Raw genomic sequence first — 122,295 nt, 5'->3', positions numbered from 1 at the left:
AATTTTCGCTAGCACTTCGCGCTCGCATTGCCTGTTAGCATGGTTAGGTGATTTACATATCTTGCTCAATCAAGTTTTGAAGTCAATATACAACATTTATTTCAGCTCGGAAATCGATCGAACTTTCATTATTTTTTTTGATTTACAAATAGGTTGATTTTTAAAAAGTGCTCTGTAAAAATTCAGTTTTATGGTCTGAAAATTAACGTTCAAATGCAGGTACCTATTATTTTCGTATATTCATGTCTGATTGTCAAAAAGTACCAGAGAGCGCTGCACGCTCGCATTTTGATTAGTGAGTTATATTATATCCCAATATTGATTCTATAACAAACTACTTTAAATCCCCATTTATCAAAAATTTCGGCTCGCGATTTGCGCTCGCATTAATTGTTTAAAATATGTTAACTCGTGCATCCTATTCATGTTATTACAAAAGTGCTTGAAATTTCCAGTTTTCAGGCCATAATATTAACAGATTTCGCCATTCGCGCTCTCATTAGGTTTATTGATAAGATATTAATTTAATGATTAAATTGTCCCTTTTTCAGAATGGAATATCGACAAGTTTTATCTCGCGGTTAGGAAGAAGAATAGGAAGATAGTCATCAATTTCATATGATGACAAAATGTCCTTAGAATGTCCCGGTCCTACGTCAAAACTCAAAATAATAATAATAATAAAAAATATGCCAGTTTCATAAATAGTTACAACTGTTGTAACTTTGCCATTAAGGCAACTACCATGGTAACCTTGATTTTGATTGGCTGCTGAGCCCTGTTGCCATGGTAGTTGCCATATGGCAAAGTTAAACAGTTGTAAGTCTTTATGAAACGACCGGCACCAGCTGCTTTATTGATTTTATAATAAAAAAATTATTTAAAATGCCCAGATTCTAGGTCTAAATCTAAAACACGCGGACGCATGTTTATTCAGATATCTAACTTGTTCTCGATTTATATCATTTTCTAGTTTCAGATCAGAATATCAAAAATTTTCTGCTCGCGCTTTGCGCTCGCCTTATTAATGTAGGAATATCCCCAATTACCCTCTTCATAATTTACAACACATGAATAGATCGAGTGTCCCGTTTTTTATGTCTAAATCTCGATTTTTTCCGCTCGCGCTTCGCGCTCTCATCAATAATTGTCATATACCTATCCTGTTCACGATTGCAAAAAGTGCTTGGAATCTAAATTCTATAGGTAGAAATGTCAAAATTTTTCAGCTCGTGCTTCGCGCTCGCATTATTTGATTGTTGAAAGCAGTCCTTATAACAGGTCACTTAATTCCTTCGATCAGATCAAAACGTATATTAAAAATTCGCGCTCGCAGTGATTATTTAGTTGCATACACATCTTGTTTAGGGTCACAAACATTGCCCAGAATGTGTACATTTTTGGACAAATACATACAATTAAAAAAATATATTAGCTTGAGCTTCGCTTCTGCACTTTTTAAATAAGGCTTATGAGATTATTATATCTATGTTGATTTATAAGGATAAAGCTAAGAAGTGACTATAAGGACTGCCCCTTCAAAGAAAAAAATCCACTTCGAGCAGCCGATCGGGGAAATATGGCTGAAAAAAATCTGCCCTCCCCCTATTGGCGAAGGCTGGATCCGCCCCCTGGATATAATACATCTATCACAAAATTAGATTTCCATTTTTAAAAGGCCAAAATTCCTCTTCGTCGCTTCTGGCACTTGCAGTTAACTGTGTCCTTTCAAAATTATGGTTTATTACCCCCACTGCGTTGAAGTGATGTGCTGCGTAACCTATACCCGTGCATGGCCTGTCTAATGCGCAACATAGGCCCTATCATTAATGGCGGAGACCTCTTTGTGTTACTGAACTTAAGTCTGATTTAATTTCCTCCTATTCCCCCTTTCTTATTATAATATATATCACTGACTAAGAACCCAATTAGTTCTATATTTTGAAGGGGTTCCACACTTCACAAGCATTTCCATATGCTTTAATCATACTTTTTTTCTTGAAAATTTCTATTCTCAATTTTTTTTCTGAGTTATATTACATTGTACACTGTATTACGTTTGAATGGAAAAAGAATTAAATCGAACTGAATACGAACTAAAAGGGGGTACTCCGGGCTGAAGATATGAATGGTATATAAAGTAAAATTCAGAAAGCAGAATGCCGGAAATTTCATCGAAATCTGATAACAAATGACGAAGTTATATAAAGTTTTAAAGTTATGCAATATTTTTATTTAAAAAAAATGGTCATATGCACGTCCTAATGATCATTCATTATTTTGGTTGGCTGATGATGTCACGTCCAAACTTTCCTTCTCTTATGAACCATCATTTCGATGGCGTAACTATACGGGGGGGGGGCACGTGCCCCCCCCCCCCCCCCCCCCCCCATCGGCTGGCAAAAAATGGGGGGAAAGAAGGAGAAAGACAGGGAGAAAGAAAGAAAGAGAAACGTAGTTGGGGGGAAGAAAAATGGTATATTATTTTATGTGATATTATTTCAAGTCAATATAAACCAAATATATTTCCTCCGAGTTATTATTGTAAATGTAAATATTTGATCATGTTGATATGGCATAACTGTTTTATTCCTTGTCCGATTTTTATTAGATTTTCATTGTTTTGTTTGTCTGATTTCTCTTTATCTGCCTACATCATAACATTTTAGGCTGAGTACCTTTTTAAGGTTTGGAATTGCTAAATCTCAGTGCATAGCACTAGCGTAAGTGGGAGGGCTTGGGGCCATTGCCCTAAAAAGTTCTACGACCATTAAGAAAAAAAAGAAAGAGAAGAAGTTCAAGGAAAGATAAGGTGTGAGTTAAAACGTTTTTTTCTGAATATCATGTCAAAACCTATCACAGAGATAAATTTTCATTCCAGTTGAAAAAGTTCAAATTTTGCTCGCTTGTACTCGATCGCTCGGGAGTTACTCTTGCCACACATTTTGCTTTGTCTTCTCATTTTTTTGTCTTTGCTCGACTTCACGAGCTGCCGCATAATAAAAAAATCCTGTTCACATAATACAACCGGGTTCTATTTTTGCCCTCCCCCGGACACTGACCCCTATTACGCCCATAGGACTGTAGCGTACATGTATTTCACCCATGCTAAACATAATTACAGACAAACTTTTAGCTGACCTCTATTGCAAAGAAGTCACTCGCTTATAGACCCGGCCGGACCCGTATAATAAAGCTCCCGGCCCTTCTAAAAGAGGAGGGACAGGGCCTTTGGGAACTAATTTTAAAAGCATTTCCGAATGGTTATTACCATTAGTAACGTGATAATCCAAAGGTTGTGAGGGGCACAACATAATGTTAAGGATGAAATTCTAATAAAAAAAAAAATACTGATTTTTAAAAGTAAAAATCACACTTCATCAGATTTCGCCCTATTTCTTTTCCTTTATTTGTGGTATTAACGTTCTCCCAATTGTGTTTCATATCGAGGGACCGAGATTCAAAAAGGTAATTACCCCCCCCCCCCCCAAAAAAAAAAAAAAAATGAATAAATAAATAAATAGATAGATTAATAAATAAATAAATGAAAATATCACTTGGGCTGGGAGGTCTATCATTCGGTTAGGGAGGGGGATGTCGAATAGTTCGATGTAACTTGAAGAAAACAAGGCAGATAATAAAAAAGTGGCAGGGCCGCAGGGGTCGACAGTGGAAGGCCTAGGTTGAGGCCTTCCAAATTAAGCCAAACAGGGCAAAAAGTGCAGGATCGATCCTTTCCTTATGCATATTACCATTCAGGTAGACCCTCATTAAAACAAACATCAGATGATCAGAATAATGATAACAATGCCGATTAAATAGCAGATGATAATAATAATAGTAATTAAATATATATCATATATTCTCCCTGATATTCTCTGCCCCTCTTTATCTTCTGCCACTCCTCCTCCTGGTCATGCATGGCCCCGGTCGCTATTGCTTTCACCTCTTTTCTTCTCTCCACTTAAATCTCTTAATTATAGCCACGCTTCTGCTCTGGCTTTGGCTATTGCACTAAAAAAAATGTGAAAGAAAGAATATTTTGAAATATATATTTCTATACAGTATTTCTATTCTGGAAGACACCATAGCCCTAATTGTCAACATTTCGACATGTCGTCTGGTAAGATGATGTTTAATATATTAATCTAAATTTCAAGGAATGTTGATAATAATTAATTAGTTAACTCTAATTTTATTGGCATAGTGTGGTTCTCCTTAACATAAATTTTGAGAAGTAGGTACCGGTAGTACATATGTGCGAGATTGATTTATGGCTGATCGAGTGAAGTGCAGTGTCATGCATGCATGGACGTGACAGTCGTGAGAAAGCAAGTCAGTGCATTGCGGCATTAGTCATAGACATTACCATTACCATTGCGTGCAATAATTTTACACACATATCAAATAGAGATAACACAATTCTGTGCAAGATTAGTATTTGTAATGTTTTTGGCGCTCACTTCAGCTGCATGCTGCAGCAGGGCTCGGCGCTAATGCAGTTTCGCACCGGCCGATTACCAGCATACCTCATCACCAATACTTGTTCCCAAAATTAATGTCATGACAAGTCTCTCGGTCACATTTCGAGGTCAATAATAATTAATATATATGATGAGACCACCACATATCGACCACCTCTTTTGAAACCGACCACCTTGCGCGTGTTAAAATTATTGCGTATTACGCGCAGGAAAGTAGGCGCAGTGTCCATAGGAACGGTAAGAATCGATTTTACGAGAAAAAAAGAAGCAACAAAAAGTAAAAATTTAGTAGAATTAATCAAAATTGTATTGACCAGACCCAATTCCCGCTGAAAAACCAAGAAATCCGATAGGAAACGGCTTTAGAACAAATATCCGTCGTCAATCGTCGAATCATGTGCCGGAGCTCGCAGTGGAAGTAGTGAGACGATCATTTAGCATGTTGACATCATAGAACTGATTTGGAAGAGTAAAAATATTTCGCCACCACGACAAGAATCGGCCGTAAACTTAGTGTATCGCGGGTGGTCGGTTTCAAAAGACGGGTGCAAATGAGCAAATGTAAAATCGTCGTATTTGTTGTTCGACGATATATACGCGGATTGAATCGGAGTCGCCGAGCGAAACATGGGAATCTGATCTGCTCAATTTTCTGCACAAATGAGACTAAAACTGGGTAAAATTGATGAATATTTTCGCAGATACGATGCTGAGAAGATTAGGTGGTCGATAAGGGGTAGTTCCAACCATACCCACCTCTTTTCCAAATATCGCGATCGGGAACGGCTGTATTTGAGCTTTGATCTCGATGTCGTTCGAATCCTCAGACATCACTTCGCGGATCGCTCTGGGGGATTGCTTGGATTCGCCGTGCGCGGTAATGTTGATATGGACTGAAGTTATGCGACCAAAAGATTCGCCTGCAGCATGCTGGCCAGATTGTTCGCCACACGTTCGCATGATTTGGTTGCTAACTTCAGTCCATATCAACATTACGGCGCACGGCGAATCCAAGCGATCTGCGAAGTGATGTCTGAGGATTCGAACAACGACATTGAGATCAAAGCTGAAATACAGCCGTTCCCGATCGCGATATTTGGAAAAGAGATGGGTATATTGACCTCGAAATGTGACTGAGAGACTTGTCATGACATTTGGGAACAAGTATTGGTGATGAGGTATGCTAGTAATGGGCTGGTGCGAAACTGCATTAGCGCCGACTAGTCTTGCACCAGGCCCAGGGCATGCAGGGGGGGGGAGAATTGGGGAGTCATTTTGAAAAAAAAATTGAGAAGTGAGAGTGAGAGCCATTTAGCCTTTTAGGATTCAGTTCATCATTATGGTTTCGCATAGCAGTTTGTCCTGCTTGTTTAACGTTACAAAATCATTTAATGTTTAACATTGTTTATCTAATTACTATTTATGGAAAGAGTTCCTCTTACAATTAACAGCCATTCTCGACTCGAGGTCGGCATGACGTCACAGACACAGTCACGTGATTTCCCTAAGGCCTAACAACGCGATCGGCCATTTTGGCAAAGGTGCAAACAAAGGGTGCGAGCGTACGTGTTGGCTGTGCAGTTTCCTTGACGTTTTGGGGAACTCGTTAATTTGAACTGTTCCTCCATTATATTTTCATCGCATTTTTATTTTAATTGCTGGACAATGGTGAAAATATGTTGTGTGTACGGGTGTTCCAAGAACAATTAAGCAAGATGGCCAGCTTTATCCTTTTAACAATTTTTTTACTGTTGCACCACTGACCTGTCACTGCCTGACCAAAATGGTTCTAGAAATCATTTGCAATGTTGAAAAGTGTCTTGTGGCATCTGATATTAATCCTCAGTAATTCCCTGAAATGCTGCAACGTTTGGTTAAAAGATCCAGCAAAGGAAAAAGGAGTTTAGCGCAGTCAAAGTCAGACTTGCAAACTTGGTATATACGGTGCGAATTTTAGCTGCCATTTTTCTCGGGCGACAATTTGAGACGCCCACACTAAGCAATCGATGTTTCCAAAGCTACCCGCTCAAGTTACCAATATTTGGTATCAAAATATAGATAATAACAAAATGCTCACGATCATTTCATTTTTAAAGTGGGTTTGACAATTGTTATCAAAATAAGAGGGGTGGCGTCTCAACGTATATCTCAACCCAGCTGAGTCAATGCACTTTTGTGTGCGCGCCCGGCTTGTACGGCGAGTCTTCCGGCTTTGTTTGCACCTTCGCGATCGGTTGCTATGCTGAAGTTACTTTCTCAAGTGAAAATCCCCGGATGTCCGACTGCGAGAATACTTAATTTTTCTTCATTGTTATTTTGCTAATGATTATTTAATTTGTTGTTAATTGTTCATTTAATGTTTATTGTTTTGTATTATATCTATGTTAATTTAAGTAACTCGGAGTTAGGTCTATCATAAAATTGTTCATCAAATTGAATAGCTTAATTATCAAACTTTAAATTAACGGAACTAATACTTATACTATTATACATGTAGTCCAAATCATTTCATTAATTTTCAATTCCTTGATAAAAACTAGTGCCGCCCGCGTGGACGGATAACGGTTTTCATTTTTCGGGTTTGGGTATCCGTGGACACTGATTCACCACTTTCCTGTCACAAAAACTCATCAAATTTAGTAAGACTCACCAACAAAATTTATAAGTTTTAGTTGCAATATAATCACCAATATCAATTAATCTTCTTCGGAAATATATTCCCGCCGAAAACCATCGTTTTTATATCAGTTTTGAAACATGACCTTATATTAGTTTTGGAGCATGACCGTCCGTGAATGGAGTAAAGTTCCGTTCTGACAACGATGGCGATTTTACTATGGTGTCGCTTAAGATCGTTTTTCTTTCCCGTCTTGTGTTTTGATGATTTCAAATGCGTAACTCATCGTATATTTTCTTACCTCGACTTTCAATGCGAGTGAAGAATGAAGATAATTTGAAACCATTTAAGTGTCAAATAAATGTTGATCGGGTTACTCGGGTGTGTCATGTTGCTTCTTGTAATTTATTCATCAATGCAAAATGAATTCTACTTTTTCTCACAGCAACTTTGGTTACTAATGAAGATGATTATTTTTGAAACTATGAAAAGTTGAAAACGTCGAATGAATGTTGATTGCGTGTGTCATGATGTTTCTTGTAATTTATTCATCAAATGCAAAATGAATTCTACTTTTTCTCACGGCAACTTTCGTTACAAATGAAGATGATTATTTTTGAAACTATGAAAACGTCGAATGAATGTTGGCTGCGTGTGTCATGTTGTTTTTTGTAATTCATTTAAATTGAAATGTGTAACGAAATATTCATTTTCAGTACTTTTTTCTAACATCAACTTTCGATATGAATGAAGAATGAAGATAATTTGAAATCATGTAAACGTCAAATGCATGTTGATTGGCCGTTTTATTTTGTTTCTTTTGATTTATTTATCAAATCCGAAATAATGAATCATCCCTTTTCTTTCTTGAACTGTCATTAATAATGATTAATTAGAATGAAACTTTCCATTGTCGTAAACAACAATAAAAGGCGGTATCCTGCCAGAAAGGTTTATGATGTGCGCCCGCCGAGTATGTGGTCGGTTGTGAATCCGTCAAATTCATTGCATCTTATTTCATTCGATCGGAACTAAAAAATAAACACACATACTCTCGCAACCATTAAATGGGATCGTAACTAGGCCCGACTTGTAAAACTCAAATAATAGTCATTTACTAATAGCTTACACAGTCATACGATCTACATTTGTAGCCGTAGCCTCACGCTAACTCACATTAGTCAAATCCGATTGCAAAACAGATCAACCCAAAATATTCAGCTTCTCGTAATTTTGTGGTTTTCAGAAATATTTTAATTAGCGCACGCTGACTCTCGCCATCATCGGATAGGTTCAAAACTCAAATATAACTGAAAATCTTAAATATAACTCAAAGAAGTGCAAATTGATATTATTTTTTATATTTCAGGGTAAAATTTCGGATACCCGTCCGCCATCCGGTTTTCAGTGTCGGGTATCCGAATATTGAAATATCCGTTTCAAGTCAGGCCTAATGAAAACTCACTTGACAATAGTTGGCAGTTTAGGCAGTTGCTAGTGCGATCCCAGAGCAGTCGAGAGCAAACTGCTTGTCGCTCCTGTGTATCCATCGTACTCATCTGCTATCTAATTTACGTTCAAAAAGACAGCTTGGAAGCCCAGTAAGGTCAGGAAAGCAACAATATCAGTCAATACAATGCATGGCACACTGTTTGAAATGATAGACAATAAATGTAGATGTTTAATTCGAATGAGACCTGTCACATTTTAGTGTTAAGTTGAATAATCTATTCAAATTGCATAACCATATTCTTGAACCCTTAATTTCTCATAGAATTCTTTGATTTTGTAGTTTGCACATTATTCTCAATTTTAAGATGTCATAAAATTAAAATCATAGAAAGTGTGAAATGTGATCCTCTCTCCATCGTCTCTACATTATTTAATACTACATGTCTTCCTCTATATTCTATTCAAGCTAACTAACTAGACTAACCAGCACCGAAGTCCTCAACCACTTTAATCTGACCTGGGTCCCGTAACACAAACGTTAGCAATTAATCGCTAAATAGCACGAATAAGAATATTCGCTATTTGTGTTGTACAATGCCTCCGAATTTAGCGAAAATATGAAAAAACAAGAGTTTATCCCTGTAGTAATCTATAAAAAGGGAGCAAAAATACTGAAAGCGCAAAGCAAATCCCACAAGCGCACATGACCTTGGACAGCATTGCGCATTTAGCCAGCAGGCTTATATGCGTATTGCACCTTCATTTTTACTGAGCGCAATGAATTAAATCGTATTGTGACGTCACCTCCAAAAGCCATGCAACGGTACATTTTGGATGGTACGTCTTTTGTGCAACGGTACGAATGTTTGACATTCAGCCTCCCATTTGCTCGTGTACAACAAGCTAAGTAGGCGTTGTACAATAAACAAATATATCAGGCTTTGAGAAAGTATAGTGGAATTATTTATCCGAGGTTGGTCTGGCAATTACTATTTTTCCCCGAGGGGCGAAGCCCCGAGGGAAATATAGTAGTTTTGCCAGTCCAACCGAGGATTAATAATTCCCACTATGCTTTCGAATGAAACGCCTGGTATATTTGTTTTATATCCTACTTTTGATAATTTACAACCAAAATCTATGTGTTGACCTTGCAAAGTCCGGTTACTTGAGTTGAATTACCTACTTTTCTCCGAGCCACCGCGCTTAGCGGAACGCAGATTAGTGTCTGCGCTGACGCATCGCGCTGGACTTGCCCGGGAGAGAGAGCGCGCAAGCCGGGTCGCCGAGATATCCAGTTTTGCGAAATAAGGACGTCAGACCTCGATATATCCAAAAATATATCGAGGTCTGACGTCACGCAACATCATAGTTGAAATATATTAGGTCACATGATGCTACTTGAACCAATCACTATACAAGATTTACTCTATGTTGGATATAATAATAATTATTGCATTAAGAGACTTTACTCAGTGTTGGTCAGTTTGTTCCCCCTATAAATGAGGGCCATATGAATTTATCGTCTCTCCTGAACTAGGTTCGGCAGAGACCTAGTAATCACTTTCCTGTTTGTCTGCTAGTCAGTTTGTCTGATAGTCAGTCTGCTAGTCAGATAGTCTGTTGGTCTATTACAAAAATGTTTAAGTTTTTGTTCTACTTGCTCTCATTTCTTTATTTCTGCATGATCCTTGGGTAATACCACATGATGATGGGTCAAATGTCATCTAGAGCTCAAAAAGTCAAATGACATGAGGTCATGTCCATCCTTTTAAAGTTTTTATTCAACCTCATTTATTTATTTCTGCATCGATTGTGTTTACACTTGATGTATATAAATATTGGGTAATACTACACGTGAGTTCATGAGGATTGATAAGGTCAAAGGCCATCTAGGGGTTGAAAGATTGCGAAATCAGGCAAGACTCATGGTTCGTGAACCACCTTGTTGTAAAAGGTATATAGATTTAGGTATTTATCACAATCATTGAGAGACCATACTCCTTGTTGGTCAGTTCGCTCACCTTAATATGAGGGCCATATAAATTTATATTTATCTCCTAATATCTTTTTTTTTTCTGTCAGCTGTCCTGTCCATCCTCAACTCTTTCCTCTGATCATCTTATTTCCTTTCTTTCTCCCGGGCTTCAAAATTGTACTTTGCCCTCTGTGTCTCCCTTCCTAGCTTTCTCATTAGGCCTTCAGGATATTTTTCCTTTTCACTATCTTTATTCTTCACATTCCATCCGCTCATTCTTATATTTTCTTTTATTACTTGCTCCACCCTAATTTTTCTCCCGATTCTCTTTTCTCTATTCATCATATTGTGCAATATTGAATATTTACTTGCTTTGAGGGAATTAGCACATCTGTATTCCCAAAGGGTAAATTGCGAATTGGTCTATTGCCAACTCGTCCACTCATCACATGGTCTACCTTTATTTAGTCTAATGCCATTCCGTCCATCAACATTTCGTCTAACAATAATCACTTCATCTTATTTCCAGTTCGTCTATGACCATTTCGTTTCATAACCAGTTTGTTGATTACCTATTTTCTTTTCATTCATTTCATTCATTTCGCCCTATTAACACTTAGTCCATTTAGACCAAATAGTATATGGACTAAATGGCTATTGGACCGACTGGTTATTAGACAAATCGGTAAGTAGAAGTTATGGCAATTAGACCATGTGATGTGGATAGTGGTAGACCAAATGATAGTACATGTAGATGAGTTGGTAATTAGCGAATTGGCATGAGACCATTTGAAAATGAATCTTCCCAAAGTAGTCTCATTTTGCCTTGAGTTGTGACAAGGTTAATGTGGGTCTTCTGAGGTAAATATAGTTTGTACATGGTATCTCCTGAAAAATCAATGCCAGTCAATATTATTACTGCTATCTACAATGTATAATTCAAGCTTTTATTTGTAGTAATATGTCTCTTTGTTGGTATTTGTATTGTAATATTACGATGTAGGTTATTCATGAATGTGACTGCGCAGGTTAAAAATCTTTTATCTTGCACTTTGTTTTGATCAGAGGCATAAAAGGAGAATAACAAACTTTGTGGAGGAGAGTTGTTTGAATGTTATGGTCATGTGGGTGTTTCATAAAGCTGTTCGTAAAGTTACAAATAACTTTACGAACGACTGGAACATGATCTCTTGGGTCCTACCTCAATTACATAGGGATATCACATAGGCTCTAGCACAAGAAAGGATCACCAGTCGTGCGTAAAGTCATTCGTATCTTATGAACAGCTTTATGAATCACCCACCATACAACTGAACCCTGGCATATATTGTGTTGAGTATTAAAAATCATTTAGACAGACAAAATATGTGTTTGCATTTTTTCTCCAAAGTGCCTCATTCAGAAAATTTTGTGAAAATTCAAATATCGCAGAACTTCAAAGACCTGATTTTTTAAAAAGATGTAAAAATTGCAAAATTATGAAATTTCTATTTAATAATAATAATGTGAATTATAAAGCGCCACATCCACTCTGTAGAGTGCTCAAGCTGCATAAAGAGCTAAAATAAAAAGAAATAGTTTTGAGAAGATTTTTTTAAAGTCTCGACATACATGTAGCCGATGTAGGTACATTTTTTAATGTATTCAGGAAAGCTACTCCACAAAGTGGGGCATGCATAGGCAAATAATCTCCCCCCCCCCCAAGTTTTTGAAACTTTTGGAATAACAAGGTAGTCAGAAGTCGATGAGCGCAGATCTACTTGGTCTGTAGTAATTGATAAAGGAAAGACTGTATTGTGATGCTGATCCATGGATGCTATGAAAAGCAAGCAACAAATTCTTAGAGATAATCTGATTTTTGTTAGGGAGCCAATGCAGCGAATTCAAGATGGGAGTCCGAGTGATATGAGAGCGTTTATTTTACAAAGTGACGATGCGAGCCGCTGCATTCTGAAGCTTATATAACTGAGCCTGGGGTAAATTGAATAATTAAAAGGACATGATACATGTAACAGAAGTCAAGGCATGGACTATCTTTTCGGTGGCAGACTTTAATAGATAAATATTTCTGGATAAAACCTAGTAGGTTACGTAGATGGTACCAAACTGATTTACAGATATTTGGGATTTGGGAAGACATTCTCATATGTGAATCAAAAGCCTATTGAGATTATTTGTGACCTGCCATGCTATTAAAGACTGACTATGAGATGCCCAAAATGAAATATGAGATTTTTATTGAGCTTGAAATAGCACATCATATGCTTTAAAATTATATTTGAAAAAATAAGAAATTCAGTGAGAGCTTCAAAGAATTCAATAGGTAGTATAGTAAACAAATTTTTTTTGTATTTTAAAAAATGTTATTGGTCACTTCAAGGTACATTCAAAACAGTTGCAAAAATACAAATGATACATGCCATGAGAATTACTTAATACTGGATGACCACTGGGCCATGCCTAGCCACCTGCTTTTGTGAAAACTATTCTCGTTATCTTAAATTTTATGACAATTAAACATGAATAATACCCCATTCTTTTTTAGGTAATATTGATTTCATGAGAAGGTCTGTGAAACCAAGGTTTAGTATTACTATATCATAATGGATCTAGATCTGGTGTTGTTATATTTATGTTTATCCACTTCTCTTAATATCCTCTCAATCCAAAATAACTGCTGGCCTGTTACAGCTGAATGCACATCTACAATCTTAATTCCTCAGTTTGACAGATCCTGGATCATGGCATTTCTTCGTATTTTGCCGGGTCCATTCCAAATGAATCTGAAAAACGCCCTCTCTATCTTTTGAAGAAACCCGTCTGGTAAAAGTACGGATGAAAGTAAATAGACAAACAAGGTATGACGCTCTGGGTTCACTCAAGCATGAGATGTGCACACTGTACAGTCTCAGTGAAACTTCCTAGTAATAAGAAGAATGATGGACTATCAGAGAAACTTTGGGGCAAGTCAAAGAATACCCACACGTTGTGTATTGGACATTCAGGGACTATTAACCCTCTTCAAAATCTTGGTTAAGATTATGGATTAATTTTCCCAAAGAAGAACAAACTGGAAAAATATAATGATTTGTGAGTGACCTTTGACCTTGGCTGTTATAACAACATGTACTGCGTTACATATGGAAAGTTCTACCAAATTTTCATTAAAAAAAATATTCACACACAAAAAAACTCTGAACGTATTTTTACAATTATAATAATGATAATAATATGCATTTATATAGCGCCATCTATCTAGAAATAATCTATTCTGAGGCGCATTGTTGTTATAATTATAACCCCGGCTTTATTTCAAGCTGCCTTTCAGCGCTCAGTGCATTCAAGGAATTAATCCTGCCAGGTACCCATTCACCTCACCTGGGTCGAGAGCCGCACAGTGTAGATAAATTTCTTGCTGAAGTAAAGCATGCCATGGCTAGGATTCAAACCCACAACCCTCTGTTTGAAAGACGAGAGTCAGAACCACTAGACCACGACACGCCCACAATTAAGTTTTACAGTTTGGTGTGAGGAAAGGTTTATTACAGTAGTTTACTTCTGTAACGTTTTGTGTCATAAGGGTTGATACTCTTTTTTGTAAGCCATGGATCAAGTAAAAGAGGGCATGTTATTTCTCCCATTGAGAATTAACTTTTCCCCATAAATGGTTTGGAAAAAAAAATCAAATATGGAAATTAAGAGAGTTCTTCGTTTTGAAATGTTCTATTGAAACATATATGGGTGATTCCATGCTAAATAAATCAGCCATTTTCACAACGGTTTTCAACTTACCGTCCAAACAAACGAACTTCAATTTGTTTTGTGGTAATATTAAAGTACTACTGGGTAGTCTTGTGAAAAAAGACAAACAATAAAAATATGTTGTCCATGGGTGAATAACAGGTGAAAATGCTGTGTGTTTACAAGACGCACACATCCTTTTCACCTATAATTCACCAATGGACAACATATTTTTGTTCTTCGTCATTTATAAATGATTAATCGAGGAAATGACAATGTTGCTAATTCTTTCAATTGCAAGGTTTGCCTTGTGTTCATGTATTCTGTGTCTATATTGAAAGGATATGAGAATCAATCAGGACCCCATAACAAAGGTTTAGTGATTAATCACTAATTTGAAAGAATAATTCTGATTTTTCATAGTCAGTCTACTAAGCAAACTGCACACGCAACAATGATCTTGAAAGGCTTTTTCATTTAGCAACTAAATACCTTTGTGTGACAGGGCCCAGGGGGTGTTTCATAAAGCTATACAAGCTAAGAGCAACTTTTAAAATGACTAGTGAACCTTTCTTATGCGCTAACCATCACCAATGAACATTTTGGTGTACACCATTTACCTCAAGAAAGGTCGCTCTTAACTTAGGACAGTTTTATCAGTTTATGAAACACCCACCAGGACTGTTTATTATCGATTCTTTACAGGTACATGTATGTTACAGCTCACTATGAATTAGCTGGAACAAATTGAAACCTATTTTCCCATCCTTTCTCTTTTTTTGTTCAGACAATAAACGTGAATCAGAGGAATCCCCAATGGAGCAGTCAGCGGATGATTCAAGCTCCAAGACGTCCCAAGACAACCCTGGAAGCAACGAGACGCTAAAATGTCACACGTCCGAAAGCAAGGAGTCAACAGCAGCAGCGGCGATGAAATCATCCAGCACGCACGAAGATCAGTGTGAAAGTAGAACTGAGAATAACTCATCAGCTATCAACACCACAGACAATAAGATGGATGTTGAGAATAAAGACTCGTCTGCGAGTAGTAATGGCAGTGTGGTTGGGGCGGGTGGTGGCCCGACGGAGGCCAGCGGTGATGCGGCTTGTCCTGTTGATAAAGGTGAAGTGGTGGAAGTGAAGGTCATGTATAATAAGAAGAAGTATGATGTCAGGATCGGTGTGGAGTCAACTGTGGCTGAGCTTAAGACAGAAATTCAAACAGCAACAGGTAAGGGTCTTTAAAAAATCTGTGTGTTTGTCTTGGAAATATAATTGGGAAAGGCACCGTATTGTTTGTTATTAATCTACAAATAATTGTACAAACATGCATGATGGTACTGTTAGTACTTTTTAGGGGGGGGGGGCGGGGGGATGAAATAATTCTGTAGAAGGTAAATAACCTATTAAGTATGCATCAGACTGCTGTTGAATCAAGAAATGATTGTGGAAGTCATCTCTGAATCTATGATTCTGATTTGTGGAAAGTTCTTGTCATGTGAAAATGATGATGAGAGACATCACTTAATCATTGGTTCTGATCGGTGAAAAACTCATTATGATTGAAGACAATGATGAAATACATCGCTGCATCAATGATTCTGATTGCTGGAAAGTTCATTGTCATTTGAAAATGATGGTGAAAGACGTGTACCGTAATCTGAATCAATGATTTTGATTGGTGGAAAGTTCTTGCGATTTGAGATTTAAAGGAAATCTAAACTTAATGATGAAAGCAAAAGATGCAGTATTTGACATGATGAAAAATTGAGATGAAACAAGAAGTTGTCAAATATCACACTACACAATGACATCCAGTTTATTGCCTGTTAAATTCAATATATTGAAATTTGTACAGAAATATCATGCAAATTGTGCTATATTTTGCAAATACTGAAAATCCTGTCTGTCATTTATGAAATTTTAAGAGTAAACAATATTTCTAACACACTGAATTCTTTGATTTTAGATGTAAAAGTGCTGTTGTACCAGCCGGCAAAATTGATGAAGTGATGTCCTATCCTTTTACAAAATACAGCTGGTATTTTTGTTGATTAATCGACATGTAGCACTCCAGTCTATAGTCAGGCAGCATATGTCATCTACTTCGAAGAATTGGCTAAGTCTGATTTTTCACTTTTATGTGATTGGTGACATCACAAGGAACAACTTTCAATTGGTGACGAATTTCTAGTGGTCATCTTGACCATGTGAGGGGTCAAAATGTGGTTAATTGGGGTCAATTTTTGAAATTGCCCCGATTGTGTCGAGTCATACATCAAATTGTTTGTTTTGTTATACTGAACAAGAAAGTGTACAGAATTATATACCTGTGACCTCCCGTTAAGAAGTTATGACCGAAAATGTAAAAAGGTCAACGAACTTCCGTTAAATAGCAAATTACACTGAAGGTGTTAAAGCTTTTTTTGTTGTTGTTGTTGCATGTGTATACTTTTTTTATTTCGATTTTGATAACTTCATCTTCAGAAGTCCTTATCCAGAAGATAAAAAGGCTCAAGACAAGGTCAGGGAAAGGTCCAAAGGTCAACAAACTTTCATTGGTAGCCAAAATACACTAAAAGCGGTTAAAATCTTAGAAGTTGGTTCTTTATCTTGAAAAGTCTGAATCTAAGAAGACATTACCCGTTAGATAAAAAGGGGTCAAATGTGCTCACTTAGGAACAAACTACATGTAGATAAACAGAGATAGATGTCAAATACATTCAGCAGTATTTGTGTGCAATCAGCTCTTTCCGAGTTTTTTTAAATTTATTTAGGAATTCAATTCAAGTTCAATTCATTTTCAATTTACTAGTCTTTGATATGTAAAGAAACATTTCATCCATTTGCTTTGTACAGAATATTTTAATCAATAGACATTATTGTCATGTATTGGGGTACATGTGTAATACTATGTTAACAGAGTAAACACATCGATTGATCAGTGCTTCCAGCTCCTAACAAAGATACCTAACATCTTATTTGGATTAACTTACGAATAAGATAACGAGGTTAGGATTGAGGATGATATGGTAAGTTGGGCTCCAATTGCTCCTTAATTTATTTTATAATGTGTGACGGTTATATTATTTCTGACAAAGAGGCAACATCGGGCAGGCATGCTCATTGTAATCAGTCATGGGTGTCCATCATGCTGATGTGATCTATTCTGACCATTACTCGATCTCTGGAGCCAAGAAGGACTAAACATTTCTGATTATGTGTTGCCATTAACAGGGCTTGTACTATTTTATCCCCGGATTTTATCAAGTGTGTTTTCCCCCCAGAGCATACAACATGAAACTAAACTTAATACTAGTTCTCACGATAGTGCATAGATGCAGATTTTGTTTTTGTTCTTTTGTCGTTCTTGTTTTTTTCCTACTTGCTGAACTACCTGGATGTTGCTAGAAAGAATAATCACATATGTCATTAAAGTAAACCACGGCCATACCGCAGCGAGTGGGGGGGGGGGGCAGCTGCCGCCAGAAATTGTGAAGACTTGCATTTTTACTGGAAAATAAATATAATTGACCAAAAGTATGAACAAAATCCTTAAATTTCACTTTGCAAAATGCAAAAGGGCCCCAAGGATAAGCTTAGAACAGCACATGCACCAGAAATGTGTAGTCCTTCTTGGCTCCAGGGATCGAGTAATGGTCAGAAACTCAGAATATATCACATCAGCATAATGGACACCCATGACTACAATGAGCATTCCTGCACGATCGATGTTGCCTCTTTGCCAGAAATAATATAACCGTCACACATTAGAATTAATTGAGGAGCAATTGGAGCCCAACTTATCATCCTCAATCCTAACCTCATTATCTTATTTGCAAGTTAATCCAAAAGAAATGTTAGGCATCTTTCTTAGGAGCTGGGAGCACTGATCAATCAATGTGTTTATTCTGTTAACATAGTATTATACTTATACCCCAATACATGACAATAATTTATCTTAATTAAAATATTCTGTACAAAGCAAATGAAGGAAATACTTCTTTACATATCAAAGACTAGTAAATTGAAAATGAATTGAACTTGAATTGAATTCCTAAATAAATAAATAAAAAAAAACTCGGAAAGAGCTGATTGCACTTATCACATCATGAAGATGATAAGATTTTAAGGGCATAAGGGTTTGTCAAGTCGTTTCAAAGTTTTCATGCAATACCATGATACCACACTGAATGTATTCGACTTCTATCTCTGTTTATCTATTTTGTTCCTAAATAAGCACATTTGACCCCTTTATATAAAATGTCTTCTTAGATAGAGACTTTTCAAAATAAAGAACCCACAAAAAATAAGACTTCTATTAAAATTCTAACCGCTTTTAGTGTATTTTGGCTTCCAATGAAAGTTTGTTGAACTTTTGACCTTTCCCTGACCTTGTCTTGACCCTTTATATCTTCTGGATTAAGGACTTCTGACGATGGACTTATCAAAATCGAAAATAAAAAAGTACACACATGCATAAAAACACGGAAAAAGAGCTTTCTTAACGATTTCAATGTAATTTGCCATTTACCGAAAGTTCTTCGACCTTTCCGGTCATAACTTCTTTACGGGAGGTCGCAGGTATATAATTGTGTACACTTTCTTGTTCAGTATAACAAAACAAACCATTTGATGTATGACTCGACACAATCGGGGCAATTTCAAAAATTGACCCCTATTGACCACATTTTGACCCCTCACATGGTCAAGATGACCATTAGAAATTTGTCACCAAGTTGAAAGTTGTTCCTTGTGATGTCACCAATCACATAAAAGTGAAAAATCAGACTTAGCCAATTTGTCGAAGTAGCCGGCAAATCATGACATATATGCTGCCTGACGTACTATAAAAATGAAGTGGTTTATACATTTGTACAAAAAAAATGTTCTATTTGATCCAGTGCTATGTTCAAACCAGCTTTGTCAGGTCTGTGCTCAAGGTGTTTTTTTTTTATACATTATTTTTATTTTTGGCAATCATGTCTTTATTGCTCCAGAGTGTAAATAGGAACAGATTTTTAGGGATAACAGATGTTTAGGGATGTTTAGGGATAACTTTGGAAAGGATATGAAGAGCAGTTTCCTGCAATGTGGCATGTGTATGACGCCAGCAGTGTAGAAGTGATGAGTCAAGGTCTCTGTCACATGATACTTTTGAATGTCACATGACCTTGTAACACGTTGTCCTACTTTCTGAAGGTATGATAGTTTTGGAGAGACATCCCTTGATATCGCTCGTCAGGAAAAACTCACGTGTGTCATGGTCTACTTCAATGGTTTGGCAAATTTAGTCTCCTCATGTTACTATCGTTGTCTTTGTGAATTATTCACTTGTTTATATTTTGAAACTTAGAGGTAGCGCTTGAAGTTCAAAGTAATTGTTTTAGGCATAATTGCAGAGGATAACTTTTTTACACTGCACGGTAATGTGCATAAAAGAGCGGTCAAATTCTCGGGTAACCCTCATATATTGTTAATGAGTACCTTGATGATTCAGTTGATGATTCAGCAAAGCTCTGTATCGTAGGTCTCTCATCAACTTTATATTGGCACTGATGAATTAGATAATCTGTACAAGGCATGATATCCAACCAAACTTTTTTTTTCATATTTTATGACTACAAGTACGATAAAAATCCTTTTATTCATTGTATTTTTTTTTTGTATTTTGTATTTGGATGGACCTGCGTTTTTAATTAAAATTTCCTGAGCTACATAGTGGTTTGATAATATGAAGTACATAAAGATGAGCTGCCATAAAGACTGAGCACAGTAACACAGAGCTCAATGATTGATCGCAGGGCTGATTACACAATAAGTTGTTGGCTTTAATATGGTGTCCTGTAATGTATACATGTTTAAATGTAGTGTGACTACTTGATTCATGTTTTTAAGGATTTTAATTGCTTTAATTAAGATAATAAAGAAGGACACCTGTACCAAGCAATCCCTGTTTATGTTCAGAGGCAAAATGATTTATAAACTTTAATGCGATATTTGCATTGTAAACATTTATAAATTATCCCAAGGCCACTGAAGGCCATGGCTTTGGTTGCTCTGTTTATTTGCCTTGATGCACATCTCATTGACCTTGGAGATATTTTGTGCCCATTTCCTATCTGTTCTGTGATATATAAAAGTAGATATGTGCCCTTAATTAAAAAAGTGGCCTTACTATTAAAGTATCAAAATTTAAAGGCCATGTCGCTTCGTTCTGTCAAGCCTTGCATGTGACTTGCAGTTGACTCTTTTGCTACCAGCGGTTTACCCATATGGACAGTTGCCCACAGGATTGCGGGCAAGTCTGATGTGCCTGCAGAACAGTTTTGAGCACTTGTTGCAGGTGAGTTGTGAGTGAGTGCCTACAGTACAACAGTGTTGTATTATTAATAGCAATAAATTGAGGGCAGTATTGCATAAATCTATTTTACAGGCGTTAAAGAAAATTACGTTTCAACTTACCCTGCGTTCCAACTAACCCCAATCTCCCCTACAAATCTTGCATTGAATGGTGTGGGTCTTGTTGTATTTGGGATGAAATGAAATCTCATGCCATTCAATGAATTCTTTCATTCTTTTCTCTATGCCTATGATCAGGGGTTCCTCCTGCTATGCAGAAATTAATGTTCAAAGGCCTGATGAAGGACGAGAAGACCTTGAAAGAATTGAAGGTCACCGGTGGTTCCAAACTCATGCTGATTGGATCTACGCCCAAAGCTGTCATGGAGGTCACAAAGCCTGTACCTTCAGGTGGATCAGCGGATAAAGATGAGAAAGGTTAGAATACCCTTTGGATTCTACTTGTATGCGGGAGAGAGAGTAACTCTGTCAACAGGGGGAGGTTTTGGAGGTCTAGCATAGATTTTGTTTGATGTATTGAATTATTGGCGTAATTACAGTGTAAATTATAATAGTCATGCGGAGTTTCTTTTGGGAATATTGAGCAATTTTTTTTCAAATTGAAACCTCCCATCCCAAAATATACACACTAGAGTCAAAGAAAGGAAATATCATTTGAACATATTACTTTTATTAGGCCTGATTCTAATAGTTTTTGTCACGCCTGCTTTAATAGCAGAGCACGACTATAGGCACTGCTTTTGCGACGGCAGCGCCGTCAACATCAAATCTTAACCAAAGGTTAAGTTTTCTAAATGTCATCATAAATTAGGAAGTATATGGGCCTATTTCATGAAACTTAAACATAATGATTATCAAGTATTAATGAACATCGTGCCATTGTTTCGGAGGTCACATGACAAAGGTCAAAGGTCATTTAGGGTCAGTGAACTTAGACCATGTTGGGGGAATCAACATCAAAATCTTGTAATTTCTTTGCTGGAGGTACATATACATGTACAGTATATAATTACCATCTCGGGGTGAGGAGTGAAGAATCATATTAATTGTAAAGAAATTTTCAGTACCTTCCGACCCAGAATGCAACAATTTCATAAAATATCAAGCAGATAAAAGCAAGAAAATTGTGAGGTCGTGCATGATAATCTTATTTTCATCATCCCATTTGCTTCAATATAAGAAAAATTCAGGAAATTTCAGTTCTTAAACTTGCTTATTTTCAAAGTCTATGACTTTGTGAAGTTCTTACATATTTCTTTATAAGCTTCTATGAGCTATGACTTATGTTTATTATCTTGGTAATTGTTGTGTTTCATGGTTTTACTTTCTGCATGGGTGTATTGTAATGTGCGGTTGAGTATAATCCATGCTGATGTTTGCACAATATGAATTCCAGTTATCACAAATATTATTTTCTTTTACTCTGCACAGCAAGTGCCGCTAAGGAGCCACTATGTAAACAGAAGATGCATAAAAAGGTCTTGGACAAGGGCAAACCGGATGATGCTATGATCGGTATCAAGAACCAACATGTAAGTAGTTTCTGTTTCTGTTTATGGTAACTCCCGCAGGAACTCGACAGGACAGTGTTTTTGCTGGTAAACGCCAAGCTGGTATATAACCAATTACCTAGAAAACATTTTACGTCTAGCTTAATCAGTCATAGTGACTGTCCTTATAGACGACAGATATTGCTCTCGGGCCTTTTTATCAAAGTGGAGACAATGGCAGAGTGTGGATTCGAACTCACAACCTTGCGATTATGAGTCCAATGCTCTAACCACTGGACCACACGACCCGTGAGGATGCTTAAGGCACCTTGTCAAAAGTCATGATTCCTGGGCCTTTGTTGCAGGAACCCTTTGAGCAGGTTTGCATTACCAATCCTCACATCTGACCATACAAAAAGTACAGTCCGACCTCTCTTATCCGGACACGTTGGGACCAGCACCAATCCGGATAAGAGATTTATCCGGATCTGGGAGACCCAATATTAAATACACGCAGCTGCCTCCGCAATGGTAGCTGCACGTAATCTGTTGTATTGGGCGTACACAGACAGTATTCACAGTGTCAGTGCAAATTATAGGCGGTATTTTTACCTAAATGAAATCGATTGGTGGCCAAAACTCTTGGATAATTTACCTGCTGAAATGATTGAGGTATACATCGAGCATACCTCGAAAGAAAGAGAATGACTTGATGAAACTAACTCAGAAAATTGGATCATCGCTGCAGGTATCGCAGCTTCACAAAGTCAGCCATTGTTAGACTGAAGGCTCAAACATGATAGATGGCGCTGTCCGTATTGAGGCCTAGCGCTAGCCCACGAGTCATTTGTTGGTTTTTCCTGGAAAAAAAAGAGAATGTGATTAAATGATTGCGCTGCGCCCTGATTTACTGGAAAATTATCCTGTCTAAGTTCTTTTGGTGATTTTGGGTGAGATATTTTCATAAAAAAATAATGTGGTTGTAGGTAGACTATATTGTAAAATGTATGTAATCAAAGTGAGTTTGCGTAGGAACTTTGAGTTTAGATTGAAACCTCATATCCCCATGTACGAGATTGAAAAATAGGAGAGAAAAAATCTTGGCAAGTGTGCGTCCGGATAATAGAGTGATCCTGTTAAGGGGAGGCCGGATAAGAGAGGTTGGACTGTACCTGGGAATGCAGGAAAACTGCAATGAAACGATGCACAAAGCCCTTGGAACAGGAAAGTTGCAGCATAGACTTTTCACAAATTGCCTATTAAACCTATATGGTAAACTACCACTTGGCTTTGTCTGCTTTTCTGTTTGGTCTAATCCTACATGGTCTACCAGATGATAATAATAATAATAATTGGATTTGTATAGCGCTTTTTCCAAAGGATACAACGCGCTCTTGATGGCATAAGACAAGTTAAGGTTTATGGTTATATAAGTGTGTTTTGAGATGTTTTTTTAAGAGGTCAAGAGAAGAGAGGTTTCGGAGAGATGGAGGGAGTTTGTTCCAAAGACGGGGGCAAGAGATTGTAAAGAGTTGAAACCGGCCTGTTTTCTGGATTTTGGAATGACATAAGAAGGAGCAGCTGCAGAACGAAGAGAGTATGTAGATCTTTGTTGCTGAAATAATGAAGAAATGATGATCAATAAGTATTTCTTCAGAAGATTCTTTACCTCAATGGCAATTACCACTTGGTCTATCAGCCAGCTTTGTCTACTATCCAATTGGTCTAATCATACATGATCTACCAGGGTCCTGTAACACAAAGGTTAGCGATTGATCGTACGCTTGATTTTCACGATTGATTGTACATTGTAGTCAATGGAATCAATCGTAGAAAAATGTTCTACGATCATCGCTAAGTTTTGTGTTACGGACCCCAGATGATGATGAATGAGTAATTATTCAAAGGATTCTTAATTGCCACTTGGTGTGCATCTGAGGAGCATTTCATCATCATGTGTTGTCCGACAAGTTGTCAGATCTGACGACTTTCCTTGATTTTGATTGGCTGAGGAGCACAGTTCCTATGGTAACTGTCTGATAAATCGTCCGACAAGTCATTTCTTGAAACGCTCCCCTGCTCTGTCTACTTTCCACTGGTCTTATCCTGCCTTGTCTAATCCTTCTTCCTCTACAGCCAATTTGACTACTAACCATGTGGTCTAATCGCCAATTTAGCGTTTTTACCGTTTTATCAAATGTCCTTGCCCAAATTCCTTAAAGGGGGTGTGAACTGTGTGTGGTATCTCATTGACTGTGTGTTATAAATATATTGTCTTGAAATATTCGTTTTCAGATATCTACTAATACTACAGAGAACGAATTGACCTATAGTTGTATTTGTATAGAGAAACTAAAATGTTTTGAGAGGAAAAGTAATTGTTTTGCTACTTAGTAACATAATTATTGCGGTATATACGTATTGAGTAGTTAATTAGCATGTTATCATTCACATGGGTCTATATTACTAGACTGCACTAGCATCATGGGTCAGGAAACTGGCCTGGTATGAGTAGTTGAGGACTTGAGATGGTGCTATTGGTTTGTATCTGCTTTAAGACAGATTAATTCTATGCATGAACTTTTATTCATGCCATATTTTACACTACTTTATATGATAATAAATATAATAAATAAATATATATATTATATAATTTCATAACAACTACAACAGTATATGACACAACACCTATGTTATATTTACTGATTGATTGCCTAAAATTGGCTTGTTTTTCAGGACCCACTTCCAAATGTTCCAATATCTGGCATGCTGAACAAAGCGGGAGGAAAAGTACGACTCACTTTCAAATTAGAAATGGATCAAGTGTGGCTTGGTACAAAAGGTAAAGATCATTTCCATCTTGAATACAATTTTCAGTACTAGATATCTACTGTACACACTGTACATGCTTCCTCTCCCTATGAATTCCCTGTTGTTTTTACCTAGATGTCTCTGTTTTGTGCAATGTGGAAAACAGACCAATTTTAAATGGAATCCAGAAAGAACACAGAATTCATTGACTTTCAAGGAAAACACAAATATTCAGGCCTCTATATCAATAGTGGAACTATAAAGATAGGTTTTAGTACACTATATTATAAAGTGCACCGCTTATCCACTGCTGGGAGTATATTATCCCAGCCAACTTGCAGCAGTACTTGCTGCGTACATTATATATATAGAATAAAGACTTTATATATTTCATTTTTATCTTTTTTTCAATAGAGAGAACGGAGAAGATCCCCATGAATTCTATTAGGAATGTTATAAGTGAACCTATTGAAGGTCATGAAGACTATCATATCTTGGTGAGTATTGCACTATCAGTGGTTGATATATTCAGGGTTTAAAAAAAATACTGTAGCCATTGGCTGAAGTGTATAAGTTTACAATATACAATACTTTTACAATATGGGTTCATATTGTAAAAAAATATAGAAAAAAGTGATAATACAGATTCACATGTGCACCTTAAATATCTGAAAATTTCATTTTTGTCTTGCCTGCATAGCAGAGCGAGACAAGAGGCGCCACTTTTCCGAAGGCGGCGGCGTCGTCCACATTGAAATCTTAACCAAGGTTATGTTTTTGAAATGTCATCATAACTTTGAAAGTATATGGACCTAGTTCATGAAACTTGGACATAAGGGTAATCAAGTATTAGTGAAGATTCTGCCTGAGTTTCAGGTCACATGACCAAGGTCAAAGGTCACTTAGGGTAAAAGAACATTGGCCTTGTTGGGGGTATTATTGGTATTGTCATCATAACTTTACAATATTATCGATCTAGTTTATGAAACTTAGACATAAAAGCAATTAAATACCCTTCAACATCCTGTGCGAGTTTCAGGTCACATGACCAAGGTTAAAGGTCATTTAGGGTCAATAAACTTTGATTATGTTGGGGGTATTTGTGGAACTGTCATCATAACTTTAAAAGTTTATTGATCTAGTTCATGAAAATGGGACGTAAGATTAACCATGTATCCCTGAATATCCTGTGTGCATTTCAGGTCACATGACCAAGATCAAAGGTCATTGAAGGGCAATGAACTTTGGCTATGTTCAGGGTATTTGTTGAATTAGTATAACTCAGAAAGTTTATAGATCTACACATGAAGTTCATGGAACATAGACATAAGCGCCTTGAGCACATAATCAATATGGATTTGGCGCTTTAGAAATACTCTATATTATTATTATTATTATTATAAGGGAAATCAAGTATGAATGATTGTTTTGCACACGTCTTAGGTCATAATCATTGTCAATGGACGTATGTTATTATCATATGAGTGTTTTGTTTTGTGAATAATTATTCAATAGCTGTTATCAAAGTCAGCACAGCTGCTATACCGAATCGCGTAATGCAGGCGAGACTGTCAGAGGCCTTCCACTTGTTATTGAATTGGAAACTTGAATTTTCAGCACCCTCAAAGTAGGGGTATATGCACAAAAAATTGGATTCTCCAGAAAATTTTTGGAATCCTTGAAAATTATGACGAGGAGCTGTGTACTATAAACAAAGGCAACACTAGAAGATTGAGAATTACCCATTGCACATACATATTAGCTGAATCTGTGAATATTTTCATCTGTACTGTGCCCCTTATGTTTTTAAATTTTCTCTTTGCATCCTGGGGGGGGGGGGCCGGGGGGGGGGGGTATTTCACAAAAATGTTATAAGTGTGACTGAAAGTCATGCTCAGTCCTGACATGCACATGATATATAAGGAGCAATCTTATTGATATGCAGTACAGACCTGCCAACCAGTACGTTTTAGCCGTATTTAGTACGTTTTTGCAACCAAAATACGGCAGTCCTTTTTTTTTTTTTTTTTTTTTTTACTAAATCGTAATTTATTGAGAAAAATAATTTCTATATGTCTCTATTTCATAAAACGTGCAAAAATATGGTTATTAGATCAATGTAATTTCAGGTAACTTGTTTTTTTTTCAATCATTTTGTTCAAACCAGGGTGAAGATATACACATATTTTAATGTTTTTTTTTCATCTGCAAGAGCAGTGCGCATTTTAGCTTGCATGCAGCTTGAGCGCCGCGATGAGCGAGTGCGCCAAGCATTTTATTATGAAATACACTTTTTTTGGGAAAAATACATTTTTTTTTATCACAGAATACAGTTTTTCATTCCCAGAGGTTGGCAGGTCTGGCAGTAGCGTGCATCCTCTTAGCATGGTCTGACCAGTGCAGTGATGTCTTTTATTTGGCATGCATCTTGACATTTAAGTCATACTTATTGAAATCTTTGTGAAACACCCCCTGTTTATTTAAACATCCTTTATCCACCGTTGAGTGACATATGTATTGTTATATGACATCTAGATAGATCCTTGTCATTTGATTGGTTGTTTGATATCGATCAATTAGTCCATTTTACAATGACGTCATCAACCGTGCAATTCATTTGGATCCATTCATCGTGCAATTTTGGATCCATACGATTTTGTCCATTGCACGCACGCACCGCAGCAGGCACTAAAAATAAGGTGTTTTGCAATGCACATGTTGTATGTACGCGACAATCAACTGACAGAGCATATTTTGCATGGAAATAAATAAATTTCATATGAAAAATAAATCTATTTTTAGGTGTCATACAACCAAATAATGAATGTTCTTTTCATTTGTGCAATGGACAGAATACTTTATTCGGTGAAAGATGAAAATGGATCGTTTCGTCTTTCACCACATGAAGTATTCTGTCCATTGCACTCATAAACATTCATTATTTGTATAATGGAATTACCCATTATTACTATTCACTGTATTCTGTATCCAGGCAATTCAGCTTGGTCCAACGGAAGCTTCAAGGTACTGGATCTACTGGGTTCCTGCTCAATACGCGAAGGGCATCAAAGACACAATTCTTGGAAAGTGGGTGTACTTTTGATCAGACTCTTACATAGTAATAACATCATCAACTCGACTGAAGATTGGAGAGGATCTTTCCATCCCGAACTTTACGCAAAGATTGACATCGAAAGGAAGGATTGGATGTAGCGATGTGATGATTTAACTTAACTCAAAATCTTTCTGCAGTGCTTCTTCCAGCTTGCTGATGTCGTTGAAGCTGTTTAATGTTGATGACCCGAATGAACAACGCAGCTGCCTGTCTCTCAACATATGCTGTACAGAAAAGCATGTAATGTAGCTTAACCTAATGTATGCCTGAGTCATAATGATAATTTTGTTTAACCGGTGTCAGCTTGTGAATCTTTGGCAGAGACTTGGTGATCAGTGAAATAAAGAAATACACATTAAAGAATTACAGTGCCACCAAAGACTGGAAAAAATACCAGTTTGAGAACCAAATTTCCTTATCCAGGCCATGTATTGAATTTCAAATCTGTAATCAAGTAACAACAGAACTATAGATGTAAGATTTGTAAACAAATTTTCGGCATTACGGCTATGTGTTTAAGATCGCATGCTCGATCTGTAATGAAAATCGTAAGTCAGAAAAAATTGGAACCAGTGGGATTCGAACCTGCCATCTTCTGCTTTCCGGGCAGCGACTTAACCACCAGGCTATCCTGGTTCACCGCTATATCACGATGAACTGGAATTCAAATACCCTTGATCCTCTTCTTTCTGACTCATTAATATGCAAATGCAGTCCGCCGTGGAAAATAGATAGTATTAAAGAGGCTTTAATTATAATTTGTAAACAAAAGATGTAAGATTATTGAGCGGGGTTTATTGGCCTGTAACACTGGCGTAAATCCTTGCGTCACACCTGTTGTTCAGGGGGATGATCTCTTGTTCCACCCCCCCCCCCCACAATAGGTGTGATGCAAGGATTTACGCCAGTGGCCTGTAATGTTATGACATTATTGTGTCGTGTATGGATGTGGCTGTATTCCTTCTGTTTGTTTCTAAACCGTCAGTGGCAGACCGTGACCCAGAGAAGACAATGATTGGAAGGGCACTGTATTGTTTGCGAACAATGTTGTGCCCCTCCAATGCTTTGTCTCCTTTGGGTCACGGTCCGCCACTGTAAACCGTAATTACTATGCTGGACTGCTGGAGTCATTGCGCCATCTTAAGGTGAGAAGCAAATAATGATAGCGGTTGTAAACAAATTTGCAGTGCAAATGCAATAATCCAAATTGAGAAGTCCTGAATGGTAATATTATTTCACAGTCCCACTCGGTGGATAGATGTATCATATGATATGATAATATCATATGACACTCTTGTGAAATTTAGTTTTTTAAACTGGCTATTTGTCAAAATCTTTGACACTATGAATTTCTTAGGAATATCTTTATTTCATCAGTGCACCGGTCTGCAGGATATTGCACGGGTCACCAGCAGCATCAGTTGGGCACCAGTTGACCGCTCTGTCTGACTCGGCCCTAAGTATAATCACGCATTCTGTTGCAAAGGTATATGTACATGCGATCAGTGGATTTGCAATAAGAGGTGCACATAGTATTAATGACTAAATGTATCTTGTCCGTTGACTGTCACGTTGTTTGACTAAATGGAATGATCTGGGGGGGGGGGGGGACAACTTGATAATTTCAGGTATCTCTGTAATATGAAACCATGAATTTTTTGTATTTTTGATTGAATGTTCATCCAAATTTTGCTTCAAACTAGTTATATTTTGATTGCTTCTTTATATTTCATTCCCACTGTCATGTGATCTGTTAAGAATGCCATGATTGGCTTATCTGCTGATGGCAAAAAAATTGGAAATTGCCAAAAAGTGATTGTCACGACTGATTTGATATGATGACTAATTCACTACGATTTCTCCACAATTAAGGCCACAGTCTCTATCATGACAGTGGGAACTGCATATAGGTATTACATGTAGGTGTGTCTGAATGGGGTTTTGAATAATTGGTCTTAAACCATACAGATTTTATGCATTAAGAATGCATAATTCAGCACATGTAATGAGCAAGACTCCACTTATTTATCCATGCCTTTGTCATCACAGGGTGCTAAGTTCGTGCCCGGTAATGCGGATTCAGTGTACGTGAGCTCAAAGTTACAGTGGGCTCATGAAAGGGGTAGTTCACTCCGACAATGAGTTGGTTTTGATAAGAAAAAAAATAGAGAAAAATTATGGTGAAGGTTTGATGAAAATTAGTGAAAGAATAAGAGTTACATAAAGATTTTAATTTTTGAAATCATAAGCAAGCAGCTCTCCCAGCATGTATTAAATCCATGAATTCTATTTCTTTATTGTCCATATGAATGAAAATATTTTTTTATGGAACTGGATTTGAGATGATGTGTCTGACATATCCAGTGAATGAAGAAAGTGGCATATTTTGTAATGTATGCGACATAGGGAAAAGCTGCTCCTACGTGACAACATGGGGTGGTATTCTGAAAATTTTCTTAACTTTTCTCGTAAATATTCTTGTAACTCAGCAAGATAACAGCTTGCTAAAATTCTCTAAAATTGGTATTCCGAAAATTGTCTTATCTCTGTAAGGACGTCCCCTATTTCATCTCTGACACTCCCAATAATTAATCATCAACCAATCATTAAACTTTTCAAATGCTTAGGTCAACCAATAGAATTGTTTCCTCTGAAAAGTAATTAAGCGCATTGTTGGCATGAGGCGTAATTACCCTTGCGCCCTTGATACTTATGCTTGTGCGCTATTGTGCTAAAAATACACGAGGCTGTTCTCCCAGTCATAATTTCTTTGAAAAGATTATTCATCTCGAATACCAATTTTTAATTGCTGAAAAGTCTACCAATCCGTCTCTGTAATGTCTTCGGAATGTCTCCTCTTGTAAAACAAGATGTTCTTGCAGGAAGCAGCAAGAAATTATTATTTTTGACCGACAATATCGCATGCGTATTAAAGTTACAAAAGCCCCCTACCTCTTGTAAATTTTCTTGTATTTTACAAGGAAGTTAATAGATATAAAGATAAGAGAATTTTCAGGATACCTTTTATCTCAATATGCTATCTTGCGCACAGAGATATACATATATGCGCCGTTATCATTATTAACTTTACGCATCATAGCTCTGACATCATACGCGCTCATTGAAAGTTACAAGAAAAGATACAAGAATTTTCAGAATATGGCCCATGGTCTTTATAAAAACTTTACTGTTATTTTTAAAATCATCAAACCTTCACCAATAGTTTTCTCTAATTTTCCTGCTTTTATTGAAACCCCCTTATCTTTAGAGTGAACTTCCCCATTCAAGCAGTAACTTCAATAGCAAGCAGGAATTTTTATTACCCTCTGAAAAATGTGCGCATTCAAGTATTGGATTCTTTCTGAATTTATGCACTAGATGAAATCTTCATAGACCATGGTTTCAGATCCTCCATGAATTCAACACCACTTGAATTTGAATTCGGGCCTAGCCTATAAGTATTATGAAGTATTCATTAAGATTCATTTCCTGGGCTGTTGGACAGTCACCAAATTTTCAAGTTGACTCCCTTATTTACATGTATACAATCATCTTTTCAAATACTAAGTTTGCCTATCCCCTTTTTATCAATGAGAAACTGCTGCTGCCTCCATTCAAATCATATTCACACCATAATTATGATCAATATGGTTTTTATGTTAATTGATGGTGATGAATGTGGGGGGGGGGGGAGGCATTGAAGGACACATATTTTTATTAAAATGTGTTGAAGTTGTTCATTGCATTCAAATACTGTAACAGGAATTTTGTCAAAATAATTTAGACACTGTTCTCATACGCTTTCTAAAACTAGTTTACTGGAAACCGGTTCAGGAAACCAGTTTGGAAGATCGCTTTGCTAGCGCTCCCATTTGATCACACGAAAGTGTTTTTCAAAATCACTTTACGTAAAGCGATCTTGTTGCTATAAGGCTCTCAGTGGGGTGACGTGTTTCGCGCGAAATTCGAAACCACAGCGTAGGCATCCTACACACAGTGTGGAGTAGCGCGCTCAAAATGTGCGAAGATCGCTTCCCGAAGAACGGTTGTGTCCTCACTCCTCACGCTAAAACCAGTTTAACGAGGATCTTAAAGCAATCTTGAAAACTACATCGCAAGGTGGTTTTATGAACCGGTTTGGAAGATCGCTTCGACCATTCTCATTACACATTAAACTAGTTTCCACTAAACTAGTTTTTGGAAGGTAGTGAGAATGGTGTCTTACTTCAACTGTTATTTGGACTTTCCCTTTACCCTGCTTCTATGAACTTATCAAGCATCTACAAGATTTACTTGAGTGGTTAGCAGCTAGTTCACCTGTGTACCAGGGTTTTTTCTGTTTCCAAATCATTGATTCATACCTATTTCCTGAATCTTTATTAAAATTTACTGCTGATTTTAAAAGATTGCAATCACAATAGTGCATGCACATGGTTGTGGTCATGATTCATAAATATAGCTTTGAGGGTACTAATAAATAAGCAACTTTATAAAGTTCATAACTGTCTTATTATTAGTCTGATATCGTTATTGATATGTTTACCTACCGGTATGATAATGAAAATAGGCATTTGTGTAGCACCATCTATCTAGAAAAAATCTATTCCGGGTGCATTGTTATGATTATTACCCCGGCTTTAGCTCGAGCTGCCTTCCAGTGCTCAGTTCATTCAAGGATCTCATCCTGCCAGCTACCCATTCACATCACATGGGTTGAGTGCAGCGCAATGTGGGTGAATTTCTAGCAGAAGGAAAACATGCCATGGCTGGGATTGGAACCCACATCCCTCTGATTGAAAGACAAGGGTCTTAACCACTAGACCACAAATGCCCCCACAGTATCTACTGCTGGAAATGGAATGTTGTTCCATTATGTTAAAGATAAACACCAGTTGTAACGATCTCAAAATGAGTTTGAACAGAATCCAATAAATTTACCGCCCAGGTGTTTGTATGCGTAAATAAAAAATATTTGCCAAATGGCTCTGAAGAAAATGCGTGATTGTTGAGAAATTAGCAAAATAGGCATGGAATACCATCAACTGTCAGATATTTTTCCAAGCAATATTAATACACTGTCCCACTCCCACATATCCTTTTTGTGATCATCAGAATTATCGATTTTGAGCTAAGATTTTATGATTTCACAAAGATAACTTTACATTAATGTACTTGATCTAGATATATGATAATATTGTGACAATTAACCTTGATTTCGAATACTTTCTCATGAAATAAGTGTTTGCTGAAACTACTTTCTTTTACCTTACATAATGTTTGATCCAAGGATTGTTACAGGATAGTTGTTTATTGAGAGCATACGGAAAACACTTCAGACACTGAATCTGTGATCCTAGAGGATGTTAATTGATTGAGAAATATTGATTAAAAAACCAGGATGTTGTTGCTGGTATTTAAATAACTCAGGAGGTATTAAAAGAAGTTGGTTAGAAGTAGGGTTCCAGATAAAAAGGGGTAATTAATAATCAGGTCAGTCAACCAGGATGTCGTTGTTAAAAATATCCAGGATGTGGAAACATTGGCTAGTCATGAATAATAACAATGAGCTAACCGCAGAATCTTGCATTTATGTGAAGTATACATGTGGGTGTAGAGAAAAGACTGAATCGCTCTAACAATCTGATCTTGAGGAATAATAATGGATAAGAGTCTTGCCCATTATGATGGGGGGGGGGGGGGGTGGTATAAACCTTTTTTCCTCGAACAAAGGTACCATTATTTTTGTCTATGCAGAAATGAGAGAATTGGAAGGGAAAAATGATGAGTTGAATTCCTGAGAAAAGCCACTGCTGGATGTGAGGTTGAAGAACTAATTTAATTTTCATGGTCAAGGTAAAAAAAAAAGAGGAAATTTATGGGTATGAACACTAACAAAGTTTGATTCCTAGAGGGTATTGGGAAATGTATAAACAAAAGTTGATAAGGAAATGCACGGCTTTTAAAAATGTTATTTGCAAAAGATCTCTGCAAATTAAGAGCAATGTCACACGTGGCTTATCCATCTTGCAAATGCATTGATAATGATAATGATTTATTAGGCATTGTCACTTAAAAATGTAGTTTACTGTTCTTTTATGAAAAAATCATATTGCTTAATTACTACATGGACTCACATATTAAAACATTCTCTACACATATGAGTCTTCAAGAGTGATTTTTGAAAGATAAGAGTACTACATGTATGAGTGTAGGCGTGCCAGCTGTTGGGAGTTTCAAGGCAAAGATGGTATCATAGCAAGGTCATTAATTATCACATTGATTGATCTGAAATATTCTGAAAAGATCATTTGAGGATTTATTTAATGCATTAGGTATTTCCCATGGTTAAGATCTAATGATATATAACATGGCCAGTATTAAACTTGTTTATAATGTAGCCCTGAAAGTGAAAACACAGTTTAATAAATGCAAGTTTGATGGAAGCTCTCCGTAGCCTTAAAATCAGAAATCGTTCCTAATCACTAGTACATTTTGGGATGATTTTGTGTTAAATCCAGAATGGAATGCTAATCTTCCATGTATATGATATATAGTTCAATAAATGCAAGTTTGAAGGAAGCTTCCTGTATCTTTAAAATCAGAAATCATTTCTAATCACTAGTACATTATGGGATGATTTTGTGTTAAATCCAGAGATGAAATTCTTTCTTCCATGTATATGAAAAAGTACTGACAAAGATTCCTTGTTCTGGGGGCTTTTTCATAAAGCTGTTTGTATTTGTAAAGAATGTCTTTATTTTTGACTGGTGACCATTTCTTGTGCTAAAAATTGTGGGGGCGTCGTGGTTTAGTGATTTAGACTCTCTTTCAATCTTCCCAGCCATGGCATGTTTGTCTTCAGCAACAAATTTACCCACATTGTGCTGCACTCGACCCAGGTGAGGTAAATGGGTACCAACAGGAAGTAATTTACCAAAAAGTTGTGAGCACCGGAATTGGTAGACTAGCTTAGCCAGGGTAATATAGGAGCGCCTTGAACACCTAACAAGGTGGATACATGTGCTATGCAAACTCTACAATATTTTTATTCTATTAGATGATATACCCCTTTAAATAAGTACCTAGCTGAGAACATGTTCCAGTATTGCGCACAGTTGTGCTTAATGGATAAGTCCACCCCAACGAAAAGTTGATTTGACAATAAAAAGAGAGAAAAAAAAAGGAGCATAGCACTGAAAATTTCAATAAAATCGAATGTAAAATAAGAAAGTTATGACAGTTTAAAGTTTTGCTTAATTTTACAAAACAGTTATATGCTGGTCGGTATGCAAATGAGGTGACCGATGACGTCATCCACTCGATATTCCTTTTTATTTTATTACATGAAAAATGAAATATATTTAATTTTCTCCTCATTGTCAAGTGAAACTAAGATAAATTCATCACAGAACATGTGGAATTAGTATTACTTTAATACTACATGTATATGGTTCAGCTAAGTTGGCCCTTGTTGTAAAATCTGTAAAAAATGAAATATTCTCTAATTCAAACAATATAAAACAAAAGAAATAGTGAGTGAGGGACATCATCGACTGTCTCATTTGCGTGTCACTGAGTTGTGCATATAACTATTTTGTGAAAAATAAGCAAAATTTTGAAATGCCATAACTTTCTTATTTTACATCCGATTTTAATGAATTTTTCTGCATTATGCTAGTTTGATTTTTCTATTCAAATCAACATTTTGGGGACTAGACCTTTAACTTTACAAACACCCACCTATCTGCCAACACAGATTCAAATTCAAACTCTCTGTGTCAAATCCGGGTGTCAAATAAGAAGAGCCAGCCGCAGTACATATATATTGAATCTAGTCTCACTACTTCAGACTCTGTATTATGCACTTTGCAAATTAGGAAAACCAAGGGTCTGTGCCTGCAGACTACCTGTAGTCTTGGGTAATATAAATCTTAATGGCCTGAATCCACAAAAGAGGGTTTGAATCTAGTTTGTAACCATGATTTTATGTAGATTTCATTGCATTGATTATCCTGAATTTAGTGACATATTGAGGAAGTTCAATAATGAACACATGCTTTTTTTCACAGGGCGCTATATTGATATTTGTCGCTAAGGTTACTGCATTATTGAACCTCCTGTTTATGCAAATTACTTAACATAAAACAACAGGGACTGGGATGGTGAATATTGATTAATAAACAAGACATGTTACAATAATCCACATTCTGTTTGTTTCCACTTTGAATACATTGCCTGGTCATTCCTTCTTTGTAACCGATAAATTCAATTCTGGTTTTGAATTTGAATAATGAATTTAATAGCTCACAAAAATCTTTTCCAAAACTTTCTCTCTTTTATTTTTATTTTTTGTATATTAAGATCATGCAGCATCAAAATAGGTTCTGAGCCCTGTTTTTATAAAACTTGTTATCAATGTCAACCTAGTTACATGCTGTCACGTTGCTATAAGCTACTGAAATACTGTTACTTGATTGGCCAAGGGCAAATTTGTCATAGATTTCTAGAATTTGTTATTGAAAAGGTTGTTTTTAGGTCTCTGCCCACCATACACTGTTACTTTAAAATTTTAAGCATGTTTACGCCTGTCACTCTAACAACTATTGTTTAAACTTTTTAACAACTATTGTTTAAACTTTTTAACAACTGTTTAAACATTTTAAACATGTTGTTTATAGAGTTTAAACAATTACAAAAAAGTTTAAACAAGTTGTTGTTACAGTGACAGGCTTAAACAATGTGCTATTTTTTTACTGTGAACGTAGTTGGCCAGAGGCAGTATGTTTTGAGGGTTGCTGTCCGTCCATCTGTCCCATCTTTGTTCTTGCAATAACTAAAGAATCACAAGACAGGCAACTTCAAAATTAGGTCAAGTATGCATAAAATTTTATTGAATTTATTAGTTTCAGGTTATCAAGGTCAAAGGTCACAGAGGTCATTATAAAAAAAAATTGAAATGTCTCTTTCTCATGGTACTTAAAAATTGTTTGAGGCATCAACTTCAAATTTAATTTCATGTATGCACATAGCTAGGAAGAAGATCTGATTAGATGATAATGTCATACAATGTATCATAATAATGTCAATTAAAGGTCACAGAAATCATATGCATTGAAATATATTGTTCTCGTGATAACTGAAAAACCTTGTGAGGAATCTGATTTCAAACTTGATTCATGTATATGTATTTTAGGGACAAATACTCTGATCAGATTTTGGGACTATGAGTTCAAAGGTCAATGGTCAATGTAATATGTACTTTATATCTTGTTTTTCCTGATAATCAAATTATTAATAACCACTTGATGGATCAAACTCTCCCTTCGGGCTCATGTATACATATCATTGAATGACAGTGATCTACATCAGGTCGTGAGGACAATGGACATAGAGTGGGGACAAGGTATGGTGACTCTATTTTTTTGCAGGATTTTTTGCATTTATTGGAATGATATACAAAACAAATTTACAATGCATGAGACATAATCATAATATGGCATAAAGTACATAACCAAGTAACAGACTGGCGAAAGACATAAATACAATATAGAAAAAAAAAACTTAATGGGGAAAATGCAGAGGCAAACTATATAAGCAAATTATATGCTTGAAGCATAGCAGCCCCTCCATTGTTATGGAGGGGGGGGGGTGAGCAGGGTAAAACATAATAAATCATTTGATATGTAAATGTACATATTACTAAAAAGATTCAAAACATAAATATGGAGAGATGCAGCACAATGGGCACTTGTATGGAGTCCATGTTTCCAATCAATTTATCTTATTTTTTTGTGTTATACATGAACACTTGTTTATGGTTTAGAAGGATTTTCGATGCTCTTTTTTATTCATTTCATTTATTATTCGTTTTCTATTTCCCCCTTTTTATTGTTTTTTCATATTGGAGAGTCAATACTTTGTGTCTAATAACAATCAGATTAATTATATGTTTATCATGAGTTTCTTATAAAATTCTGTTTCATGTCCGTTCAGATTTTTTCTGATACGTATACATGCACATTAACAGATTCTATTAAAGAGTAAGAGCATATGCTGTAAAATCCCAATTCTTGGAAATAAAAAAAAACTGAAAGATTAGTGAAAACAAAGTTTATTAATATGATACATTCAATGTATTGTGATTTTTTCCTTCAATGTTGCATTAATATATCTCATTTCATTATTGTGGAACCTCAAAAGGTTCATGTATATGAATAATCTATGAGTCTAAAGATTTTTATTACATTAAAGAGCATGTAATTTGATTTTTTTTTTGGAAGTATAAAAGCTATCTAAATGGACTGGAATGTATATAATAAAACTGGTAACTGGGTGTGTGCAGTGCTGAGCGAGTTATGAGGACGATGGTGATACAGAGAGTATGTGTGCAATTTAATCCTACAAAAAGTTTATTTTTAGTACAGAATGAAAAAAAAATCAAGTAAGTGTGTAACACTGAATATTTCATCAAAACGAGACGTAAAATACAAAAGTTATGACATTTTGATTTTTGTATTATTTTTTCATCAAACGATTATAGCACAGTGAAATGCGATTGAGAGCTAGAATCGATGTCACTTATCTCTTCTAAAATTTATGAATTCATTTTTTTTGCAGATGTGATAATCTAAGGCAACTACACTACTCAAAAAAAGTTAAGGACCACTTTTTAAAACGTACATAAAGATTTTATACAAGGTGTTTTATTTCTGGAAATACCTCAGTACAACTGTCCTAAATGTCCTTAAACACGCTGTAATCAATTTCACGCATGGGTGGTTTCAGTTGTTGCACAATGTCTCTCGCATCACTGCACATCCTGAAAAGTGGGCCCCGAGGGGTATCAGCTACCGACATGAAGTGGTAAAAACGAATGTCTGAGTGTCTTTCAGGCAGTTCAGTAACGAGTGTGACCACCTCCTGCAGCAATAACGGCTTCACAGCGCTGTCTCATGGAGCTGATGAGGCGATTGATGTCTCTGACGTCCAGTGCATCCCATGCAGCCTCCAGAGCCACACCCAGCTGCTGCAGTCCAAGTGGTTGGGCTTCGAGCTGCTCGAGACTCCTCCCCATCATGTCCCAGACGTGCTCTATCGGGTTTAAGTCCGGGGACCTCGCTGGCCACTCCATACGCTCAATCCCCTGGCCCTCAAGGAACTCGGTCACCACCCTAGCTCGGTGGGCACGGGCATTGTCATCCATGAAAATGATTAGATGTTTTGTCCCACATTTTCTGCAAATGGCACCACTATAGGTTCAAGGACCTCATCCCTGTACCTCACTCCTGTCATTGCTCCCCCTGGGACCACGTAGAGACGAGTACGGTTGGCGTAGGTGATGCCTCCCCACACCATGACGCTGCCTCCCCCATAACGGTCATGTTCTGCAATACAGGGGTCTGCAAATCTCTCTCCTGGTCGCCTCCAGACTCTCGAACGTCCATCATTGTGGTCAAGGGAAAATCTGCTCTCATCTGTGAACAGAACTCTACGCCATTGCTGTCTGGTCCATCTGACATGCTCCCGGGCCCAGTTGAGACGAATTCTTCTGTGAGCAGGGGTGAGTGGGACACACTGAGCTGGCCGTCTGGCATGCATATTGGCTCTGTGAAGTCGGTTACGGATTGTTTGAGTGGAAACAATCACTCCAGTTGCTGCAGCGAAGTCATTGTTGAGGCGGCGTGCACTGTGAAAGCGGTTGCGGAGGCTGAGATTCGTCAAGTAGCGATCATCTCTAGGGGTTGTCGAAACTGGTCGGCCACTGCGGAGTCTCTCGGAGTATAGCCCTGTCTCTCGGTGTCTTTGATTTGCTCTGCTAATGACACTGTGTGACACGCCCATCATTCTGGCTACTCTTCGCTGACTGAGGCCAGCTTCCAGCATCCCTAGGGCTCTGGCTACATCTGTTTCACTTAGGTGGTGTCTTGGCATTGCTGTTGTAGGCAAGTTGTTGATTGTACAGACTAAAGACGGAAAATGCTTTGGAAGACACTTGTCTTATGGCCCACTGCAATGATGCCAGAGACATCATGAAAGAACTGCATGTGTGAAATTGATGTCATTGTGTTTGATGGCATTCTGGACAGCTGTATCTTGGCATTGCTATTGTCAGCAAGTTGTTGATTGTAGAGACTAAAGACAGAAAATGCTTTGGAAGCCACTTTTGTACGGGCACATTGCAATGATGCAAGAGACATGAAAGAACTGCATGTGTGAAATTGATTTCATTGTGTTTGATGGCATCCTGGACAGCTGTATCTTGGCATTGCTGTTGTCAGCAATTTGTTGATTGTAGAGACTAAAGACAGAAAATGCATTTGAATCCACAGCCAGAGCCCTAGGGATGCTGGAAGCTGGCCTCAGTCAGCGAAGAGTAGCCAGAATGATGGGCGTGTCACACAGTGTCATTAGCAGAGCAAATCAAAGACACCGAGAGACAGGGCTATACTCCGAGAGACCCCGCAGTGGCCGCCCAGTTTCGACAACCCCTAGAGATGATCGCTACTTGACGAATCTCAGCCTCCGCAACCGCTTTCACAGTGCACGCCGCCTCAACAATGACTTCGCTGCAGCAACTGGAGTGATTGTTTCCACTCAAACAATCCGTAACCGACTTCACAGAGCCAATATGCATGCCAGACGGCCAGCTCAGTGTGTCCCACTCACCCCTGCTCACAGAAGAATTCGTCTCAACTGGGCCCGGGAGCATGTCAGATGGACCAGACAGCAATGGCGTAGAGTTCTGTTCACAGATGAGAGCAGATTCTCCCTTGACCACAATGATGGACGTTCGAGAGTCTGGAGGCGACCAGGAGAGAGATTTGCAGACCCCTGTATTGCAGAACATGACCGTTATGGGGGAGGCAGCGTCATGGTGTGGGGAGGCATCACCTACGCCAACCGTACTCGTCTCTACGTGGTCCCAGGGGGAGCAATGACAGGAGTGAGGTACAGGGATGAGGTCCTTGAACCTATAGTGGTGCCATTTGCAGAAAATGTGGGACAAAACATCATTTTCATGGATGACAATGCCCGTGCCCACCGAGCTAGGGTGGTGACCGAGTTCCTTGAGGGCCAGGGGATTGAGCGTATGGAGTGGCCAGCGAGGTCCCCGGACTTAAACCCGATAGAGCACGTCTGGGACATGATGGGGAGGAGTCTCGAGCAGCTCGAAGCCCAACCACTTGGACTGCAGCAGCTGGGTGTGGCTCTGGAGGCTGCATGGGATGCACTGGACGTCAGAGACATCAATCGCCTCATCAGCTCCATGAGACAGCGCTGTGAAGCCGTTATTGCTGCAGGAGGTGGTCACACTCGTTACTGAACTGCCTGAAAGACACTCAGACATTCGTTTTTACCACTTCATGTCGGTAGCTGATACCCCTCGGGGCCCACTTTTCAGGATGTGCAGTGATGCGAGAGACATTGTGCAACAACTGAAACCACCCATGCGTGAAATTGATTACAGCGTGTTTAAGGACATTTAGGACAGTTGTACTGAGGTATTTCCAGAAATAAAACACCTTGTATAAAATCTTTATGTACGTTTTAAAAAGTGGTCCTTAACTTTTTTTGAGTAGTGTATTTATCAAATACAGGTTTATACAACAAAATGTTTTAACAATGGCAATTCCACAGAGAAAATTCAAACGTTTTCACATAAGAATGCGAAAAAATTAAATACCTTATATTTCTTATAAAAAATACCAAAGAAATAAAAAAAGAATTATGTCATGGAATCCCTCAATCACTACCAGGATGTGCGAATATTAATGTTTGTGTGAGATTAAGTGAAATTTTTGCAATGTCATAACTTTTCATTTTGAGTTATAAGCTATTTTTAACCCCCTTATTTTATTTAAATTTCTTTTACATAATTTTTTGGGGGGTCAGTTGGATTTCTGCTTTACGAGCAGCAGGTGCATGGGGATGGGCTTGGTCACAAAAATAGAAATGAATTGGAGAGTGTTCTTGGCATGACCGTTTTATTCAATCAAAGAAAAAAATGACTTCACTTTAAGGTCGCCTTGCTCCCCCCCCCCCCCCCCCCATATTCTGGTGCCGCCCTTGTCATACAGGCACAAACTCTATCAATGTTTAAAAGCTTTTGAAATATGAACTAAAGTTAATATTCAGTGCGTCCCAGAAAAATGAAACCGAGATTTTGCGATGATATATCACAAATACAATAGACAAATGACCTACCAATGTAAAGCTTAGAAGATCTCCTCTTTCATCTGATATTATTCTTTATTCACGCATGAGTGAGCAAAAACAATTTGAAGAAAGGATACCAAAAACTCATTTGGCGGCGGTATCTCAATTTCAAAAAGAAAATCACATGCCTAAAAAGTTCAATATCTGCTCTTTTATTTGATACTTTATCACAAAAAATGGTGCAAGAAGTAAAAAAGTTATGTTCCCTCGAAACAATGCTTGTATTTCCATAATTTCCGGTTTCCCACAGAAGCTATCGCATGGTTAACAAAAGACTTTGATCGTCAACAGAACTGAGTGTCGAGTGAGTTTTCAATGCTAGCCTGTAAAACCTCTTCATTTTCATGAAATTATTGAAATTCAAGCCTTATTTCAAATAACCAGAACTTTGTTATTTCTTGACTATTTTCTGTTATTGAGGTATCAAATTAACGAACACTATATTGAACTTTTCAAAAATATGGTTTTCCTTTTGAAACCCAGATACAACCCGCCAAATGACTTTTTGGTATCCCCTCTTCAAATTGTTTTTGCTCACTCATGCGTGAATGAGAAATATTTTAAGTAATTTCAGATGAAAGAGGAGATTCTAAGCTTTGGTAGGTCATTTATCTATTGTATTTGTGATAAATCTCGGTATCGTTTTTTGTGGGACGCACTGTACAGTATAGGGTAAGTCACAGTCATTTGACTGTTCATACGGCACGACTATACAGTAAATATAAAATGTCAGGCGCGGATCCAGAGTTGAAATTTTACGGGGTGCTACAGGATCCAGGGGCGGTATTCTGAGGTCATTTTATCTTTAAAATATTTTTTTTTATCTCTTAAAATGAAATTGGTATTCTGAGATGACATTTTATCTCTCAGATAAAATTTAAAATTTCATCTTGCGTATAAATTTTATCTTGCGTATTTATGATGATACGCAACAGAGCAGTGGCTGCGTAGACATACCCATCGCGTATATGGCCATTGCAACGCGGGTGATGTGTAGTCTGCTGGGCAAACCCTTCGCTCGAGTTAAGGGTACGGTCTGAATGTGCAGCCTACTCATGCCTTGTGTACTGAAGGCTCTCTCGCGAACAGCAAGTTTTGTATGTGCTAGTCTTTGCGTGGAGGCACACTTGTTGATCATAGTTCCAATCAGGGTCTGTGCCTGCAGACTAGGTGATGTGCTTGCGCCCAAGTTACTTTGAAGAAAAAATAAAATAAACTTAAAAGAGGGTAGGGGCTATTTTATCTCCGCGACGTTCATTTCGTCAATATTTCTAGGTGAATTAACTCCAAATGTTGGCATGAAAATTAAGAAAAATGATATATTCGTTGAGAACAACACCTTAAAGTTATTCCTGTACAATCAGGAAGCATTTCATAAGACTTTTCTTGACTAATATTGTCTTTGAAATGATGCTTAAAAAGATGCGATATAGACTTCGAAAAAAGATGAGAGTATTGCCATTTTTGTTAAAAAGAAATCTCTGTAAAGACGCACAAGCGTATAGTGCATGCGTATTGAAGTCAATAAATTGACGCAATCTCACTCCTTCGCCACACCTCCTAGCGGAATGGATTTCCATTGGTTGAGTGATATGAGAGAGCTATAAAATCGCGTTTCTAATTGGATATTGATTAAAAAATAGGTGTGTCTTACAGAGATAAAATGAAGATAAAATTGTTCTCAGAATACCAATTCGGAGAGATTTTAAGGGTATTTTATCTCACTGATTTTAACGGAGATAAAATATTTTATTTTATCTGAGATAAAATGGATCTCAGAATAAAATTTTTTTTGAAAGGGGTGCCAATACCCGTTCGAACTTTGACAAGCAAAAAAAAACAACAAAAAAACAAATAAATTTAAGCTCGTGCAATAATTCGTCCGCCAAAAAAAAGGATGTTTTCACCAATTTATGTGACGTCAATTCCTCTCCCTTTTTTTAATTTTTTTTATTTACAACTTTTAAAAATTCATAACTTTCTTGTTGTTTGTCCAATATTGTTCAAATTACTTTCACCTATCAACTTGTCTGATTTTTCTTTTTCTTATAAAAACAAGTTTTAATTTGGGTTGGATTCCCCTTTAAGTTAAAAAGAGGCATAAAGTTTAAATGCCATCCCAGCTATATAGTGGCATACAGGCTCTGTTTTTTCCGACATATGTTTTTAGATTTTATTTTGATATGTTGATAAGCAATGTTACTATGGTAACAGACGGATAAAATGGGACTTAATTGTCAGATAAAACGCCCCCGGAAAACGACCGACAACTCGACAAGTCCTAAACGCTAGGGCTTGACATCCCATTTTGATGAAATTTTTGTCGTTTACCTCGGTTGATTTTCCCCCCCTTTATTCAACTCAACATTTGTTGGGATGAACTTCCCCTTAAAGGAACAGGGGCGGTATTCTGAGGTCATTTTATCTTTAAAATATTTTATTTTATCTCTTAAAATGAAATTGGTATTCTGAGATGACATTTTATCTCTCAGATAAAATTTAAAATTTCATCTTGCGTATAAATTTTATCTTGCGTATCTACTACCGTGTTTACACTTAATCATCATTTGAATCGGCTCGCGGTTCTGAACCGCGAGCCGATTCAGCATCGGCTTTTTATAGCGTGTAAACGCGAGCAACTTGAATCGGCTCGCGGTTCAGAACCTGCAATTTGCACCACACTGTTAGAAAAATTTCCGTTTTTTAACGGAAAAAGTCCGGCAGCAGAATTTCCGGACTTTTTTTTTTTTTCCGTAAATTTACAGAAAGTGGTAATTTATGGAAAAGTTCTGTAAAATATACAAGATTCCGTAAATTACAATTCTTGAAAATACGGACTTTATTTACGGAAACTTTACAGAAAATTTACATAAATTAACATGATTCCGTATAAATAATTAACGGAAAAAAAAAATTTGTCCGGAAATTTTGCTGCCGGAATTTTTTTTTTTTGTCCGTAATTTTACGGATTCCTTTTCCGTAAAATTACCGTACTTTTACAGATTCCCATGAAAAATACGGATTTTATGTACGGAAATTTTACAGAAAATTTACGTGAATTAACATGATTCCGTATAAATAATTAACGGAAAAAAAAAATTTGTCCGGAAATTTTGCTGCCGGAATTTTTTTTTTTTGTCCGTAATTTTACGGATTCCTTTTCCGTAAAATTACCGTACTTTTACAAATTCCCATGTAAAATATGGATATTATTTACGGAAATTTTACAGAAAATTTACGTGAATTAACATGATTCCGTATAAATAATTAACGGGAAAAAAAAATTTGTCCGGAAATTTTGCTGCCGGAATTTTTTTTTTTTATCCGTAATTTTACGGATTCCTTTTCCGTAAAATTACCGTACTTTTACAAAATTCCCATGTAAATTTACACATTTCCGTAAAAAAACAAGTTTACAGAATTCTTAAATTTTTTACAGATATTTTTTAATCAGTAGATACCTTACAATAGGAACGCTGATTTGCTATTTAAACATGTACTCCCAAACACATGGTAGATTGTATGAATGCATTCACTTAAGGCCTGAACAAACATTGTGTTGCCCTTTTCTGACCTGGACAAATCGGGCCAGCTTTTTTCAATTATTTTTTTCATACTAAGCTTACTATTTCTAGAATAAAACATGGCAACAGTGATTGTGTCTCGCCCACTCATGAAAATAACCAGAAATATCGTGATTTGCGAGGGCACACAACATAATTGTATTGAAACTTCATTGTGAAATGACTGGGATGGAATAACACTTGTCATAAGAGCCTTGCACATAAACTTTAATGTTGACCTGTAAATTCAATTCAATTCAAAATGGTTTATTAAAAATCCTTTCTTTGCGGCAAAAGCCGAATTGCGAAAATTTACATTTCAAACAAAATCATCAATAACAAGGTAAAAAAAACTTATAGTACTACGAACAAATTTCAATATAGACATATGTAACAAAGTATATCATAAATAAATTTAAATTGATACTCACTGATCAATAAAAAAAATTGAAAAATATTCAAAATACATGTAAATATGAGTGGATAGAGGAAATGAATTGGAAAGCAGAAAGGAATAGAAATAGTGGAAGAGAGAAGAGAGGCAGAGAAAGAGAGAGAGAAGAGAAGAAATTGATGGTGGAAGGGAAACAGAGAGAAAAGGGCGAAGAAGCAATTCAATTCAATTCATTTATTTTCTCTTTCAATCTTTTTACATTTACAATGATAGTTCAATATACATATTTACAAAATATAACATTTAAATCATTTTTTTATAATACAATAATACCATGAAATCGAAAGGGAAGGAGACCAACTAAAAAGCAGAGCTTGTAGGGTGAAGGCCCCCTTTTATAAGTAAATTTTATGAATAAAAAATAAGATAAAATTAAGAAATAAACAATATATATAAAATGAATAAAAAATAAACAAATAAAAATAAAAATAAAAATAAATAAATAATAATAAAAATAAATGATTCAGTATACACTGTATACAGAAATCATAAAATGATTAAACATATATACAAAGAGAAATTAATAAACACATTTACATATTAAGTTCTGAATTACATTACTTTGGGAAAAAACGATAATCTAATAATAATATGCTGCAATAATACATATTTTGGCAATTTTTATGACTTCAATTCAAATATTAAGTTTACGACTAGATATCAGTGAATAATTGCTCATATGAAAGAAAAATATTTTGATTAACAAAGTAAAATGAAATGAAATGAAACTTGAGTTCGCCAACATAAAGAGAACTCAACATTAGAATTAGTATGTAATCTGCATTTTATAAAAAACAATCTTTTAATGATATCACATTTTAAGAGTCCAATGAATGATGAGTTCTTTAATTCTCAGCCATTCGTAGTTTGATATTATTATACATGTAACGATAGGGGAAGATATATACAAAAAAAACTACTCCTTGTAATCAATTCTTTTAGAGTTAAAGGTAAATGCTAGTTTTGGTAACGATATCAAAATGAGTTCGTACAGAATCCAATGAAATGACCACCAAAGTGTCTGTTTGTATAAATAAAACATATGTGCCAAAGGATTCTGGAAGAAATTGTGTAATTGCTGAGAAATCAGCAAATAAGCACAGGATTCGGGTAGAGCGTCGGGCCCGACATTCGAAGCAATAATTATACACTGTCCCACGTGCGCTTATCTGTGTTGGGGATCTTCAGCCTGAACATTTTTCAGCGTAGATTTCAAGATTTCACAAAGTTCAGTTTATGTAACTGTACCAGATCTAGATCCTCGATGATTAATGACAATTAAGCCTTGTTTTACAGACTTTCTCATGAAATCAGTGTTTACTGCAACTACTGGAATTTCTCTTTAAGGTGCCGAATCAACGAGGGCAAGGGGCTATTTCTATATCGTGAAGTTCAACATCGCATCTCTACTGTTCCGGCCAAGCTTCTAGTCTGATATTGACAAGTCCTATTTTGAGGTAGAAGGTGATACAGTTTAGACGTGGGGATTTGCATAGACTTCGCAAACGCAAGACAAAGAGTTTGATCCATCTATCTTCAAGAGACATCAGTTCTGACTGGAGTAAAGCATGCTCATATGAAGAATATGCTGCTCCAAAAATGATTCTAAGGGCACGTTTCTGAATACGTTCGATGACTTGTACTTGTTGTTTTGTTAGTGCTCCTGACCATACAGGTACAGCATATTCAACAACTGGTCTCACGAAACTAGTATATACAACTATAAGGTCCTGAAATTACAGACTATGATATTTCAAAGTGCGAAGAACATATAAACGACTATTTGCGCGCTTGACCATATATTCAACATGTGTAGACCATTTCAAATCCGACTGGATTGCTACGATGCAGTGACACATCATGGAGTGAGAGCACCGTCGGGTTTGGTACATTTCTACAAAAACTTTGAACACTTTGACCTTACCATGTGACCTCCGACTGCAGCATAATATGCAGGTCGCCTAAGTACATCTACCATCCAAGTTTGGTTGAAAAGTGACTTACGGTTGCGGAGTTAGGTGTGCTGCCAGGCCATCTGGCAACGATGCTTGTTATTTTCCCAGCCTGATCACAAACAACCTAGCAGAAGACAAAAGAGGAATATCAAATCTTACATTCATAACTGTCTCTATATCGTTCTGGGCACTTAATTTTCAATTTTCTTTGGGACATCCAATGGGAGCACACAACAATTGAGTTTTGCAAGTTTATCACATATTTGGAATGCAATTTTAACATGCATGCACATAAAAATTATTGGTGTGCTTTCCATGTTAGGTTGATTTATCCAACAATCACCCCACCCTTCCACTGCTTCAATTGCTCAGTACTTGCACACACACAAAAAAATATATATATGCTACAGAATTAACTACTCATTTTAAAAATTGCCCAATCAAATACGAATCGAATAATTACTATAAATGAAACTGAAGTGATAGGAAATCCTAGGAAAGAAAATTAATGTCACATTCTTTTTTTTTGCCAAACTTTATACAAAATAGTACATTGTTCTAGTTATAGTAATTTAAGTGGCTTTCACATTTGCTTGTATTAGCAATTGCAATCATTTGATCACAATATATGTTGCACACAATCACAAAGGTTGCAAGCAGTCTCAGCACTAATTGTGAAAAGGGCCTAAGAAAGGGTATAATTAATCTAACCTGAACATTGATCGAGTATCTATTCTTCCTGTTGAGGAAGTATATTGCCTGATCCCCACCAGGGCTCCTGATGTAGACATGTGTCCCATCAATTGCACCTATCACTCCTGGAAATCTGCAGTACTGGAAGAACTGTCGCTGAGTTGCTTCAACTTCTTCTCTTGTCGAAGGAAACTTCATGTATTGCCTTTTCCTTCTTGCTATAGCTTCTGACACATCTTTGATGATTCGACACATTGATGACTGTGATATTGCTGCCTCATCACCATGCATCTTTTGAAATGATCCTGTAAAATCAAACAAACCATATGGTTGATAGGTCATTGTTTCGAGGTAATTTTAAAACATTTCATTACACATACAGATGATACTTCTGATGACAAAAAAAATTAAGCACATATTTCATAAGAATATTCATCTTTTACAAATATCAGACAATTTTCTGCAATTCATTTTAACAAGTGGAAGGCCTCTTGCAGTGTCGCCATCATACGCGATTCGATATAGCAGCAGTACTGACTTCAAAAACAGCTATTGAATAATGTTTATTTTCTGCCCCGTGCTTTTGACTTTTTACCTTGATGTTTTTGCACATCTATTGATAAAAGTTCAAAAAAATTGGTCAGTACCCCCAAAGTGTACCACTATATAACATGGCGCGCAACATACATGGTATTTCCCATACATAGTAGATGTCTATGTGTGATCATTCACATGATTATAATTAAAATAAAAAAACATTTCTAAATATTCATTTGGAACTTATGATAATCATGTGGAAACCAACTCGCATATCTAATGAGCTGTGACCTTTGACCTGCGGACTCCGAATTCGAACTGAGCCTGTATTTTGGTGTCCTATACCTACACACCAAACTTTTTTTATCCATTACATATTTTTTTACTTATTGCGCGGAAACCAAGTGGGGGGCGGACGGACAGGGGCAATGCATGACCATCCAGGCGCCATTTTGTAAATTTCTAGTCCATTTGCATACTATTCCTAATCCCATCCTTACTCTCTTATCCTGCATGCTACACACTTCTAACAAATTGCTGTAGATTGTTTAAGAGTTGCTCTTCATATGAAAATATGACTTGCCCTTGAAAATGCCGTCTTCATGCCCTAAATTCAAATCCGAAATAGTCTACATTAAAAAAAATTCATATTTATTGAAATGTAAAGTAGGAAAATCATAAAATGGCCGTAACTTCCTTGTTTTTATTTATTTTGGTCTGATTTGGGAACATGCTTCCTTATTCATCTGTTTTTACGCATCAGTGACCATTACCTTTAGAAATAGCGCCCTCTATTGCAAAGTGGAATAATAGTAAAATGGCCATCACTTACTTGTTTTCATTTATTTCAGTTTCATATTTTCAGGGTTGACTTATGATAGTCCAAATTCAATTGTTTTTTTTTTTCATTTTACACATCAATTACCATTATCTTAAAAAATAGCGCCCTCTATTGCAAACTAAAGAAATATTATAATGGCCATGACGATAAGTTCCTAGTTTTCATTTATTTCGGTCTCATATTTTCAGGGTATGCTTATGGCATCATCCCTCATAATCCATGTTTTTTTACGCACATCAGTGACCATTACCTTTAAGAAATAGCGCTCTCTATTAAAAAGTTGGAAAACAGTAAAATGGCCATCACTTCCTTGTTTCCATTTATCTTGGTATCACTTTTTTAGGGTTTGCTAATGGCATCATCCCTCATATGCAAAATGTTTTTTTTACGCATCAGTGACCATTGCCTATAAAAATAGCGCCCTCTTAATATTTTGAAAATGTATATCCTCAGGAGTTTTCTCTTTATCTCCTTCTGTTTCTTGCCCTCCATAAAATCACAGGCGTCAATGCATGCACATTGTTCTGATACGATTGCAGCTCTAGTTTTTTGTGTGTATGTTCATCTCGAGTTGTTATCTATGTGCCAAATTTCATAGCTTTTCATCGCAACACAGCCAAGTTTCGGGGGGGGGGGGTGGGGGTGATCTGCCAATTTAGAGTTAATGACGAATTTATAACTCTAACCTGACATAACAGTTCTAACAGCAGAAACAGCAGAGCTTCACTCCTGCTGTGGTAGTTTTGGAATTTTTAAGCATGCAATTCATAGGTACTTGACTGTTTGCTTAAATGATACTCTTACTTATGTGATCCCTCTCTGATTTCTAGATATTGTCATCATCATCAACTTTGTCTGGAGTCCTAAAATTAATAGAAACAACCTCAGTCAAATAGATTTAACAGTGCCCAGAAACATTCAATAATCATTTAATTCAATTACTCACCCACTGCATGAAAACGGAGAGCCGTCAACACCTGCAAATAAACGGGAAGTGGATCATTCCTCTGTGTGTCCCTCTTCAATTCGGCTTCCAGCATGTTGATGATGTAAATGACGGTTTCTTTTGACAGTCGATACCGATCTCGAAATGGCCCATCCTCATACGATTCCGATGGATTTCTAGCATCCCGTAGCCCACGACGTGGTCTTGGCAAAGGTAGCTGTACATGTATGCAGAAGAGTTGAATATTATTTTTAATTCTTTTATTTTGTGATCTTTATAAACGTTCCAAACAGTGAACATGTGCATGTAGATTTGATTACACATCTACCAACATAATAACTGCAATCTTAATTGTCTTCCCAAGATTAACAAAAATTACATTCAAAATGTTATTTCAAGTTTTCATTTTTGTTATCTCATCAAATCATTTCAATAATACTTTTAAACAAATTAAAACAATGTAAACCAAATTTATCAATCATACCTCTCTTAGCAATTCAAGGTTGTGAAGGTGATGGAGATAATCCATGGGTATAGGTAGATGTCAACCGACGACGTAATTCTGTGAAACAATTGTCAAATAACAACACAAACATTATTTTTTAATAAATACCGGTAGGCAAATAATTGGAAACATATACATATAAAAATAATTCATTGGTTTATCACTTTATACAGATCTCATAGTGAATGATAAATAAAACAAAAACATTGTAATCATTTGTGCGAGATGCCTTTAAAAATTAAAGTTTTTTTTTTTTGGGGGGGCGCTATATTTTCTCTATTTGCAAGTGATATGAAAAAGATTTTAGAACGAAATTTAAGTAATCAACTCTTTAATATTTCAGCCTCTAAAAATTGGCCTGTGCCGAAAGCAAAAGAAAGGTATATTTTTAAATGCAATTTAGGCAAATTGAAAAAAAAAAGCATTTCTTTCTCCTGTTTAAATGCACCAAATAGTACAAAATTATATGGGGTCTTCGGAAATTTTATTTTATCTATGAGAAGCAAGTTTCCATAGAAGAATAATTACAGCTGAGAACAAATTTTGCTTTCTACTATATGGTCAACATATAGTCAATAGACCAGCATGTTTCCACTTATATTGCACTTTCATTTGACCGGCATGTTTCCATTTTCATTACAGTGGACATTGTATAATAATTTAATGAAACACAAGTGAAGACTCTCTTTATTTGATATGTAATGGGAGAAATAGACTGAGGACAAAATAAAAGACCTGTTCTAAAACAAACAATTTAATCAAATAATTGGAATGTAGCAATCATCATTATAAAAATTTAAGCTTGAAAAGAGAATCATTTAATTATAGATAAACCCACAGAGCTGTAAGAAACTTCAACCCGGGCTTCAACCCTTCACAATCACATGCACACTGTCACTAAACCCATGCCCACACCTCCAGAGGACACATGTACAGCACGCTTCGCATTACCTAAAGCGATGTTCGTGCAGGCTCCACTCCACTTCACTACCGCTACACTGTACGCTCCAACAAGGTCGTCTACATCGCTTGAGCTGAGGTAGCTTCGCATCACACATACACACATGGAACACACTGTCTTAACTGAATTATCAGTGAATGGCTGAGAATGGAAACCCGTCGGTCGCTAGCCAGCACTAAGTCATTATTAGATCTACCTCGAGCGAAGTTCGTGCAGGCTCCACTCCACTTCACTACCGCTAGTGACAAAGGTGGGATGGAAATGTTATTTATTGTAAAAATTAAAGAAAAAAATAAAACGAGGAAATTTTTTTTTCCCCATACTCGTAGAATATTTTTGGTATTTTCTGAACCATCCAATAATAATATAAATATTTATGCTGTTTGACCTGCGACCGATCGCATGCGATGTTTTTAAATCGGCCATGAATAGTGACGTGTGAGGAAATAGATACTGGCTCAAAATCAACAATTTAGAGGATAACCAGAGGATGGACACGGAGTGAAATACGGGTGAAGAGTAAGAAATTAAGCTATTTTTCTTTCTCTTTATATTTTTTGTTACGATTTTTACAATAAATAACATTTCCATCGGCCACCCCACCTTTGTCACTCGGAATATCTGATCGAGTTCACCGTCCCGAAGTTTGGGTAGGTGGAGTGTAGTGTAGCGGTAGTGAAGTGGAGTGGAGCCTGCGCGAACTTCGCTTGAGGTATTACTAGATCTAACTAACTGTAGTTGACATTGGGTGATTTCAAGTTCGGTGTTGGTGTTGAGAGCGTAAAAAGGCCGCTGAACCGAGCTCCAACACCGAGCTGGGACTGGGTTCAGAGGAATGATACCAATTGCGTTATCGATAGCACATGACGTCACGCCTCTGCGCTGCGCTGCTAAATCATCTCAACTTCACGCGAGAAGTCTCGACGACGAAAATGAAATCGGAAAGAAATGCATTAAATTCTCATCGTACAGAATACATGTACCAATGTTTTAATTAATTCAAGAATTCAAAAGAGTGAACATTATTCTTTATCAAAATATATACAGCTCAAATGATTTGTTCTACTATACTATACTACTACTAGCTCATCTTAACTGTAAAAGCTAATTTTACGGGGATGTTTCATCGTGTTTGCCGCCTGTTCACGAGCTTGAGATTGCCAACACCAACACCGAACTTGAAACCATGATTTTCCCAATCCCTGGGGGTTGGTGTTGGTGAATGGGGAAATTGCACGTAGATCGTCAACACCAGCCGCAGTGCTGGGTTCAGCAGACGACATTCAACACGAACTGCCGGAAATACGTCATAATCATATTTTCCGAGGTCAATCCCAATTAACACCAGCCTGATTTCAAGTACGGTGTTGTGGCTGGTGTTGTCACAACACCAACACCAGATTTCAACACCGTACTTGAGTCGAAATCACCCCCCGGGGGGGCCAGTTCCATTCACGAGTGGATACCATGCGCGACCATGGGGTCTCGAAAAGCACCCTAAACACGTAGTTTCCATATTCTGAAAATGCACCCCTTAACAAGTATTGGCGTGTGAAACCCTACCCTTAACAAGTATTGGAAACAAAACGATACTCTTGGCAAATATTCCCTGAAATGAACCCCTAAACAAGTACAGGAATGTTTTATTTTTACGGGTCCATCGGTCGTCGGCTTTACCTAATTTGGTTTAGTACGACCCCATCTTCTACACCTCGCGCAAATTGGACTCTAAACACGAAGTGTTGGGGCAAAAAGGACATCCTTTATAAAACATTTTAATTTTGTTTCATCATCCCCGCAAATTCGACCCTAAACACGTAATTGTCCTAGCGAAATAGATACCCTTTTTTCATTATTTTTGTGTTTTTGACACCCTTATCACGTTACGTACGTAACGTGCCCTATCGTGAAAAAGACATCCTTTTTACGTGTTTTTTTGGTCGCGCATGGTATCCACTCGTCAATGTAAGTGGCCCCCCCGGGAATCACCCATTCAATGCCATTGTCATTGACATTGATTTGATTTAGAATTAGATCTAGGCTACTGGCTAGGCCCTAATCTAATCTAGGCCTACCCCAAGTTTAAATAAGTTTAATTGCACAAATTTAATATTTTGAGGTTTATATTTTCATCTTGACATTTACAAATGAAGATACAAATGAATATATAAATGGCATCATAATATAAAATATCCTTGTGAAGCTCATAAAACAAGCTTGGCCCACGGCTTCGCACCTTCGATTCAATTCGTTCAACCACAGTGTCAAAATAGCCAACACTCAAATGCACCAATGGGACTGTAGCAGCGCGTACGCGACGATACATTGCATCGTCTGGACTCGTCAATGCCAAAACCTTGTTCGTAATCATGAAAACCAACACTATTAATTTCATATAACTGCATAAAACGTATCAATATATTCCAGAGAGGCACAGCAGAAATTTCTTTTACGAATTCAAAGCAAAATACTTACGAATTTCTGATCAAGAAGATCACTTGACACATCCAAGACCGCAAGGAAAATTCTCTTTGCTTCGCGGGCTTTTCACAAACTTCTCAAGTGCGCATGCTCGAAAAAGAAAACTTATCATTAACTTGATTTTTCTGTAAATTTTACAAAGTTTCCGTAGAAATTGCACTTTCCACATATTAGGGCATATTACGAATTAATCTGTTAAATCGTGTCTGTAAACTTACATCTACTTTACAGTAAATTTACAAAGATGTATCGTAAACGTCTCGATCCTTACGTCAGTAAATTTACCATTATAACCTGATTTTTCTGTAAATTTTACAAATTTTCTGAAGAAATTGCACTTTACACATATTACAAATTAATCTGTTAAATCTTGTCCATAAACTTACATCTACTTTACAGTAAATTTACAAGATGTATCGTAAACCACCAAACGTCTCCTTTCAAGAATGATCTTCACTACAATTACGGACAACGTCAGAAAATGTATCATTAACCTGATTTTTCTGTAAATTTTACAAAATTTTCCGTAGAAAATGCACTTTACACATGTTACAAATTAATATGTCTCCTTTCAATAATGATCTTCACTACAATTACGGACAATGTCAGTAAATTTATCATTAACCTGATTTTTCTGTAAATTCTACAAAGTTTCCGTAGAAATTGCCATTTCTGTTAAATCTTGTCCGTAAATTTACAGCTACCTTTCTAGTAAATTTACAAAGATTTGTACCGTAAACCACTAAACGTCTCATTTCTGAGATTAATTTTTGATATATATATATGTAAAGTGGAATTTCTACGGAAAATTTGTAAACTTTACAGGAAAATCAGGTTATATAAATTTTCTGACGTTGTCCGTAAACTTACATCTACTTTACAGTAAATTTACAAGATCGATGTACCGTAAACGTCTCCTTTCAATAATGATCTTCTGTACAATTACGGATCAAAACGTTTGTAAAATTGATCATTTACCTGATTTTTATGTAATTTTTACAAAATTTCCGTAGTTTGAATAGTACAAATTAATCTGTTAAATCTTGTCCGTAAACTTACAGCTACTTTCTAGTAAATTTACAAAGATTTGTACCGTAAACCACCAAACGTCTCCTTTCAAGAATGATCTTCACTACAATTACGGACAACGTCAGAAAATGTATCATTAACCTGATTTTTCTGTAAATTTTACAAAATTTTCCGTAGAAAATGCACTTTACACATGTTACAAATTAATATGTTAAATCTTATCCGTAAACTTACATCTACTGACAGTAAATTTACAAGATGTATCGTAAACGCCTCCTTTCAATAATGATCTTCTGTACAATTACAGAAAACGTCCGTAAAATTGATAATTTACCTAATTATTATGTAATTTTTACGGGTTTTCTGTAGAAATCCGTAAATTTACAATTTTTTTCCGTATTTTATCGTTTACGGACGATTTCTGTTAAAATTTGTCCGTAAAATTACGGCAATTTTTAACAGTGCACCAAAGTAGTAGGTTCTGAACCGCGAGCCGATGCAGAATCGGCTTTTTTACTACGTGTAAACAGAAAGCCGATTCTGCACCGGCAATTTGTGCGCATTTCAATTATTTTACCATTGTGACGTAATTGTAAGCGCACTGATCCAGCGTTGTCTTTATTATGACGTATATTGTTGGTATGCGTATCATTTCAGGTTTTTGCATCGGCTCGCGGTTCTGAACCGCGAGCTGTAACAACGTGTAAACGCAATCCAAATGCCGATTCTGCATCGGCATTTGGTTCAGAACCAAATGCCGATTAAGTGTAAACACGGTATACGATGATACGCTACAGAACAGTGGCTGCGTAGACATACCCAATGCGTATCTGGACATAGCAACGCGGATGATGTGCTTGCGCCCAAGTTACTTTCCCAGGACCAAAATCCAGTTGAAACCAATTAGAGCAAAACCAATTGAAACCAGTTGGCCAACTGGTTTCAATAGGGAAATTGGAACAACTGGAACCAATTGGAAACCAGTTGCCAACTGGTTCCAGTTAAAACCAATTGGGCAACTGGAACCAGTTGGCAACTGGTTTCAATTGGTTCCAGTTGTTCCAATTTCCCTATTAAAACCAGTTGAATCCAATTGGAGGTAACTGGTTTCAATTGGTTCCAGTTGAAACCAATTGGAGGCAACTGGTTTCAATTGGAACCAGTTGAAACTAATTGGTTTCCAACTGGATCCAATTGGAACTTCCAGTTGGAATGACTTAATTAGTTACAAATTAATTAGATTTTGCACTAACTATTGCTCATGCCAACAGGAAGCAGTGCTATATGTCTATAATATCATTGTAAAGTGCATTGATAAAGTAGACTTTTATAAGATATATATTTACATGAAAGATCTTCAAATATATGTATTTGTATTTGACGTAATTTGGTAACAGTTAGTGGTGTACTAATTATCTTATAATCTGTTTTAATTATAATCTATAACATTTATGAACATGGTTTTCACTGCTAAGCATTCTAAACACTTATCTGAAACAAGTATGGTACTTGAAATAGAAAAGAATTAAATAGATACATTTTAAATGATGATGAATCACATAAAACATTAATCTGTGCACACTGGCAGATAATATGCAAATTAACTGGTTTCAATTGGAACCAGTTGGGTAACTAGAAAATTTCCAATTGGAAACCAGTTGGAAGTCATTTCCAGTTACCTATAACTGGATCCAGTTAGGATTTCCAGTTACCCAACTGGTTCCAGTTAGGATTTCCAGTTACCCAACTGGTTCCAGTTAGGATTTCCAGATACTCAACTGGTTCCAGTTAGAAATCATTTCCAGTTGGAAGTCATTTCCAGTTACCCAACTGGTTCCAATTAGGATTTCCAGTTACCCAACTGGTTCCAGTTAGGATTTCCAGTTACTCAACTGGTTCCAGTTAAAAATCATTTCCAGTTGGAAGTCATTTCCAGTTACCCAACTGGTTCCAATTAGGATTTCCAGTTACCCAACTGGTTCCAGTTAGGATTTCCAGTTACTCAACTGGTTCCAGTTAGAAATCATTTCCAGTTGGAAGTCATTTCCAGTTACCCAACTGGTTCCAGTTAGGATTTCCAGTTACCCAACTGGTTCCAGTTAGAAATCATTTCCAGTTGGAAGTCATGTCCAGTTACCCAACTGGTTCCAGTTAGAAATCATTTCCAGTTGGAAGTCATTTCCAGTTACCCAACTGGTTCCAGTTAGGATTTCCAGTTGCCCAACGGGTTCCAGTTAGGATTTCCAGTTGCCCAACTGGTTTCAATTGGTTTCAACTGGAAATTGTTATATTCCAGTTAAAACCAATTGAAACCAGTTGAAACCAATTGAAACCAATTGAAACCAGTTGGAAATCCAACTGGTTTCAATTGGATTTTGGTCCTGGGTTGAAGAAAAAAATAAAATAAACTTAAAAGAGGGTAGGGGCTATTTTATCTCCGCGACGTTGATTTCGTCAACATTTCTAGGTGAATGAACTCTAAATGTTGACAAGAAAATGAAGAAAAATTATATATTCATTGAGAACAACACCTTAAGGACGTTCCACAGTTATGTTTATGCGCATTATGATCTGCGCATAATTTACACTGTGCGCGCTGACGTCACAATGAATGAACAGGAGATTAATTAGCTGCGGGTATGAGCTGATTTTTCTCATCTTCTGCACTTTAACTGCAGATCCGATGCGTCATTTCATGAAGCTAAAAAATTGAATTATTCCATGGACCATTCAAAAAAAAATTCTACAATTTCAAAATACTTTACTCTGCATTGCTGCCAAGAATCACGAATATTACCCCAAGTTTGAATACATGGTAGATTGGTTTTGATTTTTTCTTCACATAGATACAAAGCATTCGGCGCATTTTTGGTGTTTTAAAAAGCACATTTGCATTAATAAAAATGCTGATAGTTTAAAAACAAGCACATGAACCCCTATTTTTTAATGTTTGTACCTCTTAGGTATACCTTCCTCTACAACTCTGCAAATTTTTGTGAAAATGACATGGATTTTGAATAAAGTGCAGCATTTATTGTACGTTTGTAGTTTGTTACTGAAATTTTACATTTTTTAGATTGGGATTTTGTTATCGTTTACGCCTTTTTAAAGAACTGACAGTGCTGTTAAACTTAAAATTGCAAACAAATAGCACTATAAATAGATTCTCCATTCTAACGATATAATTACTAACTCTCTTGCGAAATCTGATGACTTTTTCATGTATTTTGACTGAGTAATAGAGGTTTAAACTCATTGTAGTAATCTTGGGAGGTCTAAAAATGCCAAATTCTTTTGAATGCGCAATTCTTAAGAACATCAATTTGGGTGAACTTTGAAGCTCTATAGCAAAAAATCAAGCACATGGACCTATGTTAATTTTTGCATATTTCGAATATTAAGGTTCTAAAGAATCTATGTGCAAAGTTTGGTGAAAATGACATGGATTTCACTTTAACTGTGGAACGTCCTTAAAGTTATTCCTGTACAATCAGGAAGTATTTCATAATAATTTTCTTGACAACTATTGTCTATGAAATGATGCTTAAAAAGATGCGACATAGACTTCGAAAAAAAGAAGAGTATTGTCATTTTTGTTAAAAAGAAATCTCTGAAAGACGCGCAAGCGTATAGCGCAAGCGTATTTGAAGTCAATAAATTGACGTAATCTGACTTCTTTGCCACACCTCCTAGCGGAATGGATTTCCATTGGTTGAATGATATGAGAGAGCTATAAAAGCGCTTTTCTAATTGGATATTGATTTAAAAATAGGCGTGTCTTACAGAGATAAAATGAAGATAAAATTGTTCTCAGAATACCAATTCGGAGAGATTTTAAGGGTATTTTATCTCGCTGATTTTAACGGAGATAAAATATTTTATTTTATCTGAGATAAAATGGATCTCAGAATACCACCCCTGATCACGACAAGTTGTAAAACATGGGCAGTCCCCTAGTGGGAACTGCCCCCCCCCCCCCCATTCATCATTTTCTGGAAATGGGAACTACTAGTAAATGCACACTGCACAGCAGTTTTCCCGCTGCTTTGTCACATGACAGTATCCGTATAGTGACGTCATATTTCAAGCTACGTCATTTTGTTGCGAGCGTCTCTTCAAGCCAGCTGCCGCTGTATTCTTGGAAGCGGAAAAGCAGACAAAATCTTAAATATCTGGCGCAATCCTTTATTTGTATCTACGTTCAGAACCTAAAACTGTATCAAAATGTCACATGGATCACGAATGCCACCTGATATTGAAGGGATGACTTCACTGAAAGTGGACAATTTAACATATCGTACATCACCTGAAGAGCTACGACGCTGCTTTGAAAGATATGGCGATGTTGGCGATATTTACATTCCACGCGACAAATTCTCAAGAGAGAGCAGAGGATTTGCCTTTGTACGATATCTCGACAAGAGGGATGCTGAAGATGCAATGGATTCGATGGACGGTAACCTTTTTGATGGCCGAAAATTGAGGGTACAGATGGCAAGATACGGCCGACCTCACGAATCGCGGGGAAGATACGGAGGAGGCGGACGCCGAGACCACGGCGACCGTTTTGGTGGAAGATATGGTGGCAGAAGAAGGTGATGACTCGGCTCAGAATATGATAAATTTCAATGACAATTGTTAGCCTATCTTGATAAGATTTTGATCAGAGATTAACCAGTCAGACTAGAGACTGTCCGTAGTCGACTATGAATGATGCATGGGGGGCGGGGGAGATGCATGAAAATTTTTCCATAATTAAAAAAGCGAGGGAGCCTAGGCTGCTATGGCTCAGCCTATGCATCTTCTAGAAGACTAGAGTAAATTTTGAGGATTTCCTGCACCTTTTTTGAGAATTATGTTACATTTTTGTGTGAAAATGTAAGTTTTCAAGCTGCCCCAGCTGCGTACGTATGGTTACATGATGTAAGATCACAGAGTCAGAATTTACTAAATGGGGTGCGAAGTTCAAAAAATTTGAGCAAAAAAGTAATCGGTACAAAAAGGACATCCTGAATTGATACTAGCTTGACAAGCAAAATAAAAAATGGGTTGGTCTAGTCGCTCCAAAAATCCAAATGCAAAAATTGCAAATGAAGACATGGGATGCTCGAGAAATGCATTCTATTTCTAGTACGACTAAATGCTTGATTTTTTTATGCTGTCAGTTTCCATTACAGCTATTCACCGTATAACTGGGCTCTTAAAAGAAATTGAATTCTTTTATTTTTTCTACATTAAAAACAGATTGGAAAATTAAAATTTTCTTGCAATTTTACTTTCCACCAATAGAGGGCGTACACAAAAATATGCCCCAAATTTTCAAGTTTTTAAGCTCCTGGTGAGCTAATGAGCTAGATTTCATTTTCATCCCAGTACATGATCATCTCATATTGCTTATCTCCGAGAGCGGAGGATCAAAACAGAGAGAGGTGAATACAGAAATGATTCCCAGGTTGCTTATGAAAAATAATTTGCAACTATATGGAAATTAGTATTTTTAGTCACAAAAGTGATATTTTAATTAATTTTTATTAATGTGAGCTGTGTACTGCATTGGCATATCATATATCTACTTTTCCCCACAGGCAGGGTGGTTGCAGTGAACAAGTGCCATTGGCATTGCACAACTACTTCTAATACAATGCCAAAAGCCGAGGTTGTAACAAATTTTTGGCAAACTTTTCTTTTTGGTTCCTTAAAATGATCGCAAGTCTCTTTCAACGCTCTTAGTTTATTTTGCTTCTGGATGTGCCATTATTTCATTTTTCTGTCAATCTTTACCAAATATAAGTGTCTACCGAGGAGACTACTAGGGCGTGAAACAGGCCCAAAACGAACAACAACAACAACAACAAAATATAGCCAAAATCATTTTCATTGTGTTTCAAATTTAAAGTATTTCCCCTAGGCCTTATAATATGCCTGGGTCCTTTCTTTTCTTAAAAAGAACTTGTGATTCACTTACATTTCATCCATTCTGGGTAAATTTTTATGAACATAAAGACATTCTACATGTATTTCATGCTTATCTTCTTGCAAATAAAGTTTATATCCTAGCTGTTTGCAGTCTCTCGAGGTGTATCAAAGTGGCGTTTCGGAGATTCATCTTCAGACATCAATTAACTGCTAGCTTGGCTAACCTGTTCCTCCTATTGTTTATATTACAGGTCAAGATCAAGATCACGTGGAAGATACAGGTAATGCTGTTGTCTGAACCCTGGTCTACTGCAAACATTGAAAGATTGTACAAAGATATTTCTGACCTACACGTGCATTGTATGTTACTCTGATAAACATATATTATGTATGCCTTTGCCTACAACTTCCATAATAACCTTAACCTATCAAGAGTTTTGGTTTGTCCGAAGTGTTGAAAATTCATTTGAATCAAAGTTATGGAAATTAGGATTTGTAATATATTTAATTTTTAGTGCATTTTTTTTATATTGTGTGTTTTTCCCCCAAATAGTCATTGCTCATTTGTCATTGGTCACGTGTGTCTATTCATTACCATTTATAGTTCATTGACATTGTCATCCCTGCATTAAAGGGGGGGGGGCAGGCAGGCTTGTTAATGATTGAGAGAAAATTTGGTTTTGAAAAACTCGATGAATAATGTTTCAGTTTGAATATATAGTCAGTTTCCAGGTTTGTCATGAAAATTCTGGAATTGTGTAGCATTACCTGCAAATATTAAACTTGATGTTCTCTTGATTTTGAAGTCTTCCATTCCATGTACATTTTCCTTGTTGCAGGTCTCGTTCCCGATCTCCACGCAGACGTAAACGCTCGTACTCACGCTCCCGCTCCCGTAGCCGATCTCTCTCCAGGAGTCCTTCTCCTCGCAGGGGTCGCAGCAGGTCTCACAGCCGGTCCAGGTCCCCTCGCAACTCACACTCCAACTCTCCGCCGATGAGACGGGATAGGGACGATTCTCGCTCCAGGTCTAGATCACCTGATGAAGAGGAGTAGACTATCTGCGGGTCGTAGTGGAAGAAGACATCCTTCGCTCTTTGATGCCAAGATAAAGGCGATTGACTATCTAGAAGATCCTTATGCAGTATCTTCCAGAATAGATGCAGTTTATGAATGGTAAATGTCTGTTTGGACTAGTTATTTCAATTTTTGATCTGTATGTTTGTATTGATATTCTGCAGGTGTTATTATAAAAGTGGACTTACATGTCATCTGCTGTCGTTTCCTCTTTCCTTACTTACATTGCATTATCATTTCACCCATCTCCAGTCGTGCCTAGCCCACTACTAAATTTTTTTCTTCCTGAGATCATGGAAATATCATTTTCTTTCAGTCAGGGATCTATTTGAAAATGTTTGAAAACCAATTTTATAAGCATTAAATACATGTAGGTAAACAACACTGAATTCAATGAAGGAAATTGCACCTTTTTCCCTGTGGGGGTACTTGATTTATTAGACTTGACCCACTCAACTAGTGCAAGGTTAGTATTAGAACACTAACCTCGCACAAAGAACTGCGTTTGGCAGTGGGTCACGTGTGCTGCGACCCCACTTCTGGCGTTCACAACATACGATTGATTGATTTTTCTGTGCTCGGCAGAATCATTTGTGAGCTTAATAAGGTGATCATGGTATGTTGGTTAGCAAGAGCTGGACACCTTTTTAGAATTCTTTTATTGGTAATGGTTAAATGGCAACAGTATTGTTAACACATCAGTCCCTAGCGGATATAATTGCACTGTGGCATAAATTGTAAACAAGTGGTGAGCTCTTGCAAAGTTGGACGCCATTGTTTATCGTTGATTATTAAAAGGATCATGTTTACTTCTGGGATGAGATCTGGGGGCTGTTTCATAAAGCTGTTTGTAATTTAAGAGCGACTTTAAGAATGACTTGTGAACCTTTCTTACGCGCTTTCCATCGTCAATGAATGTACCATTTACCAATAGAAAGGATCACCAGTCGTTCTTAAAGTCACTCTTAACTAACTTACGAACAGCTTTATGAAATACCCACCTGGAGCAATAAAAGCAGGCACTGCAAGCTTTGCTGTTACATGAATCCTAAGTGATGTCTGATGTGGCGAGACTACTTGTACAAACCGATGCATGGCAGCCAGTGCCTACATCCAGTTGCCATGCTCGTGCCTTAGTTGTATTCTTATTGGCAAAAATCGCCATAGTCCAACTGAAGCAAATTCATCATGAGATAACAGCTAAAGCAAGACAAGTCTTTTAACAGTAGGCAGTTGGTGCAGCCACTTTGTTCCCACTGCAACAGACATATCATTTACGTACAGTGTACTAGCAAAGACATAATTAAGCTTCAACATCCAACTAGATCATAGTCGATAAGTTATTACAGATGATGCAAATTCATCTCAAATAACTGGTGAATCTTCGAGACGCTTGTTGCACTTGATGGGTACTTCAGAAGAATCACATGTAGTTTCAATTATCAGTCTTTGGTAACATGAAGGAATGGGGGGGGGGGGGGGCAGCATAGTATTTTCTAAGTAGTAGTATTTTTACTTCGAAATGAAACTTAATTGTTGCATGACCAATTTCATTTGTCTGCTCTTTGCATTTATTATCAATTTTTGATGGTATCTACATGTTCAGTTTTTAAAATGTTTCCTTTTAATTCAGTGGTAACTACTGTATGCATGTAAAAAAAATATATCTTTACGACTTGTTGATATCAAATTGCATGTTTTCGGTTTTTTTGTGAAATGTATTACAGTAGTACAGTACATGTACAGGGAATAATTTTCCTGGTATTGCATCGCAATTTACTCTACATGTTTTAAAAAGACTGCTACGCATAAAGTCTTTTGTATAGCATATTTTTACATAGGACTGTACATTACTTGGCTGAGTCTTGAGAGCTTTTCTCTTGTCTTATGACCAAAAATGCTATTCAAATTTGTAAAGCCAAATTATTCCCTGATGTACATAAACTTGCTCAAGTGATAAAATTGATACATTATTTTAGAATAGTGATCTCATTGTTGGATGGCATAAAGTAAAATCACAAATATGGCTGCCTACACTATACCGTAGATCACGAAGATTTGTATTGAAAGAAGCCACAAACACTTTGATTTCATATTCTTGATTGTATTCTGAAGTCGAGTTTAACTTAAACTCGGGGTTTAAAGTTGTGGTTTAAGTATGGACAGCCAATTGTTACATAATCACTAACAGTAGAGATATACTACAGCTCATGCAGCTCTCAAATCATTCATAATTGTGTAGGAAGTATAAATAGATGATTGTCTTCACCATCAATGAATCAGGAAAGAGCACAGTAAAGATGAGAAACATACAACTTAATAATTTTTTTAAATACTTTTGGCTTCCCATACTTAAACCACAACTTTAAACCTGAGTTTAAGTTAAACCCGACTTCAGAATACGGGCCAATGCATTTACTGTATGTATAGCAGCTCTTGTGTTTAATCCATCTTGTAAATAGTAAAAAAAAACACATTGCAGCAGAGGGGCAATATCAACTTGTCTCTTCAATGAAGTTTGGATTGCTTACTGTAATCAAGGACTGTCCCTTATGTGTCTTTGGGAATCCAGGGATGGGGGAAGAAGAACCCTGCATTGTGTACAATCCTGCTTCGCACTGTAATAACATTGCTGGATGTAAAGTTGATGGATATTGAGCTTTATAAGGGACAAGACAGATTTCATTCTAAGATTTATGAGGTACAAGTACAGGTCAAGTGCATGTTAATACAAACCTTTATCTGTCTAACCAATTAGATATTTGAGGGCTACTTTCCATATTAATATTTATTGTAGGCCTTTTTATGTGTTACCACTCTATTATACTGTAATGTCCTCTTAAGTTTATTTACATGTACATGTAGCTCTGGGTTTTTTTTTACTGTGGCAACTTAAGGATTAATTCCCTTTAGAGATCCACAAAGGACACATTTCTGTTTTCTTTTTTTTTAATTGAGAGCTTGATGAATATGAATTGCCCTTAATTGTGTTTATCCCTTGTGACTAAGTAGGAAAAATAAAACATGTTATCCCATTTTTTTATGCTAACACACGATTCCTTTTGTTTTCTTCTTACATAGGCACCAGTTATTGCCTGAAAGTAAAGCAGTTGTTGGTGCGGTTGTAAAGGGGGTGTTAGATTATGCAGTAAAAGATCATGGAGAGGCAAAGCTGTTTGCTGTCAGTAGTCAGTTTGTGCAGTCCCGTCTGCCTGCTTGCCTGCCCGCATCCAGTGTGTGTTATGGTGTACCGGTGGTAGAAAGCTGTGTAGCAGCTGCAGAGCCCTGGGTTGCTGTGTGTACCAGTTGAAAGAAAAGCTGTGTAACCGGCCGTGTTGCAGAGCTCTTGTGTTGTGCACCGCAATGGGAGGAGGAGAAAGAAGTTGGTGGTGTTGGCGGCGAAGAAAATCCAGAGCAAAATTGGCAGAAAATCACCATGCTGTCTCGTTTCCTGTGCAGATCGGCACTAGAGCAGAAAAGCTGGGCGCCACCAATTTCGGGCTCTTGGGAGGAGAGGTGAATTCTAAAGACAAAGTCTTTAAAGGAGGGGTGAAAGGCAGATTTTGTTTTTGGAATTATGTTTTGGAGAAATGTAAGAAATCAAAAAGCAACAGAATGTGCCCTGAGAGAAATTTGATACCTGGGAGAGGGGGATCCAAGAAGAAATTTCAGTTAAAATGTCAGCCCCCTTTTTTTTTTGTTCCATAATAGATTTCAGAAATGGGGACAGAATGTTCAAGAGAAGGGCAAAAATATGTGATTTTTCACATTTTTGGGTAACCTACTAAGTACCTTAGCCATCTAGTCTTAAAAGAAGCTTAATGCTGCAGTCACATTTCTCCTACGGCGGCCATACGGCAAGTCAAAATCAGCTTTTTTATTCAAACCATCTATATGTAGCTGGTACGGCTGTCGTAGAAATGTGACTGCTGCATAAGTCATGTTACATGTAACTGCTATAAGATGCAAAGGTGCAAGATGATGGTGACGTGGTCATCAGACAGAGAGAGAGAGAGCAAGAAATTAGAAAAGTGATTGACTTTCATTCTGTGGCTCATTGCAGGAAGGGTTGCATTTAAACGCAACTAGAAATACATACTTATGAAGTTTTGATTTGATTGATCAGATAAGATGCATTTGATTTTGGAGTAACGTTTAATTGCAAATCTTCTGCAACTGGTCCGTGATGTGGCAGAATGTTGTGGGATTAGATTTCTTTTATCCTGGAACTTGAGCCTGTCTTCAGTTTTAGTAAATCCCTCAAAAGTGCATGTCTGACATGTCACTATTCCATTTCATTACCAGATTATATAAGTATATATGCCCTAAAACAGTTGTGATGTGAAGCCAAGGATATAACAAAAGAATAAAAATAAATTTACAAATTTTACATTAATTTTGATTATGCATCCAATCAAAAAATGTATGCATATTTTTGTCTTAAAAATCTCTTCTCGAGCATGAAATAATTAAAGAGTTCAGGATATAATCTAAATATCTGGTTACTAATTATATAAAGTGAGTGCCGAAAGGGCAAATTTATATAATAATTCATAACCGAGAGAGGGTGCTCGGTGCCAAATTTAAATTATAACGGCTGAAGATAAAATTTAAATCCTAACTACTGAAAACACATTCAATGGCTACTTCACTTTTTGGAATGTTAAATGATACTCTAGTATAATTCGCATTACTGAGCCTTTATCAAAGCTATTTCACAATATGATGTGATGCAGTATGTTTGCTCGAGCACTACATAATATGTACAAATTTGCTTTAAATGGATCCTTTTTTGGAAATAGTGTATTACACAATACATATCCCCCCTTCCAAGGGGAAAAAATAATAGCTTAAATTGACAAAAAGAAAAAGTTTTTTTTTCATAATCTTGAAGTCCAGAATGATTGAAGATTTAATGAGTAAGTGGGTATTGAAAAAGACTTGAAGTTAAATGAATTTGCTTATTTATAAAACACATTAATTATTAAAAAAAACACTGAATGAATCAGAATATTTAATTAAGTAAATTTTAATTGTTATAAAAACATGTTATTCAGGAACCATGCCTTGGAAGTTATTATTATGTATCTGTATGAAAAGTATTTGTTTTCAGGCAGGCCACAGGTATTATCAGATGAAGGCACCAGTCCATCAGTCTTTGGATTGCAACAGAAGTGGATCATCGTCGTCTGATAGAAACACAAGTTTTATTATCAATTTCTCAGTTCCCTGACCCATTGATAAAAAAAATACACGCATCTACTATTCTAGGTTTCCTCTGACCCCATGTAGGGGCATCCCCTCCCCCTTCCTCTTGAAAAAAAGAAAACGGCAGGTTTTTTTTTGTAATTTGATTTGTAGAGAGTAAGTATAGCTACCATAAGCATCTTACTCGAGCTGGAAAGTTCTTTTAAATACAGCTTTCACTCTTCAAAATATGAAAAATTGCAGTCATTGTTTGCTCCCCTGCATTCTTCAATGTTTAACCTGCAATAAAAGTTTGGACTTGATTTGGTACCTGCGGATTTCTTTCTTGTTTGTTCCTCCCCCACCCACCATTTTATTTTGCCCCCCCCCTTTCACCTCTGCTTCCCTCCAAGGAATTTAAAGGTCAAGTCCACCCCAGAAAATGTTTTGATTTGAATCAATAGAGAAAAATCCAACAAGCATAACGCTGAAAATTTCATCCAAATTTAATGTAAAATGAGAAAGTTGTGACATTTTGAATTTTCACTTATTTTTCTCAAAATAGTTATGCACTACTCGGAATGCAAATGAGATAGTCGAATTCCCTCACTATTCCTTCTGTTTTTTATTGTTTGAATTATACAATATTTCAATTTTTACAAATTTGACAATGAGGACCAACTTGACTGAACCACAAAATGATAAAACAATGGTAATCATAAATCCAGGGAGGAATAAAACTCCTTTCACATGACAGTGACATTTCATTTAATAATTTATTAAATGAAATGTAAAATATAAAAAAATACTAGTAGTGAGTGGATTAAGAAAGTATGTCTTGTAACTGATGGATTGATTAGAAAATAGAATTTAAATAAAAATTAAAAGATATATACAGGTATATGATTTTGAAGTTGTCCCTTTTTGTGTGTTTATTCACCTAAATATTCAGTCGTGAATGTCTTCACTCTTTTTTTGTATTCATAACCTGTATACACAGTTTGGTTTGAATCTGTACGTTACTATGGAAAGTGGAATGACTTGTCTATGTATGATATGAATAGGAATGTATATGTCCTAATCCATGACATTTGGAGAGTCGTGTAATATATCTATTTCCAACATTCATTTTTGGTTTACATGAAGCCTGTAGCCTTGTGTTGCATTTGGCTACCCATAGATAATCAACAGATTCAAACCACCTTTGTGAGTATAATAGGGCAATAAGTATACCACTGGAGTGCAAAGTGGTGATACTATGTATCTGCAAGAATGTTTGTAAGTTGATACAAAAGGCAAAATCCGCCCCCAATATCAAACATAAACAAAGAGATATCACATTATTATGCTGATGTATTTATAAAGCTGAGAGTTTCACACAATTGTATGCACCGCATGGGTGGTAAGCTAATAGGGTAACCAATTATTTTTCTCTTTTTTTTTTTTTGTTAAATGAAAAGTATTTTTTTTTCTTCCTATTTCTACCAATTTTGAATCCACATTGAACATGTGGTATTGCTGTAATCACATTTCTTCAATCAAGATCTCAATTATCAAAATCCAGAAAAATTGAATATTTTATAAATTGTAAAATGATTTTTAGAAAACAATGGTACACTACATGTATGTGACATGTGCTCTTGTCATTTGCTTTTCACCAATGTTTGCTTACCAATGTTATGTGAAATTATCAAAGTGGGATACAACTTTCTTATTTAACAGTTGTATGAAGGTCGACTTGCTATTGGGGGCGGCATTGGCCTTGGGGCGAGATGGAAGATATTTCTGTAAAATTGATATCCAGGCCTAATTGGTAAACTAATCTGAAAAGGAAAACTGACAGATCCTGAAGAATTGATTTCACGACTACCAGTTCTTGTATTTCTGCATTTTGGGGTTGTCACAAGAGTGTATTTTCATATGAAAATGTGAGTATGTATAATCTCCATACGGTTTCATTGTCTACCCCAACCCGCTGATGCAAAAACAATAGAGATAGTGAGAGTAGAAGAAAAGGCCGGAGAGAAGGCTGGAAAAGCGAAAGGAGGTGAAGAGAGAAATAAGTAAGAGAATGTGAAGATATAGAAATGAGTGAAAGGGAAGAAAGAGCTGTGTTGGTCTTCGCCCATAAAATTGTAAATCTGCCTTTGAATTATCCCTGGACCACATTCAAGTAGGTACAGGCGGATTCCCGAGAAGGGCAATGTGAAGATTCAGTGATACTATTAGCGACCACTGAACCCATAATGAAGGGGGAGAAAGGGATTATGTATGGAGCGAAGTATTAAAAAAAAGCAATTAAAGGTGGGGGCAAATGACAAAACCTTTATGGTGACGATATAGGCCCGCTCTCTTTTCCTCGCATGGATGTTTTAAGCCCCCTTAAATTTCAGTTGCCATTAATTTCTTTTGTATTTTCTCAATCTTTCTTTTTACATCATGAACACTGATAATGCTGAATGAATAATACAAAAAATTGATTTGATTTGAGTTTATTCAGACAATAAAATGAAATCATGTCTTGGATTGCCAAACAAGGTTCAGAGAATTCCATACAAGTAGGAATCCCACAATATCAAACAAAATACGTAATCAACACCATTAGTCAATAAATACAAATGGGCAACATAATCAAGGCATATTATATATATAGATTAAATTTCAAAATGGTTCTCGTAATGCGAGGTTTTATTATTTGTTTTAGCGAGATTCGCATCCTGCTTGTAAAAAATGGGGCAAGAACGGAAAAGACAGGAGAAAAAGATGATGGGAAGACTTGGAAAAAATTCATGCCACCATTCGCTCGCATTGCTTACATAGCTTGCTCAATATGGAGCTTAAAATATCAAGTTTTGAAGTCAATATACAAAAGATTTCAGCTCGAAAATCAATCTTTCATTCGTTTGATTTACAAATTGATTTTTTAAAAGGGCTTTGTAAAAATGTCAGTTTTATGGTCTGATCCTTTTTTCAATATTTTCTGCTCGCGCTGCGCTGTCGGAAAACTTGATTTGTCAGGTACCTATTATTTTCGTGTATGCCATTTTGATTGGTGATTTATTAATTCTTTAACAAACTTAAAATCCCCATTTCATGACAGTTTATCAAAAATTTCGGCTCGAGATTTGCGCTCGCATTATTTTTTAAAAAATATATCAACTATAGTTCATGCATCCTATTCATAATGACAAAAGTGCTTAAATGCCCAGTTTTCAGGCCATAATATTAACAGATTACGCGCTCTCATAGGCTTATTGAATAAATTAATTCAATAATTTTTTTTCAGAATGGAATATCGATCAACAAGTTTTATCTCTCGCTTCAAGGAATAGGAAGATAATAGCCATCATTTTCATATGATGTCAAAATGTCCTTAGAATGTCCCGGTCCTATGTCAAAACTCAAAGGAATAATAATGAAAAATATCAGCTTTTTGTTATTAAAAAAATAAAGTGTGATCTATATCCACCTCATAATATTCCTACAAAGTGCTTGAAATATAGAGCTTTAATTGACCTTTTTTCAGATCGGAATATCAAATATTTTAAGCTCGTTCATCGCGCTCGCTTTATTTATTTTCATAATAAAAAATGTTTTCAGAATGCCCAGATGTTTATTCAGATAAGCAGCTTGTTCTCTTTTTTAATCGATCATCATCCAGTTTCAGATCAACTTAAAAGCTTATGAGATAGTTTTATGTTGATTTATAAGAATAAAGCTACGAACCGAGGCTAAGAAGTGACTATTAGGACTACCCCTTCAAAGAAACAAACAATTAAAAATCAACTTCGAGCGGCCGATCGGGGAAAATATGACTGAAAAATTTCTGCCCCCCCCCCCCCTTTATTGGCGAAGGCTGGATTTGCCCCTGATGATAATGGTCTGTATTTTGCTCAATCAGGAGCGATATGTTACAGTTGTAGGGGCCGGGCGAGCTAGCACCTCTGTGAAGAAAGGAGAGAGAAAAAGACCGGAAAAAAGATGAATATAGGGGGGGGGGGGGAAGGAGGAAGGGAAGAAGAATGAAAGAAACATAATGCATGCCTACCCCGGCTGCATGCCGGCCCAATCGAGAAAAAAATTGATCGTCTAGCTTGCCCGGGCCCCTGCCCCCCCCCCGATACCCTGGCCCATGATGGTCTGTATTTTGCTCAATCAGGAGCAATGTTACAGGTGTAGGGGGCGAGCACCTCTGTGAAGAAAGGAGAGAGAAAAAGATGAATTTTTATAGAAGAAAAATAAAAAAGAATTGGCTTCCAGAACTGCGGTGGGAAAAATAATTTCGCTGCCCGGGGAGAAAATGAGAGAGAAGAATGATGCCCATAAAAAAAAATGATAGATCGTCTTGCCCCCCCCCCCCTCTCGTCGAGGCCCTATGGCGGCTGCTTCCCGAGCGAAGCGAGGGATATCCCCCCGGATATCCCCCTAATTAGCGAAGCGATCGAATTAGGATATCCCTCGCTTCGCTCGGGAAGCAGCCGCCAGGGCCTCGACAAGAGGCTACCCCCCCTCCAGATACCCTGGCGTCGCCCTTGTGCTCAATATTTATGGCACTGCAGTGATAATTTATTTAGTTAAAGTCCAAAGCATAATTTATGCAATGCAATCATAATATTAATAATCAAAATCTATATGCTATAATTTATAAATGGCAACCGCAATCAATCAGGAATGTAAATTTTGCGTCACGTGACCAGTAATAGCCAATGATCAAATGACCTTGTCACTTCGATACCGTACACAAATTGGAGACGGAGATGTAGGATTTCACCGAACTGTATAATTTACCAAAATGCATAGGTAAGACATTATGAGTTCATATTTGTGTTAAAGTATACCGGTATTTTATTTTGGTTTTGATGAGCACAATCACTATGAAGTATGTTTTAATGATGGGGAACTATTTTCATTAGCCGACTGTTATCGGCTGTTTTCGCGGCGAGGGTGTCTGAGCGCCCAACCTCCCCCAAGGCTTTCGGCGTGGAGCAAGTCCGTCTGTTGGGTAGTCTATGATTAATGTTCCTGCTGCTCGCAGCCAGCGGCTAACATAGCGTTTATTTGAGTTAGGCGTTAATAATAATCTCAGCAGTCGAATCAATCATGAAATAGCGTCAGGTTACACTGCCAATAGCAATGTTGCAGTCGGAAGTGTGTAATGTTGAAGTTGTCATTGATCTAATTCTTTTTCTAAACTTCAAATTAGCATGATTAGTGAAAATAAAAAAAAGGTTTGCTGGCCTAATTTACTATTTAGAAATCTCTAGTCTTAAGTCTAACTTAGATTAGACAAGAATAACCGTCGTTTCTGGGGATTTATTCAACAATTTCTGACATTTTACTATAATTCCCATTCACATATATTGGTGAGTGAGTCAACGCAGTGCAGCGGAACAACCAAAATACAGAGACTGAGTCTGAAGCTTTTGGTCTAAACTTAGATCTAACTTTTTTTAGACTATAAATAAAGTATACTAGACTAAGAAGTAAATTTACTAAGACTAAGTTCTTGTGTCTTGAAGTTTGTATATGACTGATCATGATGATGGGGTGACCATAATTTATGCACATTTTACTAAGAAATTATAAAGTTGATTTTCAATAAAAAATTTCTCACAGACACAGTTCACACAAAATTAATCAAAATCATAAATACAAATTACCAGACAGAAGGCAAGATCCCAAAGTCAAATTCGCTTGATGGAATTATGAAGTAGCCAGTAGGTCATGGGTTTCGCTGGTATCGCGATCTAAAAATTCCATGGAAATCGACTTGTGCGCGCTTGACTGAAAAAGTGTCATAAAAAAGTGTGACCTTAATTTGCGCACGGTCGTTTTGCAAAGCTTTAGAAAAGAAATCAAGCAGGCAAAGGTAAGCTTATTATCAGATGGAGGATAAAATGCCATAAATTTGGTTGGTATCACATTTTACTTATTTGGAGACCTCTGGCTCTGCTTGCAAACTGGCGATTTCTTGATGCTTGTCGGGAAGTTCGGATTTTCTTGCGGCGGATGCAAAAGGTAACAAAATTTGCCAATGTTTTGCCAATATTTTCACAAATTGAGACCTAACCTTTAAGAAAATTACCATACTGAGTAATTGGGGGTCCCTTTTTCTTTTGGTGATATCAGTTTTTCAAGATATTAATTAAAGAGATATTCGATCACAAAAATAGGTAACGCGCGAATTAAGGTCACACCACAATACTGTGTCTGAATCCTGACGTTTGACTGTGCCTGTACTATTGATGTGGACCAGTGTTTCCACAGTCACAGATCCAAAGCAAATTCCCTGAAATTCAAAGACAATTCCTGGAATTCTCAAGTTTGATTTTTAACCAAAATCAGACAGTTGGTCCAAGACCAAGTGACCAAAAAGGATTTAAACTTTTTTGAGCACGTGCAGGAAAGCCAGGGTTGTTGATTTTTTTGATTTTTGAAATAAAAAAAATCGGATTTTTTTAATTTAAATCGGATTTTTATGATTTAAATCAGATTTTTTTTATTTTTTTTCCAACGAAAAATAATGGTCACACTTAACAAGTTTTAAACTATATTTAAACTGTTTTACACCAATAATAGTGGTCAAGTAGTCTTTTGAACATTGTGTATTGTACTATTTGACCCAATAATCCACTTATATACAGGTAATTTTTTTTATTTTTTTATTTTTTATTTGCATTATAGAGAGGGACATTTTATGGAAGCCCAAGTAATGTTATGTATTATGTATACATTTAAACTCTTGAAATTTTTATATCAGTCAGTTCAAAACATCCGAAGTGTTACTCCAATGCATGAAGTACTCAAAGAACTTGAGAATTTCCAACAATATTGACATTATTAAAGGCATGCAAATATACATGTAATTCTTATCAAATGTACACATATGCCTTCAACTTAAGTAATTGAAAGAATGGGTATTAATAGTAACAAGAAGGAGGTACATACAAGTAGTTCAGCTGTTTTGTAAAAGTATCCAAGTTGTGGACTTTGAGCACCTTTGTAGATTTTATATATTATTTTATTGAAGATTTAACAGTTTGGTGTACATACAGAGAGTTATTTATCATTACTTCGTTAGAAACTTGTTGTTTTCATCAGTTTTGCTTGTTTTACAATTTGAAAATAAAACAGTGGTGTTAAATCAGACTCCATGAGGGTGTATCATTCTTTTAAAGTATCTCTAAAGCATGTGGAACAGAAATTAAAATGATTACATTGAAAGTATCTGTTAAGAAGAAGAGAAAATAAAGAAAACTAATTTTTTTCATAAAAGTTGATTTAAATCAGTGATTTTTTTGAAAAAAATCAAGTGATTGAAATCGCGATTTAAATCATGATTTAAATCAAACAACCCTGAGGAAAGCAGCAAAAAATAATTTGAATATATAAAGTTGATGTTGTATTATTAATTTTCGGATTTCCCAAAATTTCTTGGAATTTTTTCATTGCCCAAACTTTTCAAGGAAAAAGTCAAACCTCCCCAAAATTTCCCTCACTTTGGGAGATCTGGGAAAACTGATGTGGACTGTGGTCTGTGTGAAGTGCACTGTGGCCTGTGCTGCGCAGTGCAGTGTGTGGAAGGGGAAAGATGTTACCAGTGCAGTGGCAATGAAGTGCTGGATGACAAGATAAACCAATGTGGATGGACTGGTGACTTATTCACAATAATGCTGGGGAGGGCCACATGTAGACACTAGTTGAGTTTTGTAGCTAGCCAGAAAATTTGTTAATTTTGTAACATTCTTCTATTGCCAGGACACAGATTTAGAATTGCGATGCAAATCATGCTATTAACGTAGGCATCTAATTCTGGTATAACATCTTTCCCTTTCAATTCCATACATGTACTTCCAACAAATGGAATGGAATGGATGCAAAGAAAGCAAAATAGTTTTACATTTTAGTCAATAAGCGACTTCCTAATCTAAGAAATTACTTGCAATACAAGGTACATCTAAATTCATGCTGTTCTTTCTGTCAACAACATCACTTTTCAGAGTTCACAAAATATGGAGACCATGCTGTAGATTCTAGTTCTGTCAGCAGAGCTAAACTCAATTTAACTGGAAATGAATTGTTTGAAGAAGAAAATCTGGGAAATTGAAGTCAATTACTTTAATTGATAACTTATAGCAGGGTAGAAAATAATATTTTTACTTTAGGTGCTATGTTTTCCGCATTGGGGCGAATTTCAGGGCTATTTCTTTTAAATTTAAAGTTCTAATTTTTGCAGCATCATGCAATTTCGCTATTCTGCTGTATACTTGAATTTATAAACTTTCTTTAATATTTGTAAAGAGATTCATCCGATTAGTAGAACTCAAATAAAACAAATTTTCATCTTTTCACGATCAATTTAGTTTTATCTTGTGAGCTTTTGTTTACTCGTTTCTGCAGACTTCTTCAGAATTGTGCTGACACGCTGTAGATGGGATAGTATCAACGGCTCACAGGGTGAAACCTAAATTGATTGTGAAAAATGAAAATCTGTTTTATTTGATGTTGGTTGTGACAGATCTTAGGATGATTTTAGAGAAGATGGTTGCCCCAAAGCATTCAATCTTGGGAATTTCAGGGTTGATTTTGGCTGTCATGAGCCCGGGGGGCATTCAAATGTATTGCTGTAGTCATGCGTGGCCAAATTATTTCCAAACACCCCCTAAACGAGTTTTTATCTGTGTGCAAAATAACCCCCTAAACAAGTTTTTCGCTGGCTTTATTATCACACATTTTGTCCCCTAAACAAGTTGTCGCCAGAATATGACCCCAGGGAAAAAGCTTGGGAAAAAAAACATACCCTAAACACGTTTGGCTAGTCTTAAAAAAAGCTTTGGAAAAAAAAACATACCCTAAATACGTTTGACCCCTGCAATTGACCATTGACCAGTCTTTCAAAACTATCCCTTTTTTTTGAAAATCTGTGTTTTTGATACCCTTAACGAGTGCACATGCAGCCAGCGTCCAAAACTGAAAAAACACCCCTTTAAACACGTTTTTTGGTCATGCATGTGTACAGCAATATATTTGACTGGCCCCCCTCCCCCCGGGTCATTAGGGCATAATCACCTATCACCCTCTTCTACATATAATCCTATGCTGTCTTGTAGCTGTTGAATGACTCATGACTTTGCTCTCCTACAGGCCTACTTCGGACATTTTTCTTGTAGTTTTTGTTTTGATGAGAACCTCTTTAGGTTAGCTGCATAATAGCTGATTATGTTAGCTTCTGTCTCTGAAGAGGAGTGAGATTGCGATTGAATTAAACTATTGGAACAGAGTCAGAAAATGTTGGTCCAGGCTGCATCTAGAAGCAAACTGTGTTCAATTACCAATGATGTTCAATTCTTGTGCGGCATACAGCTGTTAAGCTAGCTGAGCTACAAGTATGTACAGTAATATATCGACAGGACACTGATAGAACTGTTCAAGAAGTGGAAAAGCAATTAAAAAGAGAAATAATCTTGAGGAAAAAATAGGAAATGGAAAAAGACGAGAATGGAGAAGAGGAAGGACAAATGAGACAGAGAGAGATGAGAATAATTAAATTATGGTATCATAGATAAAGGCAAATAACTTTCTCTGGTCGTCTCCTTCTCCTCAACTCTCTTTCCTTCTCCTCCGCAAATCTCTTTCCTTCTCCCCATGCTGTCCCTTCCCCCTGTTGGTTGTTGGGTATAATGGCGACCAGTCGTGTTTGACTATTACCGCCAACTCGTTACTATCTTCCTTCTTTCTTTTCATTTCATGTTTTCCTCCTTTCTTTTCTTTTATTTTCCTCAATCCTTACTCTCCCATTTTGGAAGTATACTTTTTTCCTGTGATTTCTTCTTATTATTGTTATTATCCTAAGAAAGACTCATTGTATCTTACAGTTTACCCGGATCTTGTCCCTTCTTCGACACCATCCAGACACCGTCTTCTTTCTCCGATGCAGGCAGGGGGCTCCCTTTGGGATGCTCTAATAATCTTGAAACTAAAAAAGAATAAGAATTAAACTAAAGATTGAGGATTCTTTTTCCGTGGAAATGATTTCTGCGTGTTTTCGCATACATACATTGTGTCAGTTTTTTGGCAAATTACATTGGATAATTTGAAATTTATGGGGCAACTACTGTTTAAAAATAAGGGCTTTAATACTAGTAAATGAAATGGTGCAAATTCTAATCGAAGAAGAAATTACATGTTAGTTAGATCATCTCATCATCTATAGTATTTATATTGTTTTGTTGTGTCCTCCTCTCCCTTTCCCAATCTTCGTTTCCTCTTCCCTTCCTTCTCCTCTTTGCTATCCCCATTCTTCTCCTCCTTCACTTAGTGCTTCACCTTACTCTCTTTTCTTTATCTTTATTATTTTTTGTGTTACTGTAATTTATATTTCACCATTATTCACAGATAAAGGAAGAAGCTGACTTTCAAAAGATATCCTGGACTTCAATAGTCAATCCTCAGTGCTACACATTTTGTTCTGATTTTTGGAGAAACAGCAGTAAAAATGTGGGCCTCCAATGGGAGCTTTGTGGACAGAGATGGAGAACCGTAAGTGTAATTTTATTTTACAACTTTATGATTTTCTGCCTTTTCCATATTTTAAAATATTCTTTTCTTTCATAAAATGGCTCACTACCGTAAGGGCACTAGTATTCAACCCGTTTGGAGAGTTTCCTCAAATATATAGAAATATAGAATTTACCTGAATTTCAGACCCGTCTTATTTCCAAGAGCAAATGCTGGTTATTCTTTTTCCGTTATTTTTTTCTTCAACCAGTTGACTGTGTGCGCGGGCGATCGAATTATAAGGCGACGGATTTTGGTACTAGTATTCAACCCGTCGGCACTAGTATTCAACCTAGCGATGAAAGATGGCCCTGTCTCTCAATCTGCCCTTGTCCCATCCGACTATGGACTAGACCATTTGAGATGAGACCAAACAGGGAATTAATCAAAGCCAGAGACTTACATAGATCTAGATCTAATTTAGCAATCTAAACCCTTTTGAGATTTGCTATCAATCCTCACTAGGTTGAATACTAGTACCATTCAGTGCAAAAGGCCATCGCCGCATAATTCGATCCTCCGCGCATACAGTCGACAGATTGACAAAGAAAATATTGACAACAGATTACCCTGGAAATAACAAAGGTATGAAATTAAGATAAATTCCCTATTTCTAAATATTTTGGGGAATATGTCAAAATCTTTGTATTATGCCGGGTTGAATACTAGTACCCATACGGTACTTATTTCTATAATTTCATGAAAATTTGGCAAAGACATCATTCTTTCTTTTTATGACCAAATGTTCATAATGCCCAATCATCAGTTTGTCTATCAATTGGTCGATCAAGAAGAATTTTATCAAAATATTGTTTAGTCCAATAGCATTGTGATCCATCACTCATTTAATTTTGGTCTAATACATGGCTGCATGATGTGACACAATTTTACAAAAGTACTGTGACTAATATTAAAACCAGGGGTGGATCCAGGATTTTCCAAAAAGGGGGGGAGCACATTTTTCCGATGAAAATTTGACAAGCCCCCAAAAAAAGGTTTTCACCTAAAATCGAAGGTAATTTCGTCCGCGGAAAATTTAACAAGCAAAAAAGAACATTAAAAAAATTACATTACAAATTTTGATTACATGGCTTTCAAGGGGGGGGGGGGGGGGAGGGCGCACGGGCCAGCTGTGCCCCCCCCCTAGATCTGCCACTGATTTAAACTGCAACAAAAAGATAATATTGAGAAGAGATAACATCGCTTCTCAAATATATAGATTTTGATACTATGTTTCAGTCATCAAAACTAGCTACATTGCATTAAAACTGCAGAATACAGCAGACCATAAACCCACACAACTCTGTTCCACTCACTCCGGTTGTTAAAGGAAAAGGGTCATGAAATTTTCAGCACTCGAAGTATCAACTGAATAGCGGAAATATTGATTCTTGATATACAGATACAATCTGCTAAATGATTTTTGATATTCTTTAGACTTCAATTTTTCCACTTTACAAAAGTAGATAAAGAGACATACATTTAGGAGAATGAAACTTTTTGATCAAGTTTAACATGTGTGAAAACAGAAAAATCAAAGAATATGATCAATGACACTTTCAGAACAATTGGATGAACAATCAGCAAGTTATGAGCATGTTGAGATTTCTGATGCTATGGAAATCATCCCATCGGCAATAATATTCACTGAAAATATACCCCAAACATTTTCTCCTCTTTGTAACAATTAATAATGCCTTTTCTGTGATACATTTTGTGAAATTGCTGTAATGTCCTATCATGAAAAGACCTTACCTACATGTATACAAGTGACTATTTATGAAAAAAATATGAAGAGTACACATCTTTGTAGCATTGGAAATGGGAGGATGTCCAGCAATCAGATACTTTATCTTTTCATTAGTTCAATTTTCCTCAAACTTTAACTGATTTGTTTCTTTGATTTTTCTTTTAAAACCTGTCAGCTGGTTTCAAGGGTTTCTCCATTCTTCTAAACATCACTGATGGAAATTTTGCTTTTATTTGAAACTTAGTTAAATGACAACTTACAATTCAAATGTAAAATAATCTTTAAAAGTGTGATGATTCATACAGTATGTACAACTTTTTATGGTGAATATTATTGCTGAATGAATGTTAAAAAAAACCAGTTAACAACTAAAATTAAATTTCTGCTCTGTACAATACCAGTAGATGAGGATTCTTTGTATTTGAAATGATTGGAAATGCTGCAGGCATCTGTTTATTAAATGTGCAGGTATCCATGGATGTAATGGTTTCCAGTTGTCAGAAACGTTCATTTAACAGATCATTACAAGTACAATGCATTCCATGGTTTGAAAGCCATTTGTTCCTATGGGAATGGCCAGCAGTGATATAAATAACAATGAATTGTAGAGGGTGATTGTATGACAAATCATTTTGGATGACAATGAGTACACTTTATAAATTACCAGTATAGTACAGAAAATTAGAAATGCATCTGTATCTTCCCTGTACAATTTACTTCATTTTCTCTATCCATCTCATTGTCATCTCACTCAATAATTTTTTTTTAATGTTAAAGTTCTCATTATTAAGTACTGTATTTGCTGACAATTTTGAATTGTTATTTGTTATTGCACAATTCATAGACTCCAGACAATATTTGTGACAAAAATTAATACATTTAATACATTTTTGTGGTTTGCCCCAATAAATACTTATTAAAAAAAAAAGCAAATCCTTTTTGCTTTCCCTTTTTTATGCGGAAAATGTTTGAAGGAAAATAGTATAGATCCTTGACTTTGTATATTTTAACACAGAGGAAATAACAATGATAATAATAATAATGATAATGATAATGATGATGATGATGATGATGATGATGATGATGATGATGATGATGATGATGATGATGATGATGATGATGATGATAATAATGATTAATGATAATAATGAAAATAGTAATTAGAATAAAAAGTGGGCTTCTAATAGGACGCATAGTTCCATCTTTTTGTGCTCAATAAAAAAGGAAATGTACACATGAGCAATTATTAATCAGAAATAGAAATTAAAATTAAAATTCACTTAAACAAATCATAAATGAGATAGGATCAAATAGTTTTTCAGTCAGGACTTGGATGTTTCTGTTACTGAAAGTTGGGATAAAAAGATAGTTGATTCCAAAGATTTTGTCAAATTTAAACTGAAAGAGTATATGACCCCCCCCCCACCCCCACCCCCACCCCAATCATTGTTAATTATTAAATGAGTTTTTGCCAAGATTTGATGAATAAATGTTGATCAAATGAGGCTATTATGAATGAGTTGTTGCAAATTTGATGAATAAATGCTGATCAAATGAGGCTACATGTATGTAAATTAATTGTTTTTAATGAATTGTTGCCAATTTGATAAACTCCGATCAATGTCTAAAATTGCCTTGAAAGAGTTGTTGCCATTATTTGGACTACATATGATCAAATATGGCAGTAGTTATTGATTGTCATTAATGACCTGTTGCCAAAGATGGCTGTAAATACATTGGCTTGAATGAGTTATTGCCATTCCGATGAACTCTGCTCAAACTTGCTATAATTGTCTGGAATGAGTAGTTGCCAATTCGATGAATTACATCATGGATGGATTATTGCTTCAAATTATTAATTTGTCTCAAATTGGTTTTTGCCAATCTGATGAATAAACAAGGATGAAATAAATATTAATATATTTTTTTATTTTCAATTGTTTCTTGCTGATCAAATGATGCTAAATAAAAGTAATTCACTGTCCTGGAGGCCATTTCATTAAAGCTGTTCTTAAGTTAAGAATTACTTTAAGAATGACTGGTGAACCTTTCTTACATGCTAAATAATCGCCATTAAGGGTGAATATCATTTACCACTTGTAAGAAAGGATCACAAGTCATTCTTAAAGTCGCTCTTAACTTGCGAACAGCTTTATAAAACACCCACCAGAACGGGTTGAATTGGTATTTGAAATGTACAAAGTATGAAATGTACAATGCTTTTTGATACAGTATATTCAACAGAAATATTCCAGGAGTTAAGGGCCAATATTCCACGAATCTCAGATGAGTAGAATATCGGCCCTACATGTATTATCTTTTATTCCATGAAATAAAGCCATCCATTATTACATGTACTGTACATGTATCTATCCCACCCCCCCCCCCCCCTAAAAAAGAGGGAAAACTTTGATTGAGCAATTCACATCACTTCCCACAATCAGTTAATATGGCCTCGCTACATAAGGTCATTGTAGAAATGTGACTTTAAGTTAAATGTAGTTCATTATAGTATCATTGTGCTCTATGATGCATATCACATTAAATTCATTGTTGTACGCGTTGTATATTTCTTAAATTCGTGCATGTGCACTAGATTGTAGAATACATGTATATGGTCACGGTACTGAAAAATGAGAAGAATACCTATGGTTTCATGCAAAAAAATGATTTCTTAAGTTTCAGTTTTACATACGTGTATGTGTTGTCCTATGGTATTTCTTTGAAAATACTGATTTCCTCACCACAATACTGATTTCAGCTTAGAAAATACTGAAATGTTCTTGTTCAGGTTGGTAGCTCTGCCTGTAAGTACTAATAATGTCTCGTACTGTCTGCTTTTTGCATTCCCTCCTTTAGGGTGTACCCAAACAAGTTTGGAGGACCACAGCCCCTGCCTTCCATTCCATCCCAGACTCCCCAACCCAGCTTTGACAATGCCCTGGTACCGGTGGGTGGGCGTCGCTCCCAGCTCTCCCAGCTCTCGCAGATACCCAACGGAGGACAGCTTGCCATCGGAGATTATCAGAACGGGAGACTGCAACAGATGGAGAATAGACTAGGGGTTGCCGAACAGTCGAACAGAGCCCTCTTGGAGGAGGTGGTCAGATTACAAGGTAACTTGTATGACTGTATGAATTTTATTTCATTTTCATTTTATTGATTTCTGCAACTTAAATAACAAAATATTTGTCAATCAACACATTGAACAAGAGTTGTAATTTCTATGATGTAAATAATTAAGTAGGTTGCAGGAGTTGTCACTAACAGCTTTATACCTGTAGCTTGACTGCATATTTTATAGCGATACAGAGTAGGAAAGTAGTACTGATTTTCAGACAGTAGTTAGTACTGAAATATTAGAAGAATACTGATGGTTTTATGCAAAATACATGTACTGATTTCTAAAGTTTCAGTTTCATTTGTTTTCCTATGGTATTTCTTTGAAAATACTGTTTTCCTCACCAAATACCGTTTTCCAGGTTTTAAAATACTGATTTTTTTTTCGGTTTGGCAACTCTTGTATTTCTGTCATTTTTATGACAACCTTTATAAGAAATGAATATAGAATCATAAAGTAGAATTGTAAAATAATCCTTACAATCAAATATGTATATACACCTGTATGAAACCTACTAAAGGTCAATATCCTTCTTGAGATGAAAAGTTTGTAAGAGTTTAGAATTAGCAAGGCTGACAAGCCTGACATACAGTCAGCCAAGTTTTTTTTATTAACAATCTTGTGTGTTTAAAATCCATGGTTTGTATGCTAATATTTAATACTTACAGTTTGTATGAGTGTCCGAAATGACATTTTTGAAAGTCAATGCTATTTCTTAAGTTTGCATTATTGCATATTGACTCTACTTGTAGAGAATGAATTTCTTTATTCATTCCCTTAAAGAATTATCCTATTCCTAAATGTTTAGAAAGGGATTTCATTTTCATTATTCATGAATTAATAGAATTATCAAAATTTCTTTTCATGTCTAGATTTAAAAAAAAGTAAGAACAAAAGAAAGAAATGTACTTTGAATGTTATCTTGAAGTTGTCTGAAGATAATTGGAAATATGAATGTGGGAGTGCTATTCTAAGGTCCTCCCCCTCCCCTCCCCCCAAAAGCCACAGCTGTTACACATGTATAAGCATGATGAACATCCTGAACCCTAGTAGCTAATCTTCTCTTTGCGTTTGTTACGCAGGGGAACTAAAGCAATCCCACAGGGCTTCAGAGGAGACGTTACAGGCCGAAAGACAAGCGAGACAACAGCTCACAGAAAACATTCGGGCATCCAACGATCTGATCGGCCAGCTCGGAGCTAGATTAAAACGAGCGGAGGAACGAGTATCGGACGAAAGAACAGCGGTCGGTGCACTTGTAAACCATACTAAGCAGGTCGAGCAAGCTGTACTGGGTAGTCAACAAGAGATACTTGCTAAGAGGGATCAACAAATGACAAAGTAAGCCGTCTTTCTTAATAGTTTAAGCCTTTGATTCACTTTTTCAAATAGTTTCTTAGTCAAATCTAGGCCTTTGCCTAAAAAGTTTCTATAGAATAGTAATTTTGCCATTCTATAGTGACTTTTCTAAGAATCCTTAAAGGGATGCTCCAGGCTGAAAATATTTATAGGTATCATTTATCATTTACATATTTATGAAAAAATGAAACAATTATGATTTCATGTAATAACATAAGAAAAAGGAAAGTGGGGATGTGACATCATCAGCCCACCTAATGAATATTCATGAAGACATGCCTAAAACTGTTTCACCAGAATAATGCAAATCTCTAAAATTCAATAACTTTGTTATTTGTTACCTGATTTTGATGAAATTTTCAGCATTTTGCTCTGAATTAACTCTATTTATGAGATATAAATGTCTTCAGCCCATCCCTTTAATTTTGATTGGCTGTTGAGCATTATTACCCTGGCTTGTAGTTACCATTTGATTACAAAATTACCATTGTAATAACTTTTTATGCAACAGGCCCTGTTCATTAAAGTGTAATTTCAGATTTTTTTTTTTTACACTCAGGGTAGAAACATCAACTTGTCAAAAATTGAGGGTTTTTTGCTCTCTTGAGTGTGAACAGTGGTTCTTCTTTTGCTAATGTGTGTAGAGAGAAAAGTTTTCCAGTCCCCCCCCAAAAAAAAAAAAAGTGAAATTATATTTAATTATCAACATCCTACCCCCTCCCAATTCAGTGAATGTTGATTTCAGTTAATATTCATCATATCAAATATATATATTTGTACATGTAAATTTGTTTTTAGTACTGTTTGGTATTCTTGTGACTTTGTACATGAAGTCCTACTGTATGAGTACATATTTTTCATCTTTTAGCAAATAGACACTCAATGTTTAAATCAATGTTTAAATATGTGGTGAAAGATTGAAATTTATTAAAACATTTTTTATAGTTAAGTTTTATGTTATACACTGGCAATCCGAGAATTAATGAATAATCAAAAGCTGATGAAAAAAATACATGATGAATTACAATTTGTGTATCCATAATCTTTTCTTTCAGGTATGCTGAACTGAAGAATGAGTTGGACGAAGCCAATCGGATGAGAGAACAATTAGAACGGGTGACTACATCATTAGTGGATGATGTGAGGCAGGTGAAGAGTAGAACGGATGCTTCCCAGGTGGAGATCAGTAGTCTGGTTCATGATGTCAAGGAAAGAACGAAAAGATTAGAAGAAGACAACAGGACATTGGTGAGCTTTCCTCGTAATTTTAAATGGTTTTGGAATTTTGGTTAACCCTTTCCATGTGAATTTAAAAAAAAATCACATTGGTGTGGTATGTACACTGTAAAAAATATTGGGTAAAATTTTAACCAGCACAAGGGTAATTAAGTGTCCAACCCATTTGGGGCAGTATTTTACCCAGTGCGGGAGCATTTGTCCAGTAAGGTTAAAAAAAAAGCAGCTATTACTTTAGAATGGGCCAAATTTTCATCACTCTGGATAAATAAAAATGCCCAATAGAAATGCCCAATGTTGGTTGGACACATAATTACCCTCATGGAGCATTTTTATTAAATATTTTTTAGAGTGTAAAGGGGAAGCTCACCCTTACAAAGCAAAATTGATTGTATAAATGTAAAAATAATTAGAAATATTGGTGGTTTGAAGAATGTCCATCAAGATTTAAAAAAAGTTGTTAGAATGTTATTATTTTATTTTATTTGTGACATCTTATGCAAGCAGCTTCCCCATATATCATGGAGGTAAAAAAAAATCAATTAGGTGCCATTTTCTCAACAAATTGTAAGAAAAAAAACATATGTTTTTTATTGTATTTTCTAGTATTACTATCAACAGACAAATTATTTCACACCCGCTCCTGAAGGAAAGAAAAGAAAATCATTGTGAAATAATGGATAGTTATGCTTTTTATATGACATTTATGTATAAGATATGAGGCAGCTGCTATAAAAAGGGGAAAAAATCTAATAACTTTTTAAATCTTTGATGGATTTTCCTGAAGCATTTAATTCACCAATATTTTTTATCATTCTTTTCAGTCATTTTTACAAATTTTTTTTGACAGGGTGAATTTCTCCTTTAAGTGGTTGTGGTTTCCCCCGAATCCCCTTTCCATGTGAATGTTTTATAATTGTAAATTGTTTTCACATTCATCTTTGTTTGAGGAACATTTGAGGAACATAATGGTAATAAATGAAATGAATTTAATTGAATTGAATTACCAGTATCAATGGTGCAATAAAGTAAGCATAATTCAAAGAAAATGTCAAAAGAATAATAGTCACCAATATCTCTTCGGAATCAATTCAGCATGCAAAGAGTTAATTCTCAAATCGATAATTTGTGGGAAAAAAACATGTGGCAATAGTAATTATGGTTACACTTCTATACTGCTTTTATAAGCTAAGATGCCGCACATTGTTTTACTGTATATCGTGAAATGGTAAAGGAAATATCAATCTAAGTAATACTGACTTAAAAGCAATATTGTTAGATTTTAATGCAGGGAAGTTTAATTGATTTTAATTGGCCCTGATTTTGGCCTTCAATGCTTGTAACCATACTATGGGCAGTATTGCTTGCATATGAAATATTATTGATCTAATTAAAGGAAACATTCCTGTGGGGTCAAATTACTAGAGGTTAAAATAATTATTTTGGTTACCGGTACTGAAATAAATATCATATTTGAAGTCTTGAGACAATCCTTTTTCCCCCTTTTTCTTGTGTTGTTGATTGGTGAAGGTGATTTTTTTTTATTAAGGGGGAGGGTCTTAGATTTTACTTGTAAATAATATTAAGGTTATCAATCATTTTGGTGAGCACCTGTATAATGTTAATCACTATGGCCTGTATTCTGAAGTCGGGTTTAAATTAAACCCTGGTTTAAAGTTGTGGTTTAACTATGGAGAGCCAATTGGGGCACGAATCCCGAACAGTAAAACATTCAACTTATTAACTCATATGGCACCCAAATTGTTCATAATTGTCTGGGAATGATAACTGAAGTATTTTCTTCATTATCAAAGCAAAAGGAAACAAAATATTAAACATAAGAAATATAAAATATAAACTTAATTTTTGATTTTTTGGCTTCACACATTTTTAGTACAGAGTTTAATTAGACCATGGTCTAAGTTAAACCTGACTTCAGAATACGGGCCTATGTGTGAGCACAATTGGAAAATAAGGTTGCTTTAATAGTTTCTTGCTTCGTGTGAAGAAGGCTTGATGAAGCGCACAATTTATCCATGTATCATCCTTTCTCTATACATGTAATTAATATTATCACCTTTTATCATTTGTGTATTCCATGGGATGGAACAGAGGGTAAGAAAGTGAGACTAATCAAGCACCAAGCACTTTGCAGATAAAACACTAACACCTTGATACACTTTGATATGACACTTTTAAAAACCAACCGTAGCTATGCAATTGCATGGTGGTTGTAGATTGGAGCTTTTGTGTGACTGTGTCCCATAAACATTTAACAAACACTTCCATATTTTATCATATTGTAAATTCTGTAATTCATGGCATTCAACCCAAAACCCAAAAACTTCCATGTTTTGATCTGTACAATTATTTAAGAATCCTTTAGGCCTACTAGATAACAGTGTACAGTAGTGATTCTTGTAAATAACTTTTCATTGCTTTAACACTTTTTTTAGACACATAGCTAAAGTAGCTTGATAGATTAAATTTGATCAAGGTGCATGTCATAACAGTGATTTCATATAATTTGTTAAAATATGATAGATGCACATGTACATCTATCGACATGTGTATTTCATAAAATAAAGTGAAAGTTGTAATTTAATCTTGATACTTTGTAAAAAAATAAATACAATGTAAGGAGAGCACTATTTCTATGGAAATAATGTAAAATGTAGCATATTAAAACTGTGTAGCCAACTTAGCCTTTAGGTGCAAAGACCAACACAGCATCCCCCCTTTTGATGTAAATTAATGTTCACATATCACATGCATGTTGTATGTCGCTGTCCAATGTGACATTCTACTTTTATGACTATATTTACATGAAGTTTCAGTCTGTATGTAGTTTATACCCATCACTGTTTAATAATCATTGCATAATCTTCGTCACATTAGATGAACCAAACATTAAAACCCCATAAATTAGTTACATGTACTTGTCAAAACCCGTCTTTTGCTTTGGTAAATTTCCCGATTGCCTCACTATTCCAATCAATATGCACATGCCCTAAAACAGTTTTTATGTGAAGGAGATGAATGAAATGAAACTGTTTCGTATACACGATAAATTTTATAATTTTAAAATGAAACTTCAGTTTGTTTGAGTGCCCGATCGAAAAAAAAGAATCTGCATTTTTTTTCGTTCTTTTTTATATAAACTTAAATTGTATTCGTTGTTCCTTTTAACTCTTAATTCACTGTAGCATATTAGAAAAAAAAACACCCACAAAATTATCATTACACTACATGTACTAGTTTTTTCTCTCTTCTTTATACAGAAGTACACTGTTTAACTGTTACCACATGCCATGTCACAAGTATTTGTTTTAAAACATGCAGTCCATTTGTATGTATATCACAAGTCTATATTATATCCAGCAACTAGCAACATATTATTATCATCAAACACAGAGTAACTGGAAAATAGACCAATATGTTTTTATGTATTATTAAAGGCTTTGCTTTTTTACTGACATTTATATGTGTGTTTTTTCATTTACTAAAACCTACTAGTCGTCAAAGGTCTCGACTCTTTTGAATCTACCTGATCCATATCTTGAAACACTTATGGATCAAATGAAAGGTCAATTCAGTAACAGGTAAACCATAAACATCCCTTTTAATGATCTGAAGTTATTGCAATTTTCTTAAATTGAGTTGAAATATGCATTCTGCATCTGGTAGTATTGCTTTGAGTTTGCATTAGAATTATCTTTTTTTTAATGAAAAAAATAGTGTCTTCTTTTTTTTATTTTGAAAGCTGCTCTCTATCTGTCTCTCTGTGTTTTGATTTTTAAATGTGCTACTTAAACGGATGGTCCGGGCTGAAAGTAATTATAGCTTAATAAATAGAGTAGAATTCACTGAGCAAAATGCCAAAAATTTCATCAAAATCGGATAACAAATAACAAAGTTATTGAATTTTTAAGTTTAGCAATATTTGGGGAAAGCAGTCGTCATGAATATTCATTAGGTGGGCTGATGATGTCACATCTCCACTTGTTCTTTTGTATTTTATTATATGAAAGGAGGTTTATTCAAATTTTTTCCTCCAAGAAGTAGAAAAATTGGAATGACAACTGATTTAGTGCATTAGATATTTATTGCTGCAACTTATTTCATTATAAGGGAGACACATTATTCACACAAGTATGAAATAATGAAAAAATTATGATTTTATGTAATAACATAAGAAAACGGAAAGTGGAGATGTGACATCATCAGCCCACCTAATGAATATTCATGACTGTTTTCACAAAATATTGCTAAACTTTAAACTTCAATATCTTTATTATTTGTGATCCGATTTTGATTAAATTTTTTGAGCATTTTGCTCCGTGAATTCTACTCTATGTATTAAGATATAAATATTTTCAGCCCGGACCATCCCTTTAAATCTGGGTCCCGTAAGACCAAGGTGAGCGATTGATCGTACGCTTGATTTTCACGATTGATTGTAGATGTACATTGTAGTCAATGGAATCAATCACAGAAAAATGTTCTGTGATCATTGCTAAGCTTTGTGTTACGGGCCCCTGTTCTAGACTTCAAATAACAAAAAGTTCTGTCTTGATTTCTACTGCATTGACACTTGGTGAGAAGACAAGGCCCAGTTTACACTATCATGTACTATTTTTGTTATTTTCTTTAATGTCTTCATTCCAAAAGATGTTTTGCAAGATTATTTTGTGCTTCATTTTTGTTTTATGTTATTTTGTGTCAGTTTTCCTTCTTTGGAAAAATGGCATGCACTTGTTTGTACATGTATCTTATACTTCCTGCCTTTATCCCCCAATATACACTGATGGAGTGTTGCAAGAAAATATCTGCGATCAATTGCAAATTTCTTGTGCAGATTGATAGTTCATTTTTCTTGGAGCCTTACCAAATCAGTTTACACTCCTTTGTGGCGGAAGCAAATCAGCAATCAATTGCACATTTTCAATTGATTGCAAGTCAAATACCTGTAATTGATTAACGGCCCCCAAATGAATGTAAAATAATTGTAATTCAATAATTCTTCTAATTTATGTAAAGCGCTTAGAGATCTTGATGTTAAGGGCGATTATTACCGTATTATCATTGTTATTATCTGTAATTGATCCTATAAAGTTCTTTGCAATATCCCATTATAGACTATTTGCTGAAACAACCCCACTCGGGTCTGCTATAAAGATAAATGCCAGACTTTCACTAAATTAAAACTAGATTTGTGTTTTTAGTTGATGTGTCACGCAGCCATTGTTCGCACAATCACTGTAACCTTGGCTACCATTCGAGTATGATTGTCATTCTTCTGCAGTTGTGCACACTATAGTTCATTTGTACAGCACACAATGGCATGATTTTGTAATTAGCATGGTAGGAAATACCAATGCATATTAGATTGATTTGAGATACAGAAATGTCTGATACCTGGGAGACGTTATTTGCAATATTCTACACATACATAGTAATAAATTTTTTTTCAGGTTGAGTATACATTGTGTAATGATGACAGAGATAGTACATGTAGGTCTGCAATGAACGTGTACTCTGTGTAGAAGCATTTTTTTTTATTGCAACAAATATTAGCAATTCTCATGGTTTTCATTATCGGATAGGATTCAGCTTTAGAAATACATGTAGAATAGAAAATGAGTACGAGCAATATTTGTAGAATACTCTTTAAAAAATAGGACTTGAGTTGAGTTGAGAACATTTGAAAGATACTATGAAAGAATATTTTACCAAAAGAAAACATTTAGATTAGGGAAATGATACAAACTAGATGAAAAACAAATTTGAAAATAAATCTGCAATCATTGATTAGATACATGTATCTCATGAAATACATATAGACCCTAAGCTTTATTAGTGCTTATATTCCATTTTCTTTAGTTTTTCTAAGTTCTTTTTGAATTCATTGTTTTTTTATTTTGCATTTTTGCATAATTTCATAGTTGTCTTTTATTTTTTTTCTCTATTTTCCTAATCATGTTTCCTTTGCATTTTCCTTTATTATTTTGCATCCATGTTTGATATTTGCTTGCTTTCTGTGTGGTAAACCAGATGGATCATCAGAGAAAACACAATGAAAATCAACATCATACCAATCAAACGACAGCTGTATTACGATCACAACTTGATGCTCGGTAAATGCATGTTTGCAGGTTTAGAATCTCTTCATCAAATCTCTCTCTCTCAGTCAATGTTCCTTTATAATGTTTAGTAAAATTTAATCCTTCCTTAAATAAATCATAATTTCATCAACAACGCGCCTCGGAATAGAATATTTCTAGATAGATGGCGCTATATAAATGCCTATTATTATTATTATTATTATCTTTTCTATGCAACAAAATGTTCATGTGTTGTTGCCATTTAACTCTAGCTTTATATGAGCTGATATCCCCTGTTTTTGTTTCTTTTTATTTTTTTTTTCATTTGCATGCTTCTTTTTTTATTTTTTCCAAATTGTTTGAAGTAAAAATTTGTTCTTTTCTTTTTAAAGGGAGGGGGGGGGGGGTAATTGGTCAAATGATATATGTAGTATCTGTTTAAGATTTAAACAATGGGGGGTAATTTTCAAATAATGATATATTTCTATAGTATCCATGTAAGATAAAGATAGCGGAGGTTAATTTGTCAATGATGATATCTTCTTGTAGTATTAGATGATTAAAGAGCCTTCTTTAAATTATATGAATATTAAAGGACAAGTCCACCCCAACAAAAAATTTATTTGAATAAAAAGAGAAAAATCCAACAAGCATAACACTGAAAATTTCATCAAAATCGGATGTAAAATAAGAAAGTTATGACATTTTAAAGTTTCGCTTAATTTCACAAAACAGTTATATGCACATCCTGGCTGGTATGCAAATGAGGAGACTCTGACATCATCCACTCACTATTTCTTTTGTATTTTATTATATGAAATATTCTAATTTTCTCCTCATTGTCAAGTGATGCAATTAATTCCTCCCTGAACATGTGGAATTAGCATTGTTTAATACTATATGGTTCAGTCAAGTTGGTCCTTATTGTCAAATCTGTAAAAAATATATAATTGTATAATTCAAACAATAAAAAACAAAAGAAATAGTGAGTGATGGACATCATTGACTGAGTCACCAAGTTATGCATATTACTGTTTTGTGAAAAATAAGCGAAACTTTAAAATGTCATAACTTTCTTATTTTACATCCGATTTAGATGAAATTTTCAGCACTATGCTAGTTTGATTTTTCTCTATTTATTCAAGTCAGCATTTTCCTTGGGTGGACTTGACCTTTAATAGATCATGATTATTTGGGAATGTGCTATAATGCAACTATGTGCAGGGCGGGGGGGGGGGGGGGGTTGCATGTAATTTATTTTTAGAGAGTTTAAAAGTAACAATATTCAGATTCAAAAGTCTGCTATCCCATTCGAGCAACTTCCATTTGGGAGGATTGGCGACGTATACATATACTCAAGGACATTTGTAACTTTGATTTTCAGGTTGGGTGAAGTACGGGATGTTCTGATGGATTTGAGGAACAGAATAACAACGGAAGAGACTGAAAGGAGACAACAAGAACAGAATCATGTGATCAAGTAAGAATCATCATAATCCACTTTCCCCTTAATATATCGGGTTGGTGTTTCATGTAGGTTTTCATAAGTTACGAGCGACTCTATGAATGAATGGCGATCCTCTCTTGAGGTAAATTATGCGCACCACATTTGATTGGTGTGGATTAATTTTCCCAAGAAAGGATCACTAGTCGTTCATAAAGTTACTCTTAACTTACAAACAGCTTTATGAAACACCCTCAGCCCTTTATCCCTTTGCAATTCCAGACAGGCTTTTATAATGGAACATTGTTGAATATGAAGATTGGCTTTAACTTTTGTAAATGATTTACAACGTTGTCAGTGAAATGTAAAATTCATGGTGAAATTTAATGACAGTTGTACTGTACATATATTGTGTCGTGTTCAATATCAAGTACATTCCTTTAGTATTCAAGAATAAATTACATATAACTAGTGCCTGAATATGATATTTGTCTTTTCAGAGACAAAGCAACATTTAGTCTGACCCCGTCTTTTCTGTGTGTATTTATTCAATTTAACAGGAAACCAATACTTTTAGTGGACCACCCCCCTATATCCATTTCTATATGCTATATTTTATACTGCTTTTTAATTTACAATCGTATTAAGTCTTGCAATCACCAACTACTGTATGTTCCTGTAATAATGTTAATCTGTTGATTTACACTTGGCTTATATTTTGTATTATGTTTGAGTACAATTGAAAATAAAGTCTTGGAGTATACTCTTGAATAACTTTCTATTTCTGCAAAAACCCATACTTGTTAAGAAATTCAGACCGCTTTTAATACAAAATTTCAAATGCATCCTCAATATTTTTTTTCAAGTTGAGAATGAATAGGCATGCACTCATTGACCCTTCAAACATTCACTTATTACCATGATCTTTTATGTATTTTGTTTTTTACAGAATGAATGATATACAAGCCCAGCTCCACGAAGTGAGTAGAAAACGAGACGAATCGATGCATGCCTTGGATGTGGTGCAGAGAGAAAGAGAACATGCAGCAGACAACGAAAGATTGAAGATGCATGGCAAGATAGCCGAGATCGCAGAAGAAGTCAGTAAAAAGATCTTATCTAAAGAGATAAGACTCCGAGAGGAGGCACAACAGAAGTTCGGCAATATTGAAAAGGTGAGGGCAAAAATGATCTGGGGCCCGTTTCATCAAACTTGTTGTGACAACAAATTTGCAATAATAGTTTAAAAGCTACTGAAATCCTTCAATCTGATTGGCTGATTATGAATTCGTTAAAAGACAATATGTATTTGTTAGTGTAACAAGGTCCTATAGTGATAGAATTAGAATGGAGTGATTAATCAGGATACTAACCCAAGGATGACCCTGAAAATAAGTAGTTTACGACATTTTCAAGATACAGTCCGACCTCTCTTATCCGGCCTCCCCTTATCCGGATCTCTCTATTATCCGGACGCACTCTTGCCGAGATTTTTTTTTTTTTTCAATTCAATCTAGTACGTGAGGAAATGAGAATGCAATCTAAACTCAATCCTATACGCAAACTCACTTTGATTACATATATTTCCTAATATAGTCTACCTAAAACAACATTATTTTTCATGAAAATATCTCACCCAAATCACCGAAAGAACTTAGGCAGGATAATAATCGGGGCGCAGTTCAAACATTTCATCACGTTCTTTTTTTGTTTCCCAGGAATAACAACACATGTCTCACTAGCTAACGCTAGGCCTCAATACGGACAGCGCCATCTATCATATTTGAGCCTACAGTCAGTATAACAATGGCTGACATTGCGAAGCTGCGATAGCCGCCGCGATGATCTAATTGTAAAACTTAGTTTCATCGAGTCATTCAATCTCTTTCTTTCGAGGTATGCTCGATTTATTCCTCAATCATTTTAGCAGGTAAATTACCCAACAGTTTAGGCCACTGTTCGATTTCATTTCCGTAAATATACCGCCTATAATTTGCACTGACACTGCAGTGAATACTGTCTGTACGCCCACTACCATAGATAACGTATAGCTACCGCCGTATCGGGGATCGAGGCAGCAGCTGCGTGTATTTAATATTGGGTCTCCCAGATCCGGATTAATCCCTTATCCGGATTGGTGCTGGTCCCAACGTGTCCGGATAAGAGAGGTTGGACTGTAGTATATTGCAAGGAACAAAGAGAAATATACAAGCGCAAGTTAGGAACTAAAGAGAGAGAGAGAAACGGAAATGTGGATGAACAGAGAAAATAATTCCATGCTTCCTGAGACAATAAGTGATAATGCAAATGAAGAGACTTTCTTAAGCTGTTATATATGCAGCTTAGAAATATGTACATGTATGTGAATTATTTTATCATTTTTTTATTTATTTATGGACAGTTCAACGTTCATGTATATAAAATGTTTGAGAATATGTAATCATTCAATTTCTGTACCCTGCCCCTTTGAAAAAAACATTTGAATTCTGTCAGAGCTTTGTAAGATGTGACATATATGATAACCTAAAAATATTCTTGTAAATACATTCCATTTACCCCCAACCTTCATTTACTCTAAGAGCAATCATAATAACTCTGTCCCTTGGATTGGATGTTTAATGGAGGCTCTGTGTAAAGGAGAGTCACCAACTTTAAACATTATGAACCCACTGCACCATTTTTGTAAGAGTAGGGGGGGGGGGACCCCGGTGTAGTGGTCCACTTGCACACCCCTATCAGTTATGGAGTTGAGACCAGTGTAGGAAATTCATGTAGGCGACAGGTAAATTGTATTTATTTTTTTACCTGATTGAGCGTCAATGCTTGTAAGCAGGTAACCAGAGGACCAACGGATTAAGGTCCTCTCCGAGGGACAGGTGATTTTACCCCCATCAAAGCCCCAAATTGCACCTAAAATTCTGCAAAAGGAATGTTTTGGTGCAATTGACTTTTCTGGAGTCGGCCCAATATCTGCTACATGAAATATTCAAGAATATATAGAAAGTCAATATTCTGCAACTGGGTAGAATTGTGATGTTTGCATTTACGGCAAATTTACTGGATGAGCAAAAATAGCCCCCCAAAATTCAGCAGACACCCTAATGTGAGAAAAACATAAAGCTCTTATAAATATAAAAATTATTTCCTACCCTGGTTGAGACAGGTCTGCTAGTCACAGTGATTCATTCCACTATTCTTCTTCCAGGCACATGTGACATCAAACAAAGAATTAAAAAATGAAATAAAATTAGATAAAACCGCATTTATTATTATTTGTGTATTTTTTTTCTGACAGTACCTTCACGCAGAGCAAGCAGCCCGTATAGCCCATGAACAGGCAATGAGAGAGGAGAACGAGAAGAGATGGGCCGCTCTACAAAAACTCACAGAGGAAGAGGTACTTCACGTGCGGGAAGGGCAGAAGGTATGTTGAATCTCTCAAGATATCATTTAAATCAGGATATTTTTAGATTTCACAAATTTTATGAATTCTCTAAGTACCCTGTGTGATATTGATTCCTAGAGCTACAAAATGTGTGTGGTTTACGATCAGGGGCCCGCAACACAAAGCTTGGCAATGATCATTGAACATTTTTTAATGATTGATTGCGTTGACTACAATGTACAATCAATTGTGAAGATCAAGCTTACGATTAATCGCTAATATACTATACTATACTATACAAGAAAAGTAAATAAATGTTTATGGTAAACACTATTAATGTGATAATCATATTAACCAATAGCAATATAATACAATGAAGATAGAACAAAATGTAGAACATTCTTGATAAAACAATTTGTAAGGCTAACTTTATATATCTTTTTTTAATTAAATAAAAGTTGAGTAAATGGAGGGATGCACTAAAAAATGTATGTCCTGCATAAGTGCACTTCTAATTCACTCTATCACTCTTTGTAAAAGGGCAATTCCAAGCAAAAGTGGACATTTTACAAAAAATTATATTGGCTCTATTTCTAATCTGGATCAAATTCTTCTTTAAAACTCATACGGGATTTCATAAATACAAAAGGGGAACATAATTGGCCACAATTTTTGTCTCGCCTGCGTAGCGGAGCGAGACATAGGTATCACTATTTCCGGCGTCGTCGTCGTCAACAATTGTGTTGTACACCCAATAACTTTCTATATCTTCGAGGTGGGATGACCAAATTCATACCAGAGGTCCATCTCCTGAAGGCACAGGTCAAGTTCGAATATGAGTCGAAATGTGAATAAGGTCAAAGGTCAATGAACTTTCCATTACTGGCACTGTGCTGTGTTGTACACACAATAACTTTCTATAGCTTCGAGTTGGGATCGCCAAATTCATACCAGAGGTCCATCTCCTGAAGGCACAGGTCAAGTTCGAATATTAGTCGAATGTGAATAAGGTCAAAGGTCAATGAACTTTCCATGACTGGCACTGTGCTGTGTTGTACACACAATAACTTTCTATAGCTTCGAGGTGAGATCGCCAAATTCATAACAGAGGTCCATCTCTTGAAGGTGCAGGTCAAGTTCAAATGTGAGCCGAATTTGAATAAGGTCAAAGGTCGATGAACTTTCCATGACTGGCACTGTGCTGTGCTGTACACACAATAACTTTCTATATCTACGAGGTGGGATTGCCAAATTCATACAAGAGGTCCATCTTTTGAAGGTGCAGGTCAAGTTCGAATGTGAGTTGAATTTGATTAAGGTCAAAGGTCAATGAACTTTCCATGACTGGCACTGTGCTGTGTTGTACACATAATAACTTTTTATATCTTCGAGGTAGGATTGCCAAATTCATACAAGAGGTCCATCTCTTGAAGGTGCAGGTCAAGTTCAAATGTGAGTTGAATTTGATTAAGGTCAAAGGTCAAAGAACTTTCCATGACTGGCACTGTGCTATTTTGTACACACAATAACTTTCTATAGCTTCGAGGTGGGATCGCCAAACTCGTAACAGAGGTCCATCTCTTGAAGGTGCAGGTCAGGTTCGAATGTGAGTTGAATTTGATTAAGGTCAAAGGTCAATGAACTTTCACACTACTTTGTTCCTCTAGTGACATGAACTTTATAATTTTATACTTTTTAACACTAACAATTTACTTCAGAACTCAGTACTCTCTATACCTGAACCAGATTTTGTATTTTACTTGTTTATTCTTTAAAAACTGTTGTTATTTATTTAATGAGCTATAGTTCTTGGCACCGTTTATAATAGTCACGCACATTTGCCAATGGTACAATAGAAAACCTTTCAAAGTTTCTTAAATGTTACCGTTCAGATTTGACATGCAGTCACTTCATGACTGCAATATGCAGGCGAGACAACGCTTGGCGTTTGCCTTGTTTTTCTTATGCATCTCTTAGGAGAATCCAAACCATACACAAAATTCTTTACATGGGACTACATATATATTTTTTTTTACTTAATTTAAATTTAACAGAAAACTATTGCTTGTTTTGTAAAATTTTCTTTTGGATAATCTTAAGGTCATCATTTTACATCATATCAAAAGAAAATTTTAAAATATAAGTTAATTTTACGTCATCTGTGTGTGAATATTTCAGATGTCATTACGAACCGGGTATGGGTTTATGTTTTAAGTTGTAATTAATGTAAAAATACACCATTTCTTTAATGTAATGCAGCATATTAAAGCTAGAACAACATAGAATCCAATCAATAACTCAACATTGTGATAGCCATTTAAAGTTCACAGAGTTTGAGCAATATGTTTTCTCCTCAAATATGCATGTCCATTTTACGTCACTCTGTAACCATGATTATGAATATTCATATCTCATTAATTCAGTGGATCAAAATAACATATGTTATTATTTTGAAAAGTGGGTTTCAGCAACTACTGTCAGGTACCATTTCTTTGCAAATAACTATTTATATATGGGTGATATCTTTGTTTGAATGCTAAAAACTTGTTTCTGAATGTCACTCCGTAACCGTGGAATTGCCCAAAACAACCCTCCAATATTGCATAAATAATGAATGATAAGTAATGGTACCGTTTTCATTTATTCCTCAGCTTGATAGGCATAAGAACCTTGGTGGTATGAATAAGGTCAGTGATACTGTGGAGAAGATGGAGAGACAAGCAGCTGAAACAAGAAAACAACTGGAACAAGTCATGAAGGCTGAAATCAAAACAAGGTAAATGTCCAGCACAAGATTAAAAAAAATCAATCTACATGTATATTGCTGTTAACCCTAAAAGGCCCCGGAGGGGGGGGGGGGTGGAATCCGCCCCCCTCTACATTTTTCACAATAAATCCGCCGCGCGAAGTTTTTCATCCGCGCCGCTCGCTGACTTCTTACTTTCACATCTCGCGCAACTTTTGAGACCAAATTTGCGATGCCCAGGTACGCGGTTACAAAATTACGCAACATTATGTAAGTGCATGTCAGACCCAAAACTGCTCAAAAACGTGAATTCATGTACACGTCCAATGCAAATTGTGTATTTAGCCAAAATTCATAAGTGTTTCATTATTTCTACTTATACTGATTAAACTTAATCAATTTTGTCTTGTTTATGATCAGAATTAAGTCTGCAACAATTTCCATCGAAAAAACAAATAAAAAAAAAGTTTAAAAACAAAGAAATACATAAGAAATTAAAAAACAATCAAATACATCGGAAAAAAGTGCGATACCAAATTATTTTTGAAGTACATTTGATCAGGATCCTTCAAAGAGTCTGTGAATAAAAAATTTGCAGTTTTGAGGCAGTTTGATAGTTGATTAGAGCAAATGTTTTATTTCATTAATAAATTAGCATAATTAATTCATTAAATGAAAAGTCTTATTATTTCAAAAAAATTAACCATACAGCCTTGTAGATTATATCGCACACTACCACTGTGCAAATTTTCGCTGCGCTCGTGTGATCGAAGGCCAAGATCTTACGGGGTTGGAATCCGCCCCCCCCCCCCCCCCCCCCCTCCGCCGGCTGTGAGATGGGTCCAAAGAACACGGCTCTTTTAGGGTTATAATGCATAGGTGATAGTAATAATTAGATCAAAAGTTCATATCGTGTTTTGAAAAAAACTGGCCAGGGGCCCGTAACACAAATCATAGCAATTATCGTAAAACATTTTTTTTTGATGATTGATTGCATTGACTACAATGTAGAATTAATCTTAAAAATCATGCATAAATTAATCGATAACCTTTTTATTACGGGCCCTAGATTTAACTTACATCCCCATCAATGGCCCCCTCAATCCAAAAAAGAAAAGAAATGTGTGGGGCTGCTGGTGATGTAATCGTCGATGCTATCATTATTTCCATTCGTGCTTTCAACCTATCTTTGTTGCGTTTTTTTGTAAGTGTAAGCCTATAGATTAGTGTGAGTTATTATTTGAAGGCCTTAACTTTCTATATTTTTGGAACAAGGACACTTTTCAATGGCACACATTTTTGCAGTGCATCACAAATGAGAAAATAAAAATGAAACAAAAAAATGCCCAATAGCATATATGAGAGGGGTATTAGGTCAATCGATCTTTGAATTAATGTGAAGATAAATGCCACTTGTCATTATAATTTGAAAACAAATTGGTACAGCATCAAATGGAATCAAATGTATGTATATATGAATGAAAAATATGTGCCAAACATTCTGGAAGAAATTGTGTAATTTGAAATGGGTAATATTATTAATTAGATAATAGCAAAGAAAGCACAGAATTCAGCCAGCTGTCATGTCTTTGTCCAAGCAATAGTAATACATTGTCCCACATGTGCTTATCTGCATTGCTGATCTTTAATGCGATTGTTTTTTAGCTAAGATTTTATGATTTCATAAAGTTCTGTTCATGTAACTGTACAAAATCTAGATTACGGTGATATGGTGGCAATTAACCTTGGTTTTATAGACTTTCTCATGAAGTCATTGTTTAAAACAACTGCATATATTAATCTTGAAGCACCGTTATTGAGAAATGAATTCAGATTTATATTGAATAGTTATATATTTATACCAATTTTTTTTTCCAGACAAAGCCAAGACAAGCAGATTGAGGGTAAGATCGAGGATGTGCAAGAGAAGCTTGGCGTTGCTATATCAACCCTTCAGCAAGCCATCGGAGGTATCAATGAACAAGTATCATCTTCATCTAATGTGGTAAGTTACCCTATTCCATATATAGTGGTGGTTTCGCCTAACTAATTAAAGGAGAATGAAACCCTTGAAACCAGCTGAATCCATATCAAAGAGAAAAATCAAAGAAACATATTGTTGAAAGTTTGAGGAAGATTGAATGAATAATAAACTTATGAGCATTTGAATATTGAGATCACTAATGCCATGTAGATCCTCCAATTGGCAATGCGACCAAGATCTGTGATGTCACACACGTACAACTCCCTCATTACTTTAGTACTTATTTCACTTATATTCTCACTTTTATAGAGTCTATCACATGGTGAGGTGTTCTTTTTATTAGAGGACAAATACAGAGGTTTCACAACATATCATTGATGAATCGTTTGTCATATGATTAGAATGAACAAAAAGATATGTTTTGGGGTATATTTTCAGTGTCCAAAAGGGGAGAGTTGTTCATCTGTGACATCATAGATCTTGGTAGCATTGCCAATGGGAGGATCTCTATAGCATTAGTGATCTCGACATTCAAATGCTCATAACTCTTCTATTGCTAGTCCTATTTTACTCAAACTTTTGTTGATCTTATTCTTTGATTTTTCTGCTTTCACAAAAGCTAACCTGCTCCAAGAGTTTCATTCTCCTTTAAGTTTAGTATAGTGTGTGAAAGTTTATTTGAACATACTCATTCACATTGGCAGCATTCAAACCGTGTGATGTGTTCACATCAATTGTTTACTTTATTTGAACTTGCATCCTCACATTGGTAGCACAAAAAACCTGTGGTGCATTCGCATCAATATTTCTGTTTATTTGAACATAAACCTTCACATTAGTAGCGCACCGAATAGAACCTTTGGTGTGTTCACATCAACTTTAAAAAGTGATAAAAAGGTTTGGAAAAAGCAAAGCATAACCATCAAAAAGATATATACGCAGTTAGGCTCTGCATATTAGTGGAATAGTCTTTTAAACTCGTGAAGTGCCTTGATCCTGAAAGTTTAATGAAATATATTCATCTATTGAGATATACAGTAGCATCATTTCCATGTATCTAACTACCAATGAAAGTTGATGGATACATTTCTTCTACATTGTTGATCACTTTGCCGTAGTTGTTTATCTAAACACATTTTCACTTTCCTTTTAATCTATGGTACCTGCAGAGCGGGGAAATAAATACAAGGGTGCAGGGGGGGGGGGATTTGCCCCTGAAATGCTTGAAAGAGCCCTGGAAAATCTCCATTCACTGCAATGTCAAAGCTTATCCAGTATTGCAAATTTAGCCAGTACAGCCTGGCACATACTATGCGATCCGATTTTTCAGAGACATAATAACATTTGATATGAACAATCCAACCAATAAAATCTTAGCGATCAGAAATAAGAATAGTGGTAGGACTACTGAAATGAAAATTCAGTCTAGTTTGAGTTTCCCTTGTAAAAATAATAGCAGTATTTAAATCCAAATCGCAATGACGTCATCATCGGCTGCGACTTTACGCCGATTTGGACTTTGCTCCGACAACAGGGCTTGCCACAACAAAAAATTGTGATTTTATTATTCCTAACATTATGCCAAACTTAAAATAAAGTAAATTTTCTTCTTGGAACTTTCATATTTGATTTAAAAAAAATCATGTCGTATCGGATCGCAGAGTGTGCGCTTGGCTTAAGTTGTGAAAATTACCCCCTGTAAATAAAAAAGATTTTTTTTTTTGCCTGTTACAGAGTCAAGACAAGATGTCGACCGCCCTGGAGGAAGCCAAATCCAGCCAGTTGAGAGCTGTGACTGATCTAGATGCGAGGTTAAGCACCTTACAGTCCAAGATGGCCACACAAGAAGAGACTTTGGAAGACAGGATTCTGGCTGTAAGTCCAGTTGTGCATTCTTTACATTAGCTATGATCGTAGTACAATGGATTGGTGTGCATGTTTTAATTATGTACAACTGTTGCCTGATTTCTTGTATGTTCCATTGTAGAGGTCCACAAACAGAGCCATACATAGGCTGTACAGAGATCGTATGATGCCTGTATGATAATTAATTTGATGATTATTCATGTTTTCCATATAAAACATTCTTTTCATCACATCCAAGGTGAAGAGTAACAAAGTGTTCATAATCATTGGTATTTGACATAAGCCCAAACAATAGTCAATGTGCCAGAAGCAGTAGTATGGTAACCTTTGGGATTAATCTTATCCCGGGACCTGTGGCATATTTTCACTGTATTATATATGCCAATTGCTGGGGGTCGGTGGTTGTGTGCTGATAATAATTAAACAAATTGAATTGAAACTGGATTGAAAAACCAAGGTTCACTTGGGTTTAAAGGGGAATCCAGCCTTGGCCATAAAATGTTTTGTATGGAAGGAGAAAATAAATGAAACAGATTGGAGAAAGTTTGAAAGAAATCGGACAAGCAATAAGAAAGTTATAGCTGCTTTAAAATTGAGATCACTAATATTATGTACATATCAAATTGGCGACTGGGTAAGTAAATTATGACAAGGGGCAAGGACAACTTTCCCATAGGCCATGTACTTTATTATCAGGGATTTGTGGTTTTCTCCTAAGTACCCATTCCCCTGGGGCAGTAATCTAAATATAAGCCAGGTAGTATATTGTTTAATGTCCTCATGAAAGAAAAATATAATTTGAAGTAAAACTTTTGGGAAAAATGACATTTTAGCCATAATATGTATTGGAGTACAAGGAAGAGTAGTCCTTGCCTTACATCACTATGACATCCCATATGCGGCCAAGTTGAAGTCTCCATGAGTATAGTGATTACCAATATTTACAACTTTTAAAAATTCATAACTTTCTTGGTGTTTGTCCAATATTGTTCAAACTTTCACCTATCAACTTGTCTGATTTTTCTTTTTCTTATAAAAACAAGTTTTTATTTGGGTTGGATTCCCCTTTAACTAGAGTGATAAATTACCATCATGGTAAGTTTGTATGCCACCAGACCATGTTGTAAAGGTAAAGTAAAAATTATATATTAAAGGTATTTTTTAAATTTGTGAGCAGCCGATTTAAAAAATTCTCAAACCAAGATGAAACATGTGTACAAGTGCATGTATTAGAACTAATAAACCCTGAAAACAACCATTATTGAGAATGAAAAGCTAAAACTACAAGGCAAACCCCGATTTTGTGTATGGGATAAAATTAAGATGGTGTTTTCGGTCACTTTATATTTCAATTTTTGAAGCACTAAATAATTATTTTCCGAATGCAATTTTTTCTGGGCTTCATTTTTGTATCATATCACAGACACAGGTGACAAGTGTGGCCTTCTAGCTCAGATTTTTTTTTTTTTTTTTTAAAGTCAAACCAATGTTAACCAATCACTTTAAAGTTTGCTATTCTCTTGAATGTTTGAAAATAAACACAAACCATAGGATTGTGTTTGTGAATTATGTTTGTATTTATTTGATTATCTTATAACAGGCTGTTGAAGAAGCACTAGGTGATCAGGTAAGTAATTCTATCCACATTTCTAGTGTAAAGGCGACCGCACACCTTACGCTTGGTCTGCGACCCGATTTTGGAATAAATCCTGGTAGAATTTGATGCTAATATTGAGACATAGAATATCTTATTGTGCAATGTTCTAAATCATCGTACGAATACCTATGTTCAAATCTGCGACTATGCTATCATCCTTCTTAGAATAAAAGTGAATTTAATATCTAGTCGTAATGACGTCATAGCAGTCATACGATTGGCTACGATTTGAAACTAATTTTGCCTTTACTCCAAAATAAAGGCTTGCAATCTTTCAAAATGGTTATATTAGTATTCTTTCAATTAATTTTAACCTCAAATAAAATGATATGTTCCATTCACATTTTCAGAAAATGAGCAAAATGCGATACGTTCCAAAATCGGATCGCGAACAGTCGTAAGGTGTGCGGTGGCTATAAGACATTGCATGTTTTTGCTGATGAAGGCACTGTCACACACCTTAATGTTTTAGCCAGTGTAAACAATGTTTTTATGATAAGCTGTTTAAACACTTGTTATACGTCTAGACATCAATCTTTTAATTCTTGATTTATCACGTTATTCATCTCTTGATGTTTAACAAATCATTTTGCGTTGTTAAGAAAAAGAAATTCCTAGTATCAGTAAGGTAATATGATTGAATTACTTGCCTGACGTAAATTGGAAAGAAGTTTTCAAACGCTCAGGTGTGAAAGCTCCCTAAGGAGTGACAAGTGCCCTTCAGGAATTTACACTTATAAAAAATTGGCAAATATGTATTTGTTTTGCTTCTTGACATATTAGAAGACAGAATTGGTATTAATGATTATAATATGTGAAGATTTTATGCAATGTTCTCCTTGTACAATATGTTTATATTTTTTTTAGTATCAAGTTTTCAAAGTTATCATAAGTGGTCTGCTCATAAATAAGAAGTATTATTATAATAATAATAATATACAACAATTATATAGTGCTTAATACAAATGTTTCTAATCTCTGCATACTATTACCCTGGCCTTAGCATGGCTATCCAAAATGGATGCTCAAGCATTCAAGGAATTCCCTCCTACGGGGTACCCAAGATAAACACCTTGCCAAAAGACGCGAGTGCTGCGGTGGGATTTGAGCCCCGGACCTTGTTGTTCAAAGTCCGGAGTCTTATCCACTGAGCCACCACACCTCTATTGCGGTGGTATATCAAGGATATTGAAATAAAAGTCAAGACTGGTTGTTGAAAATGCATGATCACTCGACTTGTGCTTTATGCTGCATGTTACATTTATTTTCTTGTACGAGAGGGATTCTCTTTGATATTTTCACCAGATTTGACTAATTCATTTTCTCCCATTGGAAGTAATGGCGATTGTCAGAATAACTCATTAAAAACAATCTTTCATGATTTCTCCTTTTCTTTTTATTTCCTATAGAGCCAAAAGGTAAGATTACCGTGTTATTGTTCTACCTTTATAATACTTAGCCACTGAAAGATTTAACTCTAGTCACATTGTTTAAATAATCATAATGGAAGGTTATACATCTTGGGTTATTCACCTTAAAACTCAAACAACAACAGTAAACATTTCATGCAAGTAGTAGTAGTATTTCTTGAAGTATTGAAATTAATAGAAGTTTTAAGTAATAGTGGTAGTGGTGGTGGTAGTAGTAGTAGTAGTAGTAGTAGTAGTAGTAGTAGTAGTAGTAGTAGTAGTAGTAGTAGTAGCATAAGTAGTAGTAGCAGAAATAGTAGTAGAAGAAGCTGTAGCAGCAGTAGTAGTAATAGTAGCAGAAGTAGAAGAAGAAGTAGTCGCAGTAGTAGTATAGGTTATTCCTTCCACTTTCTGAGTTGCATTTGAAATAATGAATGAGTGTTCAGTTCAAGTTTGAATGACTTTTGTAAACTTTCTGCACTCTTGGTTCATTTCCATGTATTAAGAATTCACTTCCCAAATTATATCATTTTTATTTAATATATATTCTGGAAACTCAAATTAGAAGGAAATTCACTCAAATTATCGGTACAAAATTCTCATTTATTTATCGTGTCAAATCCTGGTAAATTTGTATATCATGGTGCTGTTATTATTTATTTGCAGGCAGCCAACCAGATAATAGAGGACCATACTGAAAACCTAGAGAAGATCAACGATTGGCAGGACACTGCTGATAAGAAGATCGTCCAGGTGAAAGAGCGTATGGATGAACTCGGACCGGAGATCAGGGAGATGAATAGAACCAATGAAACATTGCAAGAAGATATGAAGGGACTTGTAGATACAGAGGCCAAGGACAGGTATGGTATTGCCGATTGGTCTACACTCGGGGGGAAAAGTGCTAAAAAAGCCCTGGAAATTAATAAAAAGCCCCATAAAATCCCCATCCCCTTCCATGTTATAGTTTATCCAATACAGCAGATTTAGGCAGTAGGTTGTGGAAGTAGCCCCTGAAAAAAAAAATATATATTTTTTGCCTGGTCTTCACCCACTTGTCCTGCTCTATGTGGGTGTGTCATTCCACATGGTCTATTCCTAGTTCGTCTGTAACAGGTACCAACCACTTGCTCTAATTGGAGCGTTGTGGCCCCGTGGATTAGTCTTCTGACTTTGAAACAGAGGGCCATGGGTTCGAATCCCAGCCATGGCGTAATTTCCTTCAGCAAGAAATCTATCCACATTGTGCTGCACTCAACCCAGGAGAGGTGAATGGGAACCCGGCAGGATTAATTCCTTGAATGCACTGAGCGCTGAAAGGCAGCTCGAGCTAAAGCCGGGGTTATAATAAACACTGCGCCTCGGAATAGATTATTTCTAGATAGATGGCGCTATATAAATGCCTATTATTATTATTGTTATTATTACCTTTTAGCCCATTTACCATTCTGTTTAATTTCCGGACCGACTGTAATCCTTTTGTTTATCCTTTCGTCTAAACACCACCTAGTCTATATAGCCGTTTTCAGACGTGGGATCCTAGTCGGAGTAAGATTTGATTGTGAATGGAATAAAATTTAAAAGATATTTATTTTATTACCACCAAGACATAGGCTGTTTTGGTCCGAGGAAGCCCTGTCGGAGGTAAGGTTGGAGTAGTGCACGTCTGGACAGAGATACTCTGATCTTCCTTCGACCAAGATACTCCTACTTGTTTCCAGGAGGGTTTTGCATGGACGAGCCTAATTTAACTCACAGTATTTTTGACAGGTTTATTATAAAGAAAAGCTGTGTATGTACAGTGCAATGCAGTCATTACAACTGTGTATGTGTGTATGTACAATCTATAGACTTAAATGACTCTGTGTGTACCGGTATTGTGAATGAAATGTGACTTGATTCTAAGTGGGCAGTCTGCTGTATGTCACTCTAGGCGTACAAAGCGGGCAAAGGATTAAATCAAGTATGATTTCAATTCTAGGATCCGAGATGTCCAGATGGTGCGCCAGGAGTTCACCACCAAGTACAGTCAGTTGCAGCAGCAGATCGAGGCCGCCGCTCAGAAGGCTGCCCAGGGCGGTGGGGCACCCGCTGCCGCACCTATCCCGATCTCACAGAAAGAGAAGCTAGCGGCTGGCAAGGGAGGCAAAGTTGATCCTGCTGCCCTGGAGAAAGTGGAGTTCCTTGAGGAGGAGCTTAATAAGGTATTTCTATGTTTTCTTACACTATGCAGGTTTTAGCTATACAGTTATACGAAAAATGCATGACACTATTCCAATATGTTACTATATGTGAACATGCTGACCTAAAACAGTTATGATGTAAAGGGTATGAAAGGAAAATGCCTTACATGAATTTACTGATGTTACATCAAAATTTATTTTGGTCAGGTTCCTGATCAAAGTGAACTATCTACACATTTATGTCTGGATTATATAACACCCCTTTTCAAGCAAAGAATGGGCTGGAAATTTCAGGATATAATCTTTGTCTTTAGCTTTCCTATATCCAATTACTAAATTTTTAAAGTAATTAGAAAAAATTTCAAGTAAAAATAAAAACATTACTAATAGAGGGCACTAGATGCCAAATTTGAATTCCAATGACTTAAAGAACATCCGATGACCACTACACATACGTAATTTTGGAATGTTAGGTGATACTTAAATGTAATTCTTATTTACTGTCTCTTTACCAAAGCTTTTTTTTATACAAGCTTTAGCATTCATATCATAATCTAAAAGAATTTTAAGCTTTGGAGCAACTTGTTGATATATACTTTAAATAAAAGATAAGAAGTGACAAGTACGTGTATATTAAACTTTTCTTAATCAACATTTATTTTCTGTCAAAATAGTTGAATTTGTGAACTTATTTTCATGTTTGTGTTTTTTGCAACAATCAGCAAAGGAGAAAAGTGGAAGAGGTTTGTATTGAAAGAGTGTGCAGTGATCCATGTTTCACCACCCAATATGCACTTACCCCTTTTTTTTTAATAGATTTTAAGCACCATGTTATTTCACCACACTCTTCCCCCGTCACCGTGTGCACAATGTACATGTAGCATGGATTTTTTTGTTTTTAAAGATAAAATATTATTTTGATATATCCCTATTTTCTTAGATTATAATTTTTTTTTTCTTTTAGCACCTTTGATTTGATTTGATTTGTGATTATTTTATGCTGGAAACGAGAAACAGCGATATACATGTATTGTGTGTTGATATCTTGTAAAACATTTGATTTGTAAAAGTAGACTGCCTAAGAAATCCCAGATTTGACTTTAAGGATTTCAAAGAAAATTCTGTACAGTGTAATGGATAGAAATTCATCCACTGGGAAACTTAAAACTTAAGATTTGGCGCTTTACAAGTCACATGTATTATTATTAGTACTAAAAATAAATTGGCAAATCACCCCATCTGTGTATTAATTAAAAGGTTTAAATATAAAAGTGAAGACTACACTACATCATGACAAAGGAAACAATCTGCCATGTTTATCGCAGCCATGGTTTTTTCTTTCGACTCTGATCTCCTGAACATTTAGCCTTTATTGGGCTAGGTTTCTGTGTTGTCTCGGCAGTATTGTGCCTGGGAGAAATATGTGATATGAATATCCTGGCAGCTTTTGCACAGGCACATTGGCCCGAATTCACAAAGGTGGTTTTGAAAACCCACGGTTGAGTCCATGGTTTATGCAGATTTCCTGCATAAATTACGCTTATTTTACTGCGTATATTAAAAAATGTCCAATGCTGATGCACGCTTTTGTCACAGTGCGCCAAATTGATGCCTGTTGCCGTGGTTATCCACGCTATTTTATTCATGAGTCCACTGTTTTGAATTAATGAGTCCATTCTTCAAACAGTGGACTCATGAATAAAGTAGCATATCTAACCATGGTATTACCTGTTAAACAGGTGTCAATTTGGCGCACTGTGACAAAAGCACGCATCAGCATTGGACATTTTTTATGCCTGATACGCGTAATTTATACAGGAAATCTGCATAAACCATGGACTCAACCATGGGTTTTCAAAACAACCTTTGTGAATTCGGGCCATTGTTTCTGACTTCTAATTCCTCCATGGACTGTGGCACATAAAACACTTTCAAATCAGTGTTCAAAGTCAACCATTTTCTTTTGTCGTCTTTTCTGTCCGCAATTTTTTTTCCTAAATTTTTTCGTAATCATATATTGTTTATTGAAAAGTAATTGTTTACCTTAATCAAATACATCAGCCTATTCAAGTTTATCACTAGCACAACTTTTTTGGGTAGCATGCACACTCTCTGAATCTGTTGATGTTTATTGCGCAATATATTTTCTCCTAAATAATTAGTACCTTGCATATTAATATGCTTTTATTCATGCAAAGAAATTCTAAATTGTACTCCATAGAAAGAATACAACTTTTTTGTTTTGATGTTTGTAAAAATAAGTGTGACATGCATGAGTCTCCATTATAACACACGGACAGAAATGAGTTTAAAAAGAAATTTTCAAATAAGTTTTTAAATCATTTTTTTTATAGTGCTCCTTTACTGATCCAGTTAAAGACAGATTCCTCCCTTCATTCCAAAATTTAGGTGAAGAGAGCTTAAAATGATAATCCCAACTCTACTGAAGATTATAACCTTCTTAATCTGAATGTGATGGAAAGGGAGACTTTGCAGAACAGTAGGGAGTTATGAGAGAGAGAAAGAGATGTAGAGAGACAGACGGACTTGTGTTGTGTAACATATCTTTTAGCAGGATCACTGTATAGGCCTTCATAGACAGGTGGCCACTAAGACAGGTTGACTGTATTAGTCAAATTTTGTTGGTGTGCCACTTTCTTCTTTATGTCACTGCAGGGCATCATCGTCTGTAGCTTCCATCTGGTTTGGGTGAAATAAAGGTCTAACTCCGTATCGTTTCATTTTGTGTTCTAGGTCAAAGAGTCCATGGCTAAGGTTGAGAGCAGTGTCCAGACAGTTAGGGTACATCTGACAAGAAAGGTGGATTCAGAGACAAAATCGGTGAGTTACAAATTAATCCTGCTTCTCTTCTTTCATTCATCACTAGAGTTAACTTGTCGTTTTTTTGCATTGGATATCAAAGGGATTGGGTGACTCTGTCGAGGTTTGTCATGATCTGAGCTGTTGGGCTCTACATGCTCTGAATGCATGCAATAATGTTCAAGAGAAAAACCCTGAACATTTTATTTCATTAGCATTATTACATGCTTAGCAATAACTTAAAAGGTTTTCCCTCCATAGCCTACAGTGAATAATAATACGCCACACTAAAGTAATCTGTATCGCAACAAGTAAGCAACCGATCTTCGCTGATTCATATCTGACCTACAGATTTGCAATTTTGATTACAGTTTTAGCTGCGAGAGAAAAAATATCTTTAGATCCTGAATGAAATCAAACAATCCCTCTCAGGACTTTGGGCTATTTTACATAGTGTATTAAGTGATGAAGTACGACTTTTAGAGGGTATTTACATGTAAAAGGCAATCTTATTGGTGACTTTGCTGTTGTGCACTTTTCCTGATCATAATTGGGCAATCAATACAGCTTAACAAACAAAGTATCGATCAACTAGACATAACATTATGTCTGTCAATCACTTCAATTTGTGTTGTATTTCTTTAACTTTAGAAAGTGTTTATTGTAATTAATAATGATACTTTTGTAAATGATGAACTAACTAAAGATAGGATTTTGTGAATCATGCACTTTTTGATTTAAATATGTTGCACCACTACACTAACGTTAACAACTGTATCACTTCCCCCTTCCGCACATCTTTAAATTTGTCACTGTGTGCTGTGTGTTTGCCGTGTTACCATAGCGACGGGAGGAGATACGAGATCTTCAGCTCGTCTTCGAGGAATTCAAGGATAAGGTAGAGCCACTTCTGAAGCAGATCGAAGAAGAGGAGAAAGAGAAGAACAAAGATAATGATGAAGGTGGGTCGGGAAAGGAAGATGGTGAAGGGGACGACAATGATGATGACAAAGAGAAGGGCAAAGATGATGATAAATCAAAAGAGGATGACAATAACAATGGTGGAAAAGATGATGATAAAAAGGGTGATGATAGGGGTGGAAGTGCCGGCAGTCGTAAGTAGAGATATTCTTAAATCAATGAAGATGTTTATTTATTCAGTCTGAGTTCATCAGTTGGAAAATTGTGTATCAATGATCCAAACTTAATATGAAATTCCACTATGTTTCAACGGGGACATCCTTCTTCTTTGGGTGGTAAAAAGTGTCTTTACAAGGTTTTGGAGGCTTCTATGTGGCACGGGTTGTCATGTGATGCATATTCAGTACATCCTCGATGACAATCAGATGTCCCTTTCAGAGCATTGTGGGATATAATACTAAGTTTGGATTATTGATTCATTATTTACCAGTTGTAGAAGTATCTATCATTGATACCAACTCATATTTTGATTATTACCGCTTTACTTGATGATTTAAGTGCCAACTCCAGTATTTAGTCAAAGAGTCTGCTGTATTAAGATACAATTCAATACTGTGTTCCAATTGGTACTGGTTAATTATGTGATTAAAATGGAAAAGCATTAGTTAGTTCATTTTGTTTGTTCCGTAACATTTGCTCTGATAAAGAATCGCTACATTGCCAATTGGTCTACAACTTCTTCGTCTAATTTCCGTGTTTGTCTCATCTCATATAATCTTACTATGTCTACAAACAGTTTGCCTACTAGCCATTTGGTCTAATTGCAAGTTAGCCCATTTACCATATTGTTTAATTTCTAGTTAGGCAATACCCTTTTTACATGTATCTATATCCACTTTGTCTAACACTAGTTCAATGAAATGGTAACAAGGCAACTTTTCATTTAGCAAAGTGAAAAGTTATAAATAGACAGAGTGGATATAAGACCAACTCGGCATTGGATTGAATGAGTCTTTATACTATTTAGTTACTAAAGTGGCATTAATCCATGTGGAGTGGAGACCGAAATTAGAGTGGTTAATGGGTTTAGCTAATGTGATATAAGACTATCTGATAAGTATACCAACTGCTTGTAGATCAAGTAAAAATAAACCAAAATGTAAAACTTAAAGACATAAAAATACTAAACCTAACCTTATATATATCCTCAACTTGTCCTGAACCAAATCACAAACTAAACCAAACCGGAAACTGATTTTCTTCAGAGATATTGTGAATAGAACACTCTTTGTAGGAGCCAATTCATTTTTTTTTGTCAACATACATCTGAAAAATGTACATGTATAGCAATTGATATCTATATATGTACAATGGACACTATTTACTGTATGATTCATTTTCTTGCCATTTGTATTCACCAATTTTTAAATGATGCATACTCTACATGTATCTGTAAAATATGTATCAGTCTGACTGAGCAAAATGAATATTAGGTGTGTTGTATTTATTATTCCAAATTCGATAAAATATAATTGAGTAAATATTGAACATATTTCAGCTCACAATATTATCAAACGTATCTTGCAAAAAGCAGACATCCTTATCAGAAATAAAATATAAATTGCTATTTAGTGGAGACCATAAACATATTAAAACCATTGAGAATTCTTAAAAACTCCAAGTTAAGATTTGTTTTATGATATCCAGTCAAATTTACCATTTTGTATTAAATAGAAATAGCCATTAATAAATCACATACTGTCTTTAGATTTCATTTGAAAGTTATTGTATTGGTCAACAATAGGCTAGCCTGTTTTGAAGTGTTGTCAATATTTTTTTTCTTAAAGTATTGAAAAGTGTAGAGACTCATTCCAATTTGGAATTTCAACTTGATCTCGTGGCATTATTTATGCTCCTTGTAATTTTTTTCTTTTTTTTTAAAATACAAATTATGCATCTTAGATTTATAAATATGATAGATTTGATATATGATTCTTCCTTTGCTTTGATGCAGTCTTACCGTAGTATTTTTTGTGTTTTTTAAATGGAATTCAACCATGTACTATTACACCTTGATTAGAGGGTAGAGACTGAAATACTGATATGTTTTCTTAAAATGTGACAGCTTAGTCTATGAACAATTCTGTCAACCCTGATTTGATATACAGTATAGTCTTTACTTTGTTTTGTTCTCCTTTGTATGTGGGAAATGACATGTATTCTGTATGTGATGAACAACATAATGTTCAGACATGCATGCACTATAAAAACAGTTTGAACTTAGAAATTAACCATTGAGACAAGAATCAATTGCCATTGAGATTAGGTGGTTACAAATAACCTTAAATGTATTGAGATATAATGGACTATCGGTCTTCGGAATTAATTGTCAATTTATTTTTCATTAGCACTCGCCTCTCTCTCTATCCCCTTCACCCCCCCCCCCCCCCATCAGTCCCTTTTCTAAAAAGCCTCCATTTCAAATAGCCTTCAATTCTTTCTTCTCCTCGTCTTTCATACAGACAGATGTTTTATTCTTCCAAACTTGGGATTTATGACCCAAACCTGGCAGATTTATTTACAGAATATTTGTTTATAAGAATGTTTTATACCATTTTACATGTACGTTGTATTTCATTTCTCTCAAAATTGTATTTTCCCTCATTGTTAAACATGTAGTGAAAGACCACTGGGGGAGACGAGAATACAAATTTTGAGGAACAGGTGGTCTTTATGGTAAAAAGAGGTATATAATCTTATGATTCAAAAGGGAATGGAATACTTTTCAAGGGAAATCGGTCTTGTGGTCTTAATAAGTAAAGAAGTAAAAGACAATTTGTCCATCTATGCAGATGTGTCTTTACTTGGAATAAGTCATCATATTTTATCTTGTTTATCTGAAATTGTTTTTGATACCGGTATTAAGTGATGTGAAATTTAGTGCATTTAAATAATCTACATTTTTCTAGGATTCTCACATAATTAAAGATTGTGTGTACAGGTGATATTGTTTATTTGTTGGTGTTTGATACCAGTAATTATACTATTGAATCAGATTCATATTCAAAGGATAAGAGTTGCAGGCAATATCTTATGTCAACGGAATGAAAATATGAAATTAGTTTTTTTTTTGTTAGGTTATGAAACTGATGCTGTCCTCATCCTAGTCAGATATTAGCATATTGAAAATTTTCATTGATTGAGTAATTTATCATATACATGTAATAATACTTGTGTGTTGATGATTGAAATTTATGTATTTTCATGTAAAACCGTCCCATTTGTAGGCCTTTATGTATTACATTCATTTGATGTACGTTTACATATATCATATATCGCAATTTTATCTGTCATCTTTCCAATAGAGAACAAATGTTTGATTACTAGATTGAAATATATAGCTGTGAAATAGATGAATATCTCATTACCTGATCAGGAACTACAGTGTATAGCATATTTATATAATAAAAACCACTGATATGTGTCAGTGATGATTATCAAGAATGTTTTTTTTATTCTAATCTTTTTATTTGCTGTGCTGTTATTGTAACATTCACAATAGTTTCACACCACTTTTTACACTGTTGGTTTCTTACCACAAAACTTAAAGATATGTTGCAGGTACTAATGTGGTTCAATCATTTTACCAAATACTTTAATAGAGTACTTAATGGTTTTCACTGTACCTAATTGCAGTGGTTACTGCTTCCAAACAGTGAAACTTGTTGTATGAGGTTTACTGTGAAGCACTGAAGCAACAGGATGCTTTTTTTAATTAACTGGTTTCATTAAAGATGCCATAGTTTAAACATAAATGTACTTAGAAGCAGCAACCTTCGCAGTTTGACCTGGGCCCCATCTTACAAAGAGTTGTGATTGATCTGATCAACTTAAACTATGTGGATATCCTTTATTGTCATATTTTTATTTGGGAAATTTGCATAATGCCCTTTGTAAACAAAGAGGGGCTCACCCAATTGTAAAAAAAAATTGATTATACAAGTATACATGATTACTGGAAAACATTTTGAAGAAACATGCATTTTAGACAATGGCGTTGTTGGCTTTCCATAGGTGTGGTTGATCGGATCAAACAATGTGGATATCCTTAAATCCTGGATTAAAGTTGTGGTTTATCTATCGAGAGCCAATTGGGGCACAAATCCGTATCAGTACACATTCAATTTATTAACTCATTTGACACTCAAATTATCCATAATTGTCTGTGAATGATATCTGAAGTATTTTCCTTCATTATGAAAGCAAAAGGAAACAAAATAGTAAACATAAGAAGAAATATATTATAAATAGGATTTTTTTATTTTTGGCAACCCATAATTTTAGAACAGAGTTAGACCGTGGTCTAAGTTAAACCCGATTTCAGAATACGGGCCTTTTGGTTCATTAATACAAACCTTAATAGTAATGGTACTTAGGGCTGACTTTTATGATTGATTACATTCATCGTGTGCAATCAATCTTAAAACTCAACCGTACAATCAAACACTAAACTTTGTGTTAATGAGCACAGGGAAGTATTTCATGAAGCTGTTTGTCAGTGATTAGCACCAACAACTGTTATAAGCTACTGAAATCCTTGTCTCTATCTGATTGGCTGAGAGCAACTTTGTCAGTGAAATTCACCGACATGATGCTTCATGATGAATACCACTAAAGAAAGGTACTTTCACAGTTTGGTACTAGATATTCATCTATTATAAGATTGCAAACAATGGGGGGGGTTCTGCTACCCTAAATTTAGGCAAACATTAATGTACTCCCCTTAATTCTGTCATGTCAGGAATTGAATATACCATGCATTTTGAAAAAATAGAAATAACCATTTGACACCATCAAAGCAATCATACATAGGTAAGACAATGTTTAGCTGTAATGCAGACCTGACGCTCACTAATGAACATACAGAAATTTATTCATCAGAATAAAATCACATCCAGAATTGAGTCTTTTCTTCCAATTTCTCTGCACATACATGTATTTTGTTCACCTTATAATGAAATTGAGCAGTTTTCGCTCTGCAATGTGGATAATCAGATCTTCTCCCCCATGCTAAGCCTCAGGATTTGGTAAGTATTTTTTATTCTAATTCTCACTAATTCACTTGTACTTATTTTTGTTGTTGTTTGTATTATTTTGTTCACGGGAGGAGGGGTAGAAGAAATTATGTTGGCAAAAAACATCAATATCTTCCATTGCTCAACAACATTACGGAGAAGAGAAACTTTGAAGAGTTAAATTGTTGAATAAATTGAATTGCATGTAAAGGGGTGAAAAGGAAACAAAGACTTCGATTAATTTTGAATACATTCAGTACTGTTTGATTGGCTCTCTACTCTTCTCTCTGACAATTTTAGAACAAGGATCGTTTGGAGAAAATGGACACTCGTCTGGCAGCGTTGGAAGGCAAGTCTGGCTTACCAGCCGGAGGAGGTGGCACCTCGGCTGCACCCCCAGCAGCAGCTAGCGCTGCTCCTGGCAGTGTGGCCCCAGAGGCTGGTGATGGGGCACGAAGTGGACAGGGCGGCGGTGAACAGAGCGGCGACGGCCCCGGTAAAGCTTCGGGTGCCAAATCCCGACGACGTAGTCTACCGCCAGGTGGACGTCGATCAAGGGCACAAGGTTCTAAATCGGGCGCAAAGTCCGGTGACGAAGGGGTGGACGATGTTGGTCAACGGGATGGTAGCGTGGACAGAAACGAAGCAGCACCGAGCCAGGCTACGGGTAGGTCTGGACCGTCCCGTGGTCGAGGTCGTGGACGAGGGCGTGGACGCGGCGGTAGCAAGGCATCGTCACGCGCAGGTAAGACGCCACGCGATGAAGGAGATTTGGACAATGCTAGTCGTGCTGGTGGTAGTCAAGCCCAAGGGGGTCGAGTTAGTCAGCAGCTGAGTGATCATCCATCCCTTCAGTCAGAGGCCCTAACCATTGCTAAGACTCAGGATGGTAACTAGATCATATCCATGTTACCCTTGCCTCTGGAGATACATCTAGATAAGGTGATGAAAATGAGAAAAGAAACTGTATCGGGTGAATAACATTGAGCATTAGCATATATAATGACTACTTGATTCATAAAGATAGGTATATTTTTCAATTTCACATATATTTTATTTCTTAATCTTGAGAAACAACGTGGAGATACATCTAGATCAGATGAGGAAAATGAGAAATGAAATTGTATCAGGCGAATAACATTGAGCATTAGCATATATAAATTATAATGACTAATTGATTCATAAAGATAGGTTATTTTTCGATTTCATTTCTTAATCTTAAGAAACAACATGGAGATACATCTAGATAAGGTGATGAAAATGAGAAAAGAAATTGTATCAGGTGAATAACATTGAGCATTAGAAGAGCCGTGGTGTAGTGGTTCTGACTCTCGCCTTGTAAAGAGAGGGTCGTGTGTTCGAATCCCACCGCGGTCTAGCGTCCTTTGGCAAGGCGTTAATCCACACTTTGCCACTCTCGACCCAGGTGCTAAATGGGTACCCAGTAGGATGCGAAAGATATTGTATGTTTGATTTTGCCAGCGCCATAATGAGGCTGCGATTAATGCTTTCCAGGGAGTGGAAATTGTGCACTTTTCGTGCGGGATTAAAATGAATCCAATGACCGGGGTAATAATATGCTGTATTGCGCTTTGAGCCATTCTGGGAAAAGCGCTTTATAAAAATTGGCTATTATTATTAGCATATATAATGACTAATTGATCTATATAAGGTGACGAAAATAAGAAAAAAATTAATCAGTTAAATTACCTTGAGCATTAGCATATGTCATGACTACTTGATTAATAAAAGATAGGTCTATTCATCAAGTTCATATTTATTTTATTTCATAACCTTGAGAAACTATATTTTACAGACCTTTACTGCATTCATTACATGGCAATTTATGATAAATGTTGAAAAAAATATATATGGCCAATAGAAAACAACCAAAATATGTTAAGGTTTATGAAAAAATATAATAAGGTTCATTCATGCTGCCCTCTTTTTGAGAGAGATTTGGGTTAAAGGTAAGTAGAATGAAAGAGAACTGTTCAATTTGATACTTGTTATAGTATTTACACATTTTTTAATGGCAATCTGTACTAATAATGCATACATTTGCCTTTTTTATGTATCCATATTTTTCAGTATGTACTTTTGTTCATAATATTGTACCTCAGCCTTTTTGGAGTATAAAGAGCCAAATACAATCACTATCTAAGTAGTGGTCGTCAAAATGTTAAAATAAGTTGAATTTTATTTGCCAAATACAATTGTTCTATACATGTAATGATGAAGGTGACACCATGGCTATTGATAGTAATTATTTTTCACTGTGTGACTATGAGCAATCTTATTGGATATTTTGAAAAGAAAGAAAAAATTCCATCAGTAAACTAATGTTAGCTTTGCTTTTCACATACATATCTAAAGTTGTAAATAAATAATGAATGTGTGTACAAAATTCTATATAGAAGCAGTAGTGATGGAATGAAATATAAATGTGGACTAATACACAAATATACCAGGCTTTAAGTAAGTATAGCGGGAATTATTCATCTGAGGTTGGACTGGCATTACTATTTTTCCCCAAGAAAAATAGTAATTTTGCCAGTTCAACCGAGGATGAATAATTCCCTCTATACTTTCGAAATAAAGGCCTGGTATATTTGTATATTTGTTTTATATCCTACTTTAATAAGTTAGAGCAATAGATCTTGATAATCTAGTTCTTGTACTCGTAGTTCATTCCTTTTTTAATCTGAACCAAATATAGATAGCCCGCTGCGCTGACTGACCTACATGTACTTCTCCTGAAGCCATGCACCCAGCGTGATGAATGCGTATTAGTGTTTACGCCGTCATGATCTGTGACGTCAATGATGGAATGGTGCACTATTCCATCATTGACGTAACGGAACAGTAAATTTCCTTCAGTGGGTGTTTCATTTTCAACAATGCAAAATAGTGAGAATATGTTTTGTCACATGACATCAGCACACAGGATTTTATTTATGTAGGATATAAATAGTTTTATATACATCTTAAAGTAATAGATTTCTTCCCCTTTCATTTTACTATATCTGTGTGTTTATTTCTCTTTTGATCCTTAGCTTGTTCTTAAAACTATTTATGTATCTGAAAGCCTTAAAATGCTGGTTACAAAAAAGAGCAAAAATAACATGTGGTTTGTATTTGTCCCTCATATACATGTAACTAATAGTTCAAACAGTATTTTTTGTTTTTTCTTAAATAGAAAAGTAATTTCTTGAATGATACCAAGGCTGAATTCTGAAGTCAAATGTATCAGTATTAGTTTAGAAACTTAATAAAATCAAATCAGGATTTCTTCTCTAGCAACCATTAATACATCCATGTATGCATTTGAAGATCACACGTTGCCATGTATAAAGTGGTGGATACTTTATACCCTATGATTCTGTAGTAATTAAAGTCTGAAATAATGTATATTTGTAAATTTTCCATCCATATTTTTGTCAATGTAGCCATTTTATGGTATACTCTGCCCAAAGAATGTAAATTTATCAATGTTAGTCTTTCATGTGGAGTGTCGTGGCCCAGTGGATTAGTCTCCGGACTTTGAAACAGAGGGTCGTGGGTTCAAATCCCAGCAATGGCGTAATTTCCTTCAGCAAGGAATTCATCCCCAGTGTGCTGCACTCGACCCAGGTGAGGTAAATGGGTACCGGCAGGAAGTAATTCCTCAAAAAGCTGTGTGCACATGAATCGGTAGCCTAGCTTAGCTGGGTAATAATAGCAGGGCCCGCTGGGAGAACAGTTTTCGGAACTGAAGTGGCTACCCTGGGTAAATATACCGCTATTATCATTATTATGATTATAATAGAGTTCCTCCTATCAATTACATCTTTCATTTAAATCAAACATACATGCAATCTGATTTATTGAATTGTTTATTGATTAATTGATTTATTGATAACTGATTATGGAGTAAATAGCAATCTTGTCATGATGTAGAAATGGTAGAATAAATTTTCATTTTCATAGGAAATTTGTTTTCATCCTTTGTTAATATTGCTATTCTCATTGAGTGCATATAGAGTGTGTGCCAGAAAGGAAATGAAAAACACATCGCTCAATTTTGCAGGTGCCTCTATTTTAGGACACTTTACCCTATCTAGGCCGGGGGGGGGGGGGGGAGGCCTCAGAGGGCCCCCCCCCTCAACTATTCGCGCAATATTTTTGCCGCGCAAATTTTTTTTACCGTGCCGCTCGCTGACTTTACTTTCAAGTCTTGCGCAACTCTTGAGACCAATTTTGCGTCACCCGGGTACGTGGTTCCGAAA

At 35.9% G+C, this 122,295-nt stretch overlaps 4 protein-coding genes across 12 annotated transcripts; 3 read left to right on the top strand and 1 right to left on the bottom strand.

Annotated features, from left to right (window-relative positions):
• Window positions 1-15,057: 15,057 nt before the first annotated feature.
• LOC129270167 (ubiquitin domain-containing protein UBFD1-like) lies at window positions 15,058-33,560 on the top strand. Of its 4 annotated transcripts, XR_010294795.1 has the most exons (8): window positions 15,058-15,500; window positions 20,870-21,049; window positions 22,064-22,164; window positions 24,859-24,964; window positions 25,348-25,430; window positions 27,926-28,840; window positions 28,945-31,447; window positions 31,500-33,560. XR_010294795.1 is itself a non-coding variant. In XM_064105335.1 (6 exons), the coding sequence occupies exons 1-6, from the start codon at window positions 15,086-15,088 to the stop codon at window positions 28,034-28,036; spliced, it is 996 nt and encodes a 331-aa protein (XP_063961405.1). In that variant the 5' UTR covers window positions 15,058-15,085; the 3' UTR covers window positions 28,037-33,560. The 4 variants fall into 4 exon arrangements, 1 of the variants encoding a protein (XP_063961405.1); XR_010294794.1 differs by having other exon boundaries at window positions 27,926-31,447; XR_010294796.1 differs by lacking the exon at window positions 31,500-33,560 and having other exon boundaries at window positions 27,926-28,822; window positions 28,933-30,199.
• A 13,309-nt stretch (window positions 33,561-46,869) lies between these two features.
• On the bottom strand, window positions 46,870-55,288 carry LOC129274938 (putative nuclease HARBI1). Of its 4 annotated transcripts, XM_064105334.1 has the most exons (6): window positions 55,196-55,288; window positions 51,739-51,816; window positions 51,255-51,471; window positions 48,949-49,235; window positions 48,207-48,361; window positions 46,870-47,729 (listed from the first exon to the last, which is right to left on the bottom strand). In XM_064105334.1, the coding sequence occupies exons 2-5, from the start codon at window positions 51,781-51,783 to the stop codon at window positions 48,254-48,256; spliced, it is 657 nt and encodes a 218-aa protein (XP_063961404.1). In that variant the 5' UTR covers window positions 51,784-51,816; window positions 55,196-55,288; the 3' UTR covers window positions 46,870-47,729; window positions 48,207-48,253. The 4 variants fall into 4 exon arrangements, with proteins under 4 accessions (XP_063961404.1, XP_063961401.1, XP_063961403.1 ...); XM_064105331.1 differs by having other exon boundaries at window positions 46,870-48,361; XM_064105333.1 differs by lacking the exon at window positions 55,196-55,288 and adding an exon at window positions 52,711-52,882 and having other exon boundaries at window positions 46,870-48,361.
• Window positions 55,289-60,251: 4,963 nt separating this feature from the next.
• On the top strand, window positions 60,252-69,316 carry LOC129269105 (serine/arginine-rich splicing factor 2-like). 3 transcript variants are annotated; one of them, XR_008585365.2, is made up of 4 exons: window positions 60,252-60,825; window positions 62,398-62,427; window positions 62,986-63,322; window positions 66,305-69,316. XR_008585365.2 is itself a non-coding variant. In XM_054906559.2 (3 exons), the coding sequence occupies exons 1-3, from the start codon at window positions 60,455-60,457 to the stop codon at window positions 63,200-63,202; spliced, it is 618 nt and encodes a 205-aa protein (XP_054762534.1). In that variant the 5' UTR covers window positions 60,252-60,454; the 3' UTR covers window positions 63,203-66,272. The 3 variants fall into 3 exon arrangements, 2 of the variants coding, with proteins under 2 accessions (XP_054762534.1, XP_054762535.1); XM_054906559.2 differs by lacking the exon at window positions 66,305-69,316 and having other exon boundaries at window positions 62,986-66,272; XM_054906560.2 differs by lacking the exons at window positions 62,398-62,427; window positions 66,305-69,316 and having other exon boundaries at window positions 60,367-60,825; window positions 62,986-66,272.
• Window positions 69,317-73,122: 3,806 nt separating this feature from the next.
• LOC129270166 (golgin subfamily A member 6-like protein 22) lies at window positions 73,123-121,991 on the top strand. The gene is made up of 18 exons (XM_064105330.1): window positions 73,123-73,210; window positions 78,806-78,949; window positions 83,577-83,833; window positions 84,921-85,179; window positions 86,253-86,445; window positions 92,488-92,570; window positions 93,922-94,017; window positions 94,931-95,156; window positions 97,277-97,405; window positions 100,018-100,142; window positions 101,991-102,117; window positions 103,831-103,971; window positions 105,563-105,589; window positions 107,695-107,891; window positions 109,010-109,232; window positions 109,934-109,954; window positions 111,966-112,052; window positions 118,328-121,991. The coding sequence occupies exons 2-18, from the start codon at window positions 78,906-78,908 to the stop codon at window positions 118,922-118,924; spliced, it is 2,832 nt and encodes a 943-aa protein (XP_063961400.1). The 5' UTR covers window positions 73,123-73,210; window positions 78,806-78,905; the 3' UTR covers window positions 118,925-121,991.
• Window positions 121,992-122,295: the final 304 nt, after the last annotated feature.

This window comes from Lytechinus pictus, chromosome 10 (assembly GCF_037042905.1).
Source record: "Lytechinus pictus isolate F3 Inbred chromosome 10, Lp3.0, whole genome shotgun sequence".
Lineage (NCBI taxonomy): Eukaryota > Metazoa > Echinodermata > Echinoidea > Temnopleuroida > Toxopneustidae > Lytechinus > Lytechinus pictus.
This window is presented reverse-complemented; position numbering and strand designations above follow the sequence as displayed.

Coding starts and splice junctions, on each gene's coding strand:
- LOC129270167 (XM_064105335.1), top strand. CDS start 15,086: ATGGAGCAGTCAGCGGATGATTCAAGCTCCAAGACGTCCCAAGACAAC. Junction 21,050..22,063: donor AGCGGATAAAGATGAGAAAG/GTTAGAATACCC, acceptor TACTCTGCACAG/CAAGTGCCGCTAAGGAGCCA. Junction 25,431..27,925: donor ATGAAGACTATCATATCTTG/GTGAGTATTGCA, acceptor TTCTGTATCCAG/GCAATTCAGCTTGGTCCAAC.
- LOC129274938 (XM_064105331.1), bottom strand. CDS start 51,783: ATGGATTATCTCCATCACCTTCACAACCTTGAATTGCTAAGAGAG. Junction 51,472..51,738: donor ACCTTGAATTGCTAAGAGAG/GTATGATTGATA, acceptor ATACATGTACAG/CTACCTTTGCCAAGACCACG. Junction 49,236..51,254: donor TCTCCGTTTTCATGCAGTGG/GTGAGTAATTGA, acceptor TTGATTTTACAG/GATCATTTCAAAAGATGCAT.
- LOC129269105 (XM_054906559.2), top strand. CDS start 60,455: ATGTCACATGGATCACGAATGCCACCTGATATTGAAGGGATGACTTCA. Junction 60,826..62,397: donor AGATATGGTGGCAGAAGAAG/GTGATGACTCGG, acceptor TTTATATTACAG/GTCAAGATCAAGATCACGTG. Junction 62,428..62,985: donor AGATCACGTGGAAGATACAG/GTAATGCTGTTG, acceptor TCCTTGTTGCAG/GTCTCGTTCCCGATCTCCAC.
- LOC129270166 (XM_064105330.1), top strand. CDS start 78,906: ATGTGGGCCTCCAATGGGAGCTTTGTGGACAGAGATGGAGAACC. Junction 78,950..83,576: donor GTGGACAGAGATGGAGAACC/GTAAGTGTAATT, acceptor TCCCTCCTTTAG/GGTGTACCCAAACAAGTTTG. Junction 92,571..93,921: donor CGATCACAACTTGATGCTCG/GTAAATGCATGT, acceptor TTTGATTTTCAG/GTTGGGTGAAGTACGGGATG.